The sequence below is a fragment of the Xenopus tropicalis genome, chromosome 1 (genome assembly GCF_000004195.4).
Source record: "Xenopus tropicalis strain Nigerian chromosome 1, UCB_Xtro_10.0, whole genome shotgun sequence".
Lineage (NCBI taxonomy): Eukaryota > Metazoa > Chordata > Amphibia > Anura > Pipidae > Xenopus > Xenopus tropicalis.
Window position 1 is genome coordinate 41,171,714 of NC_030677.2, and position 144,179 is coordinate 41,315,892.

The 144,179-nt window shown below is 38.7% G+C and overlaps 1 protein-coding gene across 1 annotated transcript; it reads right to left on the bottom strand.

Moving 5' to 3' along the window:
• Nucleotides 1–2,523: 2,523 nt before the first annotated feature.
• Nucleotides 2,524–67,735, bottom strand: LOC101730958 (rho GTPase-activating protein 7-like). Its single transcript, XM_031904670.1, has 6 exons — nt 67,407–67,735; nt 57,621–58,690; nt 25,857–26,006; nt 17,267–17,395; nt 2,681–2,714; nt 2,524–2,576 (listed from the first exon to the last, which is right to left on the bottom strand). Exons 2-6 carry the CDS (start codon nt 58,581–58,583, stop codon nt 2,524–2,526), a joined length of 1,329 nt encoding a protein of 442 aa, XP_031760530.1. The 5' UTR covers nt 58,584–58,690; nt 67,407–67,735.
• Between the last annotated feature and the right edge of the window lie 76,444 nt (nt 67,736–144,179).

Here is a 144,179-nt window from a genome sequence, read left to right on the forward strand (position 1 = left end):
GTGTAGGTATTTACTGTATAGAATATATCTATAACTGAATAATAACAGCCCACACTCACAGGATTTAATGTTCCAGCACTGAATTGTTAGCTTTCAGCCATGTCCCCAGCCTTTACCAAGGTTCCAACAGTCACTTGATCACTTTTTATTGGCAGGCTATGTTTCATTCCTGTCCCGAAACTTAGCCCGGCCTGGGTCCCCAGCTTTTGCCAAGGTTCTACTATTGATTTTTTTATTTAAACACCCACTGCTGGAACCAAAAGCTCCACAAATGCAGACTCTTAGGGGGTGATTTATCAACATTTGAATTAGAATTTTTTTCTCGATTCGAGTTTATTGCACTAAGATTCGAGTTATAGTTCAAAAACTCATATCTGTTATTTATTAAGTGCTATAAACCCGATACCTCAAAGGTAAACTTCGGCATCTAAAAACTTGCGAGTTTATATAGAAGTCAAGGGGAGTTGTCCTAGGCAAAGCAAGCCATATTTTCAATTTGAGATATTCAAATTAAACTCAAAAATTTTAGATATTCGAGTTTTTTTTATTCAAACAAGTTTTCCTTATTAATAAATAAGCAAGCATTTTAAATTTGAGTTTATTTGAATTAGAAAAAAACTCACAAATTGAAAAACTGATAAATAAGCCCCTAATACAATTCGATTGGTTGCCTCTAATTATGAACTACACCCAGGCCCGCTGTAACTGAAAATGTGTCAGTGCCTAAATGAACTATTGACTATGTATATTCACATATATGAAAACCACGTGGTTAAAGTAAGTTTACACATTTAAAAAGTTCTGTCACGCCTATACATTTACTTCTGCCCAATTAATGGTGTTAAGCTCACTAACAGATTAAGTACCATATGTTGCGCTTGAAGACACCCCCAGATCATCACCACTGCACATGTTTCTAATAGTCAAGATCTTTTTTCACAACTTCTGCGCACCATTTAAATCTTGTGTTCTTCTAAATATTTGCAAACTGGTACCAGATGCTTACGAATGGCACAGTGTTTTCAGAACTACCACTGCTACTGATTTACATCTCTTGAGCTGGTAACCAATACCAGCTGCCGGCCAAGGCCTCCTCTTCCTAAAGGCTGTAAGTTCTTACAAGCTGATTTCTTTATTCTGTCTGTCGCACATTTACCCCTCATTAATAATCACTGGGAAGATTACTGACTTATAAATACTGAAATCATCATCATGATACACAAAGTAAAAGCATGTGGTTTATACACATCTTGACAAGTCTGAGCTGCACAATACAAAACACAAACCTGATTAGATACAGTATAGATTTCATGGAATACTGCAAACCTCAGTCTGCTACTGCCATATAAACAGACAAATATACCTGCATCTGGTTGTTTACATGCCAGGGGGACTACAAACTACTTTTGGGATCTGAGATAATATACTGTAATTATTATTGTGCTTTTGTCTATTGATGCCCTGAATAACCACACTATTTATTGAATGTACACTCACTGATTTTGTCAGACTGGAATCTTTAAGGGCTCTGGCATACGGGGAGATTAGTCGCCCGCAACAAATCTCCCTTGTTGCGGGTGACTAATCTCCCTGAAATGCCATCCCACCGGCGAAAATGTAAATTGCCAGTGGGATGGCATACGCGGCGCCAAGGCAACTTCCGCAATTTCTCCATTGTCGCGGGCCATGGCATACATGGTGCCGCGATTTCCCCAAAATCGCGGAAGTTGCCTTGAGAGGTACATGTTTGAGAGGTGCCTTGAGAGGTGAAATGGTACATGTTTACGTTGGCCTTTTGGACAACAAAGAGCAGGGCCCACTGACACTCATAAATATCTCACCTAAACCCCTATTAGTGTTATTAATGACAATTGGCATCACTGCTACTCCCACTGCTTCAAGGAACTGGAAAGCATTAAGCTGGCAAAAGCAATGAATCCCTTAGACCCCCCCTACTAAGTTGCCATTCCTTCAAGCCCTTCACTACACTGTGTGTCATGAGGGATTTAATGTGGGTCTCCAAGATCTATTATAACTGATTGCCTGTGGCCTTAAACTCTACTGTATGCAGCAAATGGGAATATAAAAGAAGGAAATTAAAAAGAGATAGCCCCTATTAGAGAAAGTTATGGTTGCTGTCGGTGATGCCAATATGATAAATTAGATTGTTTACAATGTCAGGTTCACAAAACAGATCTGCAAATACAGGCCCAGCTTACAATATAATTTCAATGAATAGGTGGGTCGGAAAAGCCACACTAGTACGAAACTTCTCCTTGGAATGTTGATAACTTACACATACTGTACCATCTTATCCTATAACCATCTTAAATATGCTTGCAAACACTTCTAAACTTCATATAACATCCTCGCCTCTTGGAATTAATGCTTGTTTAATAGTAATTCCCCCACTTTTCAGTCATGGAACTCTATATCCTCCCAGTTTAAATTATTGTCTCAACCTGAGTTCTGCATCCTGTATCCTGGCTATATATCCTCTCTTATCCCATTTTTCTTAGAGCTTTATCCTGTGTAACTTCCTATGTCCTGTGTCACATCTTTTATCGTGTCTCTGACTGAATACAAATAATTCAATTTTAAAAACTCAAAACATCACAGTGGTGCCAAAAATCTAGGAATATAAATAAAGTTAAAGATATATAGTAAGAAGTGTACTTACCAGCCCTCTCCTTTTCAGAAATAGCTGGCATTGTCTGCAAGGTAAATAGGAGATACAGGGGATCAGAACACTGAAGACTTGCAGATAATAATATTATATGTTTTTCTATAATCTTAGGTTCAGACTGTGAGCTTGCCCCCCCCCGGGTTTGACGCCTATACCTATAACCAAGGGTTGTATTAACCAGTTGATATGGAAATTTAACCATTCTGTGGGACTATGGGGCTTATGTTATAGAAGGCACAGGTGCTCATTTATCAAAACTGGGCAAATTTAACCCATGGCATCCAATAAACTGGGCAAATTTAACCGATGGCAACCAATCACATTGTTGCATTTATTGTTTTACCTGCAGCTGTAAAATACAAGCCAATCACTTGATTGCTATGGGTTACTACCCATGTGCAAACTTGCCCAGTGTTAATAAATGAGCATGACTGAGTTTGCCCAGGAGCAGTAACCTCTAGCAAACCAATTAGCAGGTAGAATTCACTGGTCACCTGTTTAAAAGAAAACATCTTATTGGCTGCTGTGAGTTACTGCTCCTTATTATAAATGGGGGATAGAGTTTATTCTTACTAAACATATTCCTTAATGCTGTGGTCAATATACACTGTGGTCACTATACAGCATAATGCCAATTGTCTCTAATAAACCAGTGAACTGTAACATATCACACAAAATTTTGATATAAATAATTAGTTCAATATAAACTAATGCATTATATACACACAAATACACACATAGGAATATTTTTCTATGTTCATTTATATATGCTCCATTAGGTCTGGTCTGGATACCACAGAGTTTTTAAAAGAAGCTGAAAACAATAGAACTTGTACTGTGTTATGCATTTTCAAACTCTAATTTACAGGCCACTCTCTCACTGAAATTCATGATAACTAATTATAAGAAAAGCAAATTAACAGAAAAGACAACAACAAGATATTAGTGTAAGGGGGGCGACAAATGGTCACTGACATATGGCAATTGAACTGAAGGGATTAATTCAATGTATCTATAATCTATAATCTAATTACTATGTTCTATCTATCTATCTATCTATCTATCTATCTATCTATCTATCTATCTATCTATCTATCTGACACCTATTAAACATAAACACCAAGCATATAAATTGCTATTTCAGTATACATTGTTTGGTTGTACAGGTATTGGACCTGTTATCCAGAATGATCGGGACCTGGGGTTTTCTGGATAAGGGGTCTTTTTGTAATTTGGATCTCCATAACTTCTGCTAAAAATCATTTATATATTGAATAAACCCAATAGGCTTGTTTTGCCTCCAATAAGGATTAATTATATCTTAGTTGGGATCAAGTACAAGGTACTGTTTTATTATTACAGAGTAACAGGAAATAATTTTTAAAAATGTGCATTATTTGATGACAATGGAGTCTCCGGATAAGGGGTCCGATACCTGTACTATGGAATTAAATGCCAATGTAAAAACCATATGCAGCTTGCAATATACTTTGAAAATGCTGGTCTATAGGATTTGGGATAGGTACTGGTCATTCTGTACATCTGCATGTTACTACATTGCTTGGATTTAGTAACAGCCCTAAGTTTAAATAACCCTTTGGTGTCCTTTCTAAAACTTTGCATTTTGTATTATGTGCCTGTATAAAAAAACCTATCAGATAAAAATTGGTTTGTAAAATTGGGTTAATAATGAGCTTTTCCTGCAAGGCTAAAAAACCTCAAATTCTTCTGCATTTCTAAGTCTGTCGTTAACTCCCACCCACATCAAAATAGTTTTCTATATGTGGCCCTGGAGGATTTAACATCTGGATGCTCTGAGTTCTGCCTCCCACACTATTAGTGGAAAATAGAAAGATATGAAGATAAACATGGGATCTTTGGAAACATATGTTTGAGAGAGAATATATATATACATATTCACATTCCACACTGCCACACAAATTGCTAAATATTTCTTTGCAGGAGCTTAATAAGGATCTAATTTGATGGCCAGTTAACACTATTCTGTCATATCTAAACATATATAAAATAATGTTAGGCTTATCTTCAAGTAATAGCTGTCACAGTTATTTCCATTATTCTGATTTTATTAGGAAAATTATTATTCATCAAAACCCAGCATAAGGTAGAACAAGCATATATATTTCAAATTAACTGGATGGCTTCCTACAACCTTAGAACTATCAAAAGCATTTGCACTAAAAGTCTTTTTCTCACTTTCTTCTGATAACTATTCATATTTATCAAGTTTTCTAGTATATTTTGGATAAAATGGGTCATACACAGCTAAATCAACGTTACCTTGCTGCATTGTTTTGTGTAAGCCAGATTTCTGCAGGGTTAGAGAAGGGTCTGACAACTCATTTATGATTATTTCATTAATATTTATGATGCAGACAGTGCGTGAAAGCCTGAGGTGCGTCTCACACACATTAGCTGACCCATCATTTTGCTCTGGATCAGTAAAAGATGCCCACGGCACCCTTAAAAAGATGGAGTCCTGGATTCAACTTCAACAAGGGCACTAATTAAATGGCTTGACTTTTGCCCATCTCAACTGATTTCTACATGAACTCACAAGCTTTTAGATGCTGGATAGTGGTGGGCGAATCTGTCCCATCAAAAATTCACAAAATGCATTGAAGTCAATGGGCGACATTTCTTTTATAGCCATTGGAGTCTATGGGCATTTCTTCACAGCAAAACCTAGCATTCGAGTTTTTGTGCTTAATAAATACCAAACATTTTTTGAAAGTATAATTCGAATTTGTGAATTTTTGTGCAATAAAATTCAAATTGTGGAAAAAAATTAAAATTAAAGTGTTGATATATCACCCTCATAGTGTGTGTAAATGTGTTAGTAACCTTAGACTGTAAGCTCCACTGAGACAGAGACCAGGCCCGGACTGGGATTCAAAACAGGTTTTTTGTTTACACAAAGGCCCAAATGGCCCCCTAACAGTCTAATAAATAGTGACTGTCTATGTCTATGCCCCTCTGGCATTTGGTACAACCCTCAGATTGCCAGTCTGATGTAAATAACATCTCTGCGGAATATGTTGGCTCTACTGTAAATATATATAACATAAACATAACATAACATAGTAAAACACTGAAAAGGACACATCTATTGAGTTTAACCTTTTCATATAAATTAAGCCTGTCTAACTGCTAGTTGATCCAAAGGAAGTGAAGACCCCCATCTAAAACCTTTCCATTTTGCCTGCAGTATTAGTAGATATGATAGCATATACATCTTTTAGCCCAATACACCATACAGATGAGTCTTATTTGTAAAACCCGAGAACATCCTCTCCTGGAAATGTGGCACAGTTATGAAAAGGGCACTATAAATGTATTATTTACAGTATTTAAAAAAATGACTTGTTTGTCATCAATAGAAAAATAGAATAAAAATGAAATGCCGGAACACTTTAAAAGTCTTAAAAAACAATTCACATACAGGAAAACTTCTGTGACGTATTTTATTGTATGTTTAGTAGTGACAGTGGTATATGATGTGTCGGTGCCACAATAAGATGGTTATAGAGAGAGGAAGCTGTATTTTGAAAAATACTTTCTGTTTTTGATAATGCACATCATTCATTTCAAATCTAGCTGAGGCATAATTCTTAGTTTAGCATAATATTTGATAATATTCAGGAAATTGTAATTTCTAGAATATAGAGTTCAGAATTCTGTGAATTCTCCTCCTTTCTGCCTGGCTGCCCCTTACATTTGCAATGCCCTCCCTGATTTCCTCCAGGAGAGAATCCTCCCTCAGTCTTTTTAAAACTAAACTTAAAGACTACCTTTTGGAGCACTCACCCAGCACCTGATCTGGGAGCTAGCACTTATATTGTACTGTCACCCACTGTGACCTACAGCACTTATATTTGCCTATTTGTGTCTGTAAGTTACCCTCCCATATAGATTGTAAGCTCTACGGGGCAGGGACCTCCTTCCTCTTGTGTCTTCGACTCTTCTCTTATTGCAACTGTATCTTTTATTTATTTGTGTTTATTGTAATACTTTGTATTTATCTATTATCTTAATAACCCCCTGTTTGTATTGATGTATTCTACTGTACAGCGCTGCGTACATAAGTAGCGCTTTATAAATAAAGATATACATACATACATTTAAGAGATGGAGGCACTTCTAAAAGAATGGTCACTGGCTAAAAATGTTGATAATAGTACAGCTATAGGATCTTTTATGCAGAATGCTTGGGACCTGAGATTTTCTGGATTTGGTATTTTTCTGTAATTTGGATCACCAGATTTTAAGAACGCTAAAAATCATTTTAACATTAAATAATCCCAATAGGATTGTTTTACCATCAATATTGTTTCATGTAGCTTTGTTTGGATCAAGTACAAGGTACTGTTTTATTTTTACTTTTAAAAATCAGAATAATTTGCTTAAAAAGGATTCTATATTCCTATAATTTGGAACTTTCTGGATAATAGGTTTCCATATAAACGATCCCATACCTGTACTGCAAAAGGAGACAAAGCTGTTATGATTGCAATGGGAAGACCACTTTCTTTTGGGATTTTATATATATTTATATATTTCCCTTCAACTTGTATACACATTGAAGTTTGTAAATACTTATGAAGAAGAACAGGAGAACCAAATGTTTCCTATTGACCTGTACTGGAAATATTGCTGCTTCTGGAATTGTTGCACACAATCCTGCCAAGGACTACACCAGCGGGGCCTTGGGGCTCAACTGCCAGTTCATCCCCGGTACTAAGCACAGACAGAGGGTGAACAAGGGAAAATCACTCCTGCTCGCCAGAGCCAAGATTTTAGTTGGTTTCACAAATGGGCAATGTGTAACCCTATCTGTAAAAGTCGATGGAAATTTAAGAATTTAAGATTTAATAACAGTTTAGGTAACCCCTTCTTCTTAGTTGCAACAATACTTATGTCTTGGCTATTTGCTATGATGTAGAATGCATGTGTTTATGTTGTACATATGAGGAATGTTTTACAGCTCCTAAATCAAAACCATTCCCATGAGAAAAGTTTAAATAGCTTTCTGTTGTTGTGACAAGATATCATCTGATATGCATTAAACTGCTATTTTACTGCCTTCTGTGGCAGCCCTCTGATCACAAGTGCTAATATTTTGCAGCCCCATATATAACAGTAATCTGGGAGAATATATTTAGAAGAATGTAATTTACATACAGCTTGTCATTTAAAATAACTATCAATATCATTGGTTAAAAAAGAATGTAGCAATTTATAATCCAAAGACGTATGGTACAATTGTGTTGATTCCTGTTTCAACATTTATTTTACATCGTGTGCAAGAGTTACTGGCACCTTCAAGTTGACGGTAATTCCAGTGGGCTATGTCAATAGGACAGGGAATGATACGTAAATATCACAATGACAAACTTTGGAAGCATTTGCGGCTGATGCAGCAAAACGTACAACTGCAATAGCATTCGTTTGACATTAAAGTGCACAAATACCTTGACATGCAAGCAGGAGAATAAGGGTCAAAACTTTAACATATAAGATCAGATTTTTAGCATCAGCCCAGGGGTCTTAGGGGTCTAAAGTAAGAGATTATATACAGTGGGGGTGCCTAACACATTGCTGCATTGAACTTGAATGTTCCAAGAAAGGGTTACATATACATCAATCTGAATAGTGAAAATCTGAACCTCCCTTGGCCAGTATTCCTTTAGGGTCCAAATCAAATGATATTCAGACTACCAGCAATGTAACAGGATTTTTAGTTTTTTGGGTAGGATAAAATTGAGTGCTGTTGCAGTCCCGTGCAATCCATTGGGAAACAAAGACACTAATTACTGGGGTCTGCATTTACAGAACCCTGGTATTCCAAAAAACAGCTGTAAAGAATTTAAGAGACCTCTCTGTAAATTTCAAAATGTCTAAAGGGGACAAACAATCAAATTAGGATGGCGGGTATAGGCACCGTCAGTTCAAGACCACATCAAGAGCTGAGGAGGTCCACAAAAAATGAAACCTGCCCAATCGAGATCTGCCTGATTTCAGGGCAAATGTTGGTCGGGCAGGCCCGTTGTTAGTGTTCATACACAGGCCAAAAAGCTGCCGATAAAGGTATTGATATCGGCAGCTAGAATTGGCCCGTGTATGGCCACCTTAAGGCTAGAACTGTACAAGGTAGAAGTAGAAATGTTTGTGGCTAAACAAATATAAAAATGTGAATGGGAAGATTGGGTCTCAAGGCTTAAAACCCAAGTCTGGCTCTAGTAACAGTATATACTCTGTCTCAAAGAACGAGGCTGGGTTTCAGGCTGTGAGCAGAATATGAGGTTATAGTTATAAAACAAATTACAATAGCAAATTATTAAATCATCAAGCAATGTTTTTAGAATTCTACTTTTACTAATCAGAGTTGCAAGCTAGAGAAAGCTCTGCCTTAACGGCTCATAGAGATGAAATCGATTGGAGTAGACTGTTTATAGATAGTGAGGTATAGAAATGTAAAATTTGATTTATTTGATTTGATTTATTGCTCCTGAGGAAGCGTGTAGTTAAACACGTGAAACGCGTTGAGCTTTGGAGGACACTCCGATTGTTTTTACTTATACACTACTGCTGTACTGTAAGTAGCCTGCAGAGCGCAGGGCCTTTTATACTTATTAAATAGTTTTACACTATATTTGCCTCATTTTCTATTCTATATACAACGTTGAATTGGATCTCACTTCAATCAAAAGCCCAGTGGGGGTTTTGTTTACATGCGTTCTGATACGTTATTCTGGTGAGCAGTTTGTACATATATAGAGCTTGGGTCACATTTAAGGTGGTGTTCAACTAAAGCTCTCACCCGATTTATCGATACTTTCTGTTTTTACTCGTTTGCACTATATATTGTTTTTATTTTTACATGCGCTTCTATCAACATTCTGCACACATATAGAAATGTAAAAGCAGGACATTGGTAAGAGTATTTTTTTCAATAAACAACATACCAAGAAATACATGGAGTCATTGCAATAGTATGTGCCTAGGACATATTCATCTACCAAGTGCGTCATTACACGGAATGAGTTGTAGGCCGAAGAAGACTGACCTCATGTTTGGCAGCCACAGACACATTTCAGAAGATGTTATTGCTATGGAAACAAAACTTTGAGCCTGAATAAAATATTTTACCTCCATTTCAAAGGGATAAGTAGCTGATGACTTTAGCTTGATGAAAACTCGACAACTGCTTGTGTCAGAGAGCCTAACCAAACTGCCTGTTCATGTATATCATAGATAACAGGCTATTTAGTCTTTTATCTGGAATCTGTCAGGTAAGACTAACTTCAAGAAGCCTGGGAATGTCTAATAGTAGATGAAAAAGTAAAAAAAAAAAAAAAGGATGACTGCAATAAAAGGATGACTGCAAAAAAAAAAACAAACTAAGGATACCAGGGATGTTAGGCACAATACCAAACTATATCTGGAAATATACTGTAAGATCTGTGGAAGCTGCCAAAAGTGTTTTGGGCCAAATTAGCATAATGTGATTGTTTGGTCCCCAGTTACTTAGGGACCTAGAAAGGCCTGTCAGGGGAGGACCATTTCAGTGCACCAATGCAACATATGTGCAGCAAGACTGTGGGTCCCTGTATCTTTAGGGAGAACTGATCTACTGTCCTTTGATCAACCACCATTGTTTGGTACAGTAACTTCCACATTCCCCAGTTATTTAAATGGTTTTCTACCAGAAACGTGATGTTACATTGGATTGTAGTCAGACACATCAGGTTTCATGGTTCCAGTGTTCCTGAGGTGGCACTTTAATGGCCTCAATATAGACTGATCTTCCCGACTATTCTAATTTGTTTTGGAAGACGGGTACCAGATCCTTAAACCTCCCATCAGAGGTGCATTTGCATCACATGTAAGGATTTGGGGCTTGCATGTTTCTTTCTCAAGATCAACACAACTATCTGACACCTATTTTTTCACTGTAGCCATCCAATTAGTGTCTAGACATATGTCTGATTAACACATTTCTTTGACACATAATTCACAATTTCATGAAAATCTATTTTGGGCAAGAAGTAGGATATTACTCACCTAACCACAGCACAGAAACAAAAACAAAGGCTTCCCACATGACAAGGTCTCTTGTTATATGCTCTTACTAACTCACACTCCCCACTGTGCCTTCCTCAAGCTTTGCTTTAAATACACCATTTTTTGTCATTATTAAAAAACCTGTACCCACTCCTCCTAGATTTTCAATTAGAAGTAATTGATGAGAAGGTAACGCCAGGTATCTACCATTTTGGTTATGACAAGAAGCAATGTACCTTAATTATTATTTACAAGGATCTCTCAATAATGCATTTTAAAGAGAAAAAAGAAACCTAAAGTGGGTCACAACCTGAGCTGCCTAGGCCCCAGCACCCTTTCATTAACTGATCATAATCAGCATGTCACACTAACAGCTTCTTTTTCCCAGCATGACCTGCAATGTCTCTGCACAACTTTATTAAACTGACTAACGCTACTCAGTATTCTGCATCATCCATACCCAGGTACTCAGGTTGTGTCCATTGATTTGGGAAATAGTGAGTGAAGTGATGGAGCACAGGAAAGGGTTGTGCTGCTATGTTTGGAAATTGTTAGGACATACTTGCAATTTGAGAATGATTTTTACATCCAGGTGAAAGGTACAGATATGGGGTCTAATGTGATCCCTTCCTACTGAGCATTTTTATGATTTAGTTAAAGGGAAATTGATATGGATATAAATTGTTTAAGGCTTGTTGAAGGGTGCAAAGCACAAAAAAATGGTGCAGAATGTTTTTTGCACGTTTGCACCCAGCCCTGCACTTATGCATTAGGCAGTACACAAACAGATACACAGGTGTCCAGACACTTTATTGAGTTTAAGCATAGCGCTGCACAACTAAGGTGGTGTGTTCTCGGTGAAGTAATTTTGGATGTAAGAGGTGGTGATCGCAAGAAAAATCTCCTGAAACTTGAGGGCAAATGGATAAAGAAGCTTAATACTCTAGCTCCAGATGGAGTCTGAAACCCTTTTTATAATGATTTTTAATATTTCTATGATGTGCAAGTAATATGTATTTATAAATATGATTGATTTTTTACAGGCCTTGAATTCCTTTGCGCCAGGGTGTGTAGCTTCAATAAGATAAGGGTAAGAGTAATTTCTGATGGTGTGATTACCATTATTATTATTCAATCAATGATCTATGTATTTTAAAATTGTGTAGTAATATAACACTGGATATGAGATATATTTTAGCCAGTTTATGTTTGTTTTTAATAATTTCTATATGGTGTAGGGTGGTTGGGGACCATCTATATTGTAATTATACTTCTAAAGTTTAGTATATGAATTTTTCACAGATTTATAATCGATGTTATTGATGAAACACAGTGTTAAAATTGGAATGAATGGCAAGCAACACATGAGAAAATTTTGACTTTTGATGGACACTTCTGAATACCAATCAATGGACACAGAGGGTGGAGTTATGGTTTAAATGGTTCACCTTGTTCAAGTAATACTTACACTTGATAAAGGGCGTCACATTGCCCGAAACATGTTGTGTATTTTGGTCTGAAATAAATAGCATTTTAGCAGAATTCTGCTTTATGGTGCTCTCCTCTATATTTGGATTGCATTAGGCAGTATTGTATTCATGAGGGGCAAGCTGAGAAAGGAACGTAGGTGTCACCATCCCACCCTCAAATTTGCATGATCAAGCAAGGAAGCCACAGAGCAGCAAGGCAGTGGATTAAAGCACTCAGTAAATGAGCACTAAAGGGAATATTTTTGCACCCCTTAGTACCACTTGCATCCGGGGCCTTTGTAAAGGAAACCCATTGTGTTAGGTGTTATTGGTCAATTCTGTTCAGCAATATAGATGGACTAAGGGTGGTTATGGGGTGTGCACTGTGTATCCAAAACAATTCCCCATGCCCTTATGGTTACCTATGCACCCTATGATTACACAAGTGAAACTTGTGAAAAACTATCATTGCATATCTCAATACTAATCAATTTGTAAAGAAAATCAGATTCTACTTCCATTAACTAAACAGATTTTGGTAGCTGGTCTAAGATATGGTACCTGCAAGGGTTGTAGATCACATACCTTTACTGAACCAAGAATAGAACAAGAAGTGTTGTGGATAAAGGTCTCAGTAGAGGCTAATGAGCCTTGTGACCTAACATTTTTATACAAGTCCAGATCGGACTAGATCTGGACTTGTCTATGTTCATGCTTGATAAAGGGCATGGACAACCCTGAAATATTTCTATCAGCACATATGTAATGATTTCTTTTGTCTAAAATCCATCTTTTTGTCACTGAGTACACTGATTGCACCCACTAACAATTTATTATAAATATGGTTTATAGCATTATACAATGTTACACAAGTGGTTTTTCAGTTTGCCCGAGGACCAAAAATAAACAGGAAATGTGAATAAACCTAAATGAGTGGGTTCAAATTTCCAGGCTGATGTCCATAATGCATAATATAGTGTCTTTGTAAGAGCAAGAACAAAGCAGGTATGTGGTGGACTAGAGACTTATTCTCATATTGGGTGTAATCTAAGAATAGAAGAGGTTTCTATATGAAACATCATTTACAGTTCAAATATTTTGCCCTTTGTGAAGGGTTTGGTCTTTGATGTCAACATTAAAAGCAATAAAATACCGTTGTCTCCTGCATTCAGGCAGGGATATCTGATATGGCTTTAGGTGGTTCCTTTAAAATGTGTACACTATTATACCTCCTGATAAAATCCATGCTTCTCACGCCATGAAAGACAATATTTTTACCTTTTATATCAAGTATTTGTGGTTAAAAAGTAAAAAAATAAAAATACACCATAGACAGTAGGACTGTAGCAGTTTTATGATTTTATTTGGATTCAACTTGTAATTTTATTTAAAGAATAAAGGTTTTATATACAGATATACTTTGAGGCTTATTTATCAAAATTCCAATTTATGAATTTTAGAGTTTTTATTTTTTATATATTTTTTATATATTTTTTTAATTTGAATAAACTCGAAATTTTACCAAACTTAAATGTTTGCTTATTTATTTAAAAATTCAAATTTAAAAACTCAATGTAATCCATAAAAAAACCGAATCAAATTCATATTCTACTCATCATTTTCAATGGATTTACAAACTCAAATTGAATAAATATCTCAAATTTACCTAGTCGAACTGGTGGCTGATGGGCTTGAGTTATTGGCGCCGATTCACATGCTTTTTTGCATTAAAAGGCATGCGAAAAATAAGTACCAATTCATCAAAGTCATTTCACATGCATTAGTCCACATATCGAATGCGCAAAAAAATGCATCATCGCAAATCATTATTTCTAACTCATTGCGTTAATTAGCGAATAGAAATAATACTAATGCATGATTCGCAAAAGCATATGAAGCATTAAACGTAAAAATATTGCATTAATCTGTGCGAATATTAACAGCTACTTGGGGCAGGCGGTACTTAAAGAAAATTGCGGTTCATGAACTTTTGGCAACACAATATGGACTTTGCAGTGGGATTTATTCAAGTCTGTGTTGGCCCTAGAGTGATGCAGCCTCCAGTTTGCAGGGAAATGGTCATTTTCAGAACAGTAGTTTTCCGAAAGTAATGGGTACATGCGTAAAATTGGTGAAATATATCACACGCGGCGGGAAATAACACAAGAAAATCGCTCATAGCAATTTAAATAACGCAAAGAACATCACTTCTTAGTTCTGACGCGTATCCTTTTAGTGAATCAAGCGTTGTCGCAAAATTTTTTTAACGCATGCTATAAATAGCGCTCATTTTATCGACCTTCAGTGAATCAGCCCCATTGTCTTATATACATATTTCATGTAACTATAATTCAGTGATTAGACAAAAAGTCTGTGCCAAGTTGCAAAAGTCATAAATGCTTATTTGTTCAATGCAGCCTTTAAAAAAAATCTTGGTAGGGATAGAAAGACCAATCAAGAGGAGTAGAACAGATGATAGTTCTAAACTATGCAAGTTTCCTATAAATCACCTTTAGTGGGATATAGGTGCCCATTATGTTTTATTAATTTGAGTTAATTATTGCATTTTTAGGTTAAAAAAAGATTATTCAAAAATGTATATTTTGTAATGTTTGCATCACTTTAGGTTTATGTCTATGTAGTTATAGTAATAGGGGGAAGGAACATGTACCCTCTGCTATATTCACCAGTTCTTAACATTAAAACAGCAGCCAATCATACTATAATAATGGCTGGGAATTGTACATATCACATATTTATTTAGGAAAAAAATTCAAACAGAATATTCGCATTAGCATTTTGTTGTGGAGGAAAGACACACACCAGCGAAAATCACATGTTCCATTCTTCAATGTTTTAATATACTAAAATAAAAAAATAATGTAGCTTGATATCTTCAAAGACAATTTCCATTGAAACTATAGAAACTCACCAGCGGAGGTTTTTCTGGTGACTTTGCCCTGATTGACACTAAGGGGCCCATTTACTAAACAATTTTGAGATCATTTTGTATTTTTTTCAAACTTTTTTCGTGGTTGTCCATGAAAAAAACATACTTTACGCAAAGAATAGGAACATTTTGAAATTCGTTACACTTTCCTCGGGACTATCTTTTCGCCATGTTTGATCTGTCAAGTGCCATTGAGTCCTATAGAAGGCTTCCAAAGTCAGACATGAAAGGCATCAAAGCCAGAAAGGATTTTGTGGCATAATGAACTTTTTGGCACGAAAGTATTGTGACTTTCAGAACGCAATTGTGATATTTTTGTATGAACAATAAAAGCATTGTCGAGACATTTTAGAACTTCAGAAATTATCGTGGTTTCTCTGAATTTTTACCATATTGTTTTTTTAAGCCCAGAAAAAAAATTGGATTTTAGTAAATGTGCCCTTAAATGTGGGTGATCACGGGCTACTGCATCATAACCCCACCCTCAGCGTCACTGGTCTGTCACCAACCACCCCTTTAGGGCTGTGGCACATGGGGAGATTAGTCGCTGCAAGCGCGGAAGTTGCCTCTAGATTTACATTCTTGCCGGTGGGATGTCATATCAGGCGACTAATCTCCCGTGTGCCACAGCCCTTACATTCTTCCACCCCTTACGTAACCCACTCCATCTCCTGTCCTGACTGTCTGCCCATGAAAGTTGGAGCCTTAAGGTTTATTAAGAGCATTTAAACAATAAAATAACCAATAGGTTTGTTTTTAACTATCAAGGGATTTGCTAGGTTGGATTACTTCAAGTGCAACAGATGCTTTTTCTGTTTAATATCTTCAAGGCAGTGGCAACTGGCAAGCAAGAAGTGAAAATTAGTGATTCTTCACTTTGTGTTTGTGGTTCAGGGGTTCTTTATCCTTCCACTGCACTGGTGATTGAAGGTGAGGGTATACGGGACTGCATTATGGGGTCATTAAGAACCCAAGCTATTTACTTAACATTACAATATACCTTCTCCTATAGCCCCCTACTCTATTGGCTAGGGAAACATTTTAAAACATTTAGGGCTCTGGCACACGGGGAGATTAGTCGCCTGTGACAAATCTCCCTGTTCGCGGCGACTAATCTCCCCGAGTTGCCATCCCACTGGCGAAAATGTAAGTCGACTTACATTTTCGCTGGTGGGAAGGCATGGGATGGCAACTCAGGGAGATTAGTCGCCCGCGAACAGGGAGATTTGTCGCGGGCGACTAATCTTCCCGTGTGCCAGAGCCCTTAACAGTTTTCCTAATCTCAATCTCAAATAAATGTCACAGTCTTTGCAATTTGTGTAGTGCAGAGTATCAGAATAGATTGCAATGATGTCCTGTGGGCTTTTGTGGTGCCCACTCCCAGTTTACACTCCTGCTGTCCAATATTTCCGAATGAAGATTTTTTTTATTAGCTAGAGCAAGTTCTATCATATAGGGGAATGCCAGGGCATCAGGTCAGGACTACATGGGGATTAAGAACCAGTTGGACTCACTATTCCAATTTTACATACATTTCCTTAATGGCAACCAATGTGGCGCAGTCATCACTTGTGTGACTAAAATGTCACCTTCGTTATCAACCAATGTCTCAGCTGACGCTTGCTATTTATTTATTAGATAACCCAAATTTCTTTTAAGATGCACCAGGTAGTTATATCTATATTTATATTTGATGAGATGAAATGATTTAAAGATATATATCTCAAAAAAATGTAGTTGACTTTTGCAAAATATCTCCTGAAATAAAAATCTAGCATTTCCTGAGAAATAATTAGCAATACCAAGTCCTCCATCTGTAACTTCTTGAGGCCCAGTTTTAAATTCAGCTGGATGGCACTAGTTTATAACATGTTCTGTAATAAAAGAGTCAAAGTTTACACTAGATCTAGTAACCTATAGCAACCAATCAGGAGGCACATTAACAAACCTCTATAATAACTGAAGTGGGTTATTAAACCTGGTAAAAATATGTATTACACTGTCTCAGTAGATCTATATGTATTATTTAGTAAAACATGAAGATTGGGCTCAGTGTTTCAGTAATGTTATACTCACTGCAATCTTTGGTTTAGCTCCACAGCCAGGGATCTGCCCAGGGAATCCGCGTTCAGAAAATGGGGAGAAATTTCTAGGAAGATGACATTGTGGGGCCACATGTTCCCTCCCTGCTCCGCTCACTATATCCTGCAAAAAGCATTGGGAAAAGTTATAATGAACCCAGTTTTATTTCCTGTCAGTTCTAAAACCCACACTGTAACTCCATCACCAGCCCATTAACATTGTGACAACCAGGTAAGGGAAGGCAACTTCTTTATATTTTGCTTGTCATCCATATCACTTCATTCCATGAGAAACTGAATGTTTCCATATGGGAACCCATAAACTTTTCTTTTCATCAGGACAATTTTGTCTTCAAGTTCAATTCATTTGATAAAGTGAATGTTTCTAAAGCAATGCAAACCAAAAAAATGCTGGGGATTATCAGACTGTTCATGAAATAATGAAGCATTTTGAGTGACAAAAGGTATGTCTTGTGCAGGGGAAAAAGACAAGGTGATAGAGCTTGAAAATGCAATTTGCTCTTTGTACTTGCTGACCTAAATGGTGCCAAGGCCCTGAGTACTAAGTACTGAGTTGCAAAAAGTAGAAAGTAGTAATATTGACCTAAATTGTTTTATAAATAGCCTATATACCCTTCAATCGTGTATTGCACCCATTGACATGGGGTCAGTTTGTATGGGTTTGCTATGAACAAAAAGCCTTACAATTATAAGTTGCCAGAGCAAGTTGATGCAAATGTTACAAATGGATTCTGTTGCAGTATGGATTTGCCATTGTTTATTTAAAGGAATACTGTCATGGGAAAACATGTTTTTTTTTTTCAAAACACATTGGTTAATAGAGCTTCTTCAGCAGAATTCTGCATTGAAATCTGTTTTCAAAAACGCAAATAGTTTTTTTTTGAAGGTTTAATTTTGAAATTTCGCATGGGGCTAGCCATATTCTTCATTTCCCAGGGTGCCACAGCCATGTGACCTGTGATCTGATAAACTTCAGTCACACTTTACTGCTGAGCTGCAAGTTGGAGTGATATCACCCCCTCTCAGCAGAACAATGGGAAGGGGGCAAGAAAGCAGCTCCCAGTAGATCAGAATAGCACTCAATAGTAAGAAATCCAAGTCCGGCTTGGGACTCCTCCAGTTACATTGGAGTAGGAGAAACAATAGGTTATCTGAAAGCAGTTCTAATGTGTAGCGCTGGCTCCTTCTGAAAGCTCAGACTCAGGCACAATGCACTGAGATGGCGCCTACACACCAATATTACAGCTAAAACACATTTGTTGGTTCAAGAATACAATTTTAAATGGTAGAGTGAATTATTTGCTATGTAAACAATGTAATTTAGGAATAAAAAGTACCCCATAAATATTATGACAGTATCCCTTTCATTGTGGAATTTTGCCCCACCAGTGAAGTTTGTTACCTAAATGGCACAGTTCTGGTTATATAATTCTACTATTTTAATATAGCTCTGCATACATAAATGTTTGAGGAGGAGAAGTCAATTGCTCTATTGAGTTTACAGATTAAGGGAAGAAGATTAAGTGACTGTCCAACATTGCAGAGAATTTAAACAATAGCTGACACGGGAATAGAGTGCAGGCGTCCCTGCGTCAGAGTGAAATGACGATGGAATTCTCCTTCTCCCTTGGAAAATCAATAAATCACAGTGCATAACAAATACCAAAACATTGTCTACAAATTATAGAGGGCAGGGACTGACAGCATATGCATGCATAGCACCAATAAATTTTAAAATCACTCATTACTTAGGTCCCTACATTTCTGCCCCCCCCCCCCTGCAACTGCAGGGTCTCACTTTCTCTGTATTTATGCCCCTGCACTGGTCAAACGTTTTAGTTTTTCTTTTTTAAGAAGTATAACATATGTTAGAGACAATTTATATACCCTTTCAATGGTATTTAATGTTTGCCTGCACTTCTTATCCTTTATTGTGTTAACCTAATAAATGTTTACATGCTCTAGAAACATCTGTAGTGCATTACTGCTGCAAGCCTTAGGATTAGCATGGCTGTGGGAAAAGTTCACCTAGAGAAGAAGAACGTTAGGAGACACCAAAATGAATATATTATACACATAAAAGCTGCTGTTGTTTGCACTTCTTTTAGAAAATGCTGATGATTATCTCCAAAAGTAGGTCAGTGCAAATTATTCTTTTACTGATCCTCTGCCTGACTCACTGCCTTAGTGAAGGTTTCTTTTGTCGAACATATATGGGAACCTCTCTTCATTGGAAAGTCTATGAAGGCATTGTAATAAATTAGGGAAGAAAGGGCTGTTTAATATATTCTGCAAAATTGTATATACTGTACATATATGTTACCAGGCTATTTGCCACCCTTGGTAAAAAGCCGCCTAAGGCAAGGTTCTCACCTTCTGCATGGCGTTCTTTACAGGTTTTGACGTAGAGCAGGGGTCCCCAACCTTTCTTACTGGTGAGCCACAGTCAGATGTAAAAAGACTTGGAGCATCATAAAAGTTCATGGAGGAGCCAAATAAGGGCCAAGATTGGCTATTAGGGAGCCTCTATGCACACTATCAGCTTACAGGGGGCTTTATTTGGTAGGAAATCTTGGTTTTATTCAACCTAAACTTGCCACCAAGTCAGGAATTTAAAAATAACTCCCTGGTTTGGGGGCACTAAGAGCAACACCCAAGGGGTTGGTGAGCAACATGTTCCCCCTGAGCCACTGGTTGGGGATCACTGATGTAGAGAGTAATATTCTGCAACAATTTGCAATTGTTTTTTTTATTTTTTTGTAGTGTGTTAGTTATTTAATTTTTGGTTAAGAAGCTCTCTAATTTATAATTTCAGCAGCTATCTGGTTGCTATGGTCTGAATGACCATAGCAGTGGTTTGAATGAGACACTGGTATATGAATAGGCAGGCAATGACAGATTGGGGCAGGTATTTCCTGGGAGCAGTCTAAATCAGACTGGGGACCTCTTGAATAAGCATTGGCCAGTGCAGGGGCAGAGCTGCGTTTGCTCTAAAGCAGGCCATACACCTAAAGATCTGCTCATTGGGCAAGGTCAACAAACAAGCAAATTATTTCCCAATATGCCCACTTTGACAGATGCAGCAGGCTGTTGGGTCGATAACCGCATCAATGAGCCACTGTGCTCCTTGCCCTGAAGGGAGTTTTAAACCTGCCAGATCTACATCTGGCCAATATTCACCTACATATCAATTGGGTAAGTCCATATATGTCCACTTTAAGAGTAAGAGGCTATTAGGGCCAAGTTGCTAAGGAGCCAACAAGGATCTGTAATAGGGATAGTACCCCCATAGCAAAGCTATCCAAGTAAAAGGAATGGGGGTACAGGTATTTCCCCTGAAGTGGCCAAGAATAACAAGTACATATATACTGCTGTGCCCTCAAGCAGTATGTTTTTTTATAAATAGTTATCCAGAGTGGAACCACTGTGGTCCATGAAGTCTTTCTTCATTTTGATAATGAAACAACCTGCATATGAGGTATCATACAGTTAATAACTTCCTTTTTATAATGCATTTAAACCAGGAACATGAGAGGGGCCTGTTATGAAGTGTTTGAGGCTGCCAGTTTCTCTGATCAGTGTGGCTATTTGATGTGGATTAAATAATATAGATTTTGAATAGCTGATTAAGTGTGCATGGAGTGAGAGTGGCAGTTTGAGCCTGATTTCCCCTCTTTTATTGAGAACTGGCCTGTCCTATAGTTGAGCCCACCCTCTGCTTCATTTTCATATGGAAATATATTTTGATTTTGCATGCAGTAAATGATGGATATTGATACAGATCATTTTGGCACAGCTGTCAGTCAATAGCATCGCTATGATCAAAGATAATATTCCTTTTTGGATAGCGCCCTCCAGTGGGGTCACAGGGATGTTGTTGGTAGTACAAGGGTTACAGACTTGCCTACAAAGGCACTTCCACTAAAGGCAGGAAGGGGTTTCTTCTAATCACATAACAGGTATAGGACCTTATGCTGAAAAGCTCCGAACTACAGCAAATTCACCATAGGCTCCTTTTTAGGCAATTAATTCTTGATTTTTGCCAATGGTAAAATATTTATTTTGAGCTTTTTTAATATTTACATTCCTTCGGTAGACTTAAGGCAGGGTGCTCCCCATTACAGAAAGACCTGTTACCTGGACAACATCAGATCCCAGGCCTGTTACCTGGACAACAACAGATCCCAGGCATTATGGATAATAAATCCCATACATGCTCTATACGGATGATTATACATGTAATCATGCTACTTTACTTTTATCAATTAGTACACAATCACTTACCTTACACAATTAGTACATACTCATGTTACTTTACTTTTATCAATTAGTACACAATCAGCCACATCTGCAGGGGCCTTTGTTAGTTACCCAACACATTTTTTTGTAGTCAAATAAATGTAGACTTTTCATATGAATAAATATGCTACAAATTTTCAAATGGTTATTTTATTCTATGAATAAAAATACAAATTGCACTGGAAGATTTATTTTCTCAGACTGTATTTGCAGAGAAATGCATTTCATTTCCCAAACAATTGAGAAGAAACTCATAATATACAGTAATTGTGTGTTAGCATGCTAGTATCCATGAATGGCTGCTACTGGCTGTCTGCAAACTCTGCATGAGTGCTATCTATGTTTGCTTCACACAGATTCATATTTCTTCATAATTCCTTAAGGGAAATATAAACCTTAAAACCAAAGCAATGTGAAATTTCTCCGAATGCTCTTCTAAGAGCTTTTGCAAATGACATTAATTACAACAGTGCCATCTGTTGGTCAATTCTTCCCACTGGCCTAACAAGAAGGAAAGGGAAAGCCTTCTTGTTTCTTGGCTTTGAAAGAAGAATCAGTTGATGTTTCTCTTCTCTTTTCTAAGCAGAAACAAATCATTAGAATTGAGGAGACTGCCTCATACAGATAAAAATAAACAAAAGGAATTCTGGGAATGAATTCCAAACAACTCCAAAAAAAAAAATCCCATTTACATGGGTTTATCCTATAGGCTAAAGCTCACCCACTGGGTTTTAAAGCAGAAGCCAGGATAATAGCTGATCAGATTCTAAGCAGAGCATCATTGATAGATGTTGACATTTCATTATATTAGCAGTGTAAAACATACTCATATTTTAAAATTAAGTAAAAAAAATAAAATAAATGTAAATAGCAAAAGTACTTAGAAGAGCACACTGAGCAATTTCACTTTTATTTGTTTTCAGGCTTTACAGCTTTTTTAATTATTTCTATAAATTTTAGGAGAGACAGTAGTTGTTTTTGTCTTGTTGGTTATAATATAATATAGTCTCTACCCTAGATAATTTTGCAGCCCATGCTAAATGCATTTTTAAATCCATTCACCTATTTTTTATTACCATATACCGTAATCCTACTTGAAGATGTTTGAGCACAAAGGCCAAGGTGGGATCTCTGGGGCCGTGGCCACTTTCTTTGTAACTATACTGTTGTCATCAGACGGCCTAGGCCAATAAGCCAAACTAGTTTTCTAACAGACATTAAAGGTGTGGTAATAGCTGTGTTTATTATCATACAAGAGAAGGTGTAATGGGCCAGTAGTTTATAGAAAATCTCCAAGGGGGGGGGGGTCACTACAGATTAAAAGGTGACATATTCTGATTTTTATATCAGAGTGCAGAGGATCCTTTAAAACAGGGGTGGGCAAACTACGGCCCGCGGGCCACATCCGGCCCGTTGGCCTTTTTAATCCGGCCCGCCGACTCCGGGTCCCTTTAAATAATTTCTGGGCCCTGATTGGTTGCGCTTCGTGCGTGCTGTATACGCAGGGGGCGCAACCATAAAAAAGGATGCAGCGGGGAGCCGGGAAACAGACGCAGCCGAACGATGGAGGGAGCCGCAGGTCGGGGAGATGGAGGATGCTGGGGGGGGGGAGCTGGTGGGTGGACGTTGGCCCGGCCTGGCCTGCCTGTGAGTCAATGTGGCCCCCGAGCCAAAAACTTTGCCCACCCCTGCTTTAAAATATCCTGTTTATATCCCATAATCCCAGATTATGCAAGGCACAATATGACTATTAACAGTGTGAGAATCCAGTAAATAAGCATCTTATTTTTTCCAGACCTTCTTCTAACCCACTGCATATGTGTGTGCAAAATGAGACGATAATGAAGTTAGTACTGAAACTGTTTTGAGATGATTTTAAATGTTGCCACAAGAGGACACTACATTAAAACAGGAAAGGTTGGTATTTGGGTTTTGATTGTCCCCTAACTAAGTAGAAAAGTTATATACTGTATATGATGGATGCCTTGGTGTAAATACTTTATAGTAACTATATACTATAAAGTTACTAACTATAAATACATTAAACCCAGTGTAATGCTACTTTCCAGCTAAAAGAAACCTAGAACATACACACAAATCTGTGCTTCACATTAGCTTCTGTAAGGAGAAAATAGACTTTGAGAAACATTATTACCTTGGTTGTATGGGGTGGTGGAACTTTTATACATTATTCTCAGCCTCCTTACAGAACCTCCTATTAATATGTTTGTCTGATTCAAAGTAAGGTTATATAATTGTATCATATGACTTATATGAATAATAAGGCTTTTATATATATATTTATTTACTTAGCTTATGATACCCGACAAACAGTTTAGTCAACAGAGATATCTACACTCCAAGACCTTATAGAGATGGTTGCCCCAATGATTAACACAAGTTTTGCTTCGCACAATCAAACAGTTTTAAGAACAGCTTTTCATTTGCAGGATTCGTCTGTAACCTTTTTCTGTTTCATTTTAATGTTTCAATTTTTTTTTTTACAATTTGTACACATTACGGACTACAAACCCGTTATATTTGCCATCTAGTTCGCTCACCTTGTTTCCGTAATTTGTCATCATAGTATTGCACTGTATACGATATATACTGTATGTCTAGAATTCTATTTAATTGTGGCTTTCTTTTGACACTAAGAATTATCAGTGCCCTCATTTAACAGTGTCCTAATGATGAAGGACACTTGAATGTCTTTATAAGTCCGTATGATTTGTTTGGTGAATTGTAGCATTTCACACTGATGCACTCTTAAGTAATATATATTATCCCCTTTATTATTTATTTAATTTTTTATTTCTTATTTTTTGATTTTTTGTCTTTATGTTCCGTTTGCTTTTTAGTGTCCATTTTCTATGGGTGTTATGGTGCTTCATGTTAAATAAATGTAATGTTATTATACATGGCAGTTAAGAGGGGTCTCCCCACCAGGGAACAATAGTGATCCGTGTGGCAAGGAAATTGTATGTTCCCCCCAGGTTTGTGTGGGTTTCCTCTGGGTTCTCAGGTCCCTGTCACATTCGAAAAACATACAGGCAGGTTCATTGGCAGCTGATAAAAATGACCATAGTGTGTGCAATTGTGATAGGGATCTTAGATTGTAAGCTCCACTGGGGCAGGGACAGATGTGAGTAATAATCTTTGTAAAGCACTAAGGAATATGTCAGCACACTCTATATATAAAACTATAACTACACAGTGGGGTATAATTATATATTTATGGCTGAAACATACTTTTGTAATAGGATACATACAAGTGTTTTGGTATCTCAACAATCTTTCTTAAGATTATGCATATATCTTTACATTTCACATATATTTACATTTATAATGTTTTTAATATACTTCTTGGAGAAAGTGCAAAAGTTTATGGCTGAATGCTGAAGTATCTCTGTTTGGCATATTATAGAAATCTATAGTAACACCTGCCTAGTTGAAGAAAGAGAATCAAATAAAATGAAAACAAATAATGCATAAAAAAATTAATAAGCCTTTGTTTTGTTAAAAAAAATGGGGCAATGACAGGGTTAGGAAATACTGCATGGTTTTCTATCCAGTAGGGTGAAGGGGAATGTAGTCATGAGACTGATTGGCTGGAAGGCATGGCATTTATTTCCAATTAAATCATACAGTTCAAAAATGGATGGTTGCTATTTTACCTTAGCAGCTCCCTCCTTCCCTTTATAGGATATATGCAGCAGGAGGGGTAATGAATGGGGCAGAAGGTTAGGCCAGGAACTAGGGATTGTTTCCACAGGCTAATGATTGGCTACCCTCAGGGCTTTAATAGTGGGGCAGGAATGGTTCCCCACAAATGCAGCATCTGGTATCATATCATTTTATTACTGCTACATTTGGTAAATTCTTATTGTTAAGTATGTTTTCATATTGTTGGCAAGGCTTTCTTATTATTAATAAATGTGGGCTATGGCCTTTTTACTCAAGTAGGTGTATTTCTGAGTTGTGTTTGGGTTTTATTGGATAGGGGAGCAATACCAAGGGTTATAGGGGAGGCTGTACATTGACATTGCCCCTGTCAGGGTACTTTGGGTTTACCATGCAGTTTGGATGGTTGGAATTTTCCCTTTGTAATGACATATATTGAGGGAATTCAGAAGTAGGTGTTGAATATATAAAAAGGGGTGCTGAGGTGAAAGAACAGTGTTGACACTAGGAAGACAGTCCTCAACAAAATACAAAGGAAAACAGAAGCGTATGTTTATAATACAGACAGCTAAATAACTCACATTTGCAGGGAGTGGCTGGCTGACATCTGGTTTGCTGGATGGAGACTGCGTATGGAGAGCATTTTCTATATCTTGGTCTAGCTGATCCAGTTTCATAATTAGCAGCACCATTGAGTCAACTCTTGCTCTATTAATGTCTTCTCTTAATTTCTGCGGATAAAAAAGATAGAATACATTGCATTTAGTGTTACTCTGTTTAAACTAGGTTAATACTTGGTTGTGTCCAGGTTTGAAAGAGTAGAGGAATAAAGCTCATGGATCCATAGGGACTTACAGATATATATATATATATATATATATATAAAATGCGATTAGACATGGCATATTTGTACAAAGGAAAGTGTTATTTTGCTTTGTATGTTTCTTATGTATGTATGTTAATTTAAAGCACATATTATAAAAAAATTTATTTTATTATATCTGTAACCCTGTAACTTGTGTTGTACAGTATTATTAGGTACATGAACCCATTACACTACCAGTCATAAAAATAAAAAATTAATTGCCATATTTAAGATTAAGCGTAGACATTGTATGGTAAACTAATAGCTTGTCAATACTGCGATGGTTATATTTGTAAGGTAAATGATTTACAAGATTGCTTTTATAGCATGTACTATTAAGATTTTAAATGAATTGAAAGCTTTCTATGCTTTTGTATAATCCCTGTTTCTCTCATTTATTAAAATATACTGCACTACAAAAATTCTATTATTTTTCAAATAATAATAATAAGGTTTATAATAACATCTTCTCTAAGTCATTCCAGCTGTGCTGATATCTATCTGTGCATCTGCCTCTGCCGAGCAGGGACACATTCCACTGGATTCAGCACAAGGAATCCACCATATTGTTCAACACTCAGCTGAAGATAAAAGATTGTCATCAGTATTAGCGTAGAAGGTCAATGCACACAGCAACATAAGTATATATAATGTTACTGAAATGCCAATAGAACGTGTTAGGCACTGAGCCCAATATGACCTCCAGTGAATGCTCCGTATACAAGCAGCTTTGGTTACCAAAGAATAGAAGAGAAAGATATCTTGGTTAGCCACGTTATTTATGGCCTAGAGGACCTTATCTTCTAGCTACTAACTCGAGTATATGAATTGTTCCATCATTCTCTATAATGAAACACATAATAGTTATATTACAACTCTGCAAGTAAAATTATGCAAACAAAATTCAATCTCCTCAAGGTGACGGGAATGACCAGGGAAAGGGACACCTCTGACCTCCAGAGGAAAGGTGGTTAATTGTTAGAATATCATGATTTCAATATTACACTATGTTTGTTGCTAATAATTAATTTTGTCATTTGTTTGTAGACCAGCCAGCACAGAGTCGTGCAAGTTCCCCCAGTCAGCTACTGCTTCTTATGTCTTTGTCCTCAGTGACAAAGGCTTATCCTTCTGCTGGGTGCTTTACTGACCCCAGACATCAGGGGGCAAATGGATGAATATTCAGCAATGTTAAAGATGTCTGAGCTAATTTTGAGCTGAATGATGCTGAAACTTACTGCAGCTTTAAGGAAGCTTGAGGTACCCTGCTTTTGTGAATGGTCAGTGGTGTCTGGGGTATCAGAACCCACTGCCTATCACTGTAATTAATGTATAGGCAACTTGCATTACCACTGCCTTTTGCTAAATAATGTTTTTAGGCTATGGGGACATTGTTCTTGGGACAAATTGTACTACTACTTACTAGTGTATTGGTGATCCAAAGAGTATGACATGAATGGCATATGGGACATTTTTTTACTGTGTATTGTAGCTGGAAACCATCCACTCTGCTTTCTGTTGGCTTAAATAGAAACTGCCTGAAATAGTATGTACAGGTAGTTTTCAACACAGAACCAAACATTTTAATAACCATCTATAACAATCAGTCAAAAAAAAGATAATAATAATCACTGGGCAGCACTGTGACAAGGCAACACTGCCAACCAGCTTCCCCCCATCACCACCATGCATGAATGCATTTGCAGCATCTCTGAAGACAGGGGGAAGGAAGGTAATGTAGGGGGTGGGGACATGCAGGTAGTGGGGGGTAGTCATGTGCCTCTTCTGTCTTCTCCTACTTCAGGCCCTGTGACTGGGAAGTGGCAATTTGTTAGGCACCTCCCAGTAATTCTAGTCACATACCCTAGCATCTGGTTAATGCTGACCGCCTTGCAACTATTTTCTTTCTTTGTCCCCATTGCACCTTCTAATAGGACATATGTGTAGTAAAGAAAAAAGTTCTGCACTGCACTCAGCATTGGGCTCTGTGAGACTGCACTTCCAATGGGGAAAGTGATTTTGAAATGAGAGGTATTCTTTAATACCTTGGCCCCTTTTAGTGGCCTCTGTTCCCCCTCATGAACTGGACCAATGGGGACCCCCTAAACCCCAGTGTTTGCTCTACCTGGTTCTAAAAAGCAGTAGGCCTGCTGGGTTTGTGGCAGTCATCTCAGGCATTTCGGCTTCTTTTCTCTGCAATCTCTGGCCCAGAGCAGGTAGAAAAGGTGCATGTAGCTGCATTGTAAATAATATTTAAAAGCCCTGAATGTGATTTTGTGTTTTGCACTTGCATTTGTAAAGCTCCAAAGACCTTTGCTTGTTTCTTTAAAGCAAACAACTGGATTACAACGTAAAAACAAACCTTTGGAGCAAACACCACATTAATGAGCCCATGTGATCCTTGATCTGACAGGATAATCATACTTGCATATCACTATTTTTAGCCAGATGTCAGTTGGGTAGGCCCATACACAGGCAGATAAGCTGCGAATCAGTCTGAAGGGCCCAAATCAGCTGTTTAAATCTGCAGTGTATGGCCAGCTTTAGACAACATCATGGCAGATCAAAATACTAAATACAACTACAAATATTAATACGACAACAAAAATTCTACTTTTTTTGTACAAAACCCTAATATCACACATACTAATATTACAAACTCTTTGCCTGTACACATAGCTAGGTCCCAATCAAGATTTAACATATATAGACCATATACATAAACATACTTACATATACATATATGCAAGTGAACAAGATTTCTGTGGGAATGTTGTGTCTTAAGGACTTTTCTAAAGACATAACAGTTTTTGTTCACCTTGAGCTTTGTTTAACAACATTTGTCAATAGGGGATTTCATTAAAGTCTTTGATAAACTTTCAAGTCATTTGATCCAGCAGAAAGATTATCTTTGTTCCTTAAACCATCTCACTCATTTCCTTTTCAGTGCTTGATAATTAGTTCTCAGAGGCCCTTGATTGCTTTACAGCGGGTAGAAAATGAAAGGTGGTGTTTTATTTACAGAGCTTTGTGTGTCTAGTGAATGTCTGGTCTCTTTTCAAGAGAGAATCCAAAGAGATTGGCCACTAGAGAACAGAAATTAGTCTAATGCTCAGCATTAATATTAAGGTATGATACATTGCATGTATTTGCACAGCCAAATAAATATATATATATATATATACACATACATACATAAGGGCTTAAATAAACTTCATTGCTAAAGCTCCACTCCTCTCTGTCTGCATTTTGTGAGTTTTATGGTGACTTCACAAATGCATTGGGCAACTGGGACATATACATCTAGTCATTTAGTAATATGGTTCATTATATATAAGGGCTTTGTTCTGTATATTTGGTTGCTTTCTAAATGTTGAAAAAATTGAATGTGCATAGAATTTGTCGCTATCTTGAGGTTTGTAGTTTGCCTGACACCCATGGTGGAGCTTCCCAAACTGTGGAGTTGGCATTCTTGGGGCACCCAATGCAGTGGAAAGCTGAGCCAAGCCTGAAGGGGCCAATGAAGGTGAAATTTGTGGATGACTATTTGTTTAATGTTTTGGATATCCCTGAAATGATTGTTTCCTTAATAATATTATGAGCTCAAGGAACTTGTCAAAATCATTTTTGTTGGACAACAAAAGTCTGAAAACTTCTGCTTAAAAAATTAAGTAAAATAAAGCAATTCTTAGGAAAATGTATTAATAATAAGTTGGATCATTTGAACAAGTGTTTGACTAGGATAATTTTGTCATTCTTAAGCGATATCGTTCAGGGTTACCGGCTGCAATTCAATCTCTGATCATATAAACTCACTCCACAAAACTTTCAAGGGGTCATTTACTATAAGAAAAGCAATGCGCTCTTTATTTGCACTATGCACACTGCCTTCTTTGGCAACAAAGATCTGTCCTTACAATCTCTCTTTTTACTGGCAGGACAGGGTTTGTCTGTACTCCCTGACACTGCAGTCTGCTCATCCATTGCATCCCCCTCCCATCCCCTACTTGTCCCCTACTTGTCATACAGATGTTCAATGTAGGGATCAGCAGAGGACAGCCTGCACCCCCCTGACAATGAGATCTGTATATCACTCCAGTTTTGTTTTATCCACTGTATGGTGCAGCCCACAGCCAGGCTGGAGTAAGAAGTGTTAGTTGAATGAGCCCTATAGTGTGTGCTCCTTAGAGCTCTTGCACTTCTCCCCCTGGTCATAGTATATGACCCCTCAAATCTTCTATAACCAAAGTTCTCTTAAATATGCTAAACTGTCAGTGACATGGCAGTCCAGGCCACTGTATACAACTGCTTTTACATTTACAGTTTAGTACCAGTTCAAGCTATTCTTAAAAACTTAAAATATAATGGAGAATCAATAAATTATTTCAGCTTTTGGCTAGATAAACCTGCCAATTGGCAATACTCCCTTTTTGCATCTTTTTCACCTCTTATTCCCCTCTTATAAAAATACATTCATTATCTGAAAATGTTATCATTAATGCTGTTTTGATTTGCTGTTTAATATATTTGTGACAGTAGTGACATGTGCACTGTGTACCTTGCCCTCCTCCTATATTAAATGCATGATAGCTTTTTTTAAGTGTAAACCATAAAATTGTACTGAGGGATCAGTTTTTCATACAAATCCGATAAATTTGCCTGAAAAACAATTCACTATGTGGACAAAGAGATATAATGATTTATTGGTCCCTCTATCAAGGCACTTGTGTCTAATGCCAGGTACTGTTCTATTCAGTGTAACATAAGGTTCCAGAAAGGTAAATGGTAGTTCTAATAAACATTCAGGTTCAAATAAAGAAATATAGAAAAAGAAACATATAAGTTAATCAATTTTTCCATTTGATTTATATCTTTATTAATCACTATCTTTGCTCATTTAAATGAATGACAAATACAAATGTTTTGTTGTAATAATGCATGTGTTATTACTTGAGTTATGTGCCAAATACAGCACAGTGCCCTTATTCTCTCTTTTAAATCTGTTTATTGTTTCCAGGTGGCTTTCAGAAAAACGAACTAAGCATTTCCTCACCTTGAACCCTGCAGCTGTGATCCTATTCCCCGCAGTTGTTGATTTGTCCAGTTTAACATCTGTGTGTGTTTTTCTTTTATAGGAATATGTGTAGTCCCATGGGAATATTTATTTATTGTGCTTAAACCTTCATACCGTACCTCATGTTCTGTGCCAGCATGATCCTATGTCCCTACATTTGTAAGGTACACACATGCAAAAATATATATAATGAGATATATATGATGAGATAGTATAATTAAGCTATATAGGTTTTAATGAATAAGATAATAATGAGTATAGGACTGACCAGGATGACTTTGACATAGTTGATTAGCTTGAATACATTGCAATATATGGACAAACAATACCTGTTTGGAGAGAAGAGAGCATTTTGTAGTAGCTTAATGCACAGGATGTCTTAATATTCTATATATATATATATATATTGAAAATGAGTGAGTGATAAACTACTTTAGAGAGGTCAGTCTTGTCCCTAAAATGGAGGTTGACATAGAAGCCTTTCTCAGACATATAAATAGGGCAACCCTATAATTCCTTATCTCTCGTCCACCCTTTTACACTTTAAGCAAAAACAACCTATACACAATCACCTTTAGAGATAATGTGCTCCAAATAAATGGATATTATTATAAGTCATTATCCAAAGATACAACAGGAAAAGATAGGATATTAGGTGACATGTTGCAGTCCCATGCATGAAGGCAGTTGTGCTGTGGGCTTGTTCTGTTCCATGGTGACTTCCAATTTCAATATATAGGGGGTAAGGTATTTTGTATAATTCAAAGACACAAGGAAACATCCCCTCATATTTTAATGATGACACTTTGTCCTGCCATAAACACCCTTATTGTCTCTCATAATTCACATCTAGAATCCTTATGTAAAATTATGAAAGAACTTGAACCTATGATGCAATTTGATGATGGGGTGTGAAATATATTGCTAGAACCTATCCTCCTGGTATACAGACAGCCACCAAACCTTTAAAAACAAATTGCATGAAGCTCCATAAGTATTCCAGCAGAAAGTAGAATCTACACTATGAAACCTGCCCCATGTTTATAGTACAGGCTGGTTATCTATAACACATTGGCAACAAGAATACATAATTAAGGGGTAATTTTCCAATGTGGTCTACTTTATAGTGTATGTTATAGTGTATGTTTTATGTATTTATGTCAATATTAACACTGCCTGTTGTTTGAACCCTTACACAGGGATCCCCAAGCTTTTTTACTTATGTTTATAGTGGCTGTAGGCTAACAATAAAAGCTGGCCAATACACATATAGATGTTGTTATAAAACATTTTTTGCAAAATAGGAATAAGAATTATGTCTGATCAAGTTAATATTTTTCAGTGCTTGATGTTACTGGACCTAAAAGAGTAATTTTCACTTTAAGATACCCAAATGAGTTGTTTCTTTTTTTTTTAGAAAGCGCAGCTGCAACTATTGTGTTTTTTTTAAACGTGTTAAGGGACTATTCACAATAAATACAGGTTAATTTTTACACATGGTAAGAAAACATGGTTGTACAAAGAAAAATCATAACAGCAAAAACACTTCCTCTTGTTCATTCACTTAAAATAATAAAATAATGATCTCTCAAATCCCAGCGGAGGAAGTCTTAGTTGTGTCCTGACCATGACTCTAAGCAGGGTCATACAGTGTATGACTAAATGTACGCAGGCTTGGTGCTGGCCCATTTTGTATATGCTACAAATTGAGCTTTACAAACTACATCTCACAAAACATATGGAAGGTTAATAAAGTTTCAAACCAGGGACTGTAAAATGACCACTGTATACATAAAAATGTGCAGTTATTACAGTTATATTAGTTAAAATGGAAACTTTTGAGTCTTAGCAGATGGCAAACACATTTCTACAGCATGATTCAGTTCCTGGAATAAAAAGCTACTCGCAAGCTTGGTCACTGCCAACATTTGCACGGCTTATTTTTTAATTCCTCTCTTTTAGCTTCAGTAATTGCACACACTTTCTGAGAACATACAAAAATTGCACACGAGGGCTGCCCAAAACGTCTTTTTGTATTTCTTTATGTGCACTTTTCATCAATTTTTGATATATTCAATCTGTAAACATGTATTTGCCCCCTGAGAATGTTTGTCTAGTGAAGAGAAAATATAGGCATGGTCTCCTTGGCTCCCGGGTTCTTCTTGAGGAATCCAAGGAAATTGTGGTGGGGTGGCAGGATAGCCTTATTTGGAGTCAGATTTTAAGAATTGAGAAACTAAAGCAGCTCCTGCTTGAACAGTGATGCATTCATTAGCAAGTGAGTTGGGCATCATCTAATAGGGAAATTGAACTTTACTATTGTGACCAAGACACTAGCAACATTTTTTTCCTTAGAAATCTTGCACAACTGCTACATAGCTTATACACTGCCTCCCATATCTATCGTCCACAAAGATTAAAATAACCAAAGTTCTGCTGCTGGGTTTGTTGGGTCACCCAATCTTTGACAAAAAAATAAGACATCCAACAACACACATTTGTGTCACGTTTTTAGATAACTTCCAAAATCAAGCAAAAGTTGATTTCAGGTTGAGTCACTAAACGCATCCAAATGGCTTGGTGCAGAATCAACAGTAACTACTGGAAAGATGTAACACCATTAACCCGCAAGAAAGTCTTTATTGATGATGTGTTATAGACCAGGTCAATCCATGTGTTATAGACCAGGTCATAATATGGCCCATCAATAGATTTCCATGGCACCCAGCATGCTTTAGACTTCCATAGACCCCTGTGCATGACATAATTGTTTTTATAACAATCCAGACCCTAAACTTGTGAAATAGTGGATAATTGACACATGGCATGGAATATCTTGGACAGCATTGCTCTAGAGTTTTGTAAATGTTCAAGTGATATGGGATTGGGTTAATAAGATGGCCATAGCATGTTGTTAACATTTTTTTCATACTTGCCAGCAAACCATTCCATATCTAATTTGCCATGTTGACAAGCCTTGTTATTCTGGAACATTCCACATAAATGTAAGACACAGTGAGGTCCAAATGTAGTTTCTCTTTCTAGTTATTGGAACTCCGATTCAGTCACATCTTTGCATATGTGAAGGTATTTAAATCAATTATGTCCGGTAATTTTGATATATGTTTCTGCTGACAAAGGGCTTTATAGCATTAGCATCAGTTCATAGACAATTTCCCTTGGTCTGTTGCACATGGAGAATATTTTCTGCTGGCATATATCAGCTGGGGGAGTAGATCCTGAAATCACCACTACTGCCCTCATTCACTTGAATGGGAAAAGCATGATAGAGTCTTATTAACTATTGTATCTAGTGTGCATTTTCAGGGCATCATGTTTTGCCCATTAAAGTGAATGGGGTGCAGCAGCAATGGGCTTGGGCACTTCCTTGCCAGCTGAGAATATATGCCTATATGTGCCATAAGATATATGAAATAAGTATTATAAGTTTAGTTTAGTTACTGGTAATAATCATTTGTTTTCTGTAAGATCTCATTTATCAGGAGATCTCACAGCTTAGAGGTATTTCAGTGGCGCTGTTTTAGTCTCTGACATAAACATTGCTGTATTATGTTACATAGATTCTAGCATACATAATACAGCATATTCAGCTGGTACTTATTAAAATGACTACACATCCAGTCATAAGAGACTCAACACATGAAGTTTTTCGCAATGGCACATTAAATGTTACGTCATGGTCTAGCATGAGAAACATGTCATGTTAATTGGCAATACACAGTCTGGCATAATAAATAAGACCGTAACTGTTATTATACATACTGCTAATGGAATGCTAATTGCTTAATTAACTTAGAAACCACATCTGTGTGGGGACATCTATTTTCCAATACATGGCATCCCACCTTTACTTTAATAATTACAGTACAACCTTTAGCTTTGGTTTATCTTACTTGTTTTATTAGAGCACAAGTCAGAAAATTAAAAAAATCTGTTTGCTTCTTTGAAAAAATGGATTTTAATGCAAGATTCTGCTTGAGAAGCGCTATTGTCTGATGCATTTTGTAGAAAACATGTTTTCCCATAACAGAATCCCTTTGATAAAAACTTTGTTATGTAAGGTTAAAGCTGCAGCATTAAATCCTTGCAGCCAAAGATATGGGTCCTGCTCTTATGTTGTTTGTTCATATTCAGCCCTTTAAACTTTCTTCGGCTTTAAAAAAATGTGCCTTTCTTAAAAATATTTCCAGAAATACAAAATGAGCCATAATTATCACCTGTAATAGAAATTAATGTATTGTTTCAATTACAGAGCTGAAATAACTCAGAAGCCAGCAGATACCCACATCAAAAAGAATTGCTGGACAGTTTCAAATTTACTAGCATTCTTTTCCAATGGGTCACTGTGAAAAGTCTGGCCTGAGGTTAAAAAACTGCTTGGGAATGGAAGTATGGCAATAAATGATAGGCATATATTATTTTCTATTTTAGTATTATAGGTACAATTCTATACCAAATGATTGGAGTCAAAGTCATAAATCAGAATTTATACATATTTTATTTTAGATATCTAGACTACTAAAAAGCATACAAGTATAACGGTTTGTTAGGAATTAGTAAAGCCCATTAATGTGTGCCACCCTACATGTTTTCATTTTGATAGAGAAGTTATTATATGTCACATATATTAGCTGACCTCTTTAAACATACTGTATATTGTAGAGCAGGGCCATTGAAAAGGAGCTTCCATAATAGGTTCTTCCCTTTTTATAGAGTATTTATGCACCCATATGAAAGAGGGTAAAACTGACTATATACAGTATATATACCCAGATATTGTTGGGTAGTTTGGCCAGTTTGGACCACATTGCTCGACCATCTGGGCATGTATGGGCAATTGGGGTACCGTTCAGACTTTCAATCCTGCAGTCCTGGTGGACTAAAGATTATTAGTGCTGAGGGAAATTTTCCATAGGTCAGCCGCAAGAAAGGAAGGAAGGCTGGGTTGAAGGAATGGAATAAGGCAAAGGTGGCAGTAGATCTCTATTGCCCCTTGTAAGATATTTGTCTTTTTGGCATGCAGAAGTCAGAATACAATATGGGCATGGTCACCTTTTGCCACTCTTTTTATTCATTTATGCTGAGCCTCTGATGTTAATGATGTGCTGAACTCACAAATATAAAGAGAATATGAGTCACTGGAGTTCAGTTACCCACAATAGAAATCCAAGAGCACTAATGGGTACAAAGGTTATTATTCCTTTATTGCTCATTCAAAGAACACTTCCATTAAGGGTCTGGCTTGCATGCAAGGCAGCCATGTCCTTAATGCCCATAAGAAAGGCAGTAAGTATAGGGTCCTGTTGCACCCTGCCTTGCTTGTGTGCTTGCCTTCCATGCCCACTCCTCATTAATAGAGTGCTTCCAATCACACCACAGGTCTCTGCACTTGATTTTCAGGGCAAATCAAAGTGCAGAGAACAAAGTGCAACAAACATGGCAGATTGTGCCCATTTTCACACTTTGCACCTTGCCCTGCACATAATAAACAGCCCTACTATGTAGTTTCTTTACGAAAGCATATGACGCTAAAGGTGACTTCTAATAGTGTTATAATTTGGAGTAGGGAGTATTTTAAAGCATTTAAAAGTTGGGAAACACCCAGAAATAAATTTGTTTTTAAATCGTCATGCCATCTCTTGCGGTCATTGCTTGATTTGGCACAATTTTCATTATACAGCAGAAATAACAATCCAACGCAGATGCAGAACCTATTTAGGGAAGAAACAGGAAGCTGGAGTACAGTTTTTGATGGATTGGCTGACACATTTGACAGACCTCAACCCTGTTGAGTTCTTGTAGGAAGAACTTAATGGCAAGGTCAGAAAAAAATGGCCTACAAGCCAGCGGCATGTCTGGGAAGGTCTACAGAAGGCGTGGGCTGAAATTTCCACTGAATTCCCTCAAAACCTGACTGCTAGAATGGCAAAGGTCTGCAAAGCTGGCATTGCTGCAAATGGAAAATTGATAAATGTAATGTTTTATGAATTGACCAGTTATATGAAATAGAAAAATAATTGATGACCAGTGTATTGACTATCTTAATCTGAACTTTTAAACACTACTGTAGTCTTACACCATGTCAGGTTTTCTAATGTGGGGGTGTACTGTGTAAACTATGCTTTCAGATTTCAGAACTCTTTATTTTATCTTGCTAGTTAGGTATAGGTTTAGTCAATATCCCACAGAAGGCAAGTAGGCATATTTTTCATACTGCCCCCCATTTGTGTATGTGCTCCATAGATGTATCCTTTTACACTTATGGGTATATTTATCATGCTGTGTAAAAAGTGGAGTAAAGCATTACTGGTGGTGTTGCCCAGGGCAACCAATCAGCAATTAGATTCCAACTGTTAGAAAATCAAAACAAAGCATCTGATTTGCAACTATAAATAACATCACCGGTGATGTTTTACTCCACTTTTTACACAGCATGATAAATAGACTCTAGGGGTATATTTATCATTCTGTGTAAAAAGTGGGGTAAAACATTACTGGTGATGTTGCTTATAGCAGCCAATCAGATGCTTTGCTTTGGGTTTTCTAACTGTTGAAATCTAAATGCTGATAGGTTGCCCTGGGCAACATCACCAGTAATGCTTCACTCCACTTTTTACACAGCATGATAAATATACCCCCAAGTAGGACCTGTCCAGTTGCTTTGGACCCTTGCAAGGACCAGTTTAATGCTGACTCTGTATGGGCAATTTATCTTTCCATGGGTTATGTAAATGAAGGTCCTCTCTTCAACAATAAGTAAAGCATATATAAATCATGGCTCATCTTATTCCCAATATGCAAAGTGCATTAAATCTAAATTTCCATGCATTTAAACACAGAAATACTGTATATGAGTCCTGAATGTTGCAAAATGTTCAGCTAATGAGAAATCCTTCACAGCTACAGTATAAAATTTAGAATTTTTTGTACAAATGTAATTTACAGAGCAGGAGAAAAAAAAATGCAAGTCTGGCATTTGCAGATACAGTGTCTATTGAATAAAGCCCAACAGAATAATAAAAAGTAAAAACATTGGAAAATTACATTTAGTGATTCATTTGGAAGATGTCATCATATTGTAATATCCTTGCTCTATACACAGCCTTACCCACAATGAGGATACAAGCTTAGTGCCTATTTCTGATATACGTATCTCCATTTAAGGAACTGGTGCAGTCTAGACAATCTTGGCAGCCTCTGAAAATTCTAACTTAACGATGCCAAAAACGTATAGATTGTAAATTCGCTTAAGAAATATACAGCATTACAATATTCTGGCTCTCATTCCCTGAACACCATTTTCATGGCTTATTAAATTTGAAATAGTTTTAGGTTACTTGCAATCCTTAAAAAATGTGACTTAGACCAAACAGTAATCATGGGTTACAAACTGAAAATTCCTATATGCTTGCTAAGCCTTTCTTTGAAGCAGCATTTGGACATGTTTTGAACATACCTTGTGGCCGAATTAGTGCATGGGCCTGATCTATTATTGGTGTTCAGATCATTATACATGTGTTCTTAGTTCCCTTTGCCGTTGCTTGGTATATAAAAGCAGCCATATTTTGAACAGATTAACCATTAGAGGTTACAATTTTTAATTAAAATCTATGTATGCAGTTTTATCATTCCTCATTAGGGTAATCAAATATGATAATTCCACTTCAAATTATTAAAAACCTGACAATACAAACAACTTTCGGTGCAGGATAAATTACCTTTATGTTAAAATTATTTTTTTTAACCATGTTTTACTAAATGGTCATTGGAAATTACAACAATAAACATGTATGTATACCAGGGGTGGAACTACAAGTGGTGGTGGGGGGGGGGGGGGGGGGGTCATTGCATTGCAGCCAAGAAAATTGCAACTGGGGGGGGAATGTGGGGCCGGACCCAGGCCCTGGCACTAATAGTTACGTTATTGATGTGTATATATAGGGGTTTGATACACTTAATTCTATCAAACATAAAGAAAATGTTATGTACCTGTATGTGACTATTGCATATGTGCTTTATAAATGTACAATCTGTTTAAAAGCCACTGTACATCAGTAAAAGTTTTGACAGTATCGAAGGAATTGTGATCAGCAATAATAAGTTATTTGTAACATGCAAAGTTAAACAGATGTTATTAGCTATCTGTAAATTAATTATCTGCAATTATTTTCCTGTGCCTAATTCTAAAGCATGACTGAGGGGTATAAGAAGGTATTGATCCTTGATCTAGGAGATGTACTGAATAATATGTATATTATATTATTGTTATGGGTGAATCTGCAGATTCGCCCACCCCTTTACTGATCAGCCTGCAGTCGTAGGTGATAACCACAGAATCCCCCCCCCTCCCCCCACACGACTTGGATGGATTCTGTTCCCAAGCTGGCCTTGGTTATTATTACCATGGCCTTGAAGACAGAACCACCTGTTTGGCCATACAGCAGCCAGCAGCTCTTTGTTTTCTGTGCTGTGAACAGATATCACTATGCTCGTACACTGTTATTACACTGTTATTACAAACTAATAACACCCATGCTCATATCTTTTCCATGTGGTATGCTACTATGTCACAAAGTCTATTAAAACCCAGTGCTGTTTTTGTTTTGTAGTCCTGACTCTTGGCTTTGTTTAGAACCCACGTACGTGTCAAATGAACCTTACCGTTGTACCTCAAATGACCTTTGGTATCAGACTTTCCATAAAGTTCTTCTAAAGCCAACTTTGACAACTTCGGCAAATTGCGCTGCTGCGTATGCCATCCCACCGGCAATTTACATTCTAGCCGGTGGGATGGCATTGCGGGGAGATTAGTCACCCGCGCCAACATTATCAGTACAGCCTGACCTGAGCACAGGAGTGTAAGCAGAGCAGTGATCAGCAGATGGAAGGAGCACATGGATAGGCTCAGGAAAGTGTTGGGGTGGTGTGGAGCAAACATATGCTGCCCAAATGTTTGCTCTAAGCGTCAAATATGGTTATGTAATATCAGAAGCAAAATTTGCTACACTTCTTATCACACATATAGCAACCAATCAGCAAGTAGCATTTACTGGTCACCTATTTAAAATCTAGTATTGTATTGGTTGCTATGGGTTATTGCTCCTGGGCAAACTTAGTGCCTTTTATTACATTTGGATAATGCATTAAATTCAGTTCTGGCCAGAACACTGAACTGCCATATCAGCAGCATCCCTCCTTCCTATTCTTTAATAACTCCATCTTGGCCTATTCATATACTGGGAACCAGTTAATGTGCCACTTACATAGAGACAAGTTTTTTGGCATATCTTTTGAAAGAGTCTTACACGTATATTAAAGTTCCATAGCCATTGTTTTAGAAACTTCTTGCAGACACCAGACTTTATACAGATGAAGCGCAGGTTTTCCCAAAACTTAACTAGTTACAAGATAACACAGGCTATCCTGTTGAGTTAACTCGTGCCATCTCCCTGCTGTGTCAGGGGAAAAAAAGCCTTCTTAGGCTGTTATTCTGTTTTTAGACAGCAGGTGGTGCCTGGAAAGTAACGTGAACGTGCACAGTAGGGGGTCCATTTTGACACCAGACTTCTCCAGCCTTATCTTTTTTCTGGAATGTGGGAAGTGCTAAGAGATTAAGATTACCCCCTGGTAAAAGCAAATAGAGCACTAGTCTCTCCTGTGGGTAATTACACACTGGGCTGTTTCTGGGCAAATCCAGTTGGTACAACGTATATCAGGCGCATAATCATATATTTTTAATACTGTAGTTTGGCATTTTTCCCTCCTCTTTTCACATTATGCAATTTTGTTTTCCTCAATCATTTAACTATTAGAGTTCCCAGATCCCTGCAAAGAATGGGCCCAGACAATAAATAAGTTCCCTTTTCTCTGTAATAATAAAACAGTACCTGTACTTGATCCCAACTAAGATATAATTACCCCTTATTGGGGGCAGAACAGCCCTATTGGGTTTATTTCATGGCTAAATGATTCCCTTTTCTCTGTAATAATAAAACAGTACCTGTACTTGATCCCAACTAAGAAATAATTACCCCTTATTGGCGGCAGAACAGCCCTATTGGGTTTATTTCATGGTTAAATGATTCCCTTTTCTCTGTAATAATAAAACAGTACCTGTACTTGATCCCAACTAAGATATAATTACCCCTTATTGGGGGCAGAACAGCCCTATTGGGTTTATTTCATGGCTAAATGATTCCCTTTTCTCTGTAATAATAAAACAGTACCTGTACTTGATCCCAACTAAGAAATAATTACCCCTTATTGGCGGCAGAACAGCCCTATTGGGTTTATTTCATGGTTAAATGATTCCCTTTTCTCTGTAATAATAAAATAGTACCTGTATTTTATACTGGGTTTTTTTTGTGGTTAGGATGGTTTTGAGAGAGGGCCATTTGTATAACTCAGCCTGCAGCCTTGTGCTTTATATGGGCACAGAACCCCTCAGTGACTTCTAAAATCCTTATCATTTACAGTAGGGGGTACATTATCCCTTATAATACATGAGTGATACTCAGTTCCCTGTATAACTCAGCCTGCAGCCTTGTGCCTTTATATTGGCACAGAACCCCTCAGTGACTTCTAAAATCCTTATCATTTACAGTAGGGGGTACATTATCCCTTATAATACATGAGTGATGCTCAGAGTTCCCTGTATAACTCAGCCTGCAGCCTTGTGCCTTTATATGGGCACAGAACCCCTCAGTGACTTCTAATATCCTTATCATTTACAGTAGGGGGTACATTATCCCTTATCATACATGAGTGATACTCAGAGTTCCTGTATAACTCTGCCTGCAGCCTTGTGCCTTTATATGGTCACAGAACCCCTCAGTGACTGCTAATATCCTTATCATTTACAGTAGGGGGTACATTATCCCTTATCATATATGAGTGATACTCAGAGTTCCTGTATAACTCTGCCTGCAGCCTTGTGCCTTTATATGGTCACAGAGCCCCTCATTGACTGCTAATATCCTTATCATTTACAGTAGGGGGTACATTATCCCTTATAATATACGAGGCCTGCAGCTTTGTACCTTTATCACAGAATGCCTCCAATATCCCTTTTAATACATAAGAGATTATTACAGCCATGTTTTTCATTTATAGTTATTAAGGTTAGGGCCACAGGCAGTGAGAGCAGCTTTGGACAAGTATAAATGATAAATAAAGCAGACATTATCAATAGTTAAGAAATATATCTTTCCACAACTTGGGACAACCTATCTGTACTGAACCCAGTGAGTTTCTTACGCCCTGTAGGCAACACTGACACCCAACACTGCACCACACCATACCTCCCAACATTTAAAAATTAAAAAGAGGGACAAAAGTATATGCCGCGCTAAGTGATGCGATATTTTTTGACCACGCCCCTCTGACCACACCCACATTACAAAACACCCCCATTTTCCATGGTTGGAATGGCAGCATCAGACACACCAAGTGCACTAGTGTTTTAACTCTTTTACTGCCAACGACGTATGGCATACGTCGTGGCAGTAAAAGGGCTTAAATGCCAACGACATGTCCCATACGCAGCTCTCTGCAGCTTCTATCCATGACAGCCCCCCTGGGCAACGTGCCAGGGGGGCTGTCATGAAGGTCCTGCAAGACGTTCGCTCGCAGGACCCTCCAGGAAGCAGCAGACGCCATCGCATCGCGTCTGCTGCTTCCTGCTTCCTCCTTCCCCCCTGCCGGCCGGCCCCCTGAAGAGGAGGCGATCGGGTCTTCAGGACAGGTAAGAACTTTTTTTTTTTTTTCATTTACACACTTACACACACACTTACATACATTTATACACACTTACAGCACACATTTTAGCAGTTTTTTTTTCCTTTTTCACACTTTTATACACTTATTTACACTCATATACACACTTACACACTATAACAAAACTTTTACACATGTACACCCATGTATACACAAACACTTTGGTTTTTGTTTTGTTGTTTTTTTCATTTTGCCACTTTGTTTTTAGTTTCTTTTACCCAAAAACTGTTTATTTTGACAGCGTGACTATTGGATCAGATATTCTGACCACTAATTACACTGTCATGTGACTTATTTTGTTGTTTCACTGATTTGCACAATTTTTGTGGTTTTATCGCATTTTATCCCTGTATAAGTGTTCCTAATCTGTTTTTAGCGTAGCTTTGCCAGGTGTAACTTTGGTGTACAAAAATAACTTTGCCTATTTTGAATTCATCAGAATGTGTACTTTCCAAAAATATATGGTTTTCTGGGGCTCTTTGTATAGTTAGGGGGGGGTTACTGCACATAATACGCTGACAGGGGGCTCTGTGTGCAAAAGCTGAGTTGGCAGGCGAGAAATACTTATGCACTATTTTAATTTTGGGGTCAGTATACACCGCAGACTTTGGTATATCTATGCATATTGGGCATCAAACTGTTCAGTAGGCCTCTGGTGTTCCTATTTGGGGTGATTTGCCTTTGTACGCAAGAAATTGTGTGAGATAAATGCGGCAAATTGCAACATTTTTAGGCGATTTTCTGAAATGTCATAAAAACCAATAACTTTAGGAAAGCTTTGCAGATTGGTACTTTGGTGTAGAAAGGACTCTTTACCCTTGTTGGATTTGTCAGAATGTGTACTTTCCAAAAATATATGGTTTTGTGGGGGTCTGTGTATAGTTAGGGGAAGTTTCGGCACATAATACACTGACAGGGGGCTCTGTGTGCAAAAGCTGAGCTGGTAAGCGAGAAATCCTTATGCGCTATTTTCATTTCGGGGTCAGTACATACCGCAGACTTTGGTATATCTATGCATATTGGGCATCAAACTGTTCAGTAGGCCTCTGGTGTTCCTATTTGGGGTGATTTGCCTTTATCTGATCTTTATCAAGAAATTGTGAGAGATAAATGCGGCAAATTGCAACATTTTTATGCGATTTTCTAAATGTCATATAAATCTGCAAACTTAGGAAAGCTTTACAGCTTGGTACTTTGGAGCAAAAGGAAATGTTTACCCATTATAGATTCGGGGGGATGTGTACTTTCCAAAAATAAATGGCTTTCTGGGGTGAGTGTACTTTTTTTGTAGCATTATCCCACATAAAGGATGTAAATGTGTTGATTTTGCATGGGGCTAAAATGATACATCATATGGGGGTATGTTCCCATTGGGGCCCCTACATGCCACATACTTAGCTAAACCTATACATATTGGGCATCAAACTGTTCAGTGGACCCCTGGCGTTCATATTTAGGGTGTTTTATTTGGTTGCTTTATGACCTATAGGAGATAAGATACTATAGACTGGAAGTTTTGAAACAATTTTTTAAAAAAATCACAAATTTTGATAAAAACCAATAACTTTAGGAAAGCATTGCGACTTGATAGTTTGGAGTAGACAGACAGTTCTGCCTATTCTGTATTCCCCAGAATCTGTTCTTTCCAAAAATGTACAATTTTCTGGGATAAACCTTCTGTTAGTGGAAATTTTGTCCTTGAAATCTAAGGTATGCCGCTTTCTGGAGCAGTGCTTTGGAAATTTGGTAATGTACTGCTGGGAGTTTTTGAGAAATCTCCATAAAACTATATATATTTGGTATTGGCACGTTCAGGAGACATGGGACTTTCCAAATCAGTTGTATATTCGTGCATAAAATAATTTTTGTTTCTAGTATGTGTGTTTATATTATGGAAAATTAGATTTTTTTTGCATTTTTAGACATTTAGAAGCCTATATCTTGTTACAGAATTGGAATTACACAAAAATTCTACCATATTTTGAAAGCTTAGGTTGTTCTGAAAAAAACAATATATTGTTTTCCTGGGTAAACTAAAAGTCCCCCCGAGGAAAGGCCCCTAAAGTGAAACAGTGCAAAATGTTCAAAAACTGTCTGGCAATACAAGTTCCGCTTTGACCAAAACAGCTGGCAGTAAAAGGGTTAATAGCTGGCATCATAAATCATGAGCTGCCCTTGAAAATACAAAAAGGAGGAGGCCAGGACGCGCCTGTGGCCATCAATGGTCCTTCATAGTTCAATTCCCTTGGTGCGTCTGCCTCTATCAATGGGGCTCAATGCTGATACCATTTCTGATACATGCCCTACCTAAGGCATCAGCTTTGAGACCCAAGGAAGCTCAGCTGCCAGGGCGGGACTCGAACTCCAAACCTTACGGGGTAGGAATCGAACTCCAAAGCCAACGGGGCAGGAATCGAACTCCACACCTGGCGATGTAAGGGCGTGCGCTCTACCACTTCGCTATCCTTCCTCCTCCCACTTGTAACATGTCTCTTCGTAATCTTGTCTTCTGCATATTGGCGGTTGGTATATCCTAACCGACTGACTGAAACACTCAGGGTTAGAGCCTGCTGCTTGCCCCAAGCCCTATATAACTAGGGGGGCTGTTATAGTAGGGGGGAATGAATCCTCCATTTATCAACATTCTCTGGGGGGAAATGAATACAAGGGTATAAGTTTTACCCCCGGGGCAAGAGAGGTCCCCAAATTTGCCCCACTGACTTATGATGGGGATTTTGGCAAATAACTAGTTTGTCGTAGACCCATGAATGAGGTGTTAAACTGTGTGGCTAATTCGAGAATGGGGTGCAATGACTTTTCTGAGGGGTGGGCAGTTAATTGCCCCAGCAGGGGGCAATTATCCACCCATAGACTTAACATTAAGACCAACTTTGACTGAGTCCCGCACCATTTGTCGTAGACCCATGAATGAGGTGTCAAACCGTGCGGCTTATTCGGGAGTGGGGTGCTATGACTTTTCTGAGGGGTGGGCGGTTAATTGCCCCAGCAAGGGGCAATTATCCGCCCATAGACTTAACATTGAGACCAACTTTGACTGTGTCCCGCACCGTTTTTCGTAGACCCATGAATGAGGTGTCAAACCGTGCAGCTTATTCGGGAATGGGGTGCTATGCCTTTTCTGAGGGGTGGGCGGTTAATTGCCCCAGCAGGGGGCAATTAACCACCGTTTGTCGTAGACCCATGAATGAGGTGTCAAACTGTGCGGCTGCTTCGGTAATGGGGTGCTATGACTTTTCTAGGGGGTGGGCGGTTAATTGCCCCAGCAGGGGGCAATTAACCGCCGTTTGTCGTAGACCCATGAATGAGGTGTCAAACTGTGTGGCTTATTCGAGAATAGGGTGCTATGACTTTTCTGAGGGGTGGGAGGTTAATTGCCCCAGCAGGGGGCAATTAACCACCGTTTGTCATATACCCATGAATGAGGTGTCAAACTGTGCGGCTTATTCGGGAATGGGGTGCTATGCCTCTTTTGAGGGGAGGGCGGTTAATTGCCCCAGCAGGGGGCAATTAACCACCGTTTGTTGTAGACCCATGAATGAGGTGTCAAACCGTGCGGCTTATTCGGGAATAGGGTGCTATGACTTTTGTGAGGGGTGGGCGGTTAATTGCCCCAGCAGGGGGCAATTATCTGCCCATAGACTTAACATTGAGACCAACTTTGACTGAGTCCCGCACCGTTTTTTGTAGACCCATGAATGAGGTGTCAAACCGTGCAGCTTATTTGGGAATGGGGTGCTATGCCTTTTCTGAGGGGTGGGCGGTTAATTGCCCCAGCAGGGGGCAATTAACCACCGTTTGTCGTAGACCCATGAATGAGGTGTCAAACTGTGCGGCTGCTTCGGTAATGGGGTGCTATGACTTTTCTAGGGGGTGGGCGGTTAATTGCCCCAGCAGGGGGCAATTAACCGCTGTTTGTCGTAGACCCATGAATGAGGTGTCAAACTGTGCGGCTTATTCAAGAATAGGGTGCTATGACTTTTCTGAGGGGTGGGAGGTTAATTGCCCCAGCAGGGGGCAATTAACCACCATTTGTCATATACCCATGAATGAGGTGTCAAACTGTGCGGCTTATTCGGGAATGGGGGGCTATGCCTCTTTTGAGGGGTGGGTGGTTAATTGCCCCAGCAGGGGGCAATTAACCACCGTTTGTTGTAGACCCATGAATGAGGTGTCAAACCGTGTGGCTTATTCGGGAATAGGGTGCTATGACTTTTGTGAGGGGTGTCAGTTAATTGCCCCAGCAGGGGGCAATTAACCACCGTTTGTCGTAGACCCATGAATGAGGTGTCAAACCGTGCAGCTTATTCGGGAATGGGGTGCTATGCCTTTTCTGAGGGGTGGGCGGTTAATTGCCCCAGCAGGGGGCAATTAACCACCGTTTGTCGTAGACCCATGAATGAGGTGTCAAACTGTGCGGCTGCTTCGGTAATGGGGTGCTATGACTTTTCTAGGGGGTGGGCGGTTAATTGCCCCAGCAGGGGGCAATTAACCGCCGTTTGTCGCAGACCCATGAATGAGGTGTCAAACTGTGTGGCTTATTCGAGAATAGGGTGCTATGACTTTTCTGAGGGGTGGGAGGTTAATTGCCCCAGCAGGGGGCAATTAACCACCGTTTGTCATATACCCATGAATGAGGTGTCAAACTGTGCGGCTTATTCGGGAATGGGGTGCTATGCCTCTTTTGAGGGGAGGGCGGTTAATTGCCCCAGCAGGGGGCAATTAACCACCGTTTGTTGTAGACCCATGAATGAGGTGTCAAACCGTGCGGCTTATTCGGGAATAGGGTGCTATGACTTTTGTGAGGGGTGGGCGGTTAATTGCCCCAGCAGGGGGCAATTATCTGCCCATAGACTTAACATTGAGACCAACTTTGACTGAGTCCCGCACCGTTTTTTGTAGACTCATGAATGAGGTGTCAAACCGTGCAGCTTATTTGGGAATGGGGTGCTATGCCTTTTCTGAGGGGTGGGCGGTTAATTGCCCCAGCAGGGGGCAATTAACCACCGTTTGTCGTAGACCCATGAATGAGGTGTCAAACTGTGCGGCTGCTTCGGTAATGGGGTGCTATGACTTTTCTAGGGGGTGGGCGGTTAATTGCCCCAGCAGGGGGCAATTAACCGCTGTTTGTCGTAGACCCATGAATGAGGTGTCAAACTGTGCGGCTTATTCAAGAATAGGGTGCTATGACTTTTCTGAGGGGTGGGAGGTTAATTGCCCCAGCAGGGGGCAATTAACCACCATTTGTCATATACCCATGAATGAGGTGTCAAACTGTGCGGCTTATTCGGGAATGGGGGGCTATGCCTCTTTTGAGGGGTGGGTGGTTAATTGCCCCAGCAGGGGGCAATTAACCACCGTTTGTTGTAGACCCATGAATGAGGTGTCAAACCGTGTGGCTTATTCGGGAATAGGGTGCTATGACTTTTGTGAGGGGTGTCAGTTAATTGCCCCAGCAGGGGGCAATTAACCACCGTTTGTCGTAGACCCATGAATGAGGTGTCAAACCGTGCAACTTTTTCGGGAATGGGGTGCTATGACTTTTCTGAGGGGTGGGCGGTTAATTGCCCCAGCAGGGGCACGAGTTTTGCACCACTCACATTTTCTTCAGGAAATGTACCTATCTAGTTATTATTATTGCCGTGGCAAAACTCGTGCCCCTGCTGGGGCAATTAACCGCCCACCCCTCAGAAAAGTCATAGCACCCCATTCCCGAAAAAGTCGCACGGTTTTGAAACCTCATTCATGGGTCTACGACAAACGGTGCGGGACTCAAAGTCCCGTCAAAGTTGGTATCAATGTTAAGTCTATGGGCGGTTTGACAATAAGTGCCCAGCTGGTATATAATACAGGAGATATCCTCTGAGCGCTGTTACCCCCTGCTGGTATATGTGCCACACCTCTCACAACTCTGGTCATGCCCATTCCCACACCTTGTGTCTCAACCCTTTCTCCTTGTAGACTGTAAGCTCTTTTGGGCAGAACCCTCTTCACCTCTTGTATCGGTTATTGATTGCTTTATTTGTTACTCTGTATGTCCAATGTATGAAACCCACTTATTGTACAGCGCTGCGGGATATGTTGGCGCTTTATAAATAAATGTTAATAATAATAATAACTAGAGAGGTACATTTCCTGAAGAAAATGTGAGTGGTGCTTGCCGTGGCAAAACTCGTGCCCCTGCTGGGGCAATTAACCGCCCAGCCCTCAGAAAAGTCATAGCACCTCATTCCCGAAAAAGCCACACGGTTTGAAACCTCATTCATGGGTCTACGACAAACGGTGCGGGACTCAGTCAAAGTTGGTCTCAATGTTAAGTCTATGGGCGGATAATTGCCCCCTGCTGGGGCAATTAACTGCCCACCCCTCAAAAGAGGCATAGCACCCTATTCCCGAATAAGCCGCACAGTTTGACACCTCATTCATGGGTCTACGATAAACGGTGGTTAATTGCCCCCTGCTGGGGCAATTAACTGCCCACCCCTCACAAAAGTCATAGCACCCCATTCCCAAATAAGCCACACAGTTTGACACCTCATTCATGGGTCTACGACAAACGGTGGTTAATTGCCCCCTGTGGGGGCAATTAACCGCCCACCCCTCAGAAAAGGCATAGCACCCCATTCCCAAATAAGCTGCACGGTTTGACACCTCATTCATGGGTCTACGAAAAACGGTGCGGGACTCAGTCAAAGTTGGTCTCAATGTTAAGTCTATGGGCGGATAATTGCCCCCTGCTGGGGCAATTAACCGCCCACCCCTCACAAAAGTCATAGCACCCTATTCCCGAATAAGCCGCACGGTTTGACACCTCATTCATGGGTCTACAACAAACGGTGCGGGACTCAGTCAAAGTTGGTCTCAATGTTAAGTCTATGGGCGGATAATTGCCCCCTGCTGGGGCAATTAACCGCCCACCCCTCAGAAAAGTCATAGCACCCCACTCCCGAATAAGCCGCACGGTTTGACACCTCATTCATGGGTCTACGACAAATGGTGCGGGACTCAGTCAAAGTTGGTCTTAATGTTAAGTCTATGGGCGGATAATTGCCCCCTGCTGGGGCAATTAACTGCCCACCCCTCAGAAAAGTCATTGCACCCCATTCTCGAATTAGCCACACAGATTAACACCTCATTCATGGGTCTACGACAAACTAGTTATTTGCCAAAATCCCCATCATAAGTCAGTGGGACAAATTTATTGTACAGTGCTGCGGGATATGTTGGCGCTTTATAAATAAATGTTAATAATAATAATAACTAGAGAGGTACATTTCCTGAAGAAAATGTGAGTGGTGCTTGCCGTGGCAAAACTCGTGCCCCTGCTGGGGCAATTAACCGCCCAGCCCTCAGAAAAGTCATAGCACCTCATTCCCGAAAAAGCCACACGGTTTGAAACCTCATTCATGGGTCTACGACAAACGGTGCGGGACTCAGTCAAAGTTGGTCTCAATGTTAAGTCTATGGGCGGATAATTGCCCCCTGCTGGGGCAATTAACTGCCCACCCCTCAAAAGAGGCATAGCACCCTATTCCCGAATAAGCCGCACAGTTTGACACCTCATTCATGGGTCTACGATAAACGGTGGTTAATTGCCCCCTGCTGGGGCAATTAACCGCCCTCCCCTCAAAAGAGGCATAGCACCCCATTCCCGAATAAGCCGCACAGTTTGACACCTCATTCATGGGTATATGACAAACGGTGGTTAATTGCCCCCTGCTGGGGCAATTAACCTCCCACCCCTCAGAAAAGTCATAGCACCCTATTCCCGAGTAAGCCGCACAGTTTGACACCTCATTCATGGGTCTACGACAAACGGTGGTTAATTGCCCCCTGCTGGGGCAATTAACCGCCCACCCCTCAAAAGAGGCATAGCACCCCATTCCCGAATAAGCCGCACAGTTTGACACCTCATTCATGGGTATATGACAAACGGTGGTTAATTGCCCCCTGCTGGGGCAATTAACCTCCCACCCCTCAGAAAAGTCATAGCACCCTATTCCCGAATAAGCCGCGCAGTTTGACACCTCATTCATGGGTCTACGACAAACGGTGGTTAATTGCCCCCTGCTGGGGCAATTAACCGCCCACCCCTCAAAAGAGGCATAGCACCCCATTCCCGAATAAGCCGCACAGTTTGACACCTCATTCATGGGTATATGACAAACGGTGGTTAATTGCCCCCTACTGGGGCAATTAACCTCCCACCCCTCAGAAAAGTCATAGCACCCTATTCCCGAATAAGCCGCACAGTTTGACACCTCATTCGTGGGTCTACGACAAACGGTGGTTAATTGCCCCCTGCTGGGGCAATTAACCCCCCACCCCTCAGAAAAGTCATAGCACCCTATTCTCGAATAAGCCGCACAGTTTGACACCTCATTCATGGGTCTACGACAAAAGGTGGTTAATTGCCCCCTGCTGGGGCAATTAACCGCCCACCCCCTAGAAAAGTCATAGCACCCCATTCCCGAATAAGCCGCACAGTTTGACACCTCATTCATGGGTATATGACAAACGGTGGTTAATTGCCCCCTGCTGGGGCAATTAACCTCCCACCCCTCAGAAAAGGCATAGCACCCCATTCCCGAATAAGCTGCACGGTTTGACACCTCATTCATGGGTCTACGAAAAACGGTGCGGGACTCAGTCAAAGTTGGTCTTAATGTTAAGTCTATGGGCGGATAATTGCCCCCTGCTGGGGCAATTAACTGCCCACCCCTCAGAAAAGTCATTGCACCCCATTCTCGAATTAGCCGCACAGTTTAACACCTCATTCATGGGTCTACGACAAACTAGTTATTTGCCAAAATCCCCATCATAAGTCAGTGGGGCAAATTTGGGGACCTCTCTTGCCCCGGGGGTAAAACTTATACCCTTGTATTCATTTCCCCCCAGAGAATGTTGATAAATGGAGGATTCATTCCCCCCTACTATAACAGCCCCCCTAGTTATATAGGGCTTGGGGCAAGCAGCAGGCTCTAACCCTGAGTGTTTCAGTCAGTCGGTTAGGATATACCAACCGCCAATATGCAGAAGACAAGATTACGAAGAGACATGTTACAAGTGGGAGGAGGAAGGATAGCGAAGTGGTAGAGCGCACGCCCTTACATCGCCAGGTGTGGGGTTCGATTCCTGCCCCGTTGGCTTTGGAGTTCGATTCCTACCCCGTAAGGTTTGGAGTTCGAGTCCCGCCCTGGCAGCTGAGCTTCCTTGGGTCTCAAAGCTGATGCCCTAGGTAGGGCATGTATCAGAAATGGTATCAGCATTGAGCCCCATTGATAGAGGCAGACGCACCAAGGGAATTGAACTATGAAGGACCATTGATGGCCACAGGCGCGTCCTGGCCTCCTCCTTTTTGTATTTTCAAGGGCAGCTCATGATTTATGATGCCAGCTATTAACCCTTTTACTGCCAGCTGTTTTGGTCAAAGCGGAACTTGTATTGCCAGACAGTTTTTGAACATTTTGCACTGTTTCACTTTAGGGGCCTTTCCTCGGGGGGACTTTTAGTTTACCCAGGAAAACAATATATTGTTTTTTTCAGAACAACCTAAGCTTTCAAAATATGGTAGAATTTTTGTGTAATTCCAATTCTGTAACAAGATATAGGCTTCTAATTGTCTAAAAATGCAAAAAAAATCTAATTTTCCATAATATAAACACACATACTAGAAACAAAAATTATTTTATGCACGAATATACAACTGATTTGGAAAGTCCCATGTCTCCTGAACGTGCCAATACCAAATATATATAGTTTTATGGAGATTTCTCAAAAACTCCCAGCAGTACATTACCCAATTTCCAAAGCACTGCTCCAGAAAGCGGCATACCTTAGATTTCAAGGACAAAATTTCCACTAACAGAAGGTTTATCCCAGAAAATTGTACATTTTTGGAAAGAACAGATTCTGGGGAATTCAGAATAGGCAGAACTGTCTGTCTACTCCAAACTATCAAGTCGCAATGCTTTCCTAAAGTTATTGGTTTTTATCAAAATTTGTGATTTTTTTAAAAAATTGTTTCAAAACTTCCAGTCTATAGTATCTTATCTCCTACAGGTCATAAAGCAACCAAATAAAACACCCTAAATATGAACGCCAGGTGTCCACTGAACAGTTTGATGCCCAATATGTATAGGTTTAGCTAAGTATGTGGCATGTAGGGGCCCCAATGGGAACATACCCCCATATGATGTATCATTTCAGCTCCTGCAAAATCAACACATTTACATCCTTTATGTGGGATAATGCTACAAAAAAAGTACGCTCACCCCAGAAAGCCATATATTTTTGGAAAGTACACATCCCCCCGAATCTATAATGGGTAAACATTTCTTTTTGCTCCAAAGTACCAAGCTGTAAAGCTTTCCTAAGTTTGCAGATTTATATGACATTTAGAAAATCGCATAAAAATGTTGCAATTTGCCGCATTTATCTCTCACAATTTCTTGATAAAGATCAGATAAAGGCAAATCACCCCAAATAGGAACACCAGAGGCCTATTGAACAGTTTGATGCCCAATATGCATAGATATACCAAAGTCTGCGGTATGTACTGACCCCGAAATGAAAATAGCGCATAAGGATTTCTCGCTTACCAGCTCAGCTTTTGCACACAGAGCCCCCTGTCAGTGTATTATGTGCCGAAACTTCCCCTAACTATATACAGACCCCCACAAAACCATATATTTTTGGAAAGTACACATTCTGACAAATCCAACAAGGGTAAAGAGTCCTTTCTACACCAAAGTACCAATCTGCAAAGCTTTCCTAAAGTTATTGGTTTTTATGACATTTCAGAAAATCACCTAAAAATGTTGCAATTTGCCGCATTTATCTCACACAATTTCTTGCGTACAAAGGCAAGTCACCCCAAATAGGAACACCAGAGGCCTACTGAACAGTTTGATGCCCAATATGCATAGATATACCAAAGTCTGCGGTGTGTACTGACCCCAAAATGAAAATAGCGCATAAGGATTTCTCGCCTGCCAACTCAGCTTTTGCACACAGAGCCCCCTGTCAGCGTATTATGTGCAGTATCCCCCCCTAACTATACAAAGAGCCCCAGGAAATCATATATTTTTGGAAAGTACACATTCTGATGAATTCAAAATAGGCAAAGTTATTTTTGTACACCAAAGTTACACCTGGCAAAGCTACGCTAAAAACAGATTAGGAACACTTATACAGGGATAAAATGCGATAAAACCACAAAAATTGTGCAAATCAGTGAAACAACAAAATAAGTCACATGACAGTGTAACTAGTGGTCAGAATATCTGATCCAATAGTCACGCTGTCAAAATAAACAGTTTTTGGGTAAAAGAAACTAAAAACAAAGTGGCAAAATGAAAAAAAAACAAAACAAAACAAAAACCAAAGTGTTTGTGTATACATGTGTGTACATGTGTAAAAGTTTTGTTATAGTGTGTAAGTGTGTATATGAGTGTAAATAAGTGTATAAAAGTGTGAAAAATGAAAAAAAAAACTGCTAAAATGTGTGCTGTAAGTGTGTGTAAATGTATGTAAGTGTGTATAAATGTATGTAAGTGTGTGTGTAAATGAAAAAAAAAAAAAAGTTCTTACCTGTCCTGAAGACCCGATCGCCTCCTCTTCAGTGGGCCGGCCAGCAGGGGGGAAGGAGGAAGCAGGAAGCAGCAGACGCGATGCGATGGCGTCTGCTGCTTCCTGGAGGGTCCTGCGAGCGAACGTCTTGCAGGACCCTCATGACAGCCCCCCTGGCACGTTGCCCAGGGGGGCTGTCATGGATAGAAGCTCTCTGCAGCGGCGGCATGGCTGCGCTTAAATGCCAACGACGTATGGGACACGTCGTTGGCATTTAAGCCCTTTTACTGCCACGACGTATGCCATACGTCGTTGGCAGTAAAAGAGTTAAAACACTAGTGCACTTGGTGTGTCTGATGCTGCCATTCCAACCATGGAAAATGGGGGTGTTTTGTAATGTGGGTGTGGTCAGAGGGGCGTGGTCAAAAAATATCGCATCACTTAGCGCGGCATATACTTTTGTCCCTCTTTTTAATTTTTAAATGTTGGGAGGTATGGTGTGGTGCAGTGTTGGGTGTCAGTGTTGCCTACAGGGCGTAAGAAACTCACTGGGTTCAGTACAGATAGGTTGTCCCAAGTTGTGGAAAGATATATTTCTTAACTATTGATAATGTCTGCTTTATTTATCATTTATACTTGTCCAAAGCTGCTGTCACTGCCTGTGGCCCTAACCTTAATAACTATAAATGAAAAACATGGCTGTAATAATCTCTTATGTATTAAAAGGGATATTGGAGGCATTCTGTGATAAAGGTACAAAGCTGCAGGCCTCGTATATTATAAGGGATAATGTACCCCCTACTGTAAATGATAAGCATATTAGCAGTCACTGAGGGGCTCTGTGACCATATAAAGGCACAAGGCTGCAGGCAGAGTTATACAGGAACTCTGAGTATCACTCATGTATGCTAAGGGATAATGTACCCCCTACTGTAAATGATAAGGATTTTAGAAGTCACTGAGGGGTTCTGTGCCCATATAAAGCACAAGGCTGCAGGCTGAGTTATACAAATGGCCCTCTCTCAAAACCATCCTAACCACAAAAAAAACCCAATATAAAATACAGGTACTATTTTATTATTACAGAGAAAAGGGAATCATTTAACCATGAAATAAACCCAATAGGGCTGTTCTGCCCCCAATAAGGGGTAATTATATCTTAGTTGGGATCAAGTACAGGTACTGTTTTATTATTACAGAGAAAACTGGAATCATTTAACCATGAAATAAACCCAATAGGGCTGTTCTGCCCCCAATAAGGGGTAATTATATCTTAGTTGGGATCAAGTACAGGTACTGTTTTATTATTACAGAGAAAAGGGAATCATTTAACCATTAAATAAACCCAATAGGGCTGTTCTGCCCCCAATAAGGGGTAATTATACCTTAGTTGGGATCAAGTACAGGTACTGTTTTATTATTACAGAGAAAAGGGAATCATTTAACCATTAAATAAACCCAATAGGGCTGTTCTGCCCCCAATAAGGGGTAATTATATCTTAGTTGGGATCAAGTACAGGTACTGTTTTATTATCACAGAGAAAAGGGAACTTATTTATTGTCTGGGCCCATTCTTTGCAGGGATCTGGGAACTCTAATAGTTAAATGATTGAGGAAAACAAAATTGCATAATGTGAAAAGAGGAGGGAAAAATGCCAAACTACAGTATTAAAAATATATGATTATGCGCCTGATATACGTTGTACCAACTGGATTTGCCCAGAAACAGCCCAGTGTGTAATTACCCACATGAGAGACTAGTGCTCTATTTGCTTTTACCAGGGGGTAATCTTAATCTCTTAGCACTTCCCACATTCCAGAAAAAAGATAAGGCTGGAGAAGTCTGGTGTCAAAATGGACCCCCTACTGTGCACGTTCACGTTACTTTCCAGGCACCACCTGCTGTCTAAAAACAGAATAACAGCCTAAGAAGGCTTTTTTTCCCCCCGGACACAGCAGGGAGATGGCACGAGATAACACAACAGGATAGCCTGTGTTATCTTGTAACTAGTTAAGTTTTGGGAAAACCTGCGCTTCATCTTTAAGTCCCTTCTCTATTTCTCAAATACTCCAGAAACCTCTACTGTTATCTTGTAACTGGCGCCTACTACATCCAGTGAGTTTTGGTCCTATAGTACTTAAGTGACTGTGCACAGCAGGTTGTTAAGTAAATAATCCGGTATTTACTGCAGTTGCTCTCTTATAGAAGGGTGAATTGAGAGATATTACTTCTGTTAAAGTACATTAGGTTTACTTTGTATTATTGTTGTGTTACACATTGCTTTATGTTAAAAAGGAAAAGGGGTACCCAAAATTCTCACCTTACCAAATATAAAAAATAGAAGGTAATTGCTGTGCGTTATTTAGTGTGATGTGTAGAGTGTCTAAATGGTGTATGACTATATCAAACATAATATAGGCCTTACATATGTGATCTCTGTAATAATCTGGATATGGGTAAATCTGCACATATCTTATACTAGTGTGGTTTAATGTGTCCCCCCATGGCATGTACACTAGACTAGAGGGATTGGGTTCAGGTCAGTGGTAAGCAGAGTTCTACAGAAAGAATGGCCAAACCTCCATGTGGTTGTAATACAACCACACCCAAACAGTGGTCTTATGCCTTTAAACAAAAGGGGTGTTGGTCTGGGTGTTCTATTCCCTTTAAAAGTCACAAGTGGTGGAGGATTTAGCCTATGAAGCCAATGATTTAGTCTTGGCAATCTCTCTCTGTAAACTAATGGTGAAAAATATTCTAAGATATTTTTCAAGAAATGCTACCATGCAGCATGGAGCCAGAAAAGTATGAAAAATATGACCAGAGGTAAATAGTAAATATTATTTTACATAGCTTAACTTATCCCACAACCCTCCCCCTCCCCCTTTTTGTGTAACATCCATTATATGTCATCACATCTGCTTCTCTGCATAGGTACCATATATATCATTTATCATCAGCATACATGCATTTTACCTTGGATCTATACAACAATACCAAAATAATGTAATTTGTTATACCTTTTTTCTCCGAAGTCTAACTTTATCATGGACAGTTCCATGGGCTTTAACGGTATCTTTGTAGTGAAGGCAGTGGACAAAATCTGTTAAATATACATTTTTTAAGCTCTTGTTTAGAGGCTTTGGAAGGCCGTCCACATTGTCCTGTTTTTTTACTCCATCTGAACAGTGGTGAGGCAGAGTTACATTTTTAGAACCCGTTTCAGACATTGTACATGGACCACAAGGAGGACTATCAAGTACCGAATCACACAGGGGTTTTTCATGCGCATCTTTTGAATCATCTATTTTTCTTCGTTGTTGTGCAATTAAAGCCGAATGCAGCAGCTGTTTGCCGTGCCTAACAATTTCCTCCATATCTGTAGAATTACATGTTTCTCCTGATGCATCATTTTCAGAAATAAAATCCAGTATGTTAACATTTTCCATGATGCTTTCACTACTGCTACCCACACAGCCACCTTTGGTATCATCGTTATCTTCCTCTGGCTGTAATAAGCCATTTTCAGCCCCACAATGTTCTCCTTTGCTGCAGTCTTCGTGGATTTCATTTTGTGATGCAATGTCACTGTTTACTTCCACCTGATGTGAATGAAGTTCAGTTGCTTTGACACAGTGCTCATCATTCCCAACACTGTTCTGTACATCTGCTTCAGTACTAGGGTCTGAAGAAACGTGTCCGGTGTCCATACTGAGGTTATCATTTTCATCAATCTTTTTTGACGTTCCTTCTTGTAAATTAAAAAACCCATTGGAATCTCCAGGATAATAACATTGTGAAAGTATCACATTGTTTTTCTTGTGCTCCTCTATGTCAGCTTCATGTTTTTCCATTTTTGATTCAAAATGTTCCGTTGTAAGCCCATGACAACAAATGGTATAATTTCCAGAAGAATTCGACGACCCCATCCACTGAGTTACATAGTCTTCCCAGATCCTATTCCTAATGACAACAGACGTCATAGTAGTTCAACAGCAGAGTGTTGAAAAGGTTTCTTATACAGCAGACCATGTGATTTCAATAATTAGAAGCCATGGAAAGCATAGCCAATGATCTGGGAAACCCCCATCTGCAAAAAATAAAGACATTTTATCATTAAACTGAATGAAGTCTACTATTTAGATTTAGTGGTACAGTCAATGCTCGATAATGTTGACACACAGTCAGCAAGCAATAACATAGCCATTGTTTCAGTGAAAGGCCCATGTTTTAGAATAGTCACATATATACTCCAGCCTGCCAATTTCTGCATAATGAACTTCATTTTATTTTAGTTTTCAGATAACCAGTTTCATGCATTTCAATTTTATGAAGCCTCATGACTTTTTGTGCAAATAAACTAGGTTGTCTGCTCTGTAAAAGATCTTACGTACTTATGTCATCTGTGTATCCATTCTCTGGGCACAGTATGAATAGGATTTGTTTAGCAGCCCACATTTAAGCAATTGGCTTAAAATAAAAAATGTATTCTTCAAGTCAAGGATATCAAAGTCATGGCCACTGGACTGCACCCTTAACTATTTTTGCTCCTCTCTTTTTTAACCTTCTTTGTCCTCGTAAAAGGTTATGTAATGAAAACACTTAAAGTTTGCCCCGGTGCAGTAAGCCTTAGCTACCCATCAGCAATTAGCATTGGTTGCTGGGTTACTGAACCTGGGCATACTGCTGTTTATTACATATGGTGGAAAGCACTTTACTTCTTTAATGTCAGGGCAAGCAAATAGTCCAGCTTGCAGTATTAGAAGGGTTGAGAGTCCTTTAGTTGATTTCCAGGCACAGGTCAGTACAGTCAGCAATCAGTGGAATCAGGATCAGGCAAAAGGGTAAAAACCAGAAATATAGTCCAATAAAGCAATTTGTAGTGCACCCAGGAGCATGTAGAAAAAGTCCTATATTCGAGCATTGAAACCTCAAACTCAGTCTCTATTTACTTTGAATTTTTGCTCCATGCACAATGATGGCACATGGTGGCTGCATGTCACATGCTGGTGCCGTGATGTTGTGGCTATTGGTGCCACCATCTTTAATCTTTAATGAAGCAGAGCACTCCTAACTAGCTCCTTTTCATACAATTCTCCTCTTATTTTCTACTCTATGTTCTCATACAGGCAATATTATAGCCATAAAAGGCCAAACAGCTGGGTGAACAGTATTACCCACTGACACTTTGGCCTACCAGGTGTTTTCCTGGTACCCCGGTGGGCCAGTCCAACACAACAGTTCATAAAGCTGCTTCATCTCTACCATATCCTATTTGCTGCAACTGTAAGGTTTCATGATTTGTAGACTTCCTAACAATTTGATCTAAGATTATTATCAGATTGCATATAAATTATTCACTTACACTTCTGACTTACAACTGCATAGAACGTGGATCTTGGAAAGGAAAAACAACTTAGAACTTTCAAGTCTGGCTTCCAAGGATGAGAATGTTAGAATCACAAAGGCTGACATAATAAATACCAAACAAAACTAATGGAGCATTACATCTGATTTCCCATATTAATGTTACATTTTTTTGTTTTTGGCATGTACCATACATCTGCTTGTTGGACGCAGAGTCTGCTGCTTGGGTCTACATAGTTTGTTCTGGGTCATTTTAGTCCACAGAATGATTGCACATCCAAACCCAAAAGCCTCCTGATAAATCACATGCCGGAGGGAACAGAAGTAGCTGATATGAGCAGCATGAAATATCCTGAACAATATTCGATGAATATATACAAGCCAAACTTGTCTCTTGCATCTTCAACATATATTCTAAAGAAATAAAGACGTACATAGGCCTTCTAGCTGAATTATAACTCCCAGCAAACAAAGGCTCAGGGGTTGTTTAGTCCTTAAGACATCTTTTCAGTTCAAGTGTTTCTTAAAGGAAAACTATACCCCCAGAATGAAGATAGTTTTCTATTTAAGTGACCTATTAAAGAATCTTGCCAAACTAGTAAATATATACAGTAAATATTGCCCTTTTCCTTTATTTAACTTGAGCCGCCATTTAGTGATGGGCTGTGTGCTCCTTCAGAGATCATATGACAGGAAATAATGCAGCTCTGACCATAACAGGAAGTAGTGTGGGAGTAAATTACAGAACTTTATCCATTCGTTGGCTGATGGGGCCTAGCATGTATGTGTGCCTTGGCTTGTTTGTGTGCATTGTGAATCATATGATCCCAGGGGGCAGTCCTTAGTAATTTAAAATGGCAATTTTCTTTTTAGGATTACCCAATAGCACATACTATTAAGATGAAGCAGGGTTTTACTTACAATATATTTTTATAGAGATCTGCATTGTTTGGGGGTATAGTTTTCCTTTAACATATTTAACAGGGCACCCATATTAAATCATCACAAATTTGCAATCCAAAAATTGCCTGAAAAAAGTTGTGTGCCTTTTTGTAATTACTATTCTTTAGCTTTTTATGCTTATCTTTATCAGTTATACAGTGTATGTATGTGCTGGTGCAGTACTACTGCAAATGAAATATGGGCATACCTGAGCCAGGCATACTAAATGTTGGTTTTATTAGCTGCTCAAGGGCTCCACAATGAGTCTTTTTTTCACAATATTATTATAGATTATTATTATAAAAAGCTGCATAGGAAGAAGATTCTACTGTGAATCTATCATTGTCTCTCTGCCTACTCATGTGCATACCAGAAGATCTCCCCAAGGTCCCTCTCCCTGTCTGCTACACATATAACTAAACAGAACTCTAACTCAATGAATACTTTTGATCCCAAATGTGCAACACATTACAGGCCATGTGTCAGTGAAATAATTATATTTTAGCACAATAGAATAAACGTGTCTATCTTTACTATGCATGGTGGAAATTAACGATCAAAGGATTAAGAGATGTTGTTTTAAGATGTACTGTATTTGCTGGGAATGTATTAAAGTGTAGGGCCAAGTATAATCTCATTGTGGCATACTGTAACCAATCTAAACTGTAATATACATATTTGCATTTTCAAGCAGCTAAAAGAAAGTTGCCATAAAAAAAACCCAATGACTTCAATTCAATATGTAGATTCTTACTGTTATACAAATTTTGGTGAAAATGGGACATATATATATATATATATATATATATATATATATAATTTGGTAAGGCGTCACCTTGAGTATGTGGTGCAGTTTTGGGCTCCAGTCCTTAAGAAGGATATTAATAGAAAGAGTGCAGAGATGTGCAGCTAAACTGCTAAACTGGTGAAGGCGATGGAAGATTCTAAATATAAGTTTAGACTGTCAGGGTTAGGGCTGTTATCTCTGGAGAAAAGGTGCTTGCAAGGGGTTATGATTAAAATGTTGGACTGGGCTGCCAGGACACAGAGAAAAAACCCGGTCCCAATGCTTGTTGCTGCTCCCCTGCTTAAATACAAATGCTCTGTCTAGCACAGATATTCATATGGTCTAAACACTAAAGTGTTAAAAGTTGGGCTGCCTTCTAAAGGGTGTGAAATGAAAACACATCACGTGTATTTAAATATATTTCAATTTTAATTATTGCCCTGGAAGAGAGTTTCTCATTTTTAACAGCTTATTTTTCATCTTGTGGGTGTGTATCATAGCAATGACCTTGTTTGTGTAAACTTTGCCTGAGAAAAAATGATTTTCAGTTCTTCATTTAGTTGGAAAATAAACACCCAGGAGCCTGGCATGCCTATTACTCAGCCTGCACATGGGAGATCAGTTTTGTGAGTTATCTTATTCATTAGAAAAAAGCCTTCTCTCCTACACAATTGGCACATACAAAATACAGCCAATGTGGATGCGCCAAACAGATGGGAAAAGTGTAGTATCCCTTCCGCTTTGCTTTGCTGAGGCAGCATGCCACTGGGGGATTGAAAAAATGAGGGGATTTTTTTTTACATATTGGCGCCTGTGACACCCACTTTTTGTGAGTGTGCTGTCACTAGACCAACGACCATATGAGTATCAGGTAAAACTTCTTGCATCTACACCTCTTTTGTTCAGCATTAACGCCTAAAGTCATTGCAAATTCCAGTATTGAGCTCAAACAATATATTACAATATAATAATAATAACATTACATTAATTTGTGTGATACTTGTTATAGCTACCACTGCACAAAGATAAATAAATACATTTTTTTATAAGTTTTAATATATAAATACTTCATTTTATAGTTATATATATTCAGTTTTTCAAACCCTTGAGTAATTCATATCTCTTTAATTTCCTTACCCATACACATTAAATACACCCCCTGAACCCAGATGTCAATTTCTGCTTCAGCAATAATATTAAATAGTTTAGATTTTTTTCTGTTACTTTTGTAGCAGAATGTAATCAAAATAATTATATTGCAGTCATTTTCTTACAAAGTAGCAGTTCCATTCTAACTTTACACAGATTCTAGCTACCTTTATAAAATCCCATGCAGACCTCAGGAACTTGACCATGCTAGGCCCAAGCGCAAAAAATCTTTAAGTTGGGCCCCCCATTAACAACTCCGCCCCCATGCTCATTTGCAGTGGTGAAGTCTATGCTGCAGAACGGAATACAAGGGGACTATCCCAGGTCTGGGACCCTCTGTCTCATGGGTCTGCTGTATGGCAGTTATACACTGGCAGTCTATCTTCCTATCTGAAACCCATTATTTAAAACATGGAAGGAATTTGAGTTCTTAGGCCTATGGTTCATGTAAAGTTTTGATACCCCTCTCTGCCACCTGTCACCACTTGCATATTTGCAGTCCGAAATGACAGACACATGGGTTGTCTGCCAGTAGAGAGCTGGCACATGTACCTTAAGAATTAACAGGATTAATTTGCTGTATCAATTATTGATTGAGATAAAAAGCTCATCAAGGCAAATAATTCAAAAAGTCATAAAATGTGTAATTTTATGAAAACAATGTATGGTTAAGTAACAGAACCTACATTGAAAAAGACTGAGCAAGAATGTAGATATTATAACTGCTACAGATATAACTGGTCTATTACAATGTATTCAAAGTGTCTACTGTTGCTATCAGCTCAGATATCAATTAGAATTAAGATACAACTATACATACAAACAAACCCAAACCATATTCCTACCTAACTTAATACGGCCCAATGTCTCCAAGAGAAAACCATAAAGAAAATAAGATTCCTATTTCACGGAAACTGGAAACTGTTTTCACTCCCCTTGGGTCTTTTTTTGGTCCAACAAATTCTGATTGCATGAATTGCTCATATATAGGATGCTTTACATTTTCTAATCTCAGTGGTTTCCAGCTGCTGCATTCTTCACTACAAAATGAACCAAGTCCGAATATGTAGTGTCTCCATACCCTAGGGAGACCATTTTTTGGCCTCACTCAGGTAGGAGGGGTTAGCTGTAGTGATGAGCGAATATTTTTGCAAGGCATGGATTCTCAGTGAATTTACGCCATTTGCGAACTGCTTTGCAAAACTTCAGCAAAAATCCGGCACAGAAAATTTGTTGTGCATCAAAAAAAGTTGTGTCAGTAGTAGGTGAGGTAGCGGCAAAAAAAGACACGGGACAAAAAAGACACGTGCAACCAAAAATTAGTGCGACAAATGCATTTTGCTAATTTTTCACTGTTTTGCAAATTTTTTTGTTGTTTCGCAAATTTTCAGGCAAAGTGAAACAGGACAGATTCGCTCATCACTAGTTAGCAGGTTGTGCAATATTTAAGTTTAACTCATACTTATATACCACCTATCTGTTCAACTGTAATGGCTTTACGGAAAATTCCAGTCCCAGCAACAAATGTTCCTTCTTTGGCCATAATGCCTTTGGACAATAACCAACTACTTACTCCATAAAGGGTTCTTAGCCTGGCTGTTATTCTACATGCTGATACTCAGCAAGATACCTTAGTAATGTGGATGAAATGTCCTCAGCTCTAGTAACTGATCAGCAATTTATCTGTGATTGACCTCATACAGTTAAAATGATTAAAGCAAATGTCTGGTTTGATATCATGCTGGGATACTGAGTTAGCACAGTTCAATATGGTTCTATAGAACTTGGTAAGTTTGTAGACTGTGCAATCTATAGAGCGTTAATGAACAAAAAACTGTCCTGTGCCTACTACAATGCACTGCAAACTTGTGTGCTAGCTGAATAGCATATAAAGCAGCACAATTTTATTCTGGAGGCTCAAAAAGTGAACCAGGCTATGAATGGCATGTATTTAAATACAAGTTTCATAACATGATATGGGTTTACATGGAAGCCTACCGCATGAGCCTACAAGAGAGAGCTAAAGTCTTTAGGCAACATACATCCCTTGGCTTGAGTGCTACTGGTACATGGGTGCAGTGTTCTAGTGAATGCAGCTGCAAATTCTAGCTATATAGCATGTAAAGTGTCACAATTGCAAGCATTACTATTTCTAGCTTTTGCTTCTGACCTTATCAAGTGAGCCCTTATATACCTACTAATAAAAGCTTTAGTTCATATGAAGTATTATCATGATAGGGATGTACTATACCCCATATAGGGAAATGAGTAGCTCAATTGTGCCCATATTTGCCCCTTACTAGAGCACTTTTCAATAGACTCTATTTCTGTTGTCTAAATTACCTACAGTATGACTGCAAAGTGTGATGGGAGCCTTATAAATAATACTTGCCTTGGTGTTGGCGGTAAGTAAAGAGTTCCCTTGCTTCTGATGTGCTGAATTCTGTGTCTTGTGCCAGCTGTCCTGACAAAGCCATAACCAGCAAAATGCCACTGAGTGCTTCGTCCTACAGGCTGGGTATACACCAATCTAATAAGCAATATTTAGTTCACCAAGCACTCTGTTATTCTTTTGTCAATGAGGTCTTTGGTCTATTGAAACAGAGGTGTGCAAAGCTGTCATAATGGTGTTAGGCTGACAAATGGCCTGAAAGGCACAATCCCAGTATATGCATGCCTTATATCAAGGGATAGAGCAGAACTTAATAACAAAATACTTTTCATAAAACAAATATATTTATGAATAACAGCAACGAGGAGGCTAAAGGTATATCATGATTGATTATGATAATATCATGATTGTTATAATAAAAAGTTTTACCTATTCAAATTCTGTTTAAAAAAAAAAATTATATAGGCAAAAAACTACCACTTTCCTTTGTGTTTTGGTGAGAATTCACTTTGGAAATATATGATAGGCATGATGGTAGGCACTGATGAACAGCCTTTGTGCAGCCCTGGCCTAAGCCAATAATGCCAATATTTTCCTAAAAAACCGAGGGGCCCAACCTTAGGGCTTAGATAAGTCTCTACTTGAGCCATTTATCATGACTGAATAAGAGTTTATATTCCACTCTGCATGGGAAAATAATAAGGAGCTTAGCAGAAATATAAAACAGTACAAAATCTGTTATCTAGAAAGCTCTGAATTACTGAATGGCCATTACCCATGAGCTCCATTTTAATCAAATAATTCAAATTTTTTAAAATGACTTCCTTTTTCTCCATAATAATATAATATAAAGATACAATTAATCCATATTAGAGGGTTTTATTTAATATTAAAACTATTTTTCAGTAGACATAAAGCATGGTGAGCCAAACTACAGACTTACACACTAACAGCCCCACCTTGAGACAATCATTTCCCCATCAAACCTCAAAGATGACTAGTTGTTACAAAGTAGAATATATTCTTTGTACTTATAGCTATGCTCCTCTTTCCCAAGGGTTCTCCTACTTGGTGGGGGCTTACGGTAAAAGCCTACTGAATACAGATGTGATACATACACACACAAACTCACATATATCTATCTATCTATCTATCTATCTATCTCTCTATCTATCTCTCTATCTATCTCTCTATCTATCTATCTATCAATCATCTATCTATCATCTATCTATCTCTATGAAAACCAAAACTTTGGCACACCCACCAAAGGTAGGTAAGTTTAACGCAGTCACATTTGTTCAGGTTAGGAGCACGTGAAACTGTTTAGTTAAATCATCTCAAATGATCTGGACCACTGTAATTGCTGATTTACTTCTAGAATGCTAAAAGCTTAAACTAATCGACTTTATTTTTCTTGTAAGGTCTATAAATTCCCTTAACGTGTTACAGAGATGTCTTACCTATTCTCATAGCAGAAGCGTCCCAGTCATTAGCAGTGCCATGATCTGAATGTCCCTGTTATGACAACCTCACAAGTTGTTGAGATCACTACTGTGTTGTAAGCAGCTTCGTTCCTTCTGCATCTGATTCTTAGAAAACACCCTTTCCATCTGGAAGAAGCCTGAATGCAGCAAAAATCTCCCTTGGTTCTCTTTATTCCCCCCTCCCAATAACTTCTATTTACCAAAGTCAGAAAAAATGTTTTGTTAAAGGGGCCCTCAGTAACTGGGCCCAGTCTGCTTGAAAAGAATGTCCTGGTTTGGAGAAATATGCATGTACCAGAGCGGGACTGTATGAAAAAAAATTGACTGTTAGATGAAAAAAGACTAGAAAAAAAATCTTTCCTCCAAACGTCAGTCTTTCATTTAGGAGACTGTAGTGCTTACGCCTACATGTCTAACTGCTGGAACACAAGAAAATTATCAGCCTCCCAGCAATAGTTATAAGTTAAAAATAACCATGCCCTGCTCTGTTCTGATAAACACATACAGTACAGTGACTGATTTTATATCACATCCAGCTCCAAGGTTTGGGATCTTATAAGAGCAAGCATTTGGTATATGCAAGGACAGGCAGTAATGTTCCATAATGTTATATTACTGGCACCATATAAATATAAATATTCCTTGTGATACGGAGTACAGTCACTAGGTATATAAACTACTTTACCTCTCATGTGAAATCCCCAGCAGTCATATTACTCCAGGACATTATTATACAATAAGTGCAAAGGTTCCTGTCGATCACATAAGCAGCTTGCTAACCTCATCCTGGGCTTCCAGTGCGTAGACCCAATTTGCTGGACAGATTTTCCTTTTCTGCAGATTTTGTGAAACTGTCAACTTTTATCTGTCTTCTTTTTTTTTTTTTTAAACTGTGTTCTGCCTCCGTACAGTGACTTCCTCCTGGTTGCTTCAGTCTAGGCTGGGAAGTTGGTTTCCCATTTGGTTTTGATTAAATCCAGACAGGCTGCTTCTTGAAATGTTCAGATGTAAAGGAGAAGAAATAGCACAAACGAATGTTCAGATGAGTGGATCAGAAATAATATAGAAACAGTGGTAACTGTATTAATAAAGCTGGTCTTCATTTTTTTTTTCGGGGGGGGGGTGGGTTGCATGACGATGGTTAGGATGGTCAGGCTCAGTAAAGCTGGGCTATCATTAATGGGAACAGTTGTGGTTTGCCTGATATGTTCAAAATGATGAGAGACACAGCTCAGACAGCTCTAATATTGGACTGTATGGGTTAGCAACCTAAACCTGCTTAGGAAGGATCCACGTACAATATGTATAAAATGACTTTATGGTTTAAAATGATGCTTTAAAGGAAAACGATACCCCCAAACAATGCAGGTCTCTATATATTGCATAAACAAGCTCATATGTAAACTCTGCTTCATCTAAATAAACTATTTTCATAAAAATATGCTTTTTTAGTAGAATGTGCTATTGGCTAATCCTAAATACAAAATTACCATTTTAAGAACTAAGGGCCGCCTCCTGGGATCATAGGATTAACAGTGCACACAAACAAGCCAAGGCACACATACATGCTAGGCCCCATCAGCCAATTAATGGGCAGAGTTCTGCCTTTTACTCCCACACTACTTCCTGTTACAGTCAGAGCTGCATTATTTCCTGTTAGCTGATCTCTGAGGGAGCACACAGCCCATCACTAAATGGTGGCTCAAGGGAAAGGATGTAAAAGGGCAATATTTACTGATATATATATATATATTTACTGATATATGTTCCAGTTTGGCGAGATTCTTTAATAGGTCACTTAACATAATATAAACTATCTGTTGGTTAAGTATTCATTCTGGGGGTATAGTTTTCCTTTAACATAGACTCTGGTATTCTTCTCTTCACCTGCCCATCTCTTATCTATGCAATAGAAAGATTAGATACAGTGGTTTGGATTTAATTATAATGGCAGTGTATATTGCCATTGGTCACAAAGCAATGTCATGAGTAATAACACTGTTCACAGAACAGTCTAAATATATGATAGGCAGTGTCACTGTCCACGAGGCAAATTAAAAGAAAATTAATGTAGAATATAAATGCTACACATAAGGTTCTGGGTTTAGGACCACGCCGAGGCAACCAAGGTGCTTTAGTAGTGAACGTTAGCTTAACTAAACTTAACTTCTCAACAGCAGTAAAACAGATCCATCCAAGGGAGCTGAGAACTGGAACTTTGAAGACCTGGATCATTAATGTTATAGGGCTGCTGGTACTACAAGTTCAGTATATAAAATGCACAGAATAAGGGTCATAGCAGAGTTCCATTGCTAGTATGGACTGTTGCTGGTGGTCCATGCATAATGTGCTGTGAGTGGCAGTCATAGCCAGTATATATTGGATATAATAAGCTGGCGTCAATTGACTAATTGCGTAACTGCTGTGTGTGTGAAATGCACCCCAATTATAAGTCAATTAAAGATAAGCAAGTCTTGCTTCAAATAGCAATAGCCAACAATACAAGTGTTCTACAGAGCTTGCAGCTTACAAAACTATGCAAATTAAAGGCAGTGAAGCTGATACAACTATCAGGTTTCTGAAACGGAAGTGCTCACTACTGCCCAAGTCTAACTAGCTTCCACACCTGCTCCAAAACAGAAAAAACAACAATAGGTACAGTATGAGCATACAAATCCCTGAGAACATATGCTTGCATAGCATTCAGGTTAATGTATTATAATCAGTGGTCTTCGATTTGATGCAACCACCTGATTACTGTAATTGTTCAGTGGATGAGGTCACACACATTTCAGCCCTGCAATCACACAGCCAATGACGTAACATAGTTATAAAGGAAGCCAGATGGGAGCTTGGCTCGCGTGTAATGTACTTGCGCACATTTGAGGCGAATCTCCTGGAATTTTCAAAGCAAGTTCATGTGTGAACCTTCCTGCAAGTCTTTACATATGTTGTGATTGCTTAGATTGCACACTGACCCCCATAGGTAATAAAAGGCACTAAGTTTGCCCAGGAGCAGTAACAATAGCAACCAATAACATGCTTGTTTTTAAACAGGCAACCAGTAAATGCTACCTGCTGATTGGTTGCTATGGGTTACTTACTTGCTTTTGGGCAAACTTAGTGCCTTTATTATATATGGTGGTTAATCTACAATGTATGCAGAAAGCATTAGGGAGCTCAAATTCCCATTTTCTATTACAGAGCACATTTGTTTCATTCATAAATACACTCAGAGATAAGAAAATAAGCAGTGGCCATTCAAGCTATCTCCCTGAGGTATTGGGGCGCAATTGCTGTTTGTTAAGACCAAAAACTTGAGCTCAGTCAGTAACACCTTCATACAACCTTACTGAAAAACTAAATTAAAAAATTGTGAATTAAGCTCTTAATATTTAAAAATACAAGTAAAATCAAATAATTTAAGTTAAAGAGGCAATGATATTTTGACACGCTAATTAACTGACGTTTTCCAATTTATATTTCCATATGACGTAAACCTGAAGGGCTGCTGGCTAATAAGAATGCAGACTGATGCCATGAAGCGAAACACTTCTAGTTACAATGATTAACAAGTTTGCTTTTGTTACAGGCCGGCCTTGCTTCCCTGGTAATATTCCTTCTTAATAAGGTCATCTGAAATGTATGTGTTTTCACTATTACTGTTATTTTCCTGGCACGCATTCTGATAGCACAGCTGCTTTACCACGCCGCGTTAATTGCACTTAAATATTTGTCATGCTACAGTGTTAAATGATGCTCTGTTTTTTAATTATATATATATATAAAATAGTCCATAGGGTGCACACCATTTGCAGCAACAAAACCTGGGTGCTAATACAAAAAAAAATGCACTGGAACAACTGGTTTGTTTTTCACTCCAGATGAAGGTTTCTGTGTGAGACCGAAACGTTGAGTAATAAACCTTTTTATTTTTGCATTTATATTTTGCTCACAATTCTTTAAATCCTAGGAGTGCTGTCCTTGTTCCAGTATATATATATATATATATATATATATATATACTGCCCAGCCCCTAATGTCTATTCTCCGTATATATGTATATATATTTATACGGAGAATAGAATATTAGGGACATTAGGGGCTGGCTTTTTTTGTATAATCAGTCCAGCAGTAATACCTGTAGTAATAGAACTGGCATGTAAACAGAGCACCATAGCACAAAATTCTTATAAAAGATCAATTACAATGCAGTGCTGATTCGACTTTCATTTAAATTGACACTCCATTAAAAGCAACTGTTGATTGGCCATTCACAGTTACAAAGATTCCAGCAAGCCTCATTAGGAGCATCATCCTGGATTTGAGCCAGTCATTGTGCATACTAGGTTATTTTTACTGCTAAGCTCCACAAGATCCTATGGTCGTTTGAAAGATATAGGAAAATCTTATCATACTTGATATGACAGTGGCAGTGGGTACAGGCTTATCACCATTGTTGCCCACTGCCATGCGAAGGAACAGGAAATTTGTAGAGAATGTACAGTAGTAATCGGGTGTTAGTTAGTACTTGTAGAAAGAATTGGCTGGTCGGAGCATGGGTTGCGTAGAGTAGGGTGGTGCAAACTGTGCTAGGAGGAGGCAGAACAAGCACTAGTGTCAGCAGAAGAGGAGGGGCGGCAGAACACGTAGACTGAGTAACGGACCCCTTCAAGCACTATCCCACCCATGCTCCCTATGGGAAGTTATGTAAAATACAACTGTCACAGCTAGTGGGAGAATGCTTGCCATTTGGGGGCTTATGCCCAGATTTATTACTGCTAGGTAGCTGGGATGTGTTATATGTTTTGAAGGCACAGGTCCCGCTAGGTGGTGAATCGGTTTTAACTTGCCCATAAGTCCCCTCAGGGTTGGATGACTAGCATGATAAATAGTCCAAAGGGGGAATAGGGTATGTCTGTGAGTTTATTTGGTCTTAGTATTTACTACCTATTTTTGGGGCATTGCTTCCTGTGCCAATGACTGAGGCTCACTTTTTTGCTTTCCCATTGCACTTCTCTTTGTTTTGCCGTGCAAAGAATGGTAGGAGGAGGTACCCCTGGAATGTTCCTAGCTTGTGTATCATTAAAAACCTGCTATTGAGGGAGTGGCAGGGGCCACAAGGCTCTTGGACATCCTGCCCTTACTTCCTGTTGTTAACAAAACACAGATTTAACAGGTATGGGGCCTAAATCTTAGGAGATCAACCCTACAAACCCAAAATACTGTGAAACTGCAGTAAATGGAAATTATATAAAGGGAATGCAATTTAAATAATATAATACAAAATACAAATACCTATTTAAAAGGAATATCAATTTATAATTCCTTCAGATTCTATATTGTCTCTACCTTTCCACAGAGCTCCACAGCGACTCCAAAATAAACTCAAACTTAATTGTAGCGCAGAACAAAAGCCAAAAATGCATAATTAGATGCTTTACGTTACTTCAGTAATCACCTATTTTCTGCACTGCTAGTTGGTAGCATGTGTGTGGGACAAAATCTACTGCTGCCGATTGTTTTGGCATGGGAAATGTTCTGTTGGCTCTTTGAAGATGTACCTTTTAAGCTGAAACCTACTTTAGGACATTCAAGCTTTTCATTTTCCTGAGATGAAATTGTTATGTAACTGTGCATAAGTAATAACCATCATTGGGGATTCTGCTGCTTTATTCACAAGTCAAAGCTATATACTTCTAAAAAGAAATCTTACTGGGAATTAGGAGAAATCAGTGTAGAGATAATTAAATATTAAATATTAAAACCCAGCCAAAAAAGACCACTGCACACAGATTTCTGTTAATCTATATAATATACTTGTGCTACTCAATACCTGTAATTACATTTCTTATGGTACCCTTTAAAGGCAGAACATACACCAGACCAGCCTAGAATAAGAAATGTAGGTAACCAAACGAAAGGGATGCAAGAAGTACAAGAATACAGTACCCGGTTACCCCTGGGATTCTGCAGGGGTATCTGAAACAACTGGGCTCATTTACATTTACAAGTGCAGTGAGCAAAGTGCAATTTTAACAGGTCTCTGCATAAGGGATCCCACGCCACTTTATGTCCATCATCAGTCTAAATTTGCACATCATATAATTTAACTTCTTTCTTTTTATAACCTACTTTTACATTTGCACTGTTATTGTTCCATTAAAGGAGACATACAGTATCCTATACAAATTATGAATGTACCAGTGAATTATACTCCTCTAGATTTAGTAGGATTGTGCTTAAAAAACTTGTGTTTCAGACTGATTTATTGAGAAATTCCACCAAAACCCCAGTAGTCCCGCCCATCTGTTCCACTTCCTGCTGGCTGAATTCACATGTGCATGGGGGCCGGCGGCACTCAGCAAACTGCACTGTAGGATAGGAACCATTCAGCAGCTAGGCTGCCCTGATAGAGAACTGAAGCCTGTGTTTGTTTGTATGACTGCAGGGCTGTGATTGGCTATCCCCCTCCTGCTGTGCTTCTGGCTGGGACTGTTAGGACACACAAACCCTTCACTGGAAACATGGACAAAGAACTGATAGGATCTATAGCAGGGATCCCCAACTTTTCTTACTTGTGAGCCACAGTCAAATGTAAAAAGACTTGGGGAGCAACACAAGCATCATAAAGTTCATGGAGGTGCAAAATAAGGGCTAAGATTGGCTATTAGGCAGCCTCTATGCACACTATCAGCTTACATGAGACTTTATTTGGTAGTACATCTTGTTTCTATACAACCAAAATTTGCCCAAAAGCCAGGAATTAAAAAATAAGCACCTGCTTTGAGGCCACTGGGAGCAACATCCAAGGGGTTGGTGAGCAACATTTTGCTCACAAGCCACTGGTTGGGGATCACTGATCGATAGGGAGCTCCAATTAAGATACAACCAATTAGCAACACCACAGCTCATTCACAGTGAGTTCTAAGCAGTTTAGTAGATCTCTCATGTCTGGTACACCGGCTGTAAGATTTTTGGAAAATATTATATAAATATTCATATTACAAGAACTTTTAGCCTTATAAATTGGAATTAAACCTTTCATTTGTGTTTTAGAATTATAAATATTCTATTCATACCTATGCAATACTAGTTTTCTTTCTTCTAAATGGAGTATTTATATTGGCAAATAGTGCGCTTCTGGTATTCCTGAACAGAGACCTACTCTTTATATTTTGCTTAGTCAAGCATTTTTCTTCCCATCTCACATTCCCCCAAATTCTTGGAGTGAGCGCTGTGATTATGTGAAATGTACTAAAGTATATGGGTCTTTAAAATGGCAAGAATGGCAAGGTCTGTTTTATAGCCCTTTGAACCTCTGAATGTAGCACTGACTGCTCAAACAATAACAATCCAGTAATCTTCATATGTCAAAATATAATGATTTTAAATCAAGTCATTCTATTAAACATAATACTATACTCATTATTATTTGTGATACACTGCCTTGTGATAACATACCACTCCCATAGAGACCTCCAGTCGAGTGAAAATGTTTGTTATCTATAAATGGGTTATTACAGGTTAGCATCTGCAACTGATTGTCTGAAAGAAATCTATAAGTTTATACCCTACGATGCAAAGACTTTCTGTTCAAGTTAGTATTAATATACAGTAAGGGGGAGATTTACTAATCCACGAAGGGTCCGAAGGCGCTCAAATGCGTTTTTCGTAATGATCGGTATTTTTGCGACTTTTTCGTCGCTGTCGCGACTTTTTCATATCTCCCGCGATTTTTTCATCGCCATCGCACCTTTTCCGTATATTTTCCGCAACTTTTTTTGCCCCTATGGGGCAGATTTATCATAGTGTAAGCTTAGAGCTTAATACATAAAAACTCACCAAAGTTATATTCATTCCAATGCGACTTTTAAAAGATTATCTATCAAGTGGTGAGTTCTGAATAAACAGAACATGAGTTTTTATGTATTAGACTCTGAACTTACATTTTGCCCCTTAATGTTAAAAGAGAAGGAAAGGCTAGTAAAGAGTTAATCTCAAGCTGCAGGCATACCTTCAGTCTCAATAGTGCCCTTAAGTCTCCCCATATTTCTCCCGTTCAGATGATCAGAAGCCAAACAGGAAGAAAAAACACTGAGCTGTGTAAAGAAAGTTCCCATAATGCCTCACTCAAGAGCCTCACAAGAGCAAGACCGGTGTACATTCTCAGTTTGTAAGACTATGAGGAATCTTCCTGCTGATTGGCTCAGATCCACATTCCTAAGGGGGGGGGATGAGTTCTTAGCATCCTTGGGGGGGGGGAGCAGGAGAGAGCTACGTATCTCTAGCAGAGGAAAGCAGACACAACAAATCTTTTGACAGAGAACTCTTCAGTGTATAGCTGTATTTACATAGACCTTTCTGATAAAGCTTACTTAGTTTTTACTTTTCTTTCTCCTTTGAATGTTATTTAATATAATGAGTTATTTTAGTTACTATATGGGGCACATTTAATTCCTCACGAACGGGCCGAATGCGTCCGATTGCGTTTTTTTCGTAATGATCGGTATTTGGCGATTTTTCGGAAAATTGTCGCGACTTTTTCGTAGCCATTCCGAATGTTGCGCAAAATGTTGCGATTTTTTCGTAGCGTTACTACTTGCGCGAAAAGTCGCAACTTTTTCGCAGCTTTCGTGCCGAGTACGAAAGATTCGGATTCATTCAAGCTTCAGTATGGTGACTTTTCTTGGGCCAGGTTGGAGCTGCAGGGTGCCATCGAGCCCTATGGGAGGCTTTCCTTGGGCCAGGTTGGAGCTGCAGAGTGCCATTGAGCCCTATGGGAGACTTTCCTTGGGCCGGGTTGGAGCTGCAGAGTGCCATTGAGCCCTATGGGAGACTTTCCTTGGGCCGGGTTGGAGCTGCAGAGTGCCATTGAGCCCTATAGGAGACTTTCCTTGGGCCAGGTTGGAGCTGCAGAGTGCCATTGAGCCCTATGGGAGACTTTCCTTGGGCCGGGTTGGAGCTGCAGAGTGCCATTGAGCCCTATGGGAGACTTTCCTTGGGCCGGGTTGGAGCTGCAGAGTGCCATTGAGCCCTATGGGAGACTTTCCTTGGGCCGGGTTGGAGCTGCAGAGTGCCATTGAGCCCTATGGGAGACTTTCCTTGGGCCGGGTTGGAGCTGCAGAGTGCCATTGAGCCCTATGGGAGACTTTCCTTGGGCCGGGTTGGAGCTGCAGAGTGCCATTGAGCCCTATGGGAGACTTTCCTTGGGCCGGGTTGGAGCTGCAGAGTGCCATTGAGCCCTATGGGAGACTTTCCTTGGGCCGGGTTGGAGCTGCAGAGTGCCATTGAGCCCTATGGGAGACTTTCCTTGGGCCAGGTTGGAGCTGCAGAGTGCCATTGAGCCCTATGGGAGGCTTTCCTTGGGCCGGGTTGGAGCTGCAGAGTGCCATTGAGCCCTATGGGAGACTTTCCTTGGGCCGGGTTGGAGCTGCAGAGTGCCATTGAGCCCTATGGGAGACTTTCCTTGGGCCAGGTTGGAGCTGCAGGGTGCCATTGAGTCCTATGGGAGGCTTCCAAAATCATGCTAAGTCTGAAAGTTTCGCCTGCCGCTTACGAGCGTTCAATACGAAAAAGTCGCGAAAAGATACGAGCGAATCGTAATGGCTACGAAAAACTCGCGTTTTTTCGCGCAAATCGTATTGGTAACGAAAAAGTCGCGACAATTTCCGAAAAGTCGTAAAGGCGACGAAAAAATCGCAAAAAATACGAAAAAGTCGCAAAATGTTCGTTTTCCAATCGGAATTTTTCCAATTGGGATTCGGATTCGTGGGTTAGTAAATGTGCCCCTTTGTCTGTGGTATAACGAATTCAGAAGAATGGTGTAGAAGTATACACAAGGAGGTGCTTCCTTAGTGCTAGAGGATTGCCCTTGAAGGAAAGAAATATACCAGCATCAGAGAAGAATATACCACCATGTTTAAAGTTAGGCCAGCTAGTGTCAGGTACTTCCCTGGAGCTCACCTTAGCTGTTGAGACTTTGGAAAAGGTTTGCTAGCTGAGTAGCTTAGGCTTCACTGGGGAGTTCTTAGATGAAAAAGAGAAAGAAAGGTAGCTAAATAGTAGTACCCCTGGCGAGGCCTCCCTAGCCTTTCCAAGATGCTTGCCACTTTTCTTTAACAACAGTACTGTATAATTATCAAGTAATTCATTATACAACACAAATGTAATGGAAAAACTATAATCTGTAGTTTAAATTGCTTTGAGTCAGTTAGATGTTGACATTCACTGGCTCCTAAAGCCTGAAATTGCACGAATAACAGTTTCATATAGAACACAGAAAGTCTGTAGCTGATCCCATTGAGCCCTATATTAATTTATTCAGTATAATATCATATCAGCAAATATAAATGTAACTCTAAACTTAATATTTATAACCAATGTTTGTATTCTTTCATTTTGGTTTTCCTCAGAACTTCCTGTAAACTGGAGCTACAGACTGGTCCAGTAGGATTATTTGTTCTTTATCCCACATTATTTCTATGTATTAAAAAGACAATACGAAATGTATTTACTTTTCCCTCAATAATATTTTCGCTGCACATGAAGTAGACTTCATAAATGTTGCTCAGTCTGCAGTGAAAATTCATTCATTTATAGCTGCTTCATCATTTTTGCCTAAACAAAAAGCCTAATATGGAATGGCAGGTATATTCGCTTGATGAGGTGCAAGTAATAATGGTATTAATGTCATGAAATGGAACTGTTGCTGTGGAATAACAGATTAGGGTGAAGTTTTACCTCTAGCATTAGGCATTATAGATGGTGCCTATAGTAGCAGTGGGATAATAGCCTCTGGGAAGGGACTGCGGCTGTGGGATAGCAGGTATAGTAGGGAGAGATGGTGCCTATAGTAGCAGTGGGGGGATAATAGCCTCTGGGAAGGGACTGTGGGATAGCAGGTATAGTAGGGAGAGATGGTGCCTATAGTAGCAGTGGGGGGATAATAGCCTCTGGGAAGGGACTGTGGCTGTGGGATAGCAGGTATAGTAGGGAGAGATGGTGCCTATAGTAGCAGTGGGGGGATAATAGCCTCTGGGAAGGGACTGGGGCTGTGGGATAGCAGGTATAGTAGGGAGAGATGGTGCCTATAGTAGCAGTGGGATAATAGCCTCTGGGAAGGGACTGGGGCTGTGGGATGGCAGGTATAGTAGGGAGAGATGGTGCCTATAGTAGCAGTGGGATAACAGTCTCTGGGAAGGGACTGTGGCAGGGTAGGTATAGTAGGGTGAGGTGGTAGCTGCGGCAGTGGGGATATTAACCTTTTGAAATTGCACTGTTGCTGTTGAATAAAAGGGTGACTTTTTGCCTGTAGTATTGAGGATAATAGCCTATGGCAGTGCTGTCCAACTGGCAGCCTGTGGCCCCCCCTATGTGTGACCCCCCACCTGTCTGGCTACTGTGATTGCTTATCTTTTTGTAAACTTTAAATGGTATCAGTACTGAGATTAACTGGCCCCCTGCATGGTTCTCACCTCAGATTTAGGATGTAATCCCCTGTATTGTTTAAAAATCCTCTGTACTGTCCACACTTTTTAATCCCTGCATTCTTCACCCCCTGCATTCTTGACCCCTCAGGCTCATACTTTAAGACCCCACATTGTTTACTTGTTCACACTTGTGCCATATACACAGGCAGTATAGGGCAGGCAGAGTATGACACATATAGGCAGGGTAGGGCAGGGAGAGTATAGCACACACAGGCAGGGTAGGGCAGGCAGAGTATGGCACACACAGGCAGCACTCTGCCTGCCATACCCTGCCTGTGTGTGCCATACTCTGCCTGCCCTATGCTGCCTGTGTGTGCCATACTCTGCCTGCCCTATGCTGCCTGTGTGTGCCATACTCTGCCTGTTCTACCCTGCCTGTTTGTGCCATACTCTGCCTGCCCTACCCTCCCTGTGTGTGCCATACTCTGCCTGCCCTATGCTGCCTGTGTGCCATACTCTGCCTGCTCTATGCTGCCTGTGAGAGATAAACCTTGCAGGGGTTTATTCTGGAAGTTCATTAACATTTGGAAATAGTCATTATATGTCCCTAAGGTGTGTAATTATATGCTGGGGGTTGCTGTACTATGCACAGGGGAGGAGGAGGCATATGGATTTAAGGGTATGTCTTAATATGACATAATATAATTATTTCACATATGAATGAAGGGTGATATCCTTACAGTGAGCACCAACCATTTGGGTTTTTGCTGTGCAACCACCATTAATGTGGGAATGATCTTGTGATATCATGGGTGTGGTTTGAAGTGGGTAAAGTTTTAAAAGGGGAGTGGTCAAAACTGTCTTCCATTATCAGCCCTCCACCATGTAGGTCAGAAAAATTCTAGCCCTCGGTACGAAAGAAGTTGGACAATGCTGGCCTATGGGAATGTACTTGTATAGCAGGTGATGATCCCTATAGCTGCAAGTATAATATCCTCTGCAAATAAACTGTGGGATCACAGATATATAAGACATACTGGCTTATAATTATTATTTTAACTAGTGATGAGCAACATTTTTTTGCGTGTAGTTTTTTGAGTAAATATGCGTGCAGTATGGCAATACAAAACTTTAAGGAAGATTAGAACATTATTTAATCATGATTAAGGAATTAGTCTAAGTGCCTCTAATGCTACCTTTATTGGAGCTATTTAAGTCCAGTCTGCAGCCATTCTCCCTTAGAGAAAACAATCATAACAGACAAAAATACACAATATGGAGAGGAACTATCAAACTGGCAACACAATTTCTTAAATTACAGTTATTTATAAATGCCTTGCTGTCTTTGTTTCACCTTAAAAGAGTTTATAATTATTTCCATATTTCAAAACCACCAAGTTTATTTCCAGAAGAATCCAAAAAAATAAAAGTCAGCTTAACATGCTGATGTGATTTTTTTAAATTACTGATGGAAAGCAGCAAGCATTAAAATGTTAAATATATGTTCAGTACATTTTGGACAAGACTTTGACAATATATTCCAACAATTTAACTCCCTGGCTCATACATTACATCAGATACGGGCTTTTCCCAGTGGAAGGTCAAACTTGCAGAATTACTCATAAGCAGAAAACAACTCATTCTTTCCAAAGCCATAGAGTATATATTCTTTTTTTTTTTTTATTTCCTTTTCCTAAGTTAAACATTTTTTTATGTTCTATACTTGTGGCCATACTTGCATAGCATTCGGTTTAGTATTCTTTGAATATAGTATGTCTAACAGAGTTGTGTGCCTATAAAAAATGATTATCTGTATTATTTATTATTGAATTTTTTTTTTGTTCACATTGCATTTTCCATGCTTACATGATAACCATCTATTCGCTCTGGTGCAATTTATATGTACTTCAAGAGAATCGACAATATTTCATTTAGGGCACGTGCTTGAGAAGCTGCACATTAGGCATGCCATAGTTAAATGAAGATAGGAAATAGGTCATATAAAAAGATTCCAGCCAGGGCACATTCTACAAGGGTTTGTATGTTCTCCCTATGGGTTTCCTGGGTTTCCTGTGGGTACTCAGGTTTTTCCCACAATCCAAGAACATGTATTAATGTCATTGGGAGCTTAGATAGTAAGCTCCACTGAGGCAGTAACTGATGTGAATTGTGTATAAACTCTGTAAATGGAATATGTTGCTGCTATATAAATAAAGAATAATAACAAGTTAACACAGGTATAGGACCCATTATCCAGAATGCTCGGGACCAAAGGTATTCCGGATAAGGGGTCTTTCCGTAATATAGATCTCAATACCTTAAGTCTACTAAAAAATCAATAAAACATTAATTAAACCCAATAGGATTGTTTTGCCTCCAATAAGGATTATTTATATCTTAGTTGGGATCAATTACAGGTACTGTTTTATTTCTACATAGAAAAAATAAATCAGTTTTCAAATTCTGAATTATTTGCTTATAATGGAGTCTATGGGAGATGGGCTTTCCGTAATTCAGAGCTTTCTGGATAACGGGTTTCCGGATAAGGGGTCCGATACCTGTAGTAGGAAGTAGAATGGTGTTATTTTGTAGAGTGCTGCACGATCCATGAAATATGTTGTTACAGTGGTTGCTCTCTTGAAAGTAAATAATAATGAAAAAATATCATGGTTATCTCAAGTGAAGGGGCATGATGTATACCGGTTGCCGTTGGTAAGGGCCAAAGGGAGTAATGCCAAGTGCATGTTCAGAGCGGAGCTATCAAGCAGCAGCAGAAAAAAGGAAAGTGATTATGTGTGTATTTAGTGAGAATGCCATTATTACAAACTACATTTTATAAATATTTACATGCATACAGATTTTTCATAGGCTGAAGTTCCATCATCACCTATCTATACTATAAATCTATGTTTTTTTTAACCGTGTTGCTTGAATTATAAAGTGCGCTGCCATGTTTATATACTTATACTGTATTATTTTCCTAAGGAAGCATTATGTAATTAGGGGTCCGATTACACTTTATGCAGAGCCTTAGAGGGAAAAACCAACTCCCAAACCTATCATAAAGCTAATAAAATGCTGTATTTGTCATAAAATGCTTCTATTTCTGATGTTACTAAGTAGACTTTAAGCTCTTCAAATTTTATGTATTTTTTATGCAATTCTTTATTGCTCTTTTTATCAATAAGATGTTTATTTAGCATACATAGGGGAAGATTTATCAAAATATGAGTTTGGAGCTCTATACAGAAAAACTCACTCACGTTCTTTTCGTTCCTATGGGATTTTTAGAAGCATGTTTATCATTGGGTGAAAGTTAGAACTCATCATTTGATAAATATGCTTCTAAAAATCCCATAGAAATGAATAGAATGTGGGTAAGTGTTAATGTATTAAGCTTTACACTCACATTTTGATAAATCTGTCCCATATGGTGAGATCAACAGTCAAGTTTGATTTTTTTCTCAATTTGAGTTTTTTTGCACTTTAAAAAACTCGAATTCAAGGTATGGTTTGAAAACTGGTATTTATCAAGTCCAAAAAACCTGAAAACTTGAAAGTAAAAATTTGCCATGTAAAAAGTTTGCGGTTTCTATAGAAGTCAATGGGAGCTGTCATAGGCAAGTCAATCCATATTCTAAAACTCAAGTTTTTCGAGCTGTTAAACTCAAATAATTTGAGATATTCAAGTTTTTTATTTGAACGAGTTTTCCTTATTAATAAATAACGACCATTCGATATGAACATTTATTCAATTTAGAAAAACCAAACTCTCTGTTTTTATTTGGGTAGAACTCATAATTATATATATGGCTATTTAGCAGGTAGTCCAGTTTTGTAGAAGGTAAACCTTTCTAATTGTTCATCATTCTCCACCTACAGTATGTGTGTTTTCCCTTTCTTTCTAAAGCAAGGAATGGTTCATTTGAAAATGTGTTTGGCTTAAAAAAATGAATATGCAAACAGCTTGCCTGTGGCAGAAAACAATGGAAATTCACAGAAAATCAAAGTACCACAGAATAAACAGCAACAACAAAAGGACACACACAAAAACATTTGAATTTGGGGTTTAAATATACAAATATGTTATTTTTCATGCAGAATAGGCAGCCTGAAGCCTTTTAGATAAGGGTGACCAGATCACTTGAAAATTCAGGGATATGTCTAATAAATACACGTTGCAGGGCAGCACTTGCATTTAACTTTAATTAACTGCAATCAGTTATATCTAGTCACAAAATTGTACATATAATCTAGCCAGTGTGTTAGCCATTCCAAAGGAAAATCCAATGCTCCAGAGAGAAAGGCTGCAAAATATATTCCCGGACCTGCCCTTATACAAACAGCCCCCAAACCTTAACCAGCATATTCTTCGAAGTTTCCTGAAGCCCCACCTGATAGTGGTACTTCCCCCTCTGGACCCAAGCGATGCCGCACCTGTGCCCACATATATAGATATGGTAGCGATACTGCATTCCCAAATGGAACACCGGGGTACAGGGCTCATTCTCTTGCCATTCATGTGGTCTACTTAATTATGTGCCTGAAATGTCCCAATATGGGACTGTATGTTGGGGAAACAGTGGCAGATGCTTCGAGACAAAATAAGAGGGCACGGATTCATTGTAAAAAACAAGAAGACAAAATGCCCAGTAGGGGCACATTTTAACAGTGCAAGCCACAATATTAATGACCACAGGGTCACTGTACTAATGAGGAATTTTAAATCACAGAGGAACAGGAAGGTGGGGGAATATAAATCTATGGACAATTTTGACAGCCTATGCAGCGGCTTAAACAATGCTGGAATCGTGATCAAAGCACCTCGAGGCCACCCCATCCCCTGCCCTCATCCCTGCGCCCCCCCCCCTCATGTCCATTTAGCTCATATACGGAGCACTGGGGACAGGATGTGCTGAAGTTTTTCTAGCATCCTGTCCCCATTGCTCTGTATATGAGCAAAGTTTCAGTGCAGCTTGGTTGGCATGCAGCCCCTAAATTTGTGCCACCTTAGGCCTGGGCCTATGTGGCCTCACCACAAATCCACGCCTGGGCTTAAACACGGATAAAAGTTTCATGTGCAATTATGATTTATAACCCCAAGGCTGCATGTATCCAGTGGACTCTCCCCCCCATCCCCATGTGAACCATGGGAGCTTCAAAGGGACCGACAACATCAAATGGCCACAGCACATGTCCCGACTGAATATGCAAACTATAATTTGGTACCCAAGTGCTTTCAGGATACAAGATCCTTATCTTGTGTTTCTTAGTTCTCAGTTATCTACTTTCCATTTCACATTTTAGATTCCTATTTTTCCCAATTCCTGATTTTGTTGTGGAAAAAAAATATGATTTTTTTGAGATTTATTATGCGACAAAACTGTGACAAATCCCAATGCAAAAATACTAAAACTGACGAGATCATGTAGAAGTCAATGGTAGGGGTTCAGATAGTGAAGACTTCTTACTATCCCTTGAGATCAAAACTGCCTGTGTCTATTTATTAGATTATTGACAGTAGAGAGGCAAGTCTTTTTGACTGATTACACTTAAGCCTTTAAGCCTGTTAGGGAGGTGAATTGTCCATGTACCTGTGGGAAGGTTTAATGTACAGTAATAGGGCTATTGTACATAAATTGTTATCCAAATAACCAGTTACCAAGTTAGCTTGGATCACTTTCCATAGTCACGAACTGAATCACCCTGAACCCATGATTATCAATGTCTAAACAGTGAATGCAAGAAATGAAATCTGCTGAATAGTAATTTACCAAGAGAGTTTATTGGATAGTCTCCTTATAAAATATTCAATGCTTTTATCCTGCTCTATTCTGAAGTCTTCTCCAGTTCTGTAAGGTCACGTGTGACCAGAGACTAAACGACATTGCATAATAAAGATGATGTATTAGAAGGATTTTATTGTGGGGGCCTCTCCAGCCCTTTCACTGGAGGTCATTATCTTGATGGAGAGTGGCATTGTGTACTCTAGCTAAGTATATTAGCTACAGTGGCCGCTTGACCCTCCTTAATCGAGGCTTCAGCTGATTTGGTCCCTTTAAGGTTTTAAACTGCATGCATGTATTATTTTTGAACATAATGTTACATTTATCTACATCACTTGTGCCCTTGATACCAAGTTTTCGAGAATTTCCTGCATGGGTTCTACATTTTCAGTGGTTTCTAATTTTTCTTAGAAAATACAATCCACAGCTCTTATTTGACAATAAAATGCCATGCTTTATTGAAATGATATAACATAGTGTTGGTTAAACTTATTTAGGGTCTTAGATTTATATAAAGTATGGCCACCTATCAAAATGTGCGTGAACGAGCAAGAGGGAAAGAAGAGCATTGACTTTAGCATTGAATTGTTTACTGAAACAGACACTGCTCACTTAAAATGCTCCTTATTTTCCCACAAAGAAGCAACCATATGCTGCATTATACTTACTATAATAAGATGGCAAATCCACATGGGGAATCAGAGCCAAAGCATTTAATTAAGTCAATAACAGCAAGCAGTTACAGCACAGCACATTTATTCAATTAGCTGCAGACATTAGACCATAAATCAGAGCATGACCTATTTTTTCTTACAGTGCTGTGCGTTTTATTGTGTTTCATGTTGTTCCACACAGTATGTAGGTTCCTCTCAACCGAAATCATGCCAAACTTTAAACATTTATTTGCTTACCTGGTTATTCTTAGATACAAACTTAACATAAGTTTAACAAAAGGCAAACACAAAGTAAATTCACAAAGCAGCCTTCTTTGTGATGCTAATAAGGAAACCATGTGTAGGAGTCTGATTTCTCAGTATTTACTCAGCTTTACTCTCCAATTCATATTAATGGAAATTGTGGTACAATAGATAGAGACAGAGAGAGATGCCAGACCTAAATACAGCCTTGATGATAGATAGATAGATAGATAGATAGATAGATAGATAGATAAATATTGGCAGATAGATAGATATAGCTACCGCCCAAATAGACAGATAGATAGTTAGATATTGGGCAAACACGATGTAATATATATTATATGACATATAATAATATTTTACAATAATATACTGTTGATAATTGTATTTTTCCATTACTATTTCCTTTTTTTGCAAGTGTGCACATTAGTGATAACATTTCTAGCACCTGATGACTCTCTTCTATTGGTAGTGCAGTTTAAACCTTAGAAGCCAATGTGCCATTTTAAACCAAACATTAACAATGGAAGATAATAAGAAGGCTAATAAAAGAGCACAGCCTTACCTTTATTTGCATCTTGCATTCATTCCAAAAAAAGAAGAGTATTTTCTTAGTGGAATCCAGAGTAGTTGCAGTGAGTTGAATGCTGAGTACTGGGTGGGTCTGGAGTGCAGCGAGACAGCCATAAAGGAACATGCCTAGAGATAATGATGTCACAGCAGACATGGAAAGCGCTTAACAGTATTAGCACCAGCTCTTTACCTGATTACTTTCCTAATAGTGTCTTTGTGAGCATTCTGTCTCCCTAAGCAGCTCTGTAAGCCAATTATTCCTAGGACAGGCCTGTAAGGCAGTTATTATCCTAGGCTTCTTGTTACATACTGCCATTGCTAGCAGCTTATTGGTAACATACAAATTATAAATCATTTATAGTCTTTTAAAAATATTTTGATGTTAGAGTGGTTGAATTTAATATGGCATGGTTGTAGCCAAATTGTTGTACTATATCTATTGGTTTGGGAACTCTTATACAGAAATCTGGTATCTCTTATCCAGAAAGTTCCAACGTACAGGAAGACCATCTACCATTCAGCCCATTATAAGAAAATAATTCTGATTTTTAAACATTTTTTATCTGAAAACCCATTCTCCAGAAAGCTCAGAATTATGGGAAGGCCATCTCCTATAGACTCTATTTTAGTCAAATAATTCAAATTTAAAAATGTGTCCTTTTTCTCTATCAGCTAAGATATAATTAATCCATACTGATGGCAAAACAATTCTGTTGGGTTCAATTCATGTTTAATTAAATTTTTAGCAGGCTTAAAGTATGGAGATCCAAATTATGTAAAGATTTTTATAGGGAAAACCCCAAGTCCCCAGCATCCTGGATAACAGGTCCCATATCTGTACCTTGTACTAAGCTGCATGAATCCACATTGGTGGCAAAACAACTACAGTTATGAGTCTATTATCCAAAATGCTTGGGAGCTGGGGTTTCCTAGGTAAGGGTTTTTTTTTTTTGTAATTTGGATCACACTACAATAAAGGGATCATTTACTTATCGCAGTTGGCTAATTGCAGTTTAGAGTGCAATTTCCATGTTTTTTTCCCACAATGCAGAGTTTTTTCAGCACAATTCCATTCACCAGGGGGAGCTGCGCCTTATGCAATTGCGACCAATGCATTATTTGGGGCTGCACCAAATCCACTTTCTTGGGATTCTGCTGAATTCCAAATTTTACATTAAGGAACACTTATCTTAGCTCTAGTGCAATTGTACAAAGGCGGCAGGACAGACTCTCTGCAGAAGGAAGAACTGTATGAAAGAGTGGATTCTGCTGGACAACGTGTCTAAATAAATGATGTCATACAGAGACATATGCTCATATGATCACAATCTTTGTGCTTTGTAGTTTTTGGCAGATCCAAGTGCTTAGTGTTACAGGCCAGCTTGTTGCCATGTAACAGTTGGTCACACAAAGTGTTTCCTGATCGGAGACAACAAATCTTATTGGGCTGAAGAAATAAGTAAGTGATTTACTGACATAATATCCGTACTGTCTAATCTTGAATCTAGCCACCCCCCCCCCCAAGTCTGTCATCAACGAATTCTTTATAAACCTAAATATGTTTAAAAACATAGTGATACATACATTTTAAGCGTATTTATCATGCTATATAAGAAAATTAGCTATAACACGCACTGCATGTCACTGGCTGAGCACTGGGCATCACTGCATAACTAGATATTTTCAATGCTGTTAATGTAAGGCAATTCCACTGTAAAGAGTGAAGCCCATTTGAAAATGCTTTGTAACACCAACTAAGTCTGCCCAGTTGCAGTAATCCATAGCAGTCATTAAACAGGCAGAATTAACTGGTCACATGCTTAAAAGCAAACATCTTATTGGTTGCTATAGATTACTGCACATGGGCAAACTTAGTGCCTTTTATAACATATATGGGGGTACAATCCTAAGCCTGCAATACACTCCAACCAACCTCTATAATGAATAGTCTAACATCTGCAACCCTCACCCACAGGCACCCAGCTATGCTTAATTGCAGGCCCCTAAACTCAGTTTGCTCCAGTGAGCAAGGGGTGTCTGTAAGGGGGATTATGGGTTGCCAAAATGAGGCAAGGAAAAGGATACCACTGGGGCCGGTAAGTGGACCATGGCCCAACAGGGACCACAACTCAAATGTCTAAACCAGGCCCCAATGTCATCAGGCCCTTTGGTTGCTGGAGGGTCTGCTCCCTGTTATGTAGTCCATTGTCTCCATACTATAACTTTCATTCCTATATAGGTTGATTGAACACATGTGCTTAGAGCCCCTGTTATAGGAATCTTGCTTTAGAAATATGCATGATTCTATCAAATGGGCTTTTGGCCAATCAGTACAATAGATTGATTTTATTCAAATTGATCAAAATTGATATTTAGCTTTCACATAACCTTCCAGGGATTTAGTATATTAATGTGGCCTTACACATTGAGATCCAGTCGTTTGGTGAAGTTGCCAAATGAGCTGATATTCTCTCAATATGCCCACCTAAGAGGGGCAATATTGGACCAGTTCATTATTTTGGCCCTAGAGCAAAACGATTAAATTACTATGGCGGGAATAGGCACCACTGGACTGAGGACTGCAACAATGAGCTGATGCAGTCTCCGATCAGATGGGAAACTTAAACTTCCCAGATTGACGCCGACTTTCGGCCAGATATTGAACAGCGAGGCCCCATACACCGGCTGTATGGCCACCTTTAGAACTCCCCAAAAATTACTATGATATTGACTGCCATAGATGGCTATGAGCAATGATAACTTGCTTTTTCAAAAAGAGCAGACCTACTTTTTTAGGCATTCAATCTGAATTGGGTCAAAAGGATTGCTTTGGTCAAATACCAATTGCCAATTTACCATTGTAATGGTAAAATTCTACAATCATTGTGGATCTGTTAGACCTGATCAATCCGTAATGATTTTTGTTTCAGTTTGATGAGCTTACCCAATAGTCTCTCTGACAAATCTTATAATGAATCAGTCCATATGTATGTTTTCAATTGTGACACTCCAATGACATGAAGGAGGGGGACAAATAACTAGGGGATGGGAGTGTATTTAGTATTGTATTTATTTATATAGCACCACAAATGTACACAAGGCATAAAGACAAACAGGAGTAAAGTTTTTGCATTAATCAGTGAAAATAAATACTTAAGTGCTTAGAGTTTCAGTATACTTTTGGGATGAGGCCCCTGCACTGAAAACAATCTGTTAGGAAGAGTTGACAGACAGAAACAGAATGAGTCAAGAACGGCTTATTTTAATGTGTGTGAATCAAACAAATATGTAATTAATCATTACCTTTACAGCAAGGCAGGGATCCAAGAAAAATGTGCTAAATAAAGTAGTGTCGCTTTTATAATGCATCTAAGTGCATGCTGCTTGATCTTCTGCTAGGCTCATCATGGGGCCCACTACATGACCCGAATTGGCAGCTTAAATCTGCCCATGCATGGCCACCTTAAAGGGGTTTACCTTTGAGTTAACGTTTAGTATGATGTAGAGAGTCATATTCTGAGACAATTCGCAATTGGTCTTCATTTTTCATTATTTGTAGTTTTTTTATTATTTCGATTTTCGTTCAGCAGCTCTCCAGTTTGGAGTTTCAACGGCTATCTGGTTGCTAGGGTCCAAATAACCTTAGCAACCAGGGACTGGTATAGAAATAGAAGAGGACCCGAATAGAAAAATAAGTAATAAAAAGTACCAATGACAATAACATTCTAGGCTTACAGAGCCATAGTTTTTTGGTTTCTGGGGTCAGTGACCCCAATTTAAAAGTGGCAAAGAGTTGGAAGAAGAAAAGCAAATAAGTCAAACAATAAAAAATAAATAAAGAAGAGCAATTGAAAAGTTGCTTAGAATTTGTCTTTCTATATCATGAAAAAAGATAACTTAAAGATGTGCTTGAGTAAGATAAAAGTCCTAAGAGTGCTTAACATGCTTATTATTATTACCATGTATTTATATAGCTCCAACATATTCAGCAGTGCTGTACATTAAATTGGTTTATACACAACATGGAGAATTACATACAAAGCAACCAGTGATGGGCAACATTTTTTGCCAGGTTTTGCCTTGTAAAAACGCAGACAGATTTCAATGTATTGTAACAAAAAAAATTGCCTGGCTTAGAAAATGTCACTGTGCAAAAATGCCCATTGATTTCATTGTGTTTCACAAATTTTTGCAGTTTTACATTTTCTTTTTTTGTCAAAGTCAAACGGGGCAGATTGACTCATCATTAAAAGCAAACAATAATCAATACAAAAGGTGAAGAGGGCCCTGCCAATAAAAGCTTATGATCTAAAAGGATAAGGGGTGCTTACAAGCTGCACTCTGTAATAGGAAGCATTTGCCAGAAAGTCATCATTTGGGAATGCTCCAATGTTCCCTGATATTATCACAGTGACCAAAAACATATATTTTTTTAGTTGAATGTAATCCCACTCACAAGTCATGTTCTAAATAGCAAACCCCACCCCATGACATTATTGCCTGCCCCAAGTCATGTTACTGCCCACCCCAACAAAACCCAAAGGCCACTATTTTAAGAAATAAAAGTGCCAACCCTACTATATTATTTAGGGTAGGTGTCAGGAATCCTGTTATCAAGGACCTATATAAGGATGCCTCGTGTTACTAGGGTTGCCACCTGTCTGGTTTTGACCCGGACAGCCCGGTTTCCGGAAGCGGCGATCGGTGGTCATAGTCTTGCCCAGTGATGTCAATGCCACGCCTCTTCCCTACCCCCACAGTGTCACAGCCCCACCTCTTCCCTGCCCCTGTGATGTCACCATCCACCCTGTCACCATCCACCCCCTGCCCAGCGAAAAAAGCTGGCAGAGGTGGCAACCCTACGTGGTACACCTACCTCCATACATAATAATAGCTGGTAGTCCTCCAGTATCCCCCAGTTTGAAATGTGATAAATCACCTCCTATATATTTATTTAACAAAACTCTATCCAAAAGCATGGCACAGAGCCATGCGTCCTAATTAGTTCTGACAAGCAATTAAAAGAATGGAATTGTGGCGCTTGTGTGCAACCCTGCGTTGTGTTAGCGAATCCTTTCTACTGTCAGAGATGTAATGGAGTATAACATTAGGAATTACGCCTATACCCATAAGCTGGGATGTGGAACACTGCTTTCCTTACATCAACAAGTAAGATTTGTGCCTGGTTTTTTTAATCAAACTACAATCACGTTTAAGAGAAAACGCAGAAGGAACAAAGATAAATTGAATTTTTACAGCTTATGTGCTGATTTGTAAGCCCCACGACTGAATGGTCTGCGCCTTTTCACAGCGACTTCCTTAAGTCTCAAACTTGTTTAACAGTTGCATTGAATTACTGCCTCCTCGTTTGTCTCCAGTTTCCCATATTATATTAATGGAAAATAATGTGTCTTCTGAAGGTCATTTATTCAGATTTCAATGAATTTCGTTTAGCGGCCTTAATTGTTGCTATGGGCGGGAAACCAAATCTGCTGCCTGCTTTATCCCTTCAAAACAGCGACAGACAAATAAGTCCATTAGTGATCAGAACATGGTTCTCCTTCTAATCCCATTACACCAGAGTGCATTATGTGAGAAAGGTGAGATTAGATAGAGAAAATTACATTTAGCAAATTGTCTCTTTCTTCTGGGAAGGCACCATTCATGCAGTTTCAATATTATTTCGAATTTTATTTGGTATATGTTATGTACGCATCAGAAAGTTAATATTAGTTTTACAAAGGGCATATAATTTTCTGTCTGGAGAAGTTTGGTGTGGTTTTATATGTGGCACAGAACCAGGCAGCGGTTTGGAGAGAGAATTCCATATGAGGTTGCCTTGGATCTATTTTTGGCCTCTGAAAACCAAAGGAAACTTGGGACTGTGCAGCACTTAAGTTCATTACATAGTTAAAGGGACACATAGTTACATATAGTTATATAATCAAGTTTAGTTAAAAAGACCCTCAAGTTCAAACTCTCCAAACAAACCCCAGTGCACATATATACACATATTTTACTGACCTGTCTATACACTTAAATATATAAAGTATATGTACTAATATCTATATTAATTATAGTTTTTAGTATCACAATAGCCTTGGATATTATACTTGTTCAAGAAATCACCCAAGCCTCTCTTAAAGGCATTAAAGAAATACTGTCATGGGAAAACATGTTTTTTCCAAAGCACATCAGTTAATAGAGCTCATCCAGCAGAATCCTGCATCAAAATCTGTTTTTCAAAAACACAAACAGATTGTTTTATATTTAACTTTCACAAATTTCACATGGGGCTAGCCATATTCTTCATTTCCCAGGGTGCCACAGCCATGTGACCTGTGCTCTGATAAACTTCAGTCACACTTTACTGCTGAGCTGCAAGTTGGAGTGATATCCCCCCCTTCCAGCAGTCGATCAGCAGAACAATGGGAAGGGAGCAAGATAGCAGCTCTCGGTAGATATCAGAATAGCACTCAATAGTAAGAAATCCAAGTCTGGTTTGGGACTCCTCCAATTACATGGGAGTAGGAGAAACAATAGGTTACCTGAAAGCAGTTCTAATGTGTAGCGCTGGCTCCTTCTGAAAGCTCAGACTCAGGCACAATGCACTGAGATGGCCCCTACACACCAATATTACAGCTAAAAAAAATACATTTGTTGCTTCAAGACTAACATTTTAAATGGTAGAGTGAATTATTTGCTATGCAAACAGTGTAACCTGACAATCAACCATATGTGGCTGGTCAGCTTTTTATTTTTTATGCATAGATTATGTGCATATATCAAAGGGCTGACTGTCAGCATAAAAAGGTTTAAGGTCTTTAAAAAAAGTAAAGATGGTGCCCCTTATGGGAATGGCATATGGAGCAATATAGAAACTTCCAAAGAGGGGCATTAGCCATGTGGTTTATAAGGGCTGCATGCACGACAGAGAGCCTGTTACTAAGGAATGCTGTGGGACAAAACCAAGTAAAATAGTTGTAGTTTCCCTATTTCATAAAATGTTAAACAGTAAAATGAATGGCACAAGATGCCTACCATTCAAGAGCCCAGGTGGCCATTAGGTAAATGCTAATGTAGTTTGTGTCCCTGTGATTACTAGTGGCAGCCAATGCCTAGAGTGGTAGAACACTAAATATAATGACAACAGTATCTTCAGTGCAATAACTTGCAGCACATAAATGTAGTACAGCTGTAAGTGTTGGTTCAAAGAGAAATGAGTGTGTGTGTGTGTATATGAGCTGCTTGCGTGTAGGCATCTCCAACTGGGGAAGTAGCGCATAACTCCCTGCAACTCCCAGTATCTGTTTTATGTGTGTTACCCTTGGCCCTGCTCACTCTGCTGGGTGTCCCGTGGGCTGGGAGGAAGAGCACAATGGTAATTAGTAAATAACCAGAACCGAGGTGTCTCTTGCAAACATGAACTTCATTTATAAATGCCAAACAACAGTCAGTTAGCGATGCTACAGTCCCACATAAAGTATAAGGGTGATACAGTTTCTTTATTTCTCTCAGCAGAGGTAGTGCTCTCCTTCTGGCTCCTATTTACCCTACACTTACACACCGATGTCCCTCCAGTGGGCAGCTTAGGTCATAAAAAAGTAACGGAGCAAAAAGTAAAAAGGAGTAAAAAAGCAACGGAGGTCAGACCCATAGTTTGGGCCTCCCGGGGAGGTACGGCGCATACTAGTTATGCTGCTGGTTCACACTATACTTTATATAGCTTAGCTTTTAGCTAGTAATCCAAACAAATTGTTAAAGGAAAACTGTACCACCAGAATGAATACTTAACCAACAGATAGTTTTTATTATGTTAAGTGACCTATTAAAGAATCTCGCCAAACTGGAATATATATATCAGTAAATATTGCCCTTTTATATCCTTTCCCTTGAGCCGCCATTTAATTATGGGCTGTGTGCTCCCTCAGAGATCAGCTGACAGGAAATAATGCAGCTCTGACTGTAACAGGAAGTAGTGTGGGAGCAAAAGGCAGAACTCTGTCCATTAATTGGCTGATGGGGCCTAGCATGTATGTGTGCCTTGGTTTGTTTGTGTGCGCTGTGAATCCTATGATACCAGGAGGCGGCCCTTAATTCTTAAAATGGCAATTTTCTATTTAGGATTACCCAGTGGCACATACTACTAAAAAAGTATATTTTTTTGAAAATGGTTTATTTACATATGAACTTATTTATGCAATATATTTTTATAGAGACCTATATTGTTTGGGGGTATAGTTTTCCTTTAAGTGTTTGAAACTGGCAGAGGCACTGTTGCAGATTAGCACCTACTGTATGTTACTAAATCAGCCCGATAAAGTAAGATTCAATGAACTGTCCCAGGGATGAGCCGATTGATACTGAACGCACATGTAAATAGTCTATCCCTGATTGATTATATAACCCAGGATACAATATCTGCCTTAGTGAGGTAAACTCTGTGTTACACTAGACTCCCTTTCTAAGCTGGGCCCTCAAAATGGTGGAGGGGGAAGGAAGAGGTGATGTGTAACTACACCTCTTAGCTCCTTGTAGTAAAGTGTAGAAGATGCAAGAGGTTCTTAAGCATGAACAAAAAGTTTTTTTGAGCAATGTCACAGGGTTATACTGTATGCATAGCAGGTCAGAGAGATAGATAAATAGATAGATAGATGATAGATAGATAGATAGATAGATAGTAGCAATATTCAAATACAGAGCAAGGCAACTGCATCACCACCAGACAGGTGTTAGATGCACCTTTAAGGCTTCCTGCTTGTGGTCCTGATCTCCTCCAGTAGAAATGTTCAGGGAGTAGAATACTAAGCCTGAATCCCTATTGTGGTCCCATAACTCTAAGACCAATTATGCCTCAAGTAAAGTTATCCCCAGCTATCAATCCTAACTGAGAACACAAAGACACTGTTGCTATCTAAACTGTCCAACTTACCTTCCAAAAGACTATGACAGATGCTTTTCTATTGCTGCCTAACCTCATTCATGGGGTCCCTGTTCCCTGACTTCCTAAAAGGCTTGGTTCCTTTAGGGCTAGAACTCTGGGGCCCTGTTGTTCTGGGCTTCCCAGGAGACATCCATCTCAGTCAGAAGATGGAGGCCAAAAAGTAAGAGTAACACTCTCTGGGCCAGTGGGTAATAATAACCCATCCAGGCACTGGGAAATAATAGGTAAGGTAAGGATGCCACCTCACCCCTTAAATACTGGCCACATATTGAATACACATCCTGCACGGTAAGTTAGCAATGAATTTAGATTCATGCTGCATGGCTGCACATAAATCAGTTAAGTCTGTAGCATGCATCTAAATTCATTGCTGATTAGCCATACAGGATGGGAATGTATTATGTGACCAATTGAGGTGACAGCTCTTGTCACAGGGAAAGTCACTACTACAGTGCAGGAGATCAAAGGGAAAAGAAGGACTTTTCAATTAGAATCCGGGACTGCAGACTGAGCTGTTAAAATCGGGACTGTCATGCCAAAATCAGGACAGTTTGGAGGTATGTACTAAGCACTGATTATAACTGATGACATCGCTAAGCACTGTTTATAATTTACAGGATATTCATGGCTCTTGTGTATTATAAGGATATTAGAAGTCACAGAGGAGTTACATGAGCATGTAAAAGCACAAGGCTGCAGGCACCAATTATATCTCATGGCATCATTGAGCAGTAATTATAACAGATGACATACATAGTTTATAAGGATATAATTTACAGAATATTCATGGCTCTTGCATATTATATAGATATATATGTTCCAGTTTTGTTTTGTTCTATATAACAAGCATATTACAAGACAAAATACATCCAAACCAAGGCAAGCAAACAAATAAAAGTCCCAGATGTATGTATGTATATGTATGTATGTATATCTTTATTTATAAAGCGCTACTTATGTACGCAGCGCTCTACAGTAGAATACATTAATACAAACAGGGGGTTATTAAGATAATAGATAAATACAAAGTATAACAAATAAATACAGATAGATACAAGATAAATACAGTTACAATAAGTTAAGAGTCAAAGACACAAGAGGATGGAGGTCTCTGCCCCGTAGAGCTTACAATCTATATGGAAGGGTAACTTACAGACACAAATAGGCAAATATAAGTGCTGTAGGTCACAGTGGGTGATTTGAACAAAGTCTAATTTATATGTACATGATAAGGAATGTTACTAAACTCATATATTTAATGTAAAAAGAAAATCTGTAGGAGAGAATCTCAAGCAAAACTGTAATATTTTCACACATTTTTAGGTTTGGAAGGAAACAGAAGCCAGACAAAGGGCCAATTCAGCCATTTCTTTCCCAGAGACTGAATAACAAGATCCTTCGTAAATGACTTTCATCCTGTAATGTCTTTTAACACATATAATTGTGAAGTGCTGAATGTGGCCCGGGGAATGCACTTCATAAAAGGAACAAGCCAAAAAGGGTTCATGTAAGAGTTTTTATGGGAAAATGTAGCAATATCCAGGTTTGACTGCTCAGTTTAGCTACTGTGCAAGGTTTTAGTCTGCGAGACAGTAAGCAGCGACATCTTGTGGCAATAATTCATAACTACTGTTGCACAGCAAGCTGGAGCTAAGTACAGCTACGGGACCCGTTATCCAGAATGCTCTGAATCTGGGGTTTTCTGAACAAGGAGTCTTTCCATAATCAGATTTGGATCACCATATCTTGTCTACTAAAAAATAATTTAACCATTAAATAAACCTAACAGGATAGTTTTGCCTTCAATAAGTATTAATGATATCTTAGTTGGGATGAAATACCAGGTACTGTTTTAATATTATAACCAAAAATAATTTTTAAAAATGTGAATTATCTGATTAAAATTGAGTCTATGGGAGATGGCCTTGCAGTAATTAAAAGCTTTCCAAATAATGGATCCCACACATGTACAGCATATGGGATGCAATGTTCATAGATTTCAGCACATATGGCTATTTTTGTTTGCAATATGAGGCTTTGGTCACAGTAAAAAGGGGGTTTTCATGTCCCTACACTGTTTTGCAAGGTTTAGATTCTGCTGAATATTTAATGCAGCTCATTTAAACCTTGGTATCCTTAGTGTGCCTATTATTTCACTTCTAACTTGTTTCGTTGGAAGGCAACTGTTTATCCTGGGTTGCCAGGCCGGATAGTTATGTTATAGGCACCAACAACTGGTGTTTGACGTGGAATGAAGCCTGTTGTAGTGCAGCAATAGCACTTTAATCTTTAAAAAAGTAATCCTCTGCTTATTGTATTGCACTTCTACTAGTGGTTCTATATCTCATGGGGCAAAAACCCTGGAAACGACACATAACAGCATTACTATATCAATAATAACAATATACTTGTCAAATTCTTACATGTAGATGAGCATCCCCCCCCACCAAAAATCCTGCTTCCATTAAATCACCTCTAACAGGAATGCTGCCAATCTCATATTAAACATGTGGGTGGATCTGCTAGTAAGGCAAAATAACACAAATTTATAGGGTAACTGAATAGCCATACTACATATGTGTCTACAATGATTCTGCTTTAAACAAGGTTCTATAGGCTTTGCACCCACAAGACTGCATTGCCACAGCAGCTCTACCCCTTGTGAAATTCACCTGCAGTAATGAGAGATCATTTAAGGAATCAGGGAAGCTTCTAGAAAATCCAGCTAGAAGCGCTGCACTGAGTGCATTTCATTCAGATGCAAGGAATTTGCAATGAGTGGAGCCCAGCAACCTGTATTTATTAGAAGCATGCCTGATTTTGCTAATGATCTTGTAACCATACTCTATAAGCTCATGCTCCCAGCCTGTGAATCTCTTCCACTTCTGCACTGCTTGACTTTCTATTACCTTGGTAATGAACCTTCTGTTTATTTTTTATTGCCTTTTGCTTATTTTTAATTGCATATATTTGCAGTGTGTTTTCCCCACTAGGCCCATTCTGCCTATATGCAGGACCTAACTAACTGGAGGCTTTGCACTGTACTGTATTCCACTCCACCTGTCCCACTTTCCCCTGCTACCTATTGCACTGGTACCTGCACTACATAACAAGTGGGGTGGAGGGGGGCTTCGATCAGGAAAGAAGTTCTGGTTACAACTCAGGGTTGGCAGGCAGAAGAGGTATGTGCTTTATGCCCCATTAACATTGAGCCTTAGGTATGTGCCTGCCCCTAGTTATGGCCCTGAGTGTGCACTAGAATATATCAACATTGGTGAATCCAAACAAATGTCACATTGCAACTAAGGAGGTAGTTTATGGCTTCTCAGCTGGACTTTTAAATAGTGATTAGCGAATCTGTCCCGTTTTGCTTCACCATAAAATTTGTGAAATGGCAAGAAAATTAGCGAAACGGCGAAAAATTAGCGAAACACATTTTTTGACGCCTGCATCTTTTTTGCCTCCCGCATCTTTTTTGTTTGCCCGCGTCTTTTTTTGTCGCCTGCATCTTTTTTTTGTCGCCTGCATCTTCTTTTTGTCGCCCGCACTTTTTTTGACGTGGCTGTGCCCAAATTTTGACGTGCTGTGTCCTTTTTGCCGCCACTGCACCCTTTTTTGATGAGACCACAACCAATTTGACGCACGTAAAAAAAAGTTTACGCGTGACTAATTTTTCCGCGGTGCATTTTCACAGAAGTTTAGCGAAACAATACGCCAATGGCGAAATGCGGAAATTGCCTGCGAATCCATGCCTGGCGGAAAAATTCGCTCATCACTGCCTATAAATCTACAACATCAAACAATTAGCAACCTAGGCTATAAAGGAAATGATCAAGCATGATACGGTTGATATACAGTATAAGTCACCAAGATGTGACCACTTATGTGTTTGTACTTTTTGAACTTGCACCCTTCCCTGCAGGTAGAAGAATTGCCGAAGGGAGATGCATTCTGCTTGGGAAGGCAGAGACCAGTGTTTACCCCATGAATACAGTGCTGCCTGCATTTGGTAGCTTGTATTCATAAGAGGTGGAAAGCATATAAGCATTGTGCCTCCCAACCCCTACCCCTGCTGTAGTGCTTTATAAATGGGAACTAAGCAGTGCGCTTTTATACCGCTTAGTACTCCTGCAGTAAACCACCCCTGTGAACTCATTATGGCAAATAGCTCAGAAAGTGTTTATTTCTATTTATTTGTATGATTAGCAGAACACCAGAAAGACTCCTGTATCCTTAAGCTGTTGGGCAGGCAGAGAATCACAGAAATGTTCATCATTATTAACCTTGTCAAATCATTTCACAAATCTGACAGGCGGGCTGAGATCAAGATTCCTTGGATACCCGACAAACAGTGTGATCCGTGGAAAATCCTTCAGTCCATGGGAATGTGAAGTGACAGGGTGAGAGGGATTGGCTGTATTAGGAACAGCAGTTACTGTATGTTATGTTCCCCTTTAGCAAGTGCCTCTGTAAGGGGCATGTAGACTAAGACAAACTTAGACCTAGGCAGTAACTCAGAGGGGCTATTTATCAACATTCTGATTATAGTGGTTTTAGAGTTTTTTGAAACCACGAATAAACTCATTTCCACTAAAAGCACAAATGTCTAGTCAGTTATTAAAGGATCTGAATATAAAAAGCACAAACAAATAAAAATGCGGAACAAAAATGAAAAGAACATGGAAACCTCAAATGTAGCATTTTCGTAAGAGTTTTTGTGTGCTTACAAATGAATCCCCTCCCCTCTCACCCATGAAAACATCAAATAGCGATGAGCACATTTTAACAAAATGATATCAGAAGACTGGAGTTTTTTTTCTCGCATTTTTTTCTCGCATTTTTTTTCTCGAGCCAAATGCATTGGAGTCAATGGAGTTTTCTTGCATTTCTCACAATTTTTTTCCCTATTAAACAAAACAAGATGATAAAATTCTAGTAAAGATTTGCAAAATGTTTGCCATTTCCGAAAATGAAAATTGCAACGCATTTTTGCAAAAAAAAAAAAAAAACTCGCTCATCCCTAGTTATCAGCATACCAAGTAGTTGGCTTAAAGCAAGGATCCCCAACTTTTCTTACTCGTGAGCCACATTCAAATGTAAAAAGACTTGGGGAGCAACACAAGCACCATAAAAGTTCATGGAGGTGCCAAATAAGGGCTGTGATTGGCTATTAGGGAGCCTCTATGCACACTATCAGCTTACAGGAGGCTTTATTTGGTAGTAAATCTTGTTTTTATTCAACCAAAACTTGCCACCAAGTCAGGAATTCAAAAATAACTACCTGGTTTGGGGGCACTGAGAGCAACACCCAAGGGGTTGGTGAGCAACATGTTGCCCTGAGCCACTGGTTGTAGATCACTGACTTAAAGGCTCTGTAAACTCTGAAAGCAATATTGGTGTGAAGGCGCCATCTCAGTGCATTGTGCCTGAGTCTGAGCTTTCAGAAGGAGCCAGCGCTACACATTAGAACTGCTTTCAGGTAACCTATTGTTTCTCCTACTCCCATGTAACTGGAGGCGTCCCAAGCCGGACTTGGATTTCTTACTATTGAGTGCTATTCTGGGAGCTGCTATCTTGCTCCCTTCCCATAGTTCTGCTGGGGGGAGGGGATATCACTCCAACTTGCAGCTCAGTAGTAAAGTGTGACTGAAGTTTATCAGAGCACAGGTCACATGGCTGTGGCAACCTGGGAAATGAAGAATATGGCTAGCCCCATGTGAAATGTAAAAATTAAATATAAAAAAAAATAAATCTGTTTGCATTATTGAAAAATGGATTTCAATGCAGGATTCTGCTGGAGAAGCTCTATTAACAGATGGGTTTTGAAAAAACATGTTTTCCCATGACAGTATTCCTTTAAATTGCTCTGAGCACTCAAAATTAATTTACTGAGAAAAGAAAAGTCTTGTGATGTTGCTCTGCTTAGAACTGACCAGAGGAACAGCAGCTAACGCTTATCTGCTAACTGTAATGTTGGGAGCATAGCAGCATTCACTCACTGTAGCTATTGGTCAAAATGACCAGCAGGTGTTGCTGTAGCATCAAAATCATTATATTAGCTTAAAAAAAAGTTATTAAAGCAAGTTGTAAGAGTGCTTAGAAAAGAGATATGAACAACTTTACAATTTGTTTTGAAGGTTTACATTTCCTTTAACATGTATTTAAACTCCACAGATACAATGTATATTTATTTAGGGCAGTAAATGTGTTGAAAACACAACTAAGTTACTAGATGTATCTACATTTTTATTTTAATTCTTTTGTGTCGAATGATTCTATAAATATGTTTCTAACAATCAATAAACCCAAAAGGAGCAGAACAAGTAATACCTGGCCATAGTTGGACATAGGTGAACGATGTAACGATGTAACTATGTAACTATGATGCAAGGAAGCCACCAGCAAAAGGCAGAATTAAGCAGCAGATTTTGCCCCGTTACACTTAGGGTGAATGCGCACTCACAGGGTTAATGTAATAAAAGTCTAAAAACCCATAGCAACCAATTAGCAATCTGGGTTTACGAAAAAAAAAAAAAAAAAATCAAAGAGTTGTACTAATGTACAGTATATTGTAATTTTTTTCATTTGCATCTAATAGCTATTTATTAGTGACCTTAAACGCAAGCACAGTAATGATTATGGCTAAAGTGAACTTTCCGAACAAAACCTTCAGCCAATGCTCAGGGGGACATTTCTGTAACGGTGACATTTGTGACTTGCAGAATAGAGATAAGTTTTATCTTTAAGGTTGGTTTCATGACCACAGAATCTACTGTACATGGTGAAATAGAACAACGCGTCCCTGCTGCTTAATAATGTTTTATAGGACAAAAAAAGGAACATTTCTTCCAAAACAGAAAGAAAAAATGACATTTTCCAGTCTTTTCAGAAGCTTCCCCTAGAGTTACCAAAAACATATAACTACTGTTTTTACAAGCAACTCACCCCGCATTATAAGTGTATTGTATATGGCATATGTATGCAGCAGCGTAAGAAGTTGGTGCCCTCAGAGGGGCCCGGCACACAGCTACTTAGTGCTTTATCCCACCCGCCCCCGCCTGCCCATGTTCCCTCTCCCCTTCTGTGGCTGGGGGAAAATGCGTTTTGGGGATTTTTTTAAACTATTTTTTTCATTTACTTCCAGCTATAGAGGAAGCAAACCCTGCCGTCCGGGGGCCCTTTGTGGCCGTGGGGTTGGCTTCCTCTATAGCAGTGGTTCTCAAACTGCCTAATGCTGCAACCCTTTAATACAGTTCCTCATGTTGTGGTGACCCCCAACCATAGAGGAGCTGTGTCTCAGTTCCTAAGACCATCGGCAATATGTGTTTTCCGATGGTCTTAGGCTTCCCCAGTGAAAGGGGTCCATACCCACAGGTTGGGAACCGCTGCTCTATAGTTACGCCAGTGTATGTATATATGTAATGAGAAGCTATATAATATGTACAGTACAATATTCAGCTTACTATGTGGGGTAGCACTTGTTGCAGGATAACATACTGGTTTGGGTGTGAGACATTTTCTCAGGTAACTTTTTTACGGGACCAATTAGGGGTCTAATGCATGCCTCTCACTTACCAGTTGCCATTTACAAACTCCAATAGGAGTGAGGATTATAGGACAGAGACCTAGGCAGATCAGGGCTGCATTACAAAATAACTGGGCATGGCTGGGTGGCTTTGGGTTGTTCCTAAATTGTCCAGTTTTTGGTACTCAAATGTTGGGAGGTATGGTTATGTAGATACATCTATGTATATGCATTATTAGGTTATAAGAGAAGAAAATGAAAACCCTAAGGAGAAAGTCATATAAAACTTCTCATCAATATCAACATCACAAAATGGTTCTTTTCTCAGAAAATTCATTTTCATCTCATTATGCCCTGGTTATACCCTGGCAGAAATGACCAGCAGGTGGTGCTGTTGCATCAAATTCATTATATCAACTGTTTACAAACTGCTAATACAGGTATGGTATTTGTTATCCAGAATGCTTGAGACATGGGATTTTCTGGATAAGGAATCTGTTCATAATTTGGATCTCTGTACCTAAGTTTGCTAAAAAGAATTAAAACATGAACTAAACCCATCAGGATTGTTTTGCCACCATTTCAGAGCTTTTTAGATAACAGGTTTCGGGATAATGGATCCCATACCCGTACGTTGAATACTAGAAAAAACACAGTTCACAGAGTGCTCTGGGCAATTTTACATTCATTTGTTTAGAGGGTTTACATTTGCTTTCATACTGAAGTCATGTGTTGCTAGCTAATCAGTCATTTCCACTCTTTTTGAGCCTCATTCAGCAATTACTACTTTTTTTAGTCAGTCTTTTAAAAATAACTAGCCTGTTACTCTGTAGTGACTGCCATTGTCTGGTTCAATATTGATGTTAATTTTGGGCAGGGTCAGACTGGGCCGGTGGGTCACCGACATAGTCCCGCTCCCAGTTCACTCTCTGACCCAGGCACTCCTCCCTCAGCCGCTGACCGCTGCCGCAAATAAGAGTGTGCAGGGGGGTAGGTTTGCAACTAGGGGTAGGAAGGTCCGTGACTGGGATGGGGGGCCCCTGAGGGGACAGCCCTGGTTGACCGTGGACACCCCAGTCCGACCCTGCTTTTGGGGGCTTATTCATTTAGTGGGGTGTTCTTGTACTTTCATCTGTCCTGTGTATGTTATAAGTAAATGCTGATCCTTTGTTGTATAATCTTTTACACATTTTTCTTGTTAGCAGCTGTATCTTGTAAATATATATATATATGTAATCTGCATCAGAATTTCCACCTACATTATATGACTTCCTAACAGTGTGTTTGTGCTGTTTATTCTAACAGGAATAAAAGTGTGTGCCATTTGCTGTGTATGGAAGTGTTGCCGTTTGTTCTGAATGTTAAGGTGCTGCTCCTTGGCCCATACTGACACATCTGACAGTGGAATCCATGACAGTTCTGTGCATAGGGGAATGGGGAGCTCAGTTGGCAGAAGCCTAATTGTTAAGGTAGCACACAGTCGCTGACACTGAGAACCAGTCTGGGAAGAAGATAAGTACAGTGTATATTAGCATGGACCTTTAAAACCCACTCTGCTTGTAGATCCACTAACATAGCAGGATTCGAGCCAACAAGGCATGATATAAAAGAGCACAGGAAGGCTAATGCAAAATACAGGCCGGATTTAAAAAAACAAAAACAAAAAAAAAACAAAAAGAGGAGAGATACAAAGCATAAGTGAAGAGGAATTTCACCTTAAAATAACAACTAGTGTGATAGTAACTAAATAATTATTAGACTACAAATAATAATCAGCTGCACATTGTGAACAGGCACAATGGAAACAAAAATGGGAAAAAATATCCTTAAAAATGATGTCCGTAAAACTGATTTATGTAAGACAAAAAAACAGATTTTACGGACATTATTTTTAAAGGATATTTTTTTCCCCCTAATGCTCCAGTAGGACACAAAGTGATATCTCAGATGGAGCAATTACATGTTGTACCTTATTAAGCCAAAAGTGGAGATGCATCATAATATGTCATAAAGGCTTCATGGTTGGTGCTCTGTGCTGCTGAAAATTATAGCTGTATTGTATCATTAATCATCATCAGCCAATAATTTCCACTCAAACATTTATTTTGTTATACATCCAAATTAGGGAAACCGATCCCCCATGGTGATTCTGTTTTAAGTCAAATTATTACAATTTTTAAAAATGATTTCCCTTTTCTCTGTAATAATAAAACAGTACCTTGTACTTAATGGTAACTGAGCAGCATGAATCCACAAATAATCCAAAGTAATCCTATTGGGTTTATTTAATGTTTAAATCATTTCTTAGTGGGCTTAAGGTACAGAGATCCAAATTATGGAAAGATCCATTACCTGAAAAACACCAGGTCCCGAGCATTCTGGTTAACAGATCCCATAGCTGTACTTTTTTCAGGTGTAAATTATTCCAGTGAAATGATGCATCTATTTGTGTATTGCATACTGGGATTTATCCACTAGAGGTCCTCCTTAATATTAGAATTCACTTTACTACACAGGCTATAAACAACATCAATTGCTTGATCGTTTGATAATTTATGTAATTTATATCAAATACATATAATTCTAATTTATAGGCAAACAAATATAACAAGAGTTGCACAAAGTAAATGTATTTCTGTAAAGTTTTTTAGCTTCATGGTGTTCACTGTCCTCTTGGGTTGATAAGTAATATCCATATTGATTCATCCAAGCCGCGGTTTCCGTTTGCTTTATTTGGTTTAGTTTCATTGGATCATTTGCCTGAAGGGTAGCGCTGCCAAATTGTGTTTATTTTTTGTAGTGTATGGGAATGAGATACATCAGAGAAGATTCATCTGAAACTGCAATAAATCTGTGCAGAATTTGTTACCAAATGATTCTGCTGAACTGATGTTTTTCTTCACACTTCATATCAACTGAAAGTAAAGGAACAATTATGCTGAAAGTAAGCTTCTCTTAAATTAAACAACATCAATTTGCAATGTGGATGACCCTTTTCTCTTACTATACAGAGAAGGCTTTAGTGCAGGGATCCCCAACCAGTGGCTCAGGAGTAACATGTTACTCACCAACTCCTTGGATGTTGCTCCCAGTGGCCAGTGATGAGGAAATTTTTTGCAAGGCATCGATTTGCAGTGATATTCTGCATTCTATTTTCATGAAACTGCATCAAAAATTTGCCGATTGACCCAATGACTTTAATGCATTTGGAGTGAGAAAAAAAGCTGCACGTGTAAGAAAAAAATTGTTGCACGTAAGAAAAATTCAAAGTAGGTGTCCATTTTTAATTTCCTGGCTTGGAGGCAAGTTTTGGTTGCATTAAAACTCAGTGTAATTGCCAAACAGAGCCTTCTTTTGGCTGCCAGTCCTCACTGGGCTACCAAATAGCCAATTATAGCTCTTACTTGAAACCCCCCCATGCTTGTGATGCTTCCTGACACTTTTTCCATTAGAATGTGGCTCGTGAGTGTAAAAGATTGGGGACCCCTGGTTTAGTGCCATAAAGGGTGCCAAATAGCACTCTACAATATTATATCTATAGAACACCATTCATTCAGGAGGATGAAGTCGATCAGAGCATAATATTAGTCATTTACATGTCACCCATGGAACAATCAAAATCTGGTTTCTTTTATTACTGACAGCCTTTACGATACATGAGTGGGAAAAAGCAAAGGCAAAATAATTCCTCCAACCCTTGTCACTTTTCTTTTTGCCTTGTTCCCCTCTCTGCCACCCTACTTGTTTTTTAACTTCACTTTTTATCAGTTCCTCCAAGTCTAAATCCAAGGAGTCTATTTCATTGCTAGACCACAGGAAACTGATAAGCAGTATATTATTTATGAGACTTGTTTCCACCTGTCCAAGAAGCTTTGCATTGTTTACCAACCTGGTCTTCTACATCTGCAGGACTAGATGCTGCTATGGAATGATGAAAATCAACCAAAGTTTCCATGTCAGAAGGCTTGCTCCACCCCTTAGAAAAGGAACGTTCTCTTAAAGTAATATTTAGATTGTAAGATCAATGGGGCAGGGATCTCCTTCCTCTTGTCTGTTTGACACTAAGCATTTAGTCCTTAATATAACTGAACTTTGTATTTATTATTGTAATGATCTGTTTGTTCGAATAAATGTTTGCCCTGCTATACAGAGTTGGGTAGGTAAGTAGAAGTATATAAATAATAATATACATTCTTACATACATACATACATACATTCATACATACATGCAAATGAATCTTCATGGTGAATACAGTGAGGTTTTAGAATGCCCTTTTGGCTGTTTTTGTAATGGCAAGAGTGGCTTGAATGTCTTATAGACAAGCATAATATCCAGGGATATGCTGAATTCTGATCTTGTACATGAAAATATGAGTGTGTGTCTATATCTACAAAGCTCCAGATTACAGGCCATCTCCTGTAGATTACAGGCCATCCAACATTACTTTGCACTTGACCCCAATATATTACATTATTTCTTACGCCCCATTGCCTGGTGACCACCACCTTACTGTCTCTTCTCAATTCCTCAACGTTCTACCAGTTGCCACTGGCACATTTATAGGCAGCATAAATTGTACTCTTGGTATATGCGTTTCTAATATATTTGCAGCAAGATGTGGTTGAGATTTCTAAATTAGTTATTTGTGGCTTAAATCAGGCATAATATTCAGTCCATAAAAGATAATTAGTGATGGGCAAAATGTTTCGGCAGGCATGCATTTGTGGCGAATTTCCGCGTTTCGCCAATGGCAGATTGTTTCGTGAAACGGATGAAAAAATTCACCGCGAAAAAATTCGCAGAGTGTCCAAAAATTGTCGCCAAAAAGAACAAAAGAATAGCCGACAAAAGAATAGCTGCGGGCGACAAAAGAATAGCCATGTGACAAAAGAATAGCCGCTGCAGCAAAAGAATAGCCGTGTGACAAAAGAATAGCAGTGCGACAAAAGAATAGCCATGGGGGCGACAAAAAAATCGTGGGTGACAATTTTTTTTGACGTGCGACATTTTCGGCGAAGCTAAACGAGACAGATTCGCTCATCACTAAAGATAATAAATATATAAACTAACATCAGTTTGGAAGAACTATTACTCTTATATGAGACCTGGAGGTAGACACTGTGGTGCCTTAGTACTGTATGTACCTATTAGCCACATTCTGCTGGACCTGTTGTGCCTACATAAGTAGAGATGTTGCGAACTGTTTGCCGGCGAACTAATTAGCGTGAACATCGGGTGTTTGCAAGTTCCCTAATTTTTCGCGTATGTTCGCAATTTGGGTTCGCGTGGCGTTTTTCCGCTGTGTTTTTTCTTGACCTAAAAACGGCGCACAAGCCACATGGCGTTTTTCAGCAAATCTCGTTTCCATGGTGCTAATAGTGCGAAATAGCAAAAAACGCCGCGTATTTCCGCTAGGTCTGCCAGCTGCCTTTGCGTATACATAGGAATAGCTTGCGTTTTTACGCAACGCTGTGCCAACAAAGTATTTTTCAGAGAAATTTTTGCCCTTGATCCCCTTCCTGCATGCCACTGTCCAGGTCGTGGCACCCTTTAAACAACTTTAAAATCAGTTTTCTGGCTTTTCTAGGTTTTAAAGTTCGCCTTCCCATTGAAGTCTATGGGGTTCGCAAAGTTTGCGAACTTTCGCACTTTTTGGCATAAGTTCGCGAACTTTTTTTTTGAGGTTCGCTACATCCCTATACATAAGCAGAGCTACCATTTCCTAAAGATAATGAGGGTCATTTATAAAGTTCACGTAGATAATTTTTTTGCGCAAATGGTAGCTTTGTGCACGTTTTCCCCTATATTGTTAAATTTTGCACTGCTGTGTCCGTATTTCCTTTTTTTGGGAATCTCAGTGAAATGCGGATTGTGCACACAAATTCACAAATGAGATTGCGGTCTGAGTGAGCAGGCCTTCTTTGCATGTTTATTGTGCGTAAATATAGCAGCAATTTTCACTTTGTGATTTTAATTTCGTAATTGGTGAAATCAGTTTAGCGAACATTTTTTTTCTGCCACCAAAGTTCTGCCGTAATTTGAATGCAGTGTGCACATAAATATTCGCAACTAGCCAAATTTAAAAATTCGTACTGTGAATAAAAAAGTCACAATTATGTTTGCACATTTAATGCACTGATCTTGGCCAGTTTTATAAATATAAACACGGACAAAGCAAATATATTCCCTGTGTGAATTATTCTGCGAGCCCCATTCTTTGAGCCCCACTGTAACTTATACACTCACAACTGCCACCAAAACAGCACAAAAAGGTTAATAAAATGATGGACAGCACAGAGCTTTCATTACTTTTCCCAGCTGCAGCTTAATTTCTTTGCTGTAGATCAGAAATGTTACATATATGTGGCTGCTAGCAACCGGAATATGGAGCATTTTACAGACTCCCGCTGACCTCCTTTTCTGGCAGGTTTCAAACTTATTGTTTTAATAATACCCACAAGAATAACTATTTCAGCAATTTTCCATTTAGAAAGAGGGATTCCTGTCACAGGTAATAATGTTTAGCAAAAAGTATTGAGTATAAGACAACTTTACCTTGTTAAACAAGTATTCCATTTCTGACAGTGACACTGCATAAAAAGCCCTCAGAAATAAGTAATGCAATTGCTGAAAATAGCTTAGGAATTAATAGGGTGCTCCTTTAGTTAAGTCTTGCAGTCGGAACATGTTATTTAGACCTAACACAAACCCTCATTATTCAATGATTATTTTTTAAACTCTTACAGGGGAATGTATGTCCTTGTCCATGTTTAATTCCATTAAATTTAAGGCCAAAAATAGACACAAATCCAAAAAAGATGATGAGAATCGATATCAACTGAAGAGTCGGTGTTTAAAAATGTTTATTTAGGTCTGACCCAGGCTGAGAAACTCGGGCACCCAAGTCCGGCCTATGCAAACTTCTGCCCCACCAACTCTAGACACAAACTTACTCCGTGTCCTGCTGGCTCTTTTGCAAAAGCACAGAGCAGAAGTAACAGTGCATTTACTCCCCTGAATCCCATCCCTCTTTAAGTTGTGATCTAGACAGTTGCCGTTGCCTACCCTGCCTGAGCCACCCCGAGTGTTACTCTTCGTACCACAGGAAAAGCAAGCACTCCCAGGCAGTAATGCAAAATAACTTTCTCCACATAACATGTACAATTCCTCAGTGTCCAGAGGACATTGGGCTTACCAGGGGTAGCTACTTTTTTTCTTTAAATGGAGGATTCCAGGTTTCAGAGCCAGCTGCCTTCCTCACAAGTCTTTTCCAAGGTTGAGGTAATTTCTAAAAAAAGGGGGCCTTTCAAGCCAGCATATAGAGGTAATGCTCAGGATGCAAGATTGATTTCCAGAGACTCTTAACGCTTGGACTAAATCGGTAGGTTTTCAAGTTTATTCTGTGAGCTGTGCAAATCCAATGCCTTTTGGAACAGACACCAATTGCAGGTAATTAGGTAATTACTCAGCATGACAGTATTAAGCTGTAGGTAATGGGGTAGGTAGGTCCCCTCCCCCTTTCATTCCTTCCTTCCCTCCCTCCTTCCTTGCTGTTAGGCTGAAGCCCCAGGAGTATAGGGTAAGGTTCTCTGTGTTCACTTATGTTCTGTTAGCCTCAAGCTGCTGTTACTTCCTTTTATACTGCTTTTTCTCAAACAGAGTTGGGCTAGTCTTTTTAGGCTAGGGAACTGGTGTCTGCAATATGTTATGTAACCTGGTCAGCCAGTGTGTACATTGGGACACATGCTAGCCTGGAATGGGCAGCATAGCAGTTGGCTCTTTAGCAGAGTCTTTAGGCCGGCTTATTGGAACAACTAATCTGAATGTGCAGCTCATAACACTTGTCATGCTGGGTAATACACCATCAATACTGAATATATATGTTAAAACATTTGAACGGACCTCATGCTGGGTAATATACCATTGATACTGAATGTATATGTTAAAGCATTTGAGTGGTCCTCATGCTGGGTACTATACCATTTAAACTGATAAGTATGTTAAAACACTGTGTGGTGGTTGTCTGGCGGGCTAAGATAACTAAGAATTTGAATGTATATGCTGGAGCATTTTAGCAGTTCTGTGTGTTGGAGGCTACGGCAATGTCCTGTACTGTAATGTAATGTACTGTATTATGATTATTCAGTTTTGGGTCATATTTGCTAATGCAGCCTCCAGGTAAGTATGGGTAACATATCACTCATAGTGACCCTGTATCATGTTTTAAGTAAAATTCAAATATGTTAAAAGCATGGTTTTCTATTGAAACATGCTGTTTGGGTATTGCTGACTTGGTTAATGCAGCGACTATGGCTTATGTAGAAGCAACAGCCAAGCTGGATAATGTAGTATGCATGTTAATGCAGTATCTATCGCTGTATTTTATCGGTATTAAGGCAGTGGTCAACTGGCTTGAGGGTACAACCAAGCAGAATTGGGGTTGTATAGGTATGGTGTGGTAGGTATCAATCTGGTCCCCTGGTAGGCTTTTGTGTAGGGCACCATCTTAGAGCTTACAGGGCTGCCAAGACTCTTGGCTGGTTGGCTGGTTTTCTATATCTTTCTATGGTCATACCCTGGTAGGTTCTTGGTTTTGAACCCAGGCTAGGTTGCTTGGTTTTCCAATAGGGCTTTCATTTGTGGCTGCTCTTGAGCTTTCCTGTGGCATGCTTGTACAAGATTCTGTGCAGAGTTGTTGGGTAAAATTTGTACAAGAGATATCATGCTCAGCGAGATGCTTCCCCACATGACTCCTTGCATGGCACATGGGTTTTGGTGTCTAGGATATGTGCAGACCCTTATGTAGACATAGAGGGGAGACAAATTATCTACAAGATGCATATGTTTTGCAGGGAGAAACAAGATGGCTATCTTCAATAGCTTGTCCAGGTCTGGTACAGTCGTTGACTGTGTTAATTTCCCCTGTTAAGTCTTTTCAGCAGGTGTTCACTACTTAAGCTGTTTCCAGTAGTGATATCAGGGAGAGCACATTATAACATGCTTGTAAGTAGTGGTAGTGAGAAGAGCTTATAGTCTGTTGCTATTTTCTTCCCTATTGGTAAAGTAATTAGTCCTCTTTCCCAGATGTGGGTTGCACACTCTGTATCATTGCTTTGGTGTGGGCTTTGCCTTTATAGAGTTCTAGTCCTTACTCTGGCTATTCACTAGGCTCATTTCTCTTTTATTTCAGTCCAGATTCCTGGGCAGATATAGAGTTCACAGGTTTATACCAGGTGTTTGTTTCTAAGTCCGACTGTGGGGGTTTCACTTGGTTTAGAATGTATCTGGAATAGATTTATATTCTGGGATCCAGACTTCCTTCCTTTGTGGAACTGTTACCCTGCCAGTTGGGGATATTAGCTTGCTATGTCCTGGAGAGTGTTGACATGGAGTGGCCAGGTAATAGAAAATTGTATTTTATATATATATATATAATACATATTATATATATATGTGATTTTCCCACAGTGTGACAGTTCCCACCCTTTTTCGGTAGTTTCTAGAGATTTATTACTAGACACCAGAGTGGGGGTGGGGTTGGTCTTTTAAAGCTTTGGGGAGGGTCCTTCTGATGGGAGCAGAGGGGAGGGGCTATCCCAGAGAGTATTGACAGGGAGCGTCTAGGAAAGGAAAATCATGGTAAGTATGATACAATTTTCCATTTTCCCCTTAAAAGCCATACCCCGCATGTGTATACATAAAACACAACATATTTTTTTTTAATAAAATAGGAAGGCAGGCTCTCAATCTCTAAATCAAAAATTGTGATTAAAGCCAATCAAGTTTTACCAGTGACAATTTTTTTCTCAATCAATTTAAGTTTCAGAACAAAAACTTGTCCCCAACAAATATCACATTGTTCCATTTATTTTAAAATACTCTAAACTGTAAAATCTTCAGTTTTATTTGTTGTTGTTTCCTTTTGACATATTTTTATGTACAATACAAACCCATGGGTTTAACTTAAGCACAGGCTTGGGCTGAAAAGAAGATCAGAATATTCCAAAGTACATGCATCAAAAAAGCACTGCATAGATCAGAAACAGATGCCAAGTTCTTCAAGATCCTGAAGACCCTAAGTTCAAGATCCAGCTATCATTTGATCTTCCGAGAGCGAATATGGAATCTTTTAATCTAAGATTCCCTTGGAGAACTTGAGTTCACTTGAACAATTTATAGATGTTTTAAAAAGTTCTTCATGAAAATACCTCAAGGTTAAGTTTTTCCTTACTTAAGAAAACAGAATTCTCATTTTCTGGGAAAGCAACCACATAACTTGTTTCTGGCCCCTACAAAGTGATATTAGAACATTCTAAACTTCGAGTGCAGCTTCTGGAGACCAGCTTTGTTTAATTCTGTAAAACCCAACAAGACTTTTCTGCTGAATCTGAGTGATTTCCTAAATTTTGTGCCTCCTTATTGGCTACAGTGAGCAACATAGAGCCAAGGACCCAGCATTCAACCAAGTCTAACAACTGATCTGTAGGAAATAAATAATTAGCAGTTGTTAACTTACATATTTTTTCTATATTCTTAACTTTTTAATATGATTGATATATAAACATAATAGTATATGTAAAATAAGAGTAATAAATTCAACTGTTTAGATTTTAATAGCTGGAGTTTATTTGTAAACATTGTGCCGACTCCGTATATTTGTTCTTCCCTTCTGTAGCATTGAGCATAACCTTGTAAGTCTGTTTTTCCAAACATCCGATAACTCTGTTTGAATGATTACTCTTTGAGAGACTGACACTGAAAGAAGTTAGAAAATTATGGAAATGTTAAACTGTAATGTGATAAAAATCATCAAAGATGTCTGCAAGGGAGGATAAGATATGAAGGAAAAATGAAATATTACAATTTTGACAGGGCATTTAAAATGTGTTTATTTTTGAGAGTTTATATTTGAAGCGTCTGTAGCACTGTACACATAATTCATTTTGTTGAAAAGGAGTTTTGTAAGAAAAGAAGTAGGCTTAACTCACTAAAGGACAGGAAAAGTCCCTAAATGCCCCCAGAAACACTCGCACAAAAACTAGTAGACTGTCCTCAATTACTCCCCTAAAAACCTAAAAATAAGTGAAAATGGGTAGAAATGTGTGACTGTGAGGTATAAACACAGTGCTAATAATGTGCAGAACAACCAGTACAGTATTTACAATAATATATACAGTGTGTCCATGATATACTTATACATAATAAATTACAATGAATTGTAAGCAGTTTGTGACAAAAGTCCTAATACCCTATATGGGATAGACAGGTAAAACTAGAGGGTCAGCAGGATATTACAGTTCCATACTATAAGTACCCAATGTTTAGGAAAGGTAAGGGGAAAAGTAGGAACAAATGCACTAGAAGGCTGATGTACAATGATAGGTGCACCAGTTCAGTTGTCCATAGCAACTAATAGATCCTTGCTTTCTTTTCCTTACTTTCGTTTTGCTATGAGCAATTGCAGTTATGGAATTCAGCACCTGTTTTGGTAAATGCGCCTTTATATAGCCAAAAGTATCTGGACACCTGTCTGTTTAATATCATTATACATAATGTATTTCTCTAAAGATGGCCCTCCCTTTTACTGCTCTAACAGCCTCTGTCCTTCTGACAAAGCTTTCTACTAGATGTTGCTTGGATTTGCTTACATTTTACTGAAATTAGCCACTAATGTTGGGTGAAAAGCCCTGGCTCACAGCAGCCATTCCAGTTCATCTTCTACAGGTGGGCTGTACAGGGCTTCCCCAAACTCTTGCCACAAGATAAGAAGAACAGACTTGCTACTGATGGAACTAGGGACCTAGTCCAAACCAAGAAAAACAGCCCTAGATTATTATTTATTTAGGCAAGTAGCATTCTCCTTACAGCCACTAAACCAGATTTAACTTAGGCATTGCATTGTGCATTGATCGGCCAAAGAAAGCATTTCCACTACTCAAGGTGTACTTGCCTATGGCATCTCATGTGACTTCCAGAGATTATTTGGAACTTGGCAGTGAGTGAGGTGATTTTTATGCACTACACCCTTTAGCACTTTCAAGCCCATTTCTGTGCATTTAAATGGCCTTATGCTGCTTAATATATGTCATAGAAATGGTATAATTCAATGAGGTTCTACAGAGATATAAAGTAAACAGACATGGGACCAAGAATGCTTGGGTCAGGACATGGGGTTTCAGATAGGGAAGTCCTTATGTAAATCGGATCTCCATACCTTAAGTCTACTACAAAATCATTTAAACAGTAATTAAACCCAATAGGATTGTTTTGGCTCCAATAAGGATTAATTATATCTTAGTTGGGATCAAGTACAACTACTGTCTTATTGCAGAGAAAAAGGAAATATTTTTTAAAATGTGAATTATTTGATGAAAATGGAGTCCATAGAAGATGGCTTTTCTGTAATTTCTAACTTTCTGGATAACAGGTTTCCACAGATACATACACTAGTATCTTGCTTTGATCTGAATTATAATATCAAGAACTTTTCCAGTATCAAAGTACTGGTTTTGCCAGATAATGTTAATAGACGGCAGAATAGTTTTGTGACATTTAATTTGCCTCTCACAATATTTTTAATTGCTTTGTTTTCTAAATATGTGTTTGCCCAAAAAGAGTTTTTATGCTCACTATTATATTGAAGTCATGTACATTTTATATAGTTTTATTGAAGGACATTCTAGGATCTTTGGGGTGCTGTGTTGGGGTGCTCTTATTCTAACTTAAATACACCTTTTTTTCATCTTATAGTTCCATTATAGTCATTTGACCATAAATCAACTGGACATTAAAATGCTGGCGCTTGACTGACTCGCAGGTCCATCTACAAAGACCAGCAAAAGCTTTTATACATTTTTTCTAAACCGACCAAAAGCTATAAAAACAATGTTTTCTAGGCAATCACATTTTCTTTATGGTAATTGTTTATGCATTACACTATCAACAATATGGCATGGGATGGAACTTGACTAACAAAAAACAAATTACTGTATGTGATTGTATCCCAGTAATATAGAATTATATACTTTAAAGTAAAATGTCTATGAGCTGATATTCAGTTGTTTTTCCATTTGTAGTGTGTGTCCAGCCATAACAAAATAATTTTTTAAATCAGATTAAATCAATTAACTCCAGATGCATGAAATAGCATCAGCCTAATAGGCAGGAATGATAACAAAGTGTTCATATCAGTTCCATAAAACACATTCAGCTGGAATACATGAATGGTAGTTTGGCAAAGAAATATCTTCCAGCATATAGCTGCTTCATGGTTGTAAATATAAACCCATAATATATATATATATAAATATAAAACTTTTTGAGAAAGGCAGCCGAAACGTTAGCTGTTATTTAAACACCTTTTGTTTCACCTAAGACCCGTGAGTGCGGGACATTTTCACTTGCTATTATTCCTAAAACGTTGGGACTGCACACAGGCATCGCTATTCCTTCTGTAACGTGAGTGCCTGTCTACAAGCTATATATAAATATATATAAATATATATATATAATGTATATAAATGTAATATACACCCATTGACTCCAATGCATTTGGCATGAAAAACACCCATTCGAGGGAATGTAATAAAAGTCATAAACGGAAATTTGCACAAATAAGCATATAAGTTTGCATTTCACAATGTCATATTGTTCGTTAGACTGTTATTGCATTGAAATTTTTAATTTTTCATTGCAAACTTCTAAGGAATGCGTGAAGGTGGCGTAATCTTTAAGCAAAAACAACTCTTTCACAGAAGAAACTTTATTACATACACTGCACCTTAAGGCAAACTATAAAATTCCCAAACTTTCTTTCACTGTCAGAAGCAGTTGGTAAACAGTTTGTGTTCGCAAAGGCTATACTAAATTTGTGCAAAGACAGATTTGTTTGTGCAGAGACAAACATTTTTGCATTGTGAATATTTTTTCCGTTACCAACTCTTACTACATTCCCCCCCTTGACTTCAATGCATGGCTATTTCAAACATTTCTCTGTGGTTTAACTAATTTTTTGTTAAATTGAAAGGGGGGCAGTTTCGCTCATCACTACAAATATATTTGATTTTCTCGTAGTGCAAGTCTTTGTATAAAGTTTTAGCAACTGCATTTGGTCACCTTTTTTTAACCTTAATCTTATAGTAGTCAAAACTACTATAAATATGATTGGGAAATAAATCCTTTATTATTCTTTGTCCTGTTATCTTTTTATTATATAGGGCTACTATCCTGTAACTCTTTACACAGCAATTAATTATTCTCACGAGTTCCACGCTATGTGAAGTTTACTTCTCCAGCCTTTTCTACCTGTAAGCCATATTCAAATATCAAAAAGAGTTGGGGAGCAAGCATGCAAAAAGATGCTGGAGGACCAAATATGGGCTGTGATTGGCTATTGGTAGGCCCTGTGTTGCCTGGCAGCCTATAGGAGGCAGTACACATGAAAGTTTTTTAATCTAAAACTTGCCTCCAAGCCAGGAATTCAAAAATAAGCACCTGCTTTGAGGCCACTGGGAGCAACATCCACGGGGTTAGTGAGTAACATGTTGCTTGCAGGCCACTGGTTGGGATGACTACTCTAACACATGCATATTACATACTATGAGACATGGGGTGTTTCAGCACCCACTACTTGTGGACAAGGTCAAAATGCTGCTACTCATCCCAGACTAAACATAACACATTGATATAATAGTATTCCTTTAAGATGTAAAGTATTTATGCTAGAAGAGCAATGATCTGGGGATTTCTGTACCAGTAGATTTTTAATGAATGAGGCATTTTTTTTAAGAAAAATAAAAAACTGAAAATGCTGTTGACATAGCTATTCCCCGTGTTTGTCAGCTAAGTATATTCCAACTTTGCACACATTTTATTTCTATATTTCAAAGCAGATTTGCTGGAAGGGGTTGCAGGTTAGTACTGGGTGGCAGCAGCTAAACAGTTGGAGAGCTGTCGCATTTCACAGCCCCTGATATACTGTTGGACTTATGGATCTGCTGGAGGGCTACCGCATATCCCCGCCCCTGATATACTGTTGGACTGATGGATCTGCTGGAGGGTTGCCGCATTTCCCAGCCCCTGATATACTGTTGGACTTGTGGATCTGCTGGAGGGCTGCCGCATTTCCCAGCCCCTGATATACTGTTGGAATTATGGATCTGCTGGAGGGCTGCCGCATTTCCCAGCCCCTGATATACTGTTGGAATTATGGATCTGCTGGAGGGCTGCTGCATTTCCCAGCCCCTGATATACTGTTGGACTTGTGGATCTGCTGGAGGGCTGCCGCATTTCCCAGCCCCTGATATACTGTTGGAATTATGGATCTGCTGGAGGGTTGCCGCATTTCCCAGCCCCTGATATACTGTTGGAATTATGGATCTGCTGGAGGGCTGCCGCATTTCCCAGCCCCTGATATACTGTTGGACTTGTGGATCTGCTGGAGGGCTGCCACATATCCCAGCCCCTGATATACTGTTGGAATTATGGATCTGCTGGAGGGCTGCCGCATTTCCCAGCCCCTGATATACTGTTGGAATTATGGATCTGCATTTCCCCCGCTCTCCTCCCTTCCTATCTTTCTTGGATTTGCTTCATTTTTTACCACTTAGCATCCTGCAAGGTCAGGGACAATTGTACCAGAGATAAGAGCTGACAGAAAATTTAAGCAGAGGAAAAATAATATAAATAATCTGCTAGTGGGGATAATAGAAATGTCAAGAAAATGGGAGTTATCTTATGGCTGAGAAATCTTCCCCCTGTGTTTTGTGTGGGTAATTTCGCGCATCAAGATGGGTCAATAGACTGAGAACAAACACACGCAAATCCCCTTTATAGCCATTGGTAAGAAAAAAATACAGGCTATTCAATTATAAGGCGAATTTAACTGATGCTCAATATGGTCTCAATGCCTATAACCAGCAGAGATGCATTGTCTTTTAATGAAGCAAAACACAACGTTATTAGTTAATTACTCTGCGCCTGGATAATAAATCCTTATTTCAGTACTGTACTGAGAATATGATCAATATGTTGATTTGTAACATACTCCATTACACACAGTGCTGGATTAAGTTATAAACTGCCCAAAGAGTTAATCATTTTTATTCAGAGTGGAAACCATTAAAGCTTCAGGTGAATTTTACGTTGCAAACAAATAAAGACTGATATGAAACCGCGGTTTAAATGGCTGCATAAACCTTCAGTCTTTGTTCCCTGGGATTGCTGTACTGCAAATTAAAGGGAAAAAAGTCTGCTACAATAACTTGTTTTAGTCTTTATACACATGCACGCCTGGAGCTGTCACGTTACAATGTAAGTATTATGAAGAATGTGTGGAGAGATAATATGCATACACTGTGTTGGTTAAAAAGGTCCATAGCACTGGAACTAAAAAGTATAATGGACCTTAATATTCTTTATTCATAAAGTGTCAGTGTTCCACAGTGCTTTACATCATTCAAGTTCCTGCCCCAGTAGAGCTTACAAACTAAGGTCCCTATCACATGCACATGAAAAATCTTAACCAGAAGCCAATTAACCTGTCTGTGTAAGGGAGGAAATCCACAGACATGGGGAGAACATACTAATATGGCTGCCACTTGGCAGGTAGTTCACTGGTCTATTTGGAAAAAATACATGCCAAGGCTGGAATTAAAACTTTGCCATCAATATACTTGCTGGTAAATCTGTAATTGCTAATCAAGCCCCCAGCCTGCAGCTGATCTGTCCCTTTCTAGCTCCCACATTCACAAAGTCCCCTTCCGATTCAAAGTTTGACACCATAACTCTGCTCCCTTGATGTCATGACTTCATGGCTCCATCCATTTACATCACAACTCAGCACCATACAGTCCCATCCGGGCTGATATCGTCTGTGTCTGTGGCAGTCCTACATACAGAACACCTTGCATACAGTTGCCTTGCTAGAAATGAACCTAGAATCCCAGTGCTGCTTCATAATGGTTGCCAGGGTAAACTGGGCCCTAGCTGCCAAATAAAAAAGTTAAATTTCAACATTGCAAAAAATAAAAAATTAAGACCAACTGCAAAATGTCAACATATTGTTTGCAAAGTGCTCTGTTTTTTTAGCCACTATGCAGCATTTTTTACTAGAATTACAGTCCAGTCACTTTAAGTTGCCAAAGAGCATGCATGGATGTACCTGTACCTGTCAGAATAGTGTAAATATGTGCTCATATTTGTATGTATGTATATCTTTATTTATAAAGCGCTACTTATGTACGCAGCACTGTACAGTAGAATACATTAATACAAATGGGATTATTAAGATAATAATAGATAAATACAAAGTACAACAATAAATACAGATAGATACAAGATAAATACAGTTGCAATAAGTTAAGAGTCAAAGACACAAGAGGATGGAGGTCCCTGCCCCGTAGAGCTTACAATCTATATGGGAGGGTAACTTACAGACACAAATAGGAAATATGGCAAAAAATATTGTGTCCAAACACGTGTTTTGCATTTGTGCTTTGCTTTATTTATTTCATATTTAAAGAGAAGTACACCATCCTTTATCCCATAGCCATGGGATTCATAGTATTATTCGGAGGCTTGGCACAGGGACATATAGGGGTCCAGTTTTGCCTATGTATATAACAAAATACATAATACCCATACCCACTACAATGCACAGTTATCCAGGGGGATAGAATAGTTGGTATAACTGTAACTTTTTGCCCACCCCTCCCTCTGTTTCACTGTGTAGGAAATGTACTAATCCAAAAAGGTTTGCTGAGTGATAATCATACATCAAAAGTATAAGCTAAGGCAGTGCCTATGACTAGCTATTAATAAGTGCCATATTGGCACGAAACGCATAAGGCCAAGAAGCGCGGGGATTGTATATTTTATATGAATGGTTAATAAAAGCTGTTTTTTTTTCTTGGAGTGATCTTTTGGAAATTTACTAGACATCATATATAAAAAGGGAGGTAAAAAAGTAATTGGCTTGCATCATATATGGCAAAATATATATGCTTAAATGTTAAAAGTCCTTAAGCTACCTTTGTAGGACTAGCTATAGGGTAATATAGGGTATTTGGCACAAGTACAAAAAAGTACAAAAGGCATAAATGAGATAATGTAATTAAACGGAGTTACTAGATCTGGTCCAAACATGGCACCTTCTCTTATATTAACCCCAAATTGTGCAATGACAGATGCAAGTCCATCCTGCTGTTACTGCAACTATGAGTTAAAAATTCCTGATTTATATAAATTGTTCATTTCAGTTTGTGGCCCCAAACTTCTCTGTTTCCAGCCCCTCCATATTCTGTCTGACACAGCCTGAGAAGCCTATTGTTTTGCTTTTTTCATACGTAACCCAAAATTAGTGTCTTCTCTTCACAAGGGTTTAAAATCTAAAATTGCTTTGCTATTAAATGATATAGGCCTAGAGACGAGCGGCAGTGCCCAGTAACAGGAGCAATCAGTATGGAGATTTAGATGAAAACCGTCTCGTCTCCTTCACAGACAATTTGCCTTGTTTGAAAACACAGGGTACTAGCGACTACATTAAGCCTGGGAGAGACAGCAAGTTGCTGACATTTTACTTCTCGAATGAACTGCTTGCATTTTATGGAACATTCTGCCCATCACTTCTGTTGTTCTTTATTTTTCAATCAAATGAAAGAGAGCAAATGAATAGATGGGGTTATATGGCTTTTTATTATATAAATCAATGATTTACAAATAGATATGGCTAAACCAATAAATTAATAAATAAAGTGCTTGTTAGAAAATGGACAACAAACCTACAGTGTTCATGAAAATTGGGCATTTATGTGAATAGTGGAGAGCAGTGGGGTGTATCACCAGTCCTTTTCACTGCGAAAAAAGGGGCATTCAGGCTACCGAACCAAAATACAATAAAGAAACCCCTAATATACCTATGACTGTAATTTGTTCCTTCAAAAAGTATGAAAAACCATTTTTATAAGCTCAAATCCAGCTGCAAAGCTCTTCCCTTTCGGCATTCTGGGAGGGGAGAAGGGACTAAAACATTGTTACAAATTGTAGCAACTTTGTAACAGCTTACAGACAACATGCAGGAACTGCATAGCCCACAATGCATTGCACTGTGATGTTCCTTTCCTTATTGACATCCCGTGTGCAGGGAATTGTGGGATTAGAAGAATGCAGCCTGAAGGCAGGCTGAGGACAGTCAACTACTGTTACATTTTATTTTGAGTATCAAAGTAGTCAGCTAGATCAGCAGGAGAACAGGGGGCGGGGCTTAGGTAAATGAAGGGCTGCATAATTTTTAATTGTTGTGTATTACAAAATTGCTTGAAATTATGTTTCCTTTTCAAAAAGCTCAAGTTGGGTAGATTTCTCCATTAGTAAAGCATCCCTTAGAAATGACAGACCCCCTTTATTTCAATCATCTGGAGTAGCTCAACACCATAACATCTTAAAAATGTTATTTATTTTTTGTTTTATTAAAAATAAATTCCAAAAGATGCTTCTTATATAAACTGCCACCTTTCTTATATACTGTAAACTGTAACCTTTAGGATAGCCTCCCAAAAGGGGGCTATCCTAATGGTATTGTTTAACCCACAGGGCTATACCATATGCAGTTAAAGCACAGCGATGCTCTAATTTTATTATATTAATAAATACATCCCCTCTTCTATCTTTAAATATAACCTACTGGCCAGTACAGTATAAAACTCACTGAATGTAGCGTAGGGGACACCGCTATCAGCCTAAAGGGGTGGTTCATTTTTAGTATGTTATAGAATGGCAAATTCTAAGCAGCTTTTCAATAAGTTTTCATTATTTATATTTTTAAAATTATTTGCCTTTTTCTTCCAATTCTTTGCTACTTTCAAATGGTGTCACTGACCCCGGCAGCCAAAAAAACTATTGGTCTATGAGGCTACAGTTTTACTGCTATTGTTACTTTTCCATTCATTCTTCTATTTCTATACCAGTCTCTCATTTAAACCACCTGGTTGCTAAAGTAATTTGGACTCTAGCAACCCTGAAACCCAAAACTGGGCAGCTACTGAATAAAAAATTGAAATAATTTAAAAACTAAAGATAATAAAAAATGAAGATCTATTGCAAATTGTCTCGGAATTTTAAATCGCAAACTCACTACATCATAGGAAAAGCCCTTCCATGTCTCCAGCCAAGGGATTCACTGAATACATTTCTACAAGAATAGGCGGTTGTGTATCTACTGTCCTTTAGATGTGGCTGGAAATGAACACAATATAATGCAGAGTTAATAATGACAGAAATGTAGTTTAAGACGCAGAAGATGCGCTGTACTTTTCTACCATTTGCTTCAGAGCTTAAAATAATATTGAATTGTAGGGTGCAAATGTACTTAGTGTGCAGAACAAGTGAGATGATTTAGAAAACATTTGCTCAACTGTAGTTGTAGATGAACTATTTAATTGTTTCTCTCTTCTAATTTAAAATTTAATTACTGTCTTCTCAGGATACAATTTAAAGGTTAATTATACAAAACAACCATGCAATTTGAAAGGTTGCATTCTGTGAAAAAAAATAAAATAAAAAACAACAGCAAAATAAGATCAAGGCAATACATTTTCCCTTGTTATATGGAATTCAGTATGGCATTAATTACTGAAGTGTAAAGCCCAGGGACGGGGACATATCAGCATGTGCTGTGTATGTGATATTGTTTATACAAACTATTCATTTGCAGTGGAATTTGTGGAAAGCAAGAACCCGTAAATCTTACATACGGAGCATTACAGCTCACAAAAATTTCCAAAAATTTTGAAATAGAAAAATTGAAAAATTAAGATATTTCAATGAAAAGGGGTTCATTTTATAAAAATTAGATTTTTTTGCTGAGATTTAAGACAATAAATCAACTTTTTTTCGAGTTGTGGCAAAAAACTTAATTGAGAAAAAAAATGCAATAAAATGCAAATGGTAAATATGTTTTTAGTGTTCAAACTTGTTAACTGAGTTCCTTTAAAATACTTATTGTGGTTTTTCAATGTGAAAAAAATTATGGGTTTTTTTTCCCATTACAAGAGATTAACCCTGGTTACTTCAATTGATATATTTCACTGATGAATTTGTTGTAATTTGGATTTAATAAAAATGAATTTTATTTAATGCACTAATAATTGTATTCACTTATATAAGAGGAGTGCCAACTCTTTGGAGATATTTACTAGTGTTTATGAACTGGGATTAGATGGAGGAAGGCAGCTCACAAATTTGGAATTAGATTAACAACTATTCACTTTATTTGTACACTTTTTTTTTTCTTTTCTCAATTGATATTTTGTTATTAATATAAAACTGAAGGGACACATACACTTTGGTGCGGGTTTGGTTATCCTAAATACCTCTATTGTTTGCCAACCCATAGTCCGAGCCCTGGGTCAGACTGGGCCCCTGGGACACCTGGAAAAAAGAATGGAGAGCCCCGGCAGCCCAGACCCGATCCATGTCGGCGCTCTCCCAGCCATATATAACTCCCAGGGTGCTCAGGGAAGGACGTCAGGCAGGTGGCAAGGGCCCCTGTGGGGGACATGGCCAGCAGGGCATCTTGGGTAGTGATGTAGCGAACATCGGCAAAAATGTTCGCGAACCCGTTCGCGGACTTTCGCCAAAACTCGCGAATATTCGCGAACTTTGCGAACCCCATAGACTTCAATGGGAAGGCGAACTTTAAAACCTAGAAAAGCCATTTCTGGCCAGAAAACTGATTTTAAAGTTGTTTAAAGGGTGCCACGACCTGGACAGTGGCATGCAGGAGGGGGATCAAGGGCAAAAATTTCTCTGAAAAATACTTTGTAAAAAAAAGTCAAAAAAAAAAAAAAGCCAAAAAATAACGCCAAAAAAAAAACGCAAGCTATTCCTATGTATATGCATAGGCGATAAAACGAAGTGAAAAAACGCGGCGGAAAAACCAAGGCGAAAAAACGCAGCGCCAAAAAAAAACGCGGCGAACCCAAGAACCCAAGAACTAGAATTAGTTCGCCGGCGAACAGTTCGCTACATCTCTAATCTTGGGGAATGCGAGACCCCTGGGGTGGAAGCCCTGGTGGGCCCTGCACCCCCCAGTCCAGCCCTGTCTGGGTCCTTCTGTAACTATGGCAGCCAGCTGAAGGAGCGTGCCTTGTCTTGGGCAGGCTTGGGACTTGGCCAGGCACTGTATATAATCACCCTAATAGTCATGTGTGTCTTAGTGAAGCACCATGTTTCATATGAAATGGTATTGGTATGAGCCAATGTATGATTCTCTAATCCCTTTTCTATTTTGAAAATTTTAAGTATCAGTAGAAGCACCTGTTTCATTTTTGGGTTAAATTGTGCAGGATTAACGGATAATGACTGACCATTGTTATTTTTGTGCTCAAACACTAACCTAATGATCAGAAAGAAATACAATTCCATAGAGAGCAAGCAAACAACTGCAAGAAAAATACTTCCACTTACAACACATATTAATATTAAATGAAACTATAACAATGTACACACTCTAGAAGCAAAAGGGCATCCTTTCAGCAGGGTGATCTTTTAAACACAGAAGCTAAATTTAAATCTTTAAAATGTTACTAAACAAGTAAATGTCTTTGTACGTATCCCTGAAAAACACAGGAATCATAAAAAGGTTAGTATTAAGACAAGTACAAAAACGTGTCTGAATCTGAGTCATTCAAGTTTTTATTAAAAAATCCAACTATAGTGAATCTTTAATACATTCATTTTGCAGATTGGAGCGGATTTAATAACAATTCCGACTGGGGAATTCCCAGCAGATTGAATTGTAGTACATTTATTAACACCTTGATATACATTTACAGATAACTTGATGAATGTGCACAAGAATAAATATATGGGCTTCTGAACTGCTTTTCCTCTGCTTCTAGGTATTGCATACAAATATTTATTCACATTTTGTTTTGTTTTTTTGTACATTTACAATGAAAATGTCTTAAAGGGGATGTGTACTAATGATTTGTGTTGTAGTTTGTGTGTATAATTGGCTCTTAGTTACACAGAAAGCCTTATTTTAGTATGCAGACAGGGTCAGAGCATTAAGCAGAACCATGCAACATGTAGCAAGTAGTTAGGCTTTTCCATTTCATTTTATTATTATTTTTTATTACTAGTGCAGGTTTTTATGCTGCATACAAAATGTCTAACAATGCAATTATATATATATATAAATATCTAAACCCAATCTGGTTAAGTGGCTAATAAAAGGAGTATTGCCAAGCATAAAGTGTTAATTGCAGAGGCCCACCATTATGCATCTAGGGAGAAGGTGATATACATAAAATGGCAATAAACGAGTAACTACATGTACATGTTTCAAGTGCTTAAATTGTAAAGTACATCTAAGTAGGGCTTGTATAAGATATTGAATAGCAGCAGCCACCAATAGGGTTTGCATAAAAAAGAGAGTGCGTTGATCAGTTCACATTCCCATGTCCCCTGTTTCACGACTCATTTAGTAACTTTACAAGTGCATGTATTTACAAAAACAATGGTTTTTAGTTACAAAGTTATGATCATAAAATTGACAAGCCACCATTCCATGTCAAGGTAAGCCCCATATGGTGGTCCTAGCTATTTACCTCTGGTTATTTTTCATATGTCTGCAGCCATCTGCATGGTAACATTTCTTGGGATAACTGTCTCCTGACCATGGCATTGGTTTCAAGCACAGGGCTTAGTTGTTCCCCCCATCATTAGCTTTTGTAAAGAGAGAGACTGCCAATACCACATTGATTCCACAAGCTTAATCCTCCCCTGCTTGTAGCTTTCAAAGGAGAAAGACTGACTAGGGCAACAGCCATATTTAAAGGCATAAGATCACCATTTTAAGGGATGGGTGTGGGGGTGCTGCAACCACTTGAAATTTGCCTATTATTCTTCCCACACAAGACTTCAGAGAGAAAGCATTATAGCAAAGTAGCTATACCGCCAAAAACCCAGGTAATTGATGAATAAGTGTTAAGTGTATACTTTCTTACTGAAGTCTGGTCCATACTTTGGGTGTTCATCAATAAATGTCAGCTTTTGGGCTTGCTGTTAATTGTGGGTGTGGTCTACCATCCCCAATGATGCTTTAAGTAACACCTGTAAGCTTTGCAGGTTTGCACTCTACTGTATAACAACTAAGGCCAAGAATTCTGGGCACCATCAGAGACTGGTATATAGAGGTATATGTAGATGTGGTAATATTAGGACCATATATTCCTAAAGGAAGAGATCATTTATAGTTCATTTGGTCAAAACCACACTGTAAATAAGAATATATTTAATAAAGCTTATCCAGCAGAAACATATTTATATTTAATTTTGAAATTTCACATGGTCCTAGCCATGTTCTTCATTTCCCAGGGTGCCACCTTCCAGCAGCAGAACAATGGCAAGGAAGTAAGATAGCACCTCCCAGTATATATCAGAATAGCACTCAGTAGTAGTGATGGGCGAAATGTTTCACCAGGCATGGATTTGCGGCGAATTTCCGCGTTTCCCCATTGGCGGATTGTTTCGCAAAACAGATGAAAAAATTTGCAGCGGAAAAATTCGCCACACGTCCAAAAATAATAGCCACGGGCGACAAAAGAATAGCTGCGTGACAAAATAATAGCTGCGCGACTAAATAATAGCCGTGGGCGACAAAAGAATAGCCATGGGACAAAATAATAGCCAAAATAGCACAAAATACCGGCACAACAGGATTTGTTTTAGCGGGATAAACCCTGCTGATTTTAATAGTAGTAAACCATGTAACGTTTCGGGACACGCCCCTTCGTCAGACATAACGACCAGTGCAGCAGTGCAAAATTTAAAGTGTAGCAGCAATGACATCACACATTTAATTAACTCATTTAAAATTGGGAACAAATGAGTTAATTAAATGTGTGATGTCATTGCTGCTACACTTTAAATTTTGCACTGGTCGTTATGTCTGACGAAGGGGCGTGCCCCGAAACGTTACATGGTTTGCTACTATTAAAATCAGCAGGGTTTATCCCGCTAAAACAAATCCTGTTGTGCCGGTATTTTGTGCTATTTTGGATCGTGGTGGAGAGTGCCGACGTCTCTAAAAGTACTGTGCACCAGGTGGAACAGAGTGGAAAGGCCAGGGTGTGCTGGTGAGTGTGGATTGACAAAATAATAGCCGCCGGTGACAAAATAATAGCCGCACGACAAAATAATAGCCATGGGCGACAAAAAAATAATCGCGGACGACAATTTTTTTTGCCGCGCAACATTTTCGCCGTTTCGCAAATTTTTCTGTGGAATGGAACAGATTCGCTCATCACTAGTCAGTAATAATAAATCCAAGTCCGGCTTGGGACTCTTCCCTTTACATGGGAGTAGGAGAAACAATAGGTTACCTGAAAGCAGTTCTAATGTGTAGCGCTGGCTCCATCTGAAAGCTCAGACTCGGGCACAATGCACTGAGATGGCCCCTACACACCAGTATTACAGCTAAAAAATAAATTTGTTGGTTCAAGAATAACATTTTAAATGGTAGAGTGAATTATTGTAAACAGTGTAATTTAGAAATAAAAAGCACACCATATTGTTTCGCTTTCCATCACTTTGTCAAATTAGGATTTATGATATAACATAATGTTCTATTAAACATCATTTTAAGCAGCTGATCTTTTTGGATCAAATCATAAAAATCCTAGAATGGAGTATTTTACTACTACAGGTAGACACATTGGCTTGTTTTATTGCAACCCTGAAAACATCAAAATAATATGCAAGGTGGTTCAGAATATGTTTTGTATAAGATGATTTATTGGAGTTTACATGCAGTTATTGGTGAATGTTTTCTTTATGGAAACAATTAAACTCACCAAATTAAAATGAATGGGCAAGAGAAGCTGATAAAAAATAGTAAAATGTCTTATGATCCTTGCTGCTCTTTCCCAACAGAAAAAATAAACACATTTAACAAGCTATAAGTGAGAATTTGCATATGGTACATCGTTTAAGCATGGTTTTATGATGGTTTATATTGCAGCCAGAGTAAATAGCTTTATGCGATGGCCAGATTAATTATAGTTTGCTTTAGGCCAGTCAAAGATTGTAATCCTGTGACTGTTCTCCTCCTGTACAGTACAGTCCAACAGTCAGTACAAAGCTTATGTGCAGCATAGGAAGGTTATTGTGGTGTCTCTCCAACAATTGAGTCACACTCTATAATGTGTGCACATATACATCACATGTGAGCATTACATAGAGCAGGTTAGAGAGGTTATCGTGTTAAACGCCTTCTTTCTGGTACTTCAATGAAGAGATTCTTTGTGGCTAAAGAGCAATTTTTAATACCAGTTCTGGGCAACAACTTGGTTCTAACAACGTTATAAAAAAAAGAGAAGGAAAGGAGAAGGAAAGGCAAAGTCACTTGGGGGTGCCAAAATGTTAGGCACCCCCAAGTGACTTTAACCGCTTACCTTGTACCCCGGGCTGGTACCCCTGTTCGCAGAAAACAGCACCAGCCCGGGGTACCTGGATCGGATCTCTTCCTCCTTCCTGCTTCCGTTGGCTGAAATGCCAGCGGTAGGCGCATGCGCGGTAGAGTGAAAAGCCGACTTCAATGTTTAACATTTTGGCACCCCCAAGTGATTTTTACTTTATTTCTCCTTTAAACTACAGTAAGAAAGCACAATGCAATATATTGACACAGAGGGATAAGCAGGTACAATCATGGAAGTCAAATATGAATTGCAGGATGGATAGCAATGTAATGAGATGACGGGAAGAAGCCTTATCCAAGATGCATAATGTAAATTTAGCTCCTAATATGTGAAAAGGCAACATTTGTGGGCTTAATACAGCCTTCTATCATGTTAAACCCAAAATCTGGACCATAACACCAGAATATGTCAATAGGATAAAGACACAGGGGCCCATTCATTAAAGCACGATTGACCACGATTGAGAAAAATTCGTGTTTTTTCGAATTTATAGAACATTTTGTAAAATCCATGATAATTTTGTTAAGATTTCACAACTTTTTTGTGGTACGTTTGTTATTCCACGAAAAGTCATACTTTTCACACCAACTATGAATAATTTTGTAATTTTTTCAATCTTTGGTATCGTGACTATCTTTTCGCCAGTCTGTAGTGTGCCATTGAGTCCTATGGAAGGCTTCCAACATCATACATTTTGTTTCAAAGCCAGAAAGGTTTTTGCGCCATTTACGACCGTTTGGACAAAATTTTGTGACTTTCAGATCGCAACCACAATATTTTCGTACATCAGAAATTATCGTGGTTACTTTAAATTTTTTTGAATCATGCTTTTTAGTAGCAAAAATTCATGCTTTAATGAATGGCCCCATAGTTCTGTGAGGAGTGCCCAATTGTGCCAAATGTGACAATCGTAAAATCTCAAAAATCCTAATGAAAATGTCAATGGGAGGTGTTTTTTTTTTTTTTAATAAGCAATTTCTTTTAGAAATTAGTGAAACTGTGTGTTTTTCATTGCAATCAAGATTTTTTGCTAGCAAATGATAAAAAAAATATCATGATCGAAAAAAAAAATTGAATTTTATTGAGGATTTTTTCATGATCATGTTTAAAAAAAGCTTGAATTAAAATGGAATAAATTGGCCCCTCATGTGAATAGGTCAGTTGATTTAAAAGTTTTTTACCAGACAAGCCAGAAATGTGCAAAAAACTAGTAGGGGCTTATTTATTAATTTTCTAGTTCATGAATTAAAGTTTGTTTATTTAAAAAGAATAAACTTTTATATCTTATGGTCATTATTTATTAATAAGGAAAACCCGTTCGAATAAAAAACTCGAATATCTTAAATTTTTTGAGTTTACAAGCTTGAAAAACTTGAAAAATTTGAGAATATGGCTTGACTTTGCCTAGGACAACTCCCATTGACTTATATAGAAGCTCACAAGCTTTTAGATGGGGAATTTTTACCTGTTTTTTTTGCACTTAATAAATACCAGACATTCAAGTTCTCGAACTATAACTTGAATTTGAGTTTTTTATGCGCAAAAAAACTTGAATCGAGAAATAAATTAAACTCGACCAACGATAAATTACCCCCTTAGTTTAAATAATTACAGTCTGTTGTGATGAGAGCAATATTTTCTTTTTTACATTAGAATTTGTTATTGCAATTTGTAAGAAAATGTTTAAGAACAATGTGCACAAATACAAATACTCGCAGTTCTAGAATGATATTCTTTAGCCTCTTTACTCTTCACTGACCTTGATAAAATGTGATGGTCGAACATTACATGTAAAAAGTTTGCTTTATATTGTATTATTGTTTGAAATGATTCAGTGGCATCTTACTGAGTTCGGAATGAAAAATCAATTTCAAGATACAATAGATGGCAAGACAAATAATCATTCCAATCTGTTTTTCTGAAATCTCTTTGTAGTTTGTGGCATAATAATTCACTCTCAGGTAGAAGTAATGGGCAGAGTATACTCAATATTTTTGCATATTTTTGATGACAATTTAGATCGATAATTACTGGTTATCTTTTGTGGCTTCAGCTTGAGTACAACACAATCCAACAATAAATACTGACGGCTTTTAGAAAGCCTTCCAGTGTTTATTATCTTCTTGTCTTGGCTATGTCTACTTGCAGTATGGGTTTTCTGCTAATCTGTTGTCTCCTGCCATGCAGGACAAGGTCATTGTGCTCATATGATCCATTTCAGAAGACAAGGAGCAGGAAATATATTTTAAAATGTTATTTATGCACTCTCCTATTTAGTTGTTTAACACAGTCCCTATGGATATCATTTAGATTGATATTTCAAGAGGGATGACCTAAATGTATTTCATACTTATCCTACCATATCTTTAGATTACAATAGATAGAAACTGCTCATAATAAATAACAAGAGAACAGAGAAAACCTTCTCACAGTGTGAAATTTAATGGTTTGTAAAGGAAGGTTGCCCTGGGAGCTAAAAGAAAAACAAGAATATAAAGCCAGTAAATATAATAACTTATTCATACATTTAAAATCATTCTATAGAGAAACCCAAGTTTTCAGTTTTACAAAAGCAATATATTAAAGTAGAAACATTCAATATATATATATACAAAGTATTTGTTGAAATGTACAAAGAAGAGTTATATAATGTAATATGTTTATGTTGGTTCCTGGTCAGTATTCAGTCATACAGACACCTGAATAAAATATCTTTGAATTTTTTTTTTAATTCAAATAAAGATGGGGTCTCACATTAAGGGGGAGATTTATTAAGACACGAATGCTCATAGTGTTCATTCAAACGCTCAGAGCGTATTTGCGCTGATTTTTTCGTGCTTGGGCCACTTTTTCGTACGCCCGTGCGATTTTTACGTATGCTTGCGTGACTTTTTTGTACACTTGTGCGAAAAATTTGGAAAGGTTCTGCTGTTGTTTACAATTGTTCTGTACGAAAATTTCGTGACTTTCGGATCCCCAATACGATATTATTCTGACTAATACGATTTTTTCATAAGCATTTTCGTGATATTTGTGATCTTCAGAAATTATCGTATCCAATCCGAACTCGTGCTTTAATGAATAGGCCACTAAGAGAACTGTTCATATGTTAGCTTACACTGAGTATAGGCAGTAATTCATAGTGATTCATAGTAGCCAAGGTTGGATTGGCCTTCGAGAATGTCAGAGGACATTAGTCCTCTTGGGAAACAGCCAAGGCAAATTTGCCCAGTGTTGATAAAAAAAGTACCACTAACTCTTGTAGTGACATAGAGTCCACAATGTATAGATTAAAGGTTTAAGTAAAGAGCTTCTGATCCATTCCTTTTACCCTAGGCAACAAGGAGAGTGTAAGAATGTGTCGCTGCAGTGTAGCACATTATTAAGGATAAACAAACTTTTTCACCTGGTAGGGCTTAGCAGTAAAAAAACTCCAACATCCTTATTATGCAGTCCATGCCTTTTTACATCAACCTATCAGATTGGAGCACTTCCGGGCCCTCCTCTTTTGTATCTAAGGAGCACTCTGTGGCCATGTTTGGAAGGAATTGGCAACATGGGAGTGTTTGTGGCATATTGGAGTAGAGGATCTCCAGCAAGGCAGGGCAATGTATATACTATTGTAGAGTAAAAGATGCAATTTTGGGCAAAATTTTGTTGTTTCACATTTTCCACTATTTTGGCAATTTTTTGGTAAAGCAAAAAAGACCAGTTACACTCATCACTGTATATTATGTAAGATGTGCATTTATACTCAATAACTGACAATTCTGTGAGTATGTATGGTTTTCACACCTGGTTATCCTGAAGGCCATAGTACTAGTATATGCTTACATCACAAAAAAGAAGAAGAGAAAGGCATGAAAACCTGATTGATCTTCTTCCCATATGCCTTCTTTCTGATTGTGTTACTGCTTTTTGCAAAAAAATGAATCCTAATGGTATTGCCTAACAGTCTCAATACATATCATAAAGCCAACCCTTACTTCAGTCAAGCCAGTTATAAAACTATCTAAACACATTGCTTTTAATTTCCATGACACCCAAAATAAGACCCAGCCATACATGGCATCCCTGACTGCGATAACCTTCTACTTTTACACTTTGATATCTGATGATTGTGCTCATATATTAATATTTTCCAAATCACCTTTAAAAGAGTAAATTCATAACAGACTGGTAAAGTTACTTTCCAGCTAAAACTCTTTCATTGACCCCTTTGGCCTATCATAGCTAATGGGGACTGTAGCATAACATTTTTTACTAATATTAATCATTTGATGCTGAATAATTAGCTCTGCCTTGCTTTGCAAATCTGCAAAACAAAATTCAAGCCATCCACCACATTTTAAATTGTAAAGTGTGTGTGAATAATCTTGGAGACTGTATATACCGAGACATTGTGCCAGAGGAGTCAGTTTTTCATATATTATAAAATGCCTTGGTATAATCACCGTATTGTCATTTTATTCTCTAAAGCTCTTGATATTTGTGAATTCTATCTTAATGCAACTTTCTCTCCTTTATATAAAAAGTGTTTCATGAGTGGTTAATATCGCTTTGAGTAAAGCTCTAAAGGGATCATCACTAGATTTGACCACATTATGTTAATAAAAAGCTCAGAGTGAATGAAATTACTGTTGGATTTGATGACTTCTTTATATGACTACATCATACAAAATTCCCAATCCATTAATCTCAGTTCCAAAGCACTCAATGATTTCATTGCTCTGCAATATTATACTTTCTTCCTTTCTTTCTTTTCTGAAGCTCTCATACCCTCCCTGAGAGTTTTGTTTTTTTCATGTAAGTCATTATTTACCTTTTTAGAAAAAAAAAATCAGTTTTACAAGAAACATTAGGTCTTTACTGGTTAAACTGGTTTACAGTATGCAGTAGCTAAGACTTACTCATCTCTCTCCATTTATCAGTATTTAATTAGCATTTCAAACTGTCATTAAAGGTGGAAAGATTCATTATTATCTATATGACATTGAACCGCTAGGAAACTAGAGCAGACATCTATTATGAGTGGGGTAGCCTAAGTAATTATTGAAAGTCCTGTTTTCTCGCTGGGTATGAATTGACTTCATTTTCTTCTTTAACATTTCCAGCAGTGCAAATGCTAATATAAAAATTAAATCTGACCTCTTGTTCAATTTAATAAACAGAAAAGTAAGATTTTTAATGATATTTTGTTTCAGAGAACACTTAGTAGAATGACACTTAAAATTCTGAGAAAATTCAAAGTTTTTTGGGGAAAAAAGTCTTTATGTTGTTTAGTTTTCTGTCTATTTAAAAGTAGTTTTATTCTTATTATCATATTATCATTTATTCTTATTATCATATGCACATTTGCATTAAGTAACTAAATAAAAAAACTCTATAAAAAAAAGTATGGCAGATTTAAGCCACATTTATTTTTTTTCCTTTTCAGTAATTTGTATTGACTTTCATATTTAACAAAATGCATCATAACGCAAACGTCAAATTATGAGTTACAGATGTCCGTTTGAGAAAATAATAGAGAGAGAATAAAGAACAAGAACTCTAAAGCTAATAGCATCAGTTTTATGCACTTCTTAACATGGAAAAAAATAAATATAACAATTACAAAAATATAAATAAATGCCAAGGTTAAATCTATGCTCATCTTTTCAAGTGTTTAGTGCTAATTCTAATCCTTAGGAAATAAATTGGATTTAACTGATTTATTGAATACAACTCTTTTGTGGAATTTTCATATTTGTTTTTGTATGAGAAAGTATAATTTACAAGAGAAACATTTTGGAAAAATTACAATTTTTAAAAAGTTGTTGCCTTTCCATAATAATGTATAGTCATTATCAAGTCTCCTTCTTTCTCTTACAAAGATATAGCTGTGTCATGCTTTATGTTTGAGATACAGTATTAGAAATCTCTGGAACAGAGCATTCTGACCACAAAAAGCTTTTATTTGAATAAGAATAACTGAGATAAGATATCTCAGGAAGGAAAAGGGAACAAGTCCATAGCAATTTTAAAGGTTCATTTTAGAAAACTGTTTATATATGTATGTGTGTACTGGATGTATATCTTCATTTATAAAGCGCTACTTATGTACACAGCGCTGTACAGTAGAATACGTTAATACAAACAGGGGGTTATTAAAATAATAATAGATAAATACAAAGTATAACAATACATACAAGGTACAGTAGAGCTTACAATCTAGATGTATAACAGACCAATTAGAATAACAGACCAATTATGATATAAGAATAAAAAAAAGAAGTTATAGTATGGTTCTTACTTTCCTATCACTGTTAATACAGATGGACATCAGAATTAAAATCAGTCCCATGAATAATCTCCCACAACACTAATAGGCAAAGCGTAAGGTCTCGCCTAGTGATGAGCGAATTTTTTCGCCAGTCATGGATTCGCAGCAAACTTTGCAATTCGCCATCGTGAATTATTTCGCAAAACTTCTGTGAAAATTCAGTGTGGAAAAATTAGTCGAATGGAATTTTTTTTTACGCATGGTTGCATCAAATTAGGCATGGTCCCGTCAAAAAAGGGTGTGGTCGCGTAAAAAAATCCACGATCACGCCAAAATTGGGCGCGGTCATGTAAAAAAATGCGGACGACAAAAAAATAGACGCGGGCGACAAAAAAATTGCGCAACAAATGCATTTTAGCATTGGCGAATTGTTTTGTGAAACTTCTGAGAAATTTCATCACCGAAAAATTCGTCTCATGTCAAAAAAGTTGCAGTCATGTCAAAAAAAGGATGTGGCCACGGCAAAATGGCTGTGGGCGAAAAAAAAAATTGTGCGACAAACCCGTTTTGCGAATTTTTCAGTTGTTTCGCAAATTTTTCGGTGAAGCGGAACGGGACAGATTTGCTCATCACTAGTGAATATTTATATTTGTGGGAGTACTATACATATCTTATGTGCATATATATATTAAGCAACTAAATGTATGGCATCTGTTAAAGGAACAGTTCAGTGTAAAAATGAAACTGGGTAAAATAGACTGTGCAAAATAAAAAATATTTTTAATATAGTTAGTTACAGAAGAACAGGAACAGCACCTCTTGTCTTTGTAGATTAAAATGCCTTTATTGCAACATTTTTTGGGGGGGGGCAAACAACAATAGCAGCAGCAACGTTTCAGGTCACAAGACCTTTTATCAAGCTTGATAAAAGGTCTTGTGACCTGAAACGTTGCTGCTGCTATTGTTGTTTGCCCCCCAAAAAAATGTTGCAATAAAGGCATTTTAATCTACAAAGACAAGAGGTGCTGTTCCTGTTCTTCTGTACCTGGATGTGCTGATGGAAAGTGGCCATTGGGGAACCTGCACTACTTCTAACTAATCACAAGGCTTGGTGCTGACTACTACTCTCCATAATATAGTTAGTTAGGCAAAAATGTAATCTATAAAGGCTGAAGTGGGCAGATGTCCAACATAATAGCCAAAACACTACTTCCTTTCTAAGCTGTTAGGGGTCAGTAACCAATCAGTGACTTGAGGGGGGGCATTTGGAACTGTTCAGTTAGTTTGCTATTGAATCTGACCTGTATGCTCACAAACTAATAGAACAATTATGTCCCATGTGGCCCCCCCTTTAGTCACTGACTAACTAAGAGGTTAGAGAGCTGAAAGCAGGAAGTAGTGTTCTGGCCATTATGTTAGACGTCTGCTCACTCCAGCCTTTATAGATTACATTTTTGCCTAACCAACTATATATATATTTTATTTTGCGCAGTCTATCTATTTTACCCAGTTTCATTTTCACATTTGACTGTTCCTTTAAGTGTGTGAACTAGAACCTGCTCAACTCCAGTCACTGGTTTTAAGACCTACTTACTCAGCTGAGAAAGCTGCATTTAACACATGCTCTGCCAGAGAGCAGCAGGAGGGCGTTCCTAAATTTGCCACAGAAGTTTTAGCAAGAAAGGTTTGCCAGTCTGTGCAACAGCATCTCCATGAGCAACATTTACTTTCCCACATTACTTTTCCTTTGTTTGATAGATTCTCTGAAAGATGTACTGATATATATGGTAACTTGCCAGATGTGGAGGGTTTTGGGTACTTTATCATCCTATTGCCTGTAGTGAATTGTTCAATAGAGTCCTGCCTCCTACTGCTTAGAAAGGCAGTGCTTCAGAGAGTAAAAAGGCTTCAAACAGGAGTGCCAGAGGGGTGCTCAACTCACATAATCACAAATGCCTTTGTTGTTTACGTGTTAAACAAGATTTTGTTAGGGTTTGTATCTATTTTTGCTGCTGTTCTATAAATTATAGTCATGTATCTAAAAATGTGCTCACTGCTAGATATATAAATATAGATTGCTGCAAGATACAGGAAATACTCCAGTGAAATAGTGCAACATGTGAATCACAAAGCAATCAAATCCAACAAATAACTAGACATTTCTTAACGTGAAAAAGGACTTATTTATAAGTTTGGCACACAGGGAGATTTGTCGCCTGTGCTTACATCTTCGCTACAGCAGGCGACAAATCTTCCCAGAATGCTTATAATCAGTGCAAATTTATTAAATACAATATGATAAACATGTATAATTATAAACAATATGTCAATATAATAATAAGTGCAAAACATTACCATACCCAAAACACTGACCCCGAGCCCCTTGCCAGTCTGCCCTTCCACAACCAACCTGAGCTGTGCTATCCTCCAGTCGCCCAATCCCTAGCTCAGAGGATACCTGCCGCCAATCCGGGACCTATCCGGTCCCCTTTTCTAATTAGCCATGTTCTGTACCCACCCAGCGCTTTATAGTGCACCTTTTGTATTCCGTCCACCCATTCCCACACCTTGTGTCTCAACCCTTTCTCCTTGTAGATTGTAAGCTTTTTTGGGCAGGGCTCTCTTCACCTCTTGTATTGGTTATTGATTGCTTTTTATGTTACTCTGTGGGGCACATTTACTAATCCACAAATTCGAATCCCAAATGGGAAAAAATCGGATTGGAAGCGAAAATTTTGCGACTTTTTTGTTGCCGTTGTGATTTTTTCGTATTGAGCAATTGTAAACGGCGGAAAAACCAATCCGATTTTTTTGCAACGGCAACGAAAAAGTAGCTGAAAATATCTGATAAAGTCGTAACAGCGACGTAAAAATCGTGGGACATACGTGAAAGTCACGACGGCGACGAAAAAGTCGCAAAAATACCAATCATTACGAAAAAAACGCGTTTGGACGCTTTCGGTCCATTCCTGGATTAGTAAATGTGCCCCTGTATGTTCAATATATGAAACCCACTTATTGTACAGCGCTGCGGAATGGTCACCCACCTTAGGGGTTAAACCATCCACTATACCTGATCCGGCATACCAGAACAAGCTCCCCCCCTTCCGGCAGACTGACAAGGACCCACCGAAGCTGTGACAACTACCATGATGCTGGTACCTGTTTCTCCCCCAGTTTCCCTCACTAGCTAACTCAACTCATGTACCCCTCAACCCTCCAAGGCCACATATGTGACAACTATAAAACAATAAGCCAAAACAAGAAAAAACCAACCCCCAAGTAAGGGAGGGTGGGTGGGGACCCTTTCTCTGCTGCTTTCACACCAAATGGTGGATAGCCAGCCCTCACTACCACTCCTATATGCCCTTCTCCACCCCACCTTATTCTCTCCCCCCTCCTTTTATTTAAATCTGCCCTATCCCCCGCTAGTGATGCTGATGATAACCCTAAATAGAAGGCGGGACTATATGAAAGGGAAAGAAACAGCTTTGAAATAATGTACTTTCCTGCAATTACTGTGGCAAAGTTTGTGCGACCACAATGACACAAGCAATAATTAAATGACCCCCCTATATTGAATTTCCATATTAAAGTACACAATTCACAATTTAGTATTCTAATTCTTAAGATCTAGATACTAAAATGGATTGCTTCCAACTTCTGCAGGTTATATTTATCCTTAACTAATTTATTCTACATTCCTTATTACGAAGCGTGTTGTTCTATAGAAGAGAGTCTCTCTTTAGCAGATTTATGCAGTTCTGTACACTTTCACAGGCAAACTAGGACACACAGTTCTTTAATTACTGCTATTCATAAAGCCGGCATTCAGAAAAATACTAATTCAAAAACACCGCAGGATCCTCGGAGCAGCAGAAAATATAGCAGACAGAGGGTGTGCTGAGAAAACTGGTATTACCCAGCCTGACACAAGATTATTATATTTATTGCGACATACACAGTGTATGATTTTAGATCCATCAATCAGCTCAGCCCTGGCAAGATGCTATATGAAGAACATCCATTACAGGATACCAATGACAAGGATGCAGTGACATATTAGATGAAAGATGCAATATGAGCTTGGAGCTGACTCAAGCATTTTCCAAAGGCACATACGGTAGTAATTCAGATATCCAAAAAATCAACCTTTCTAGAATAACGTCACTCATTAACAAGTCCTGTTTTCTTTTTCAAAGACGTCTGCTCTCAAATTGTATCTTATAGTGTCATACTAACAGTGATAATATTGTATATTGTTTTCATATTTACATTTAGGGGGAGATTTATCAATCCACGAACGCTCCGAATGCATCCGAATGCGTTTTTTTCATAATGATCGGTACTTTTGCAACTTTTTCGTCGCCGTTGTGACTTTTTCGTATCTTGCACGTATTTTCCGTGACTTTTTCGTCGCCGCCGCAAACAAAATCATATTGTTGCGCCGAGTGCAAAAGTTTCGGATTCATTCAAGCTTTGGTATCGTGACTTTCCTTGGGCCAGGTTGGAGCTGCAGAGTGCCATTTCGCGACGGCGATGAAAAAGTTGCGATCTTCAGAAATTTTCGTTTCCAATCCGAATTTTTCCAATTCGGGATTCGAATTTGTGTTTTGGTAAATCTGCCCCTTAGGGTAGGTATTCGCCAATGATTTTGGTAATTTGGATCACCGTATCTTAATGGTTCGAAAAACATTAAATAAACCCAACAGGATTGTTTTGCCACCAATATGGACTCATACAGCTTAGTTACCATCAAGTACAAGCAACTGTTTTATTATATTTCTGGAGAAAATGGAAATCAGTAAAAAAAAGACTGGCTTGCTTAAGTCTGTTGGAAATGGCATGTTTGGGAGATTTCTGCATTTTTGGCTTCCAGATGAAAGATCTGATACCATTACAGAATTCTAACAATTTTGAAGTTATTTATAAGCATTATTAGTGACCTGTTGGAATGTGCCGGAAAGTTTGCAAAACGATAAAAATTTGGCAAGCAGCAACGGGTTTTTTTTCATGCCAACTTTTTCCATTCTGCAGTGACTTTTTTCCACCTTTGGGGTCTATAGGCATTTTTATATGACAAAACCTGTGGTGGGGGAAGGGTGATGGTATAGTGTGGCTGGGGTGGACAGGTGCTCTGATTCATATAGTTGGAAGTTGATGTCTTTGTCTACCCAAATCTGCCTAGAACCCATCCCTGTTTAAAGGTTTAGAATTTAGTAGTGAGCACAACCTCACCTTTTTTGCTATAGTTTATACGAGAGCATTTGTAGCTCCCATCATTCCCAGCTACAGTCAAGTGATCCCAGTGGGGCCAATAAAAGTGCAACCATTTGGGAGTATTTAACCTTGAAAGCAAGCAAGTTGCAGGTAAAACTCAGTCCCTTTGTTAAATGTATATTGAAGCAGTAGAATCCTTAATGAATCAAATAAGTCAGGGAGGGACTGGCCAGAGAGGATGACTTTGATGTTGTTGGCCAGCTTGAATTTATTGCAATATATGGACAAACAATCCCTGTTTTGTTTAAAGGGGAGGGTATTGCTTGGTAGCTTAATGCACAGAATGTCTTTATATCCTATATACTGTATATATATTGGTAACGCGTGAGTGCATGGACCTCTTTGTCTGGACTCTATGGGAGATGGCCTTTCTAGAATTTGGAGCTTTCTCTATCATGGATCCCATACCTGTACCATCGTATGTTTTTTTTTGTCACCCAGACTACAGCGAATGAAAGTCAACACTGGTGCTTTCGTTCTGACAAGCTGCTCTAGTTAGTGACTGACAACAAGAAAGGCTTTTTTGTGCTTTGCAGAGATCTGATGTGAATTCCTGTCACTGTGTAACTTCTATTGACAAGTGGCTAAATCTGTACACAGTGCAACAGCCACGTCCAAATCAAATCAACTTTAGCTCATTCATAATGGAACTAAGCACTGGACCAGAAGTATTCTTTGTAACCAGGCAATGACACAGATGAATTTAAATGAACCAAATAATTAGAAGGCTGCTGTGAAATTAATCTGTATATATTTATTTATTTATGTACATTTTAATGTCAGTATCTGACTTCTGGAATCTAAACTAACTATGGAGCCATTTATTTTCTGAAGCCTAACACATGCAAGGCTTTCTGTTGTTTGTACTATATTAAGTGAATTACTAAATATTGATGCTTAATAAATATTTCTGCATTATTCTCCAGAGAAAATGGTGGGCAATTTATTACCTTTTCATGAGGCTGATCTCCATGAGGATGACTTACAATGAGGTTGAAGAACCAAACTTTGGTCTAGGGTTTCAGATTAAGAAGTTGGGGTTCATTTATCAACAATGGGCAAATTCGCACCTGGGCAGTAACTCGTGGCAACCAATCTTTTTTATTTATATTGTTTCACTGCCAGCTGCTAACTAATCACTGAGTAATGCAAGTTACTTCCCAGGGGAAAATTGGACCATAGTTGTTAATTGTGCCCCAATGATATAGCACATTCCTATCATGATTTTCAAGTCTTTGTCACTGGTATTTAGATTTAAGAAATGTGGTATAAGAGAGAATGGCACACAGGGAGATTTGTCGCCTGTGGTTACATCTTCACAACGGCAGGCCACAAATCTCCCCAGAATGCTTACCCACTGGCAATAAAGTGAAGGCAGGTGGGAAAGCATATGTGGCACTTCTTTTTCCGAAAACGCAAGTTATTCTGCCTCTCCATTCTAAACATTGAAAGTGTGATCTCTATAACTTAGCAAGTTGTCTTGAGATAGCAATAACTTTAGTGTTGGCAGAGAGATGACTTAATCAGAATGGCCCCTTGGACATCATTGAGAAGTTTATTTCAAACTGTGAAGATCTTTTCAACAGTGAACATCCAGATAGATCAAAAGATCATAATATGATCCACTTCAGCAAATATATGTGTGTACTAAAATGTCTAGAAGATACTGCTGGGGGGTGGAGTTAACAACACAGACAGAATCTTGGTCAGAATTTCCAAGTCAACTTGGAAAAATGAAGTGCTGCATATGCTTTCCCACCAACAATTTTCATTATTGCTGGTGGAGAAACATTTACAGGAGATTGGTTTCCCTCAGTATTGGGGGTGACTAATTTTCTCATGTGCCATGGCCCTAAAAGAATTATTGGCAAACAGCAGGGGCCCCCGGGGAGGTAGCCTGAGCCCCACATAGAAATGATGTGGGGGGTGCCCTTAAGAAATCTCATACTGATTACACAGCACTAAAACACTGACTTCTCATTCATGGGCCATGAAGAGAGAAGATTTGATTAGTACATTAACCAGTTAATCTAGAGGTCATTATTTGATCAGCTTTCAGTTCAGTATCAGTAAGTGCATTAAACTGATCAGTTATGGACTGAGGGGGTGTGTGACAGTCAAAGGACCAGAGGGATCATTTACGACCCCTAGTGCAGTGAGCATATTGCAATGGAATATTTAAAATGTTATTCTTGAACCAACAAATGTATTTTTTTTAGTTGTAATTTGGTGTGTAGGCGCCATCTTAGTGTGCTGTGCCTAAGTCTGAGCTTTTTAGAATAACCCAGCACTAAACATTAGAACTACATTCATATAGCCTATTGTTTGTCCTACTCCCATATAACTGGAGGAGTCCCAAGCCGGACTTGGATTTCTTAAGGTGGCCATACACGAGCAGATCCGCTCGCTTGGCGATGTCGCCAAGCGAGCGGATCTTCCCCCGATATCCCCACCTACGGGTGGGCGATATCGGGGACCATTTAGGTAAAAAAAAATAATAATCCGATCGTTTGGCCCTGGGGCCAGACGATCGGATTATGTGAGCGGCAATGGGGCAGTTGGATCGGGGACCGCATCAACGAGCCGATGCGGTCCCCGATCCGACCAGATTTTCTAACCTGGCCGATCGAGATCTGGCCAATTTCAGGCCAGATATCGGTCGGCCAGGCCGATCTGCTCTCCCCATACACGGGCCGATTAGCTGCCGAATCGGTCCAAGGGACCGATATCGGCAGCTATAGTCGGCCCGTGTACAGCCACCTTTACTATTGAGTGTTATTCTGATATCTACAGGGAGCTGCTATCTTGCTCCCTTCCCATTGTTCTGCTGATCGGCTCCTGGGAGGGGGGTGATATCACTCCAACTTGCAGTGTGGCAGTAAAGTGTGACTGAAGTTTATCAGAGCACAAGTCACATGGCTGTAGCACCCTGGAAAATGAAGAATATGGCTAGCCCCATGTGAAATTTTAACATTAAATATAGAAAACTCTGCCTGCCTCGTTCTTGCTTTGGTGGGAGGCAATCATAGGCGGATTTTCAATAAGGCTAGGGGAGGCTAAGCCTCCCCAAACCTGCTCTGGCACCCTAAAAATAAAAAAATAAAATAAAAAAACCTGGCTCTGTTTCTGCGCTGTCCTGCAAATCTTCTCCTGTCCCTGCAAGCTCAGGGTTCTGCTCTAATCAGCTGTGCTCTGATTGGATCTTTCTTCTTGTATATTCTCCAATCAGAGCACAGCTTTCTTGACAGACAGTAAAATTGACCAATCAAGACACAGATGCAGACAGGGATCGGGAAATTTTGCAAACTGCAGAAATGAAGACTTAAAAAAGAAGACTCTGCAGACTGTAAGTTTACCCATGAACCAGCTTTGAACTTTGCTGCAGTTTTCATCCCACAGGTACTGTACTGTATATGTTCTAAAGGCTGACCCACTAGCTGGAATTAAATTGTTTTTTGTCATCTGACATTTATAATATCCCCTACCCTAACAGATGGAGGGTAAGTTAATTTTTCCCCCTGACAAAGCTCATTGTGCTTTTATATATTTGTTATGGTTTTTTGCACATTCTATTTTTTTTTTACTTTTGTCATTGTTTTTTTCATTTATAGTAAGTTACAGTGGGGCCAATGCTGTGTATCAGTGCCAGTGTTATAGTGCCAGGGCCTGAATATCTGCCATCTGTACCCACTGCTCCTCATGGCATATAATGTGCTGGTTTTGTATGTAAAGACTGCGTCTCGCTGCATATAATGTGCTGGTTTTGTATATAAAGACTGCGTCTCACTGTATATAACGTGCTGGGATGTCAGTACCTGCTGCCTCACTTTCTATAAAGCTAACTTAAACACATCTAATGGGGTGGTTCACTTTTAAGTTAACTTGTAGTATATTATAGAATGGCCTATTCCTAGCAACTTTGCAATTGGTCTTCCTAGTTAATTTTATATAGTTTTTGAATAATTTGCCTTTTGCTTCTGCCTCTTTCCAGCTTTCAAATGAGGGTCACTGACCAAAAGGTATTGCTCTGTGAGGCTACAGTTTTATTTTTCCATGCAGGTCCCTTAACTATTCATATTCCCATCTCTTGTTTAAACCACTACCTGGTATATAAGACCCTAGCAACCAGATAGCTGCTGAAATACCAAATGCAGAGCTGCTGAACAAAAAACTAAATAACCGAAAAACCATTAAAAATAAAAGAGGACCAATTGCAAATTGTCTCAGAATATCAGTGTCTACATCATATTAAAAGTTA

Bases quoted from the DNA above. Each gene is read 5' to 3' on its own strand.
- LOC101730958 (XM_031904670.1), bottom strand. From the start codon at position 58,583: ATGACGTCTGTTGTCATTAGGAATAGGATCTGGGAAGACTATGTAACT. The intron at 17,396-25,856 runs GTGAGTTATTTA...TGCTTTTTGCAG, and splicing joins GCCAGCCACTCCCTGCAAAT to GATATAGTGAGCGGAGCAGG. The intron at 2,577-2,680 runs GTAAGTACACTT...ATTTGTATTCAG, and splicing joins TTCTGAAAAGGAGAGGGCTG to TCAGAGACACGATAAAAGAT.